General features: G+C 41.1%; 3 protein-coding genes and 1 non-coding gene across 18 annotated transcripts; 1 reads left to right on the top strand and 3 right to left on the bottom strand.

Moving 5' to 3' along the window:
• Positions 1 to 16,182: 16,182 nt before the first annotated feature.
• C28H8orf89 (chromosome 28 C8orf89 homolog) lies at positions 16,183 to 61,590 on the bottom strand. 15 transcript variants are annotated; one of them, XR_013367166.1, is made up of 9 exons: positions 50,825 to 52,079; positions 46,878 to 47,041; positions 44,681 to 44,834; positions 42,615 to 42,670; positions 40,484 to 40,519; positions 38,342 to 38,532; positions 37,085 to 37,285; positions 18,656 to 18,778; positions 16,183 to 17,547 (listed from the first exon to the last, which is right to left on the bottom strand). XR_013367166.1 is itself a non-coding variant. In XM_077876565.1 (7 exons), the coding sequence occupies exons 3-7, from the start codon at positions 47,002 to 47,004 to the stop codon at positions 38,384 to 38,386; spliced, it is 522 nt and encodes a 173-aa protein (XP_077732691.1). In that variant the 5' UTR covers positions 47,005 to 47,041; positions 59,000 to 59,158; positions 59,469 to 59,724; the 3' UTR covers positions 38,229 to 38,383. The 15 variants fall into 15 exon arrangements, 13 of the variants coding, with proteins under 13 accessions (XP_077732691.1, XP_077732692.1, XP_077732696.1 ...); XM_077876565.1 differs by lacking the exons at positions 16,183 to 17,547; positions 18,656 to 18,778; positions 37,085 to 37,285; positions 50,825 to 52,079 and adding exons at positions 59,000 to 59,158; positions 59,469 to 59,724 and having other exon boundaries at positions 38,229 to 38,532; XM_077876566.1 differs by lacking the exons at positions 16,183 to 17,547; positions 18,656 to 18,778; positions 37,085 to 37,285; positions 50,825 to 52,079 and adding exons at positions 59,000 to 59,121; positions 59,469 to 59,724 and having other exon boundaries at positions 38,229 to 38,532.
• LOC144300693 (U6 spliceosomal RNA) lies at positions 37,295 to 37,401 on the bottom strand. Its single transcript, XR_013367496.1, has one exon. It is a non-coding gene; the product is annotated as a U6 spliceosomal RNA (small nuclear RNA).
• A 2,520-nt stretch (positions 61,591 to 64,110) lies between the features above and the next one.
• RPL7 (ribosomal protein L7) lies at positions 64,111 to 67,919 on the bottom strand. Its single transcript, XM_077876559.1, has 7 exons — positions 67,765 to 67,919; positions 66,912 to 67,020; positions 66,404 to 66,570; positions 65,544 to 65,681; positions 65,320 to 65,429; positions 64,809 to 65,018; positions 64,111 to 64,498 (listed from the first exon to the last, which is right to left on the bottom strand). Exons 1-6 carry the CDS (start codon positions 67,809 to 67,811, stop codon positions 64,810 to 64,812), a joined length of 780 nt encoding a protein of 259 aa, XP_077732685.1. The 5' UTR covers positions 67,812 to 67,919; the 3' UTR covers positions 64,111 to 64,498; position 64,809.
• Positions 67,920 to 69,404: 1,485 nt separating this feature from the next.
• RDH10 (retinol dehydrogenase 10) lies at positions 69,405 to 95,909 on the top strand. Its single transcript, XM_077876558.1, has 6 exons — positions 69,405 to 69,746; positions 71,400 to 71,635; positions 91,290 to 91,388; positions 92,553 to 92,698; positions 94,291 to 94,422; positions 94,512 to 95,909. Exons 1-6 carry the CDS (start codon positions 69,458 to 69,460, stop codon positions 94,633 to 94,635), a joined length of 1,026 nt encoding a protein of 341 aa, XP_077732684.1. The 5' UTR covers positions 69,405 to 69,457; the 3' UTR covers positions 94,636 to 95,909.
• Positions 95,910 to 119,921: the final 24,012 nt, after the last annotated feature.

Here is a 119,921-nt window from a genome sequence, read left to right as displayed (position 1 = left end):
GCCTCAGAGGGAGAAGAAGGAGAAGCAAATGTTTATAAAAAGGAGCTTGAAGCCTCTGACATGTGCACATATCTGTGAAGCTTAATAAAGTTTCAACAAGGAGCCCTTCCATGTAACTACAGGAAACCATGTACTGAGCTCCAAATGAAGGGCTCATTCTGATCCTCTGGGATTTGGAGGGGGGTCACCCCCAAGAACCAACTAGAATTAGTCTACAGTTGGTCTTGGAAAGAGAGAAGCTCTGGCCCTCCCCTCAGTGATGGCAGACTTCTGATTGGCATCATGAAAAATCGTGGGTGCGAGAGTCCAGAAGCAGTTGGTGGTCATTTACCTAATAATCAAGAGTTAATACAGCTTTGTTATCTCAAGTTTCTGTGGAATGAAGTACAGTGGTTTTGTGACTTATGGATTCTTACCAAATCTAGATAAAAATCTTCCTTCAAGGGATCATTAAAGGCTTTCCTCTGTGTTCCTGGCCACTGCTTCTTTCTCTTCTTTATGCTCCCTCCTCTTCCTCCATCTTCTGTCAAATGAGTGACTTCTATCAACATCCTTTCCCTAGGTAATCCCATCTAGTTCTGAGACTTTATTTTTTTAATATTTTATTTATTTATTCATGAGAGACACAGAGAGAGAGGCAGAGGGAGAAGCAGGCTCTCTGCAGGGAGCCTGATGTGGGACTCCATCCTGGGACTCCAGGATCACGCCCTGAGCCCAAGGCAGACGCTCAACCACTGAGCCACCCAGGCATCCCTAGTTCTGAGACCTTAAATATCATTCCTGCACTGTTAACTCTCGCAGGTAAGTTGTCAGACCAGAACTGTCCTCTGACTCTGGATGTGAGTGTCCAACTTCTGACTCAATACCTCCACTTGATTTAAAACTTCGCATGCCGAACATAGAACTCTTGACTTGCCCTCCAGATCTGTTTTCCTATCCTATCAGGAAGTGGCATCAGCATTCATTCCATTGCTCAAGCTAAGCCTAGGAGGCATCCTAAAGTCCTCCATTTCCCTCCCTTTATTCATCTAGTCCATCGTCAGATCCTCCTGGTTCACTTCTAAAATGTATCCCAAATTCCTCCTTTTTCTCTGATGCTACCTGAGTCCAGACCAGCATTCTTTCATGACTAAATTGCCTTGCTAGCTTCCTTAAAAGTCTCCCCACTTCCATTCTCACCCCCTAAAATGCATTCTCCACAGAGGGAGTTCTTAAACATGTAATTCAGGGGCACCTTGATGGCTCAGTTGGTTAAGTGTCTGCCTTCAGCTCGGGTCATGATCTCAGGGCCCTGGGATTGAGCCCCATGTCAGGCTCTCTGCTCAGTGGGGAGTCCGTTTTTCCATCTCCCTCTGTGCTCTCTCTCTCTTTCTCAAATAAATAAAATCTTAATAAAAAAATATTTTAAATATGCAAATCAGATAATAACACTCTGTGGCTTATAACCCTCCAGGAAGCTCTACTCCTCCTTAGGATTTAGAAAGCCACAAGAGAACAGAGCTCCCCCAACAATGTGAACATGGCACATAATCTACAAAATCATAATATTCTTGAACCCATCAAGGAGCTGAGGTCACAAGCTGATCAAATAAACTAAATCCTAAAGAGTAATAAGACCTATGAGGAAATACAGGACACAAATATTGTTTCACCTCTGACAGAGCAAGGATAGAGGAGGTGGCTGCCATATAAGGGGGTGAAAAAAATTATCTAAAATTGTGATATATTCTTAAAAGCCAGTGTGGGCTGGCATGTCAGTTTGGAATAAGTAGGATCATCAGACACAAGGAAAGTTGGCGCTCACTCACAGGTTCTTTACCGCTGGCCTCCAGCAGTTCTTCTGAGGAAAACTGGGGAAAGAGCAAGGGACCAGAAACAGATCCTCTTGGTAGTATGAGGATAGCTGAAGGCCCAACCAAAAGGATAAGATTGTCAGATTGGATTAAAAACGAGACACGACTATATGTTGTCTGTAAGAAACCCACTTTAAAAATGGGGAAATACAAACTGATTAAAAGTGAAAGGTTGGGAAAAAAAAAGATATACTGTAGAATTACTACTCAAAACAAAGAGAAATGGTTACATTGATACTTGAATATCAGTATTTCAGAAATAAAAGAAACTTTACCTGGAATAAGGAAACACATTGCATAATAACAAAGTGGTCAATTCATGAAGAAGATACAGCATGTGCATGCACCTAACAGAGCTTCAAAATATTTAAATTGATTGAAGAAAAAGAAAAAAGAGATAAATATACAATTATAATTGGAGATTTTGACACTCTGTCTTAATAATCGATAGAAAAGTAGATAGAAAATCAGTAAGATTATAATGACCAATGCTATTAAACAAATTGGTCTAATTTTATTTAGCAAACACCCTAACAACATCTGAATACATATTCACTTGATGTGCTTAGAAAATATTCACCAAGACAGACCACATTCTGAGTCATAAAAAAAGCCTTGATAATTTTTTAAAATTAAAATCATATAGGTATCCCTGGGTGGCGCAGCGGTTTGGAGCCTGCCTTTGGCCCAGGGCGCGATCCTGGAGACCTGGGATCGAACCCCACATCAGGCTCCTGGTGCATGGAGCCTGCTTCTCCCTCTGCCTGTGTCTCTGCCTCTCTCTCTCTCTCTCTGTGACTATCATAAATAAATAAAAAATTAAAAAAAAACAAAAACAAAAACAAATGAAAAAAATAAATAAATAAAATCATATAAATGTCTGTTCTCTGTCCACAGTGAATTAAAAGTAGAAATCAATAACAGAAACATGTCTACAAAAATCACAAAACACACCATATTAAACAATATCTATCTAAATAATCCTTGGTTAAGAGAGGAATTCACAAGAAATGTTTAATAAGATTAAAAAGAAAACATATCAGAATTTAGGAATGCAGTTATAGTAGCTCTTAAAGGGAAATTTTTCACATTAAATGCTTACAATAGAAAATAAAAAAGAGGGGCACCTGGCTCTGTCCATCAAGCATCTGACTCTTGATTTAGGCTCAGGTGATGATCTCAGGGTTGTCAGATCAAGCCCCATCTCAGCTCTGCACTGAGTGTGGGCCCTGCTCAGGTTTCTCTCTCTCCCTATCTCTCTCTCTGCCCCTCCCACCTCTTACCACCCTCCCAACTCATGCACACACATGTGCCCTCTCTATCTCTAAAAAAGAAAAAAACAAGTTTAAAAAATGAGAATAAAAAAGATTTCAAATTAATAATGCAAGTTTTGACCTTGAGAAACTAAAAGAAAGCAAATCAAGCTCAAGCAAGCAGAAGAAAGGTAACAATAAGAATCAGAGTATATATCAAGCAAAATGAAAATCAATAGAGATCATCAATGAAACCAACAACTGGCTTTTTGAGAAGACCAATAAAATTTATAAACTCTCAGCCAGTTCAGTAAAGAGAAAAGAGAGAAATTTCAAGAGAAGACACAAACTATTAATATCAGGAAGGGAAGAGAGATCATCATAGATCTTACATATACTAAAAAGATATAAAATATTGTGAACTATATATCAAAACGTCTATAAATAAAGTCCTTGAAATCACAAACTACAAAATCACTCAAGAAGAAATAGATAGCCAGAGTAGTCCTGTATCTTTGAAAAGCAGGAATTTGTTGTTAAAAACCTGCTCACAAAGGAAACTCTAGGCCCAGATGCATTATTGGTAAATTCCACCAAACATTTAAGAAAGAAATAATACAAACTGTACACAACTCTTGCAGGAAATGTAAGTGGAAAGCATATTTCTCAACCCATTTTATAAAGCCAGAATTACCCTGATATTAACCCAGACAAAGATATTACAAGAGAAGAAAGCTACAGGCAGTATCCCTCATGAAGGATTAATTAAATTAATTAATTTAATTAATTAAATACAAAAATATATAAAAAGGATAATGTATCATGATCAATTAAGGTTTATCCGTAGCTAAAGGGATGGTCCAACAATAGAAACAATAAATCAACTTAATCAATGCAATATTAAAAAGAAAATGAAACTAAAACAAACCTATGATTATCTTAATAGATACACCTAAAAAAGGGGAAGAGCACTTTACAAAATCCAATACTCATTCCTGAGAAAAGATCTCAACAATCCAGGAATAGTAGGGAACTTCCACATTCTGAGAAGGGATATTCCACATTCTGATAAAAGATATCAATGAAAGACCTTTGCTAACACTAAAATTGATGATGAAAGACTGAATGCTCTCTTCATAAGGTCAGGAACAGAGCAAGAGTGTCTTCTCTCACTATCGCACTGCAGCCAGCTCAATAAAACAAGAAAAAATATAAAAGATTGGAAAAGAAGGAGTAAAAGTCCTTTTGCAAATATGTTATTAGAATCAGTGAGTTTTAGCAATGTTATATATATATATATATATATATATATATATATATATATTCAATATATCTATATTCAACTGATTTTTGCAAATATGTTATTAGAATCAGTGAGTTTTAGCAATGTTATATATATATATATATTCTCTCTCTTTCTCTCTCTATATATATATATTCAGCTGATTTTTGACAAAGGTACAAAGGCAATTCAGTTGAGAAAAGATAGTCTTTTCAACAAATGGGTAGCCATATGCAAAAATGAACTTAGATACACACCTCATATCATATACAAAAATTAACTCAAAATGGATTATGCGTCAAAATATAAAACATAAGATTATAATACTGCTTGAAGAAAACATAGGGGAAAAATCTTCATAACCCTGAACTAGGTAAGAGTTCTTAGATACAATACCAAAATCTCAATCTATCAAAGAAAAAAATGGTATCTTGAATGTTATCAAAATTAAGAACTGGGATGCCTGGGTGGCTCAGCGGTTTAGCGCCTGCCTTCAGCCCAGGGCATGATCCTGGAGTCCCGGAATCGAGTCCCACGTCGGGCTCCCTGCATGGAGCCTGCTTCTCCCTCTGCCTGTGTCTCTGCCTCTCTCTCTCTGTGTCTCTCATAAATAAATAAATAAATAAATAAATAAATAAATAAATAAATAAATAAATCTTTAAAAAAAATTAAGAACTGCTTTTCAAAAGACACTGGTAATAAAAATTAAAAGAGAAACCATGGGCTGGGAAAAATATACAGCTGATAAAGCAATTGCATGCAGAATATATAAAGAATTCTCACCACCCTATAGAAAGGAAACAACCTAGTTTAAAAAAAAAGAAATGGGCGAGAGAGTTGAAGACCCAGTTTGCCAAAGAACAAATATGGACAACATAGAAGCACATGAAAATATGCTCAGTAACATTACTCATTAGAGAAATGCGTATTAAAACACAATTGGAGGGGCAACTGGATAGCTCAGTGTTTGAGCATCTGCCTTTGGCTCAGGTCGTGATCCCGGGGTCCTGCTTCTCCTTTTGCCTATGTCTCTGCCTCTCTCTGTGTGTCCCTCATGAATAAATAAATAAAATCTTTGAAAATAATAAATATAAAAATTAAAAATTAAAATTAATGACAACTGAGAAATAGTTTGGTAACAACATTAGGAATTAGACAATTTGGGTTTTAGATTTGGTTCTATAATTAGCAAGCTGTATGCCCTTGAGAAAATCACTCACTGATACACAGAACAAAAGGATCAGGCAAGATGCTGGTTCAAATTCCTTCCAATTTTACAGATTTATATTTTTGAGGATTTGTATCAAATTTCAGGCCCATCTCAGTACATATATATATATAACAAGCACTTCATAAATGGTATTTACCCAAACTGAGGTGAACCTTAGGAAACCAAACAGAAAACATATTTATCCTTGAAAGAAGCCGTGGATCACACCAGGGCACACTTGTGATGCTGGAGACCGTCTCAGAGAGAGATTGTCACCAGACTCCTCAGTCTCTCTTCCCTCTCCCTTTCTTCCTCTCTGTCTCTCTCTGTCTCTCTCTCTAGTCTCTCTCTCTCTGGTCTCTCTCTCTCTCAGGTCTCTCTTTAAAAGCCTTCTAACTGATGAGGTCAGACCCACCAGATACTCTCTAACTTAAAGGCAACTGATGAGGTACTTTAATTATATCTTTAAGACCTATTCATAGTAGCATATTAATTAGTTTTGGTTGAGTAACTGGGAAAAAGGACATGTGTATGCATACGCACATGTGTGTGTGTATGTGTGTGTGTGTTATAGAAGTCTACTGCTTCCCTTCTATTCTCCAGCTCTTGTGAGAGAGTTCTCTCTTGTAACCTGCTCTATTAGAAACAAACTGAAGAAGGAATTCTGGATATAACTGTAGCTTAGCCCAGCCAATCTCACACACCACAGAGCCATCCCAATGACTCAGAAAACATATTGGAGGAAATTAATATTTATAGCCACACACAGCAACCACCAAAAGGCAACATAGTGTAGTTGTTAAAATACCAGCACTTGAAACCAGGTTGCCTGGGTTTGAAGCTCAGCTTGTGGATAATATGATTCTCAGCAAGTTTCTTAATCTCTTTTTGTCTCAGTTTCTTCTTTAATAAAATGAAAGAGGTAAAATAGCACCTAACTCCTATAGATGCTAGAGGATGAAATAGAAATATTGCATGGGCCAGGAAGATTAGATTGCACGCCTGGTACAGGATAAGCACGCACTTTTACTATTGTGTGCTACATACTTTGCATACTTTGCCTTATTTAATAGCTCCCTTCACCATTAATAAATATTACACATCCTACTGTGCAGCCACTGAGAACAGAACAAGGGACCACAACCGTGGTCCCTGCCCTCAGTGAGTTGGCAGTGAACATGTAAGTGGAAAACACATAAGAAGTCATTCTAACACAATGTGATAAGCACGATTACATTCACTATAACCCAATGGGGTAGGAAATATTGTCATTCTTTTACAGATAAATGTGCCAGAATTTATTTAAAGTAAGGAATTAGCTGAGCATTTTATGGCAGATTAATTTGCCAGGGCTGCTGTAACAAAGTATCACAAACTAGGTGGCATAAGAATAGAAATTCACTGTCCCACAATTTCGAAGGCTAGAAGTCCAAAGTCAAGGTGTTGGCAGGATTGGTTACTTCTTTTTTTTTTAATTTAAAAATTCTTATTTTTTGGAGTTCAACTGGCCAACATATAGCATAACACCCAGTGCTCATCCCATCAAGTGCCCCCCTCAGTGCCCATCATCCAGTCACCCCAACCCCCACCCACCTCCCTTTCCACCACACCTTGTTCGTTTCCCAGAGTTAGGAGTCTTTCATGCTCTGTCTCCCTTTCTGATATTTCCCACTCATTTTTTCTCCTTTCCCCTTTATTCCCTTTCACTATTTTTTATATTCCCCAAATGAATGAGACCATATAATGTTTGTCCTTCTCTGATTGACTTACTTCACTCAGCATAATACCCTCCAGTTCCATCCACGTCGAAGCAAATGGTGGGTATTTGTCGTTTCTAATGGCTGAGGAATATTCCATTGTATACATAGACCACATCTTCTTTATCCATTCATCTTTCGATGGACACCGAGGCTCCTTCCACAGTTCGGCTATTGTGGACATTGCTGCTAGAAACATCGGGGTGCAGGTGGTCCGGGGTTTCACTGAATCTGTATCTTTGGGGTAAATCCTCAGCAGTGCAATTGCTGGGTCATAGGGCAGGTCTATTTTTGACTCTTTGAAGAACCTCCACACAGTTTTCCAGAGTGGCTGCACCAGTTCACATTCCCGCCAACAGTGCAAGAGGGTTCCCCTTTCTCCACATCCTCTCCAACATATGCGGTTTCCTGCCTTGTTAATTTTCCCCATTCTCACTGGTGTGAGGTGGTATCTCCTTGTGGTTTTGATTTGTATTTCCCTGATGGCAAGTGATGCGGAGCATTTTCTCATATGCATGTTGGCCATGTCTATGTCTTCCTCTGTGAGATTTCTCTTCATGTCTTTTGCCCATTTCATGATTGGGTTGTTTGTCTCTTTGCTGTTGAGTTTAATAAGTTCTTTATAGATCTTGGATACTAGCCCTTTATCTAATATGTCATTTGCAAATATCGTCTCCCATTCTGTAGGTTGTCTTTTAGTTTTGTTGACTGTTTCTTTTGCTGTGCAGAAGCTTTTGATCTTGATTAAGTCCCAACAATTCATTTTTGCTTTTGTTTCCCTTGCCTTCATAGATGTATCTTACAAGAAGTTGCTGTGGCCAAGTTCAAAAAGGGTGTTGCTTGTGTTCTCCTTTAGGATTTTGATGGATTCTTGTCTCACATTTAGATCTTTCATTCATTTTTAGTTTATCTTTGTGTATGGTGTGAGTTTCATTCTTCTGCATGTGGCTGTCCAATTTTCCCAGCACCATTTATTGAAGAGACTGTCTTTTTTCCAGTGGATCGTCTTTCCTGCTTTATCAAATATTAGTTGACCATAGAGTTGAGGGCCCATTTCTGGATTCTCTCTTCTGTTCCATTGATCTATGTGTCTGTTTTTGTGCCAATACTACACTGCCTTGATGAGCACAGCTTTGTAGTACAACCTGAAATCTGGCATTGTGATGCCCGCAGCTCTGGTTTTCTTTTTCAATATTCCCCTGGCTATTCGGGGTCTTTTCTGATTCCACCCAAATCTTAAGATGATTTGTTCCAACTCTCTGAAGAAAGCCCATGGTATTTTGATAGGGATTGCATTAAATGTATAAATTGTCCTGGGTAGCATTAATATTTTCACAATATTAATTCTTCCAATCCATGAGCATGGAATATTTTTCCATCTCTTTGTGTCTTCCTCAATTTCTTTCAGAAGTGTTCTATAGCTTTTAGGGTATAGATCCTTTACCTCTTTGGTTAGGTTTATTCCTAGGTATCTAATGCTTTTGGGTGCAATTGTAAACGGGATTGACTCCTTAATTTCTCTTTCTTCAGTCCATTGTTAGTGTATAGAAATGCTACTGATTTCTGGGCATTGATTTTGTATCCTGCCACACTGCCGAATTGCTGTATGAGTTCTAGCAATCTTGGGGGGCGGGGTTGGTTACTTCTAAAAGTTGTAAGAGAGAATCTGTTCCACGTCTCTCTCTGAGCTTCTGGTTTGCTAGTAAACCATGCAGCCCTTAGCTTGTAGAAGCAGCACCACAGGGGATCCTTGGGTGGCTCAGTGGTTCGTTTAGCCCCTGCCTTTGGTCCAGGGTATGAACCTGGAGTCTCAGGATTGAGCCCCACGTCAGGTTCCCTGCATGGAGCTTGCTTCTCCCTCTGCCTGTGTCTCTGGCTCTCTCTCTCTCTCTGTGTCTCATGAATAAATAAATAAAATCTTAAAAAGAAAGAAAGAAGAAAGAAAGAAGAAAGAAAGAAAGAAAGAAAGAAAGAAAGAAAGAAAGAAAGAAAGAAAAGAAAGAAACATCACCGCGGTCTCTGCCTTCGCTCTCATTGACGTGGTGTTCTCTGTGTGTGTGTGTCTACGTCTAAATTCCCCTCTTTTGTATATAAGCACACCAGCCATAAGGGATTATGGGTCCACCCTAACTGCAGACCTCATCTTAAATAATTATATATGCATGATTCTATTTCCAAATAAGGGCACATTCTGAGGAATGGGGGTCAGGACTTCAACATACAAATTTGGAGCGGTGGGAGGGGGGAGGACACAATCCAGCCCATCACAAATACATACGAGGTGGCAAAATTAGGAGCTAAACCCAAGTCCGTCTGATCTGTCTGATTCAGAGCCCATGAACCACGCCTCTTCACTCTGGGTAACAGATGTATGATGGACTATTGAAAGAGAACTAGGGACCTCGGGGTCTGTCCTTGACCTGTGAGAAAGCCCTGTGCACAGCAGCCTACTTAATCTCCCAATCAACATTTTGCGTGTGCATCAGGGTGAATGGTCCACTGGTATTTTTAACTGATAGTCTCATTTGTAAAGCAAAATGTCACTCCTCATTTGGTGAAATCCAAAGCTCAAGTCCACCAGAAACTGAAGACCCAGAAAAGCAACAAGGTAACCAATTTTGAAAATAAAGCATCAGGCTAGTTTATTTGGCAACTGTTTGCCTGGTTAAAATTAGCCTGTTCCTTTGCAAGAAAGATTAAATTGGTGAGTTATGATGTGGGAAAAATCTAGTTTCTAGTTTAGACAAATCCAAAGGTGTAGGCTGAGAATACTTTGATTAAATTTCAAGCATACTGCTGGTGTTTGAACCATGCTGCTGCTTCTCTCTTGAAATTGCTTCATGATTTTATTGTTACACTCTTATTGCTTGTACTAAATACTGGTGAGATAGTGCTTAGGCTAGTGTTTTTATATGATTCATAATATTCATAACCATCATTTTAAAACTTCCGTTCCGTACTTGTTGCACATATATTTGCCTGACTCTCTATCTATTAGTCCCTAAAGAAAAGTGTTTCCAACATTCCAGCTCAGAGAGTGGCATATGGAGGCTATCGATAAATATGTGGTGAGAATTGAACCATATTTCCAACATCTTTAAATATGGAATGTATCCAAAGAGTAATGAACAAATTATAATAATAAAAATTCATTTATTTGTTTCTATCATTTGAAACCTTTTTAGGGAAGACTCAGGGTCTTTCATTTTGAAAGAACTAAAAGTATACATTTAAAAAAATGAAAAAGATGAAAAATAAAAAAAAAATGAAAAAGATGTATGCATTTCTATTTTAACATCAGGGATCATTTAGTAAAATTTTTTTTGCTTTCTACAAAAGTATGAATAATGACAGTGAATATATTCATGTTTCAAAAACAGCAAGCAGGATCTGGAGTTTTGTTTTATATAAGAATATCAAAATTTGTGATTTTGTTTTCAAGTCTTTCCTGTCATGGATATTACCTATTGCTTTGTCTTTAACCCTGGCTCTTTATTCATTCTAATGCGTCCACTAGGGCAGGGCAAGTGCTCGCTAAATGACTACATGAAGGCCAGGCCTCACCATAGGGTTGCCCAGTAAAAATCTCACCCAAAAAAAAAAAATTCTCACCCAATTCAGACACATGAGGGATGAATTTAACCAGGCCATGAATACAGTACATCATAGTGGCTAAACATTTTGGGCTTGGAATCAGAAGAACTTGAACTTGAATCCCATTTCTGCCACTCACTTGCTGTGTGAGCTGAGGCAAGTTTCTTAACCTCTCTGAATCTTATCTGCAATGTAAATATCATATTTTTACTTGCCCCAGAGGGCTGAGAAAAAATTAAATAAGGTAATGGATATAAAGTATTTAGCATATAATAAAATAAGGTTTAACAAATGATAAGGTTTAAATACTTCATAAAGGGAAAAGTTTGAATTAGAAATTTTTAGTTAAGATTTATTACTTTAATATATATCTAGTAACTAAATTACACACAATGTCTAATTATCATAATTTTTGACATAATTATCAACTGGCATTTTATTTATTTATTTATTTATTTATTTATTTATTTAAAGATTGTGTTTATTTATTCATGAGAGACACAGAGAGAGAGAGAGAGAGAGAGAGAAAGGCAGAGACACAGGCAGAGGGAGAAGCAGGCTCCATGCAGGGAGCCTGATGTGGGACTGGATCGTGGGACTCCAGGATCACGACCTGGGCTGAAGGCAGTGCTAAACCACCAAGCCACCCGGGCTGCCCGCATTTCTTTTTTTTAAAGATTTATTTATTTGAGAGAGAGAGCAGGGGGAGGGGAAGAGGGAGAAGAGAGAATTCCCCCGCTGAGCAGGAAGCCTGACATGGGGCTGGATCCCATGACCTCAAAATCATGGCCTGAGCCAAAACCAAAAGTTGGACACTCAACCACACACCCCTCAAAAGACATTTCTGAAAACCTATTTGATTCAGGGCATTCAGTGCCATGGGTTAGAGAAAAGAAAGGGTAAATGATTATTCAGTTAAGAAATAGGTCTTAATATAACCTAGTAAAGATCTTGACAGGATGTCCTTAAATGACTATGTAAAAATGACTTGAATTAGCATTTCAATCATTTGCATGTCAGCTAGAGCTTATGAGCACCTGGGAAAAATATTTTCCTGAGTAAAATAATCTTTTACTTATATGTTAGTATATGTTACGAAAGGTCTATGCAAACGCACCTTATTACAGATAGTACAAAATTAAATTCTAACTAGTATCTGTGTGAGTGGCACCACATTTAAAATTAGCAGTCTGAATTGATGTGGGATTTTTCTCCTTATGTGTGTTTGTAGGTATGCAACACATTTATATATAGCACGCACAGAGACATGAACAAGAGTACTCACAGGAGATCCAAGCATTTGGAGTCAAGTCACTTTTAATCAAATTAATGTAAACTTAGCACAAAGAAGCCTTCTCCGCTAGGTAAGGGCATGTGTTAAAGGCTGGTGTGCCTGTGGGCCGCTCAGATTAGAAACATTCTTCATCCATGTTACAGCTGGCAGCTTCTAAATTCTTTGTTACTTAGCATTTTAGAACTGTAGAACTAAGGTTTTGTTCGCCTCCTGACAATTCCGGACATATCTCTGGCACAGAGCGTTTCTCTGGTTGACAGGTTGGAGCAGAGCCCTCAAGATACATCTCTTATTTAGGGCTCAGGAAATGGATCTTTTTCAGAATTCTGGATTATCATTAGCCGTGGACTGCTCCTGGATGAATAATATGGTGCTGGGCACGATGCTGTTCATTTTGTCAGGCCCCTGGCATGATCTCCTCCTTTGGATGGAGTCAGTTATTAGGAATCTGAGTCAGTGTAGATAGAATTCAGTATTCATGAAGATTCGAGAGGGCAGGGCCATAGAAGGGATTCTAACACATTCTCATGACTGAGACACTTTGAGGGAGCCTGGCCGACTAATAGAGAACAGCCCTGACCTTCAACCCTACAAATTCAAATGCAATTTGTCATCCAATATAAAATGAATCTGGCCATGTGTAATCCTGCATGATGGAGCGATCTTGTCCCAGAAAAACTCACCAACGTGAAAGAGGGGCATTGAAAAATAAAACCCACAAAATGCTTGAGAAGACTCATCAATATGCTAATCATAAATTCCTTTTCTAAAATAATGGGCAGCCCTGTGATTCCGAGGGCAGGATGGATTCCATTATCACACAAGGGATGGAAGTGGGAAATTGCTGGTGGTTTTCTTCCCTCCACAGAATTTAAGTTATGTTTTAATATTTATTTTTCACTCTCTCCTTTAACAATTTAAAATTTATAATTTAAAATTCTGTTTTGATCATTACTTTCCACCTCTCTTTGGATAACTGAAGAAGAAAGGTTGAATTGCAATAGTCTTTTCTGTTGTTCCAGAAACTTCTTTCTCAGAGGACTTTTCTGAGTGGGTCAGGAGCCAGGACTGGAGAGAAGCTCAGAGAACCAAACCTGAAATATTTTTCTTTAAGATTTTATTTATTCATGAAAGACACACAGAGAGGAGAGGCAGAGACACAGGCAGAGAGAGAAGCAGGCTCCCCACTGGGAGCCCCTTGCAGGACTCCAGGAGCAGGCCCTGAGTTGAAGGCAGATGCGCAACCACTGAGCCACCCAGACGTCCCCAAACCTGAAATTAAAGCACCAAATCACTCAAACTCTGTGAGGAGGTGTCCTGAGCATTTTAGGATTTCCACCTAGGAAGTTTTTGACTGCCTCAGCATTATCCTGAAGAGCATTCTCAAAGTACATCCCCTTTTCACTTCAGTTCCTAACTGGCCTAAGTGTCACCATTAATTGTGTAGCAGATATAAAAACTGGAATGACCTGGAAGCCCCATGAGTCATGACATGCATCACGTTCTTTTATCTGATATTTGGAGTTCATTATCAATGTGCGTTTGAAAGCTTACAAATATGAAATAGAGCAATCTTGTAAAGTTACAAATAATTCTCCAGTGGATTCTTTGCACAGCTTATACTTACACTTGGATAATAAGAGTAAAGAAAAAAATTCCTGTGACTTTTCTGTCTTATCCTGAAGTGTTTTTTAAAAGAATTTCTTTCCTTGCAAGATCAAGAAAATATTAAAAACTCCCACCCCAATCTGCCAGAGACATGTATGCCTCTTAAGGCCTACTGGGTTATCCTCAGTCTCATCCTCTATTATTTACTCTCTAGAATTCAACTTCAATGGGAAACTCGGTGATTAAAGATTGACCATGACCCAAAGGAATTATTATGCTATTGAATATGTGGAAAAGTGGATCTTCTTCTAAAAAGAGCAGTCATGAAAATTATATCGCAAAGCTTTCTTTCCCACTTTTACTGATAAAAGCTGGGCTTAAAATACAACAGGAAGAGATTTGCTGCATATCTTTGTCATAAACCCTGTTTATGGGGGTCCCATCTTCCTAACCTCATGCCTTCTTCACGAATTCCTCATTATCCCATAGTTACAACGTACACATTCACAGCTCCAAGCCATTGAATAGGCTGATTCCTTGACTTGACCTTCTTTTCTCTTCTCTGCCTACTAAATCCTTCTCTAAATGTTGAGAATCTCCTGCAGGCTCACAAGCAGACTTAGCCCCTCTGACTTCTGTGCTCACGCAGAACCGAATACACACTTCCGTTTCTGCGCTTGAATCTCTGTTAGCATTGATTGTTGTGGACCTGCATTTCCCTCCACGAAGAACCAAAGGGACAAATTAGCTCTGTGTTCCTAATTTCTATCACAGTGCCTATCCGTTTCCCTTCCACAACATAGCCAGTAAACCATCCTCCAGTGGAGAATCATTCCCTGACAGAAGTAAGTCAGCAGTAAATAGGGGAACACATTCTTCTGTCACACCATGGGCCCAAACTTTGCCACTTTTGGAGAAGACTGCGCTTTTCCTTCAACAAAAATACTGGGATTTGTCTGCAGCACTTCATAATCATTGCCAGATCATCCCCTCGTCCTCAGCCCACTCCAGTCCCCAGGCCTCATCCTCACCTAGTGGTACGGCACTGAATTTGCCATCTATGCCTACAGAGTAAATACTCACATCAATTTTGGGGAAAGTAAGTCTAAACCACACACTAGGATGCCAACCTATCAGTGTGATTTTTTTCCCTCACATGGCAAAATCAGATGTTCCCTTTGTTTTTTTTTTTTTGATAAACAGTGAAGATATGTTCAGATACCATATCAAGATATGATTATACATATTCTAGCTCATTCTAGGCTATATGCTGCTTGGAAAGAGCAGCCTGTTTTCTATAATCTTACAGAGTTTCCCAGGTTCTGGAGTGCAGCAGAGTGGTTAAAAGCATGGGCTTTGGCATAGGACTGACATGGGCTCCAATCTCAGTTCTGTCCTTAACTAGCTATGGGATCTCAAGAAACTTACCTAACCTCTTGAGCCTCACCAAAACATAGATAGAATAATAATAATACCTGGGTCATTGGGCCTTTGTGAAGAATCACTGAAATAATGATTGCTAAATACTTGGTATAGTACCTGACATAGACTGGGCAGGTGACAATGATCGTAACTAATCTGAGCATCCTCTAAATATTCCCTGCTTTGGTCTATCTTCATCTCGTGAGTCTCCATGGAAATGTCATACTCTCTGTTAGCAACCTAACCACTCTTAAAGTTTAGTGTTGTGACTTTGGGTAGTACTTCCTTGACAACCAGGGGGCAGATGTAGGGAGGGGACAGTAAAAGTTGCTGTTTTTAAGAAAGAAGCATGATATAGTAAGCCACCCACTTACTTGCTTGATTATTTTATTTTATTTTTTTGCTTGATGATTTTAAATGCAAGATTCATATATGATGTCTTTGCTTATGCCAATGTTGAATATTGGACATTAGGACTGTGAATAAAGACAAAACCACCTGGAGGTAGGGGAAAACCATTATGGGGCTGGCAAGGGGAGTGTGTGGAGGGAATCCTAGATTGTGTCCTGTTTTCCTGAATCAAATATTCGAAATTGGTGTCCTTTACTTGGAAAGGGGGGAAAAGAAGGGGCCAGTGTAAAAGTTTATTTCAGAGAATAGGCATCAACGTTTAAACTCTGATATGAGCATTTACTTATTATCTTTCAAAAACGTACTAATTTTCCCCTAAGGCAGAATTATAAACTGTCACCATGTGATATAAGGAATCAGAGCTTGCACCCTGGTGGGTCAGAGCCCAGGAGTGCTCGGAAAAGTGTTGCTGAACACACTCCCACCCCCACCCCCACCTTAACATGAGCCATTCTAGAAAGAAGACTCCATCTGGGTTCCCCTCCCATCCCACACCCCCAAAAGGGAAAGCCAGGTCTCAGGGGAGGGCATCAGAGTCATCCTTTCACTGCAGATTCTTTAATCTGATCCTTAAGAAGATGCAGAGAAAGTGCAGGCACACAGCGGTAGCTTGTGATTTTCTTTGTTGTCAGGAGCCTGCAAGCCTTCTTTCATCTTATTAAAATTATACCCTTCCTGCTAAGACAGAAAAGAAAGCCAGGAATTGGTAATTGTATCCCACTCACCCCCTTTCAGTACAAGGGTATAGAAGGGGGAAGTGGCTGATGTGTCCTCCTCGTGTTACGGTACTATTCACACAGTGCTTCTATTTCCCACACCACTTCGTCACTCCATGGGTTTTGCTCAACCCCTGAGAGGTGGGAACCATCCTGAAGGATTAAAGTAACAGAATCAAACACCATGTGGTAGCCACCGTGTTAAAAACTTTACATACGTTATTTCACTTAACTCCCAATACCCCCCAAAGAAGTAGGTGTTGTTTTTACAACTCCAGTTTCCAGATGATACTTGGGGAGACAGAGAAACCGGACCACAGCTAAACAGCTAGCGAGCTTCAGGGTGGGGATTTGACCCCAGGCAGCTGGGCATCAGAGCCCACACGGTTAACTTGGATTCTACCGTGAATTTCAAACTCCATCCTGATGGGTAACGGTATTCACCATGCTGCTGGCAGGTCCATGATGCTCCACATCCACAACTGCTAGGAAAGCAATCGATGTGGCACTTAGCAGGCCATGTGGGGTTCCTGTCTGGACTGCAAGGCCACCTCCCTGACCCTTGGGTTGGATCTTCAAGCTATAGCCGCACCCTCTTGGTCTTCCCAGGTCATGGGCAAGCTGGACTGTGATAAACTTGCAAAGAAACAGGAAGGTGCATATAAGTACAGCCGAAGGGTTGGTACATGGCAGGCAACTTCGAACACTGCAGCTTTAACCATGCCATCTGAGAGAACCTTAGCTACAAGGGTCAGCCACAGCAGAGCCCTCCCTGAGACAGCTGGGGGGACGTGGCCAGACTCTTGGTGGATCACCCTTCCCTCCTCTTCCTTCCTCCGCCCTTCAGGGCCCTGGCCTTGCTTGCTCTTGTTTCCCCTGCCCACGAAATCACTGCAGACCCTGACTTGCTTCTCCCTCAGTGACTTCAGTTATCAGACTGTTCCAGTGTCCCAGCAAACCTGAAAGTTCCACCCAAGAAAGAGGTGTGAAGATGCAGGGGACCCAATGCCTCTTCTTGTCCTGTACTGCCAGTGGCTGTCACTTTCCTGTTTCTGTAGGTCAGATCCTCAAAGCCAGGAACTGTGCTCATTCTCCTTTGGATTTCCAGTGACTAATCAGTGTCTAGTGTACATGAGCTCGATGTATACTGAAATAAATTGATTGATTAGTAGTTTTCCTTATAGATTTCTTCATGACTTCATTTTACTTACAGCTTCATATACCCTCCATACCAGAAATGAAGTCTTAAATTCGGTGCCGTGCATTTACATTAGTTTACAATATGTGTGCCATGTCATTATACACACTCACGCATCCACACCAGTGTGAAAATCCTTGAAGGCAAGAACTGTATCCAGCTTACTTTTAAATGTCTGCTGCAATGCCTTGCTCCGTGGTTGTTGAGTTGATTTAAATGATCTCTCTATAAGCGGAAACTGTACACTTAGATGAAGACGCTCACCCAAGGCCATCTACAACTTCTACTAAATTCTCTGTAATTTTGCCAAATTATAAGAAAGACTCCTTGAGCTATTATGGCTTTCATAGGAATTCACAGGGTTCAAACTACATTATAACAGGAATATCTTGTTCCCCACTTAGGGGGCCCCATGTCCAAAGCATAGGCTTGACACATCTTACCACTGGGTGTTGAATTTTAATCTTAGTATGACTGGAATTCTCTTTGTCCTTAACCTTATCTCGTCTGTACAAGCAATACCAGAGTCCCTACATTTCCCTGAGAGCTTGCAACTCCTTCCCTAAGACCAGTTGCTGTTGTTGTTGAAGTCATGATAATTCCATTCTTTCCACAAGCTGTGGAATTGAGATAATTGGATCTTCTAGTAACCACTCTTTTTAGGCACCAGTACAAGCATCCACCAGCCCAAATGGCTTGGGACCTATGCCGACTCTCAGGTGTCACGTTGGGACATTTGACCCTCACACATCTGACCCTCAGGACACAGAGAACTTTTTGTTCTTCCTTCTCACCTGTTTGGGTCAGAGTCCTCCACAAGGCAAAAGAGCTCATTCCTCCTCTGCCACTGTAGAACCTGATAGGCATCAGCTAGAGTTTAGCAACAGAAGGATTCTGATGCATAAAAACATCTGACTGACCTCCCCAGGATTAGGGTAAGACCTGACGTTAGAAATAGAAATTCCTTCCCCTCTGTCCTGGGAGGTTAGTATCTTCCCTCCTCCCACTACTGCCCGGCCCATCACTGTACCCCAGCCCAGAAGAGGGAGCCTCTTACCATGGCAATGGAAAATAATCCCCAGTTCACGCCATGACTTGTGTTTTTGCTGTGCTCTCCTGCTGTGGGTGCCATGTGGATCATTCTTTGTCCCCTTTTGTACAAATCTTCAGAATTTTTTGCCTTTGTGTTGGGACGGTAGGAGTCAAGCCAAGAAGAGAAAGGTAAAGTAGGAGGGAAGAAAGGAAATTAGTCTTGAACAAAACAACAGAATTTAAGACTGTCAATGAGAATGTACTTAGTGTCATCGAATTGTGCACATAAAAATGATTAAGGTGGGGCACGTGGGTGGCTCAGACAGTTAGAGTCTGCCGTCAGTTCAGGTTATGGTCTCGGGTCCAGGGAACGAGCCCCGCATCGTGCTCCCTGCTCAGTGGGAAGCCTGCTTCTCCTTGTGACCCTCTCTCCTCTCGTGCTCTCTCTCTCTCAAATAAATAAATAAATAAAAATTTTAAAAAAGTGATTAAAGTGGTAAATGTTCTGTTATGTGTATTTCACCAAACACACAAAAAGATCATACAAACAAGATCTGTAGTGGTGGGAAGAGATAGTTGTCAGAAACTGTTTCAAGCATGTGTGCCAAACTTTCTAATGTGTAAATCAACTTGTGAATATACTTAATCTGCTAAAATATATTTACATTAAGTGAAATTGACTTGTCATAAGCCAGAGGTGTCTTGTCTTTTCTTCTTTTGTGGCTGGTGCCAAAACAACACCCCATAAGCATGGACTATAAGCCTTGTCACCTACCTCAGAAATGATCAGTTTTAGAATGAGGTCCCCTGAGGCATTATTTCACCAGATCCAGTTTTTGCAAGATAGGTTTTTGGTCTCTGTTCATGTGCTCATTGTCTCAGATTACACCCAGGCTTATAGAGTTGTAGAAAAATTACACACTGCTATCTCTTTAGTTTCAGATAAAAACACAGCACAAAGCAAAACACTTTTAATGTGTCTCCTTACTGCTGTTTTGTGTAGATATCAACTTGCATTCCCAGGAAAGGAATCATGCCCACAACTGGGCACTCATATACTTTCTGTGTTTAGCTGAATACCTTGGTTAAATCACCAGGTACCAGTGGCAATTTCCATACTTCTTTAAACATAGACATCAGTCAGGGTACAGACCATAAGCATTTTGAAAAAGCCATACATTAAGAGGAAAGAACTGCTTGAAGAATCACAAATATTTATTCTAAAGCAGTCTTAGTTTAGCTTTCCTCTGACTTGGGCTGTCTACTGACATCAGCCATTTATTCAACATCCCAAACCCATTCAAAGAGGAACAAACTCTTTATAATTCCAGTTGGCAATTGCTTCTGACATTAAAAAAAAAATGTTTAATTTAGTTTTACTTTTTATTTAAATTACAGTTAGTTAACATAAAATATAATATTAGTTTCAGGTGTACAATTTAGTGATTCAATTTCTCCGTACATCACTTAATGCTCATTACAAGGGCTTTCCTTAATCCCATCACCTATTTCATCCATCCCCCAACCCGCCTCCCCTCTGGTAAACATCAGTTCTTTCTCTGTAGTTAAGAGTCTGGTTTTTACAAAATTTCTTGTTTAAATTCAATTTAATTAACTAGTTAACTAGTTTTAGAGGTAGAATTTAGTGATTCTCAGTTGCATGTAACACCCAGTGCTCATTACATCAAGTGTGCTCCTTAGTGACCATGACTCAGTTACCTCATCCCTCTGCCCACCTCCCCTCCAGGAACACTCAGTTTGTTCCTCTAGTTAAGAGTCTCTTACGAGTTGCCTCCCTCTCTGTTTTTGTTCATCTGCTTGTTTCTTAAATTCCACATACGAGTGAAATCTTTTGGTATTTGTCGTTCTCTGACTGACTTATTTCGCTTAGCATAATATTCTCTAGCTCTATCCACATCACTGCAAATGGCAAGATTTCATTCTTTTTTTATGGCTGATTAATATTCCATTGTGTGTGTATCTATCTAAAGAAGATGTGCATATACCACATCTTTATTCATTCATCAGTTGAGAGACATTTGGGCTGTTTCCATAATTTGACTATTGCTGCTGCTGCTGCTATAAACATTGGGGTGTACGTACCCCTTCAAATCTGTACTTTTGTATCCTTTGGGCAAATAACCTACTAGTACAATTGCCGGATCGTCGGATAGTTCTATTTTTAACCTTTCTGAGGAACCTCCATACTGTTTTCCAGAGTGGCTACACCCGGTTGGGATTCCCACCAACTTTGTAACAGAGCTCCCCTTTCTCCACATCCTCGCCAACACCTGTTGTTTTCTGTGTTGTTAATTTTAGCCATTCTGACCGGTGTGAGGTGATAGCTCATTGTGGTTTTGATTTGTATTTCTGTGATGATGAGTGATGTTGAGTATTTTTTCGTGTGTCTATTGGCCAACTATTTGTCTTCTTTGGAAAAATGTCTATTCATATCTTTTGCCCATTTTTTAAACTGGATTATTTGGCTTTTGGGTGTTTTATAAGTCTTTTTTTAAATTTTTTTTATTTTTTATTTATTTATGATAGTCACAGAGAGAGAGAGAGAGAGAGGCAGAGACATAGGCAGAGGGAGAAGCAGGCTCCATGCACCGGGAGCCTGATGTGGGATTCGATCCTGGGTCTCCAGGATCGCGCCCTGGGCTAAAGGCAGGCGCCAAACCGCTGCGCCACCCAGGGATCCCTATAAGTCTTTAAATATTTTGGATACTAACCCTTTATTAGATATGTCATTTACAAATATTTTCTCCCATTCCATAGGCTGCCTTTTAGTTTTGTTGATTATTTTCTTCTCTGTGAAAAAGCTCTTTATTTTTTATAAAGTCTCAATAGTTCATTTTTGGTTTTGTTTCCCTTGTCTCAGAAGACATATCTAGTAAGAGGTTGCTATAGCTGATGTCAAAGAAGTTACTGCCTATTAGGATTTTAATGGTTTCCTGTCTCACATTTAGGTTTTCATCCATTTTGAATTTATTTTTGCATATGGTGTAAGAAAGTGGTACAGTTTCATTCTTTTGCATGTTGCTTTCCAGTATTGCCAACACCATTTATTGAAGAGACTGTCCTTTTTCCATTGAATATTCTTTACTGTTTTGTTGAAAGTTAGTTGACCATATAGTTGTTGTGTTCATTTCTGGGTTTCCTATTCTGTTCCATTGATCTATGTGTCTATTTTTGTGCCAGTACCATACTGCCTTGATCACAACAGCTTTGTAATATAATTTGAAGTCCAGAATTGTGAGGACTCCAGCTTTGTGTTTCTTTTTCGAGATTGTTTTGGCTATGCAGGGTCTTTTGTGGTTCCATACAAATTTTAGGATTTTTGTTCTAGCTCTGTGAAAAATGCTGCTGGTATTTTGATAGGGATTGCATTAAATGTGTAGATTGCTTTGGGTAATATTGACATTTTAACAGTATTTGTTCTTCTAACCCATGTGCATGGAATGTTTTCCCATTTATTTGTGTCATCTTCAATTTCTTTCATCAGTGTTCTATAATATTCAGAATATAGATCTTTTATCTCTTCAGTGGGGCTTATTCCTAGGCTCTTATGTTTTTTGGCACAATTATAAATGGGATAGATTCCTTGGTTTCTCTTTCTGCTGCTTTATTATTAGTGTATAGAAATGCAACAGATTTCTGTATATTGATTTTGTATCCTGTGACTTTACTGAATTCATGTATAAGTTCTAGCAGTATTTTGGTGGAGACTTCCAGGTATCATGTCATCTGCAAATAGTGAAATTATTATTTCTCCCTTGCTGATTTGGATGCCTTGTATTTCTTTTTATTGTCTGACTGCTACAACTAGGGCTTCTAGCACTAAGTTAAATAACAATGGTGAGAGTGGAATCCTTGTCTTATTTCTTACCATAGAGGAAAATCTCTCATTTTTTCCCCATTGAGGATGATATTAGCTGTAGGTTTTTCCTATATGGCCTTCATGATATTGAGGTATGTTTCCTCTGACCCTACTTTGTTGAAGATTTTTATCATGAATGGATATTGTACTTTGTCAAATGCTTTTTCTGCATCTATTGAGAGGATCATATGGTTCTTTTCTTTATTAATGTGATGTATCATGTTGATTGATTTGCAAATATTGAACAACTCTTGCAGCCCAGGAATAAATCCCACATGTATTGCGGTGAATGATTCTTTCAATGTAATTGGATTCAGTTTGCTAATATTTTATTGAGAATTTTTGCATTTGTGTTCATCATAGATATTGACCCATCATTCTCTTTTTCAGTGGAGTCAGTTTTTGGTATCAGGGTAATGTTGGCCTCATAGAATGAATTTGAAGTTTTCCTTCCATTTCTATTTTTTGGAATAGTGTGAGAAGAATAGGTATTAACTATTTAAATGTTTGGTAGAATTCACCTGTGAACCCATCTGGCCCTAGATATTTGTTTATTGGGATATTTTTTTATTACTGATATAATTTCTTTGCTGGTTATCGGTCTGTTCAAGTTTTCTATTTTTTGTAGTTTATCTATTTATAGTTTTTTGTAGTTTATCTATTTATATTTATCCATTTCTTCCAGATTGTCAATTTGTTGGCATATAGTTTTTCATAACATTCTCTTGTAATTGTTTGTATTTCTGTGATGTTGGTTGTTACTTTACCTCTCATTTGTGATTTCATTTCTTTGGGTCCTTTCTCATGATTTTTTTTAAAAGACTTTATTTATTTATTTACAGAGATGCAGAGAGAGAGAGAGGCAGAGACACAGGCAGAGGGAGAAGCAGGCTCCATGCAGACAGCCTGATGTGGGACTCAATCCAGAGTCTCCAGGATCACGCCCTGGGCTGCAGGCGGCGCTAAACCACTGTGCCACCGGGGCTGCCCCTCATGATTTTTTGATAAGTCTAGGTAGGGGTTTATCAATTATACTAATTGTTTCAAAGAACCAGCTCCTGGTTTCATTGATCTGTTCTATTCGGGTTTTTTTAGTTTCTGTATCATTTATTTCTGCTCTAAACTTTATTATTTCCCTTCTTCTGCAGGTTTATGCTTCATTTTTTTTATTGTTCTAGCTCCTCAGGTGTAAAATTAGGTAGTTTGAGATTTTTCTTGCTTCTTGAGGTAGGCTTGTCTTGCCATATACTTCCTTCTTAAAATCACTTTTGCTGTACCCAAAGGTTTCAGACCATTGTGTTTTCATTTTCATTTATTTCCATGTATTTTTTAAAATTTCTTCTTTGATGTCCTAACTGACCCATTCATTGTTTAGTAGGATGTTGTTTAACCTCCATGTATTTGTGATCTTTCCAAATTTTTTTCTTGTGGTTGACTTCAAGTTTCACAGCATTGTGGTCAGAAAATATGCATGGTATGATCTCAATCCTTTTGTACTTGTTGAGGCCTGATTTGTGACCTAGGATGTGATCTATTCTGGAGAATGTCCCATGTGCACTTGAAAAGAATGTGTATTCTGCTTTAGGAGAATGTTCTTTTTTTTTTTTTTTTTTTTTTTTTTTTAGATTTTATTTATTTATTTGAGAGAGAGAGAGCACAAACAGGGGGAGTAGCAGAGGGAAAGGGAGAAGCAGGGCAGGGAGCACAATGCAGCACTCCATCCAGGACTCTAGGACTATGACCTAAGCAGAAGGCAGACACTTAACTGACTGAGCCACCCAGGTGCCCCAGGAAAATGTTCTGAATATATCTGTGAAGTCCATCTGGTTCAGTGTATCATTCAAAGTCATTGTTTCCTTGGTGATTTTCTGCTTAGATGGTCTGTCCATTGATGTGTGATATTAAAGTCCCCTACTCTTATTGTATATTAATCAATTAATTCCTTTATGTTTGCTATTAATTGTTTTATATATTTGGGTGCTTCTGTGTTGGGAGCATAAATATTTACAATTGTTAGATCTTCTTGTCGGATTGCCCTCTTTATGATATAGCGCCCTTCTTCATCTCTTGTTACAGTCTTTGGCTTAAAGTCTAGTTTTCCAATATAAGTATTGCTATTTCAGCTTTCTTTTGACATCCATCTGCATGATAAATGTTTCTCCATCCCCTCATTTTCAATCTGCAGGTGTCCTTAGGTCTAAAATGACAGGCAGTATATATAGATGGGTCTTGGGTTTTTTTTTTAATCCATTCTGACACCATCTGTTTTTTGATTGAAGCATTTAATCCATTAACCTTCAGAGTAATTATTGATAGATAAGTATTTAGTGCCATTTTATTATTTGTTTGGTCATTGTTTTTGGATATTTTCTCTGTCCCTTTCTAGTCTTTGCCACTTTTGGTCTTTTCTTTCCACTCAATGAGTCCCCTTTAATATTTCTTGCAGGGCTGGTTTAGTGGTCATGAAATCCTTGTTTTTGTTTGTCTGGGAAACTCTTTATCTCTCCTTCTACTTCTCTCTACTTCTATCCTGAATGATAGCCTTGCTGGATAGAGTATTCTTGGCTACAGATTTTTCCTATTCAGCACATTGAATATATCATGTCACTCCCTTCTGGCTTGCCAAGTTTCTGTGGAGAGATCTGCTGCTAAACTTATGGATCTTTCCTTGTCAGTTAGGGAGTTCTTTTGTCTTACTGCTTTTAAGATTTTTTTATTGGTATATTTTGCAAATTAAATTACAATATGTCTTGGTGTTGGCCTGCTTTTGTTCATTTTGATAGGAGTTCTCTGTGTCTCCTGGATCTGGATGTCTGTTTCCTTCCCCGGATTAGAGAAGTTTTCAGTTATTATTTCCTCAAATAAATTTTCTGCTCCCTTTTCTCTCTCTTCTTCTGGAGCTCCTATTATACAAATGTGAATATGTTTTATAGAGTCACTGAGTTCCCTAAGTCTATTCTCATGTTGCATAACATGAGAATAGACTCATGTTCAGCTTCATTATTTTATCTTCTATATCACTTGTTTGTTCCTCGGCTTCTTCCATCCTTGTGTTCATCACAGCAAGCCTCTTTTAAATCTCAGTTATTGTATTCTTCATTTCTGGACTGCTTTTTTAACTCTTTTATTTCTGCAGTAAGGGCTTCCCTGAAGTGCTCTATTCTTTTCTAAAGCCCAGGGAGTATCCTTATGATTGTTGCTTTAAATTCTCCATCAGGCACATTACTTATATTTGTTTCACTTAGATCTCTGGCTGTGACCTTATTTTGTTCTTTCCTTTGGAATTAATTCCTCCATCTTAGCATTATGTCTAAGTCTCTGTCTTCTTCTCTGTGTTAGAAAAGTCTATTATGTTTCCTCTCCTGAAAGTAATGGCTTTATGAAAGAGGTCGTGTCCAGGGCCTGGCCCTTTCCGGGAGTGTCTCTGGTGTGTGCTGTGTGCACTCTGCTTCTGTGTTTTGACTGCTTTATCCTTCAGGCCAGTCATCTGCAGAGGCTCCCCTTGCCTGCAGTGGGCAGTGTTTGGTCCTTGGCCAGAATGTAGCAAGTTTTAATTAGGTATTCTCTGGCCTGCTTGTTAAATGAGACCTGATACTACTTCCACTAGAACTGAGGCCCCGCAGAACTTTCTGGTTGGGAGACATGGTGTGGGAGGGGTTTCTGCTGGTCTACTGGGGGAGGGGCCTGATGTGCTGGGACTGAGGCAAACTTGACCAAAAAGGGTGACACACCAGAGCACAGGGGTGTAGGACTTGAATTAAGGGGCTTAGGTAGCCAGTATCAGCACTGCGCTGCTTCCCACAGGTGGCTCTATGTTTATGCTGAGGGACAAGTGAGGGAAATGGCACCCTCCAGCTCCTTTGTCCCTGGAAAGGTGTCTCTGTGAATACCCTCTGTGGAGGGACATGCTCCAAGAAGAGTGAATAATCTCCCTGCTGGGGGCCCCAAGCATTCTTCAGATTACTGTCTCTACACCATCTATCCCAAGGATGCTTGCCTGCCTACCTTCTTTCCAGAGGTAGGGCAGTGGTTCCAGGTCTCTATCCCAGCTAAGCCCACTGACCTTTAAACCTTCAGTCTGTAAGCCCTGCTGATTGCAGGAACTCATGAAAATCAGTCGCTTTCATTTTCCCAGCCAGTGGCTTTGGGGAAGTGTTCTCCTTGTGTATATCTCTGTGTACTCCACTCTCTCTCTCCTCTCTCCATGATCAGGGCTCCCTCCCCTCCTCAGCATGCATGATACATTTCTTCCCCAAACCACATCTCTACACTTCCTACCTTCTTCCATGTGGCCTCTTCTCTCCCTTTAGTTGTGGAATTTGTTCCATCAGTTTTCAGCTTGATCTCTGGCATATTTACAATGATTTGATAGTTATCTAGTTGTGTTTGTGTGACAAGATGAGCCTAGGGTCCTCTTACTACACTATGCTGCCAACTTATTTCCCCTCTTACCGCAGTATAGTAAGATTTTATTTTTAAGTAACCTCTACATCCAACATGGGGCTTAACCTTACAACCCTGAGATGCAGAGTCACATGCTCTACTGACTGAATCAGCCAGGCACTACTTCCTTTCTTATATTTAAAAGAGAAAAACCCAGTAGAAAAACTAAATATATACTAAGTACTTGAGATTAGATAGCTCATTATATGAATCTCTGATGGACATAAAGGAGGTTTATAAACTGTTCCTGATGACAGGGTGCTGTGGCAAGCTACCTCTCAGTACCCATGTGGCAGTCAGGGAGCCATTCGCTTCGGAAACCCTCTTTTGTCATCATCCATGAAATCATCCATATGTAGTGTTCCTGTGTAATCTCATCTTTCAAAGCTCTCATGGAATTGTGTGAATGAAAGGGCTTTGTAATCCATAAATCACTGTACAGAAGTCAGTTATTATTAAAATTTTAAATTATTACTTAGGATTCTACAATATGTCTATTTATTTTCCAAGAAGGGGAAGCTAGATTTCCCCTCCCTTGAAGTTTCAGGCCCTAAATGGGATGAGGAAGGAGGAATTAGTGATAATCAAATTTCTATCCACAGCTCTAATCCAGTGGTCAAAACAAATGGCCCATCAATTACATTTTGTTCATGAGTGAGTCTGAGTGGAAGAAGCAAGGACCTGGCCACAAGCCAGGAATACAGTAGAGATCTTTTTGAGCTGGAAGGATTTTAGTGATGATATTCAAAGAAGACATACTGTGATGGAGAGATCAGGGACTTGGGAGCCAGGTGAGCCTAGGTTCAAACCCTAGCTCTGCAATTTATAAGCAATGGGAACTTGGGGAAGTTACTAACTCACAATTTCTTTGTCTATAAAATGAGAAAACAATACTTTCACCTTGCCGGTCATGGTGGGGATTAGAAATAAAGCATGCAGAGCATTTGTTAGATTCCTAGGGCCACTGAAACAAATTACCACAAACTGGATAGCTTAAAACTGCAAGAGTTTATCCTTTCATAGTTCAGAAAATTAAAATCAAGATGTCCGAGGGCCACCCTCCCTCCAAAGGCTCTAGGGGAGAATCCCTCCTTGCTTCTTACAGCTTCTTGGAGTTGTAGGCCCACAAAGCAAGAACAGCCATTGTTTGTTATCTTTGCTCCTATCTTCACATAGTCTTTGCTCCTATCTTCACATAGTCTCATCCTCTTCTCCTGTGTCTCAGTGTCTTTTATAAGGACACTTGTCATTAGATTTAGGGTCCATTTGGATAATCCAGGATAATTTGGCTTCAAGACTCTTAACTTAATGGCATCTGCAAAGACCCTTTTCCCAAATAAGGTCATATTCACAGCTTCCAGTGATTCCATGGATTACCTTTAGGAGGAAGGGGGCAGACACCATTTAATCCACCACAGCCTCTAATATGTACCCAGCATAAAGCAGCCACTTGATATGTAAGCCACTGCTCAATAATTAGCTGCTAGTATAATAGTTATTATTATTATTCTCAGCGTGGAAGAACAGGGCTTTCGTCACCTTCACCTGGTCCTTCCTTCCTGGCCTTACTCCTGGTGGGAAGAGAGCCTAACCTGAATAACACATCAAAGCAGTGTTATGGGAGTGGCCATATTTACCAGGAGGGATGTGTGTTTGTCTTGAAGGTGTTCCACTGTGACAAATCTAAAAGTCTACCTTTAAAGAGGACTGTTTATTAACTGCTACCTTCTCATCTTCTTAGGAAATGTCATCTCCAGAGCCTTGACCTCTTATTACCAAGAGGGAGACAAGATGGATGAGGAAAAGTAGGGTAGAGGGGCTTAAAATAAAGATGGAGGAGACCAAGGAGGGGTGAATCCCCAGATGCCTGATTCAAGCTGACTCCGTAGAAAGAGGAAAAAATATTTGCTGCCATCATTTGGCCTTCATATGTGTTCATTATGAGATGCTGCTAAGTGTTTTTATAATAATGGAGCACAGCTGCACACCCCAACACCCTCCCTATCCAGTCCAATTCCCTCACTTTAAAGCATTCCTGTCTCTTCTTCCCCTCTCTACATCAGATTTTTCAGGCTGCATGGTATATTCAAGCTTCTCTCCCAAATTTACTTCTTCAAATGCATCTGGAAGGAAGATATGGTCCTCTATCTGATCCTTCTGTTAGAGACCTTAGTTGGAGACCAAACGAAAACACCAGAGCTTGGTGGGAGTGGAGGCAAGGTCAAATGGCCTCTGAATTCCGTGGGGTTTGTTGATTTCCTGGGCTTTACATTACTCTCCACACCTTTTCCTCAGTCTCTCTATCCTTTCACTATCCTTTATTCAACCTTATCCCCATGCTTTAGACCCAAGCCTCATATCAGAGAACCCAGCCAAAACTCAGCCTCACTCCCAGACTCCAGGCCAGACTCAGTCTTGGTCAATAGAAAAGTCTGGAAGGCAGGGTGGAGCAGCATCTCAACCTTTGTCCCTGGTTGTAATCCCTGCACTGTTTTTAACTTCTGGTCTTTGCTGGTTGTTCCCCATTTGCTTATCTCAAATCCCCTCTCTTTTTACCCTGCTCTATACCAAGAAGCTGACTCCTTCTTGGTATGCCTCATACTAAAGAATGCCTCATCTCGGCTCCACTGCCAAATGACTTTCAACTGGGTTTAACTGAGGGAGGCACTAGCAGGAGGTGGCGAGTGGTAGTAAAAACAGGTCGGGGACTTCCCTGCTGCCATGGTGCACCTTCCTGCATCCCTCATGGCTATGGTTCCTGCCAGACAGTTGTTCTTTTACAGCTCAGTTCCCTGAGCCCTTCAGTCATAAGAGTGGTAATAGCCTTCCACTGCTGGTTATGTCTGGGTACTTCATGATCTTGTTTGCTTCTTTGAGGTTGACCATGAAGTCTCTTCATTTGAACAGTCTCCTAGCAGGAGCCTTACCTGTGCATGGTCCAGTCATCTTCTCCCTTCTCAGTTGCCCATCTTCATCCCCTATCTGATACTTTGGTTATCTCTTTGGAAAGGGGTAGTGGGTACTCTACTGTGCCACCCAGATCTCTCAGCTCCATGCTGCCAGCCTTTGAAGACAGTGCCTGAAAGACTAGACCAAATTTCCTTCTGTCAAGTCCTAACCACAGTTTGCTATTCACCTGTCTGAATCTCCCACTTGTTCCCCAATCCTCAGAAAGTCCATTGGTTGGTCCTCTCTCCCTCTGTGACAAGTGTCTCTGGTTTGAGCCAGCTCATCACCAACTGACCTCTAGTGCTGATGTTCTTTCTCATGATAAAGATGGTTCTCAGTTCCCACTATGTGCTGGGCACAGTGTCAGGTACTAGGGACACAGAAATTGACAAGAGGTAGTTTCTGCCTTTGAAGGTTCAAATCTTAGATATGCGACTTTATTAGATGTATGACTTTGTTAAGGAGATTAGAAGAAGTGGCTAGAAAGGTAGGAGGAAGATTAAAAGAGAATGGTACTCTGGCAACTTCCTCAGGGAAGAGGGAGAGACCAACTGTGTCAAATGCTGCTTGATGGGTCACATAACATAGAGACGGAAAATTTTCACTGGCTAAGGTTGTGGCTATATGGAGGTTACCAGAAAGCTTGACAAGAGCTGTTTTAGTGGAATGGTGGGGGTAACGGCCTAACTGTAGAGTAGATTCAAGAGGGAAATGGGGTCAATGATGTGGAGATGGAGTGAATGATGTGGAGACACAGTTTTGCTATAAAGGGAAACAAAGCAATGTAGTGGCAGATCATAAGAGATTATTTTTGTACATTTAAGACAGGAGATTTTGCAGCAAGATTTTATACAATGGTGCAATGATCAAGAGGAGAAATTCCAATGATTCAAGATTCAGTCGCTGGAGCTAGAGGAAACAGAGATGTATTTGGTGCACAAGTGAGCATGGTGCTCTTAGGAGCATGGAGATCATATGTAGGAGAACAGAGGCAAGCAGGTTCATAGATAAGAGACTGCCCTTCCGACTGCTTCCTTTTTCTCAATGAAATAAGGAGAAAGGTCATAAGCTAAGGGTGAGAGAAGTTAGGGAAAGACACCTGTGATTTCAAGAGAAAAGAAGTACATAAATAGTCACTCAGGGGAATGGAGGGAGAATGAATTGATAGGGCTTGTAATTTGGGCTGTTGGGATGATTTGATTAGATAATAAAAGAAAAGCATTTAGCACAATGCCCTGTATATAGTGAACATATTTTAAAAATAGTTATTATTAAGCCAATCTGGTGATGTCCATGATATGCCTCAAAGTACTTTGAGAACGTGGAGGAAGTATCCCTCTCAGGAAAGCTGGGGAACTAACTCCAGAGGCAGTGAATTGAGAGCTGTTCTTAAGGATGAAAAAAGGAATGATGTAACAATTAAATAACACTTTGTGCCACACATAGTACTGAGTATGAACCAACTGGTGACCTATTTGTGTAAATAAAGTTTTATTGGAATGTAGTGATATATATTTTTTATGAATATATATATCCATATTTATCCATTTTATATATATATATATATACATATATTTTATGGATTATCTATAACTGCTTTCATGCTACAATGTCAGAATTAAGTAATTGCAATAGAAACTGCATGGCCTGAAAGTCTAAAATATTTGCTATCCAGTTTTTTACCAAAAAAAGTTTGTTCATCTCTGAACATAGAATTAGATAATGAGTGGTTGTGAACCTAAGAAAACAAATTAGAGACACAAATAATATCCTTATAGAATGAATCCATTAGAAACAGCAAGGAAGAAAAGCAATACCATTAGAAACAGAATTACTGACGTGGAGGAAACTGCTAAAATCATCAATAGCCAATGCAGTTAGGGGAGAAAAAAAAAAACTCATGGATTAAAGCAATCAGAAGGAAAACAGATAAATATCGACAATCTTATTCTCAAATTCTCCAGATATTTAGAACAGCTGAAGATGATCTCAAGGATATTTGGTGTTCCTGAAGTAGAAAATTCAAAAATATGGAACAGAAAGAGTAAGAATTCAGATATAATCTAAAAAATTTTCCAAAAATGCAGAAAGAATTGAATATGGAGCCTTGAAAGAACATACCATGTTCCCAGAAATCTTAATCTAGGACAACCCACAGTGAATCATATTCTGATTCAGTTTCAAGAATCAAGAACATCAAAAGAAAAAAAAAATCAAGAACATCTTCAGACATCCAGATAGAAATTGCAAATAATGCACAAGGGATAAAAAATTGTGATCTCAGAACACAGTGGAATAATATTCATAAAGCTCTGAAGGGAAGAAAATATTCTTAATATTTTTCATAATCTGTCAACCTTACAACAGTAGTTCTCAGACCTAGCTGCACATCGGGATCTCTGGAGAGTTTTTTAAATGTCCTATGTTCAGAGGGCACCCTAAACCAGCCAGATTAAAATCTCTGGGAGTAGAGTCTGGACAACGATATTTCTCAAAAATTCACCAGGTGACTCTAAGTGCAAGTGATTCTATGGTAGGATACTCAAAGTGTGAACCCCAGTTCAGTGGCAACAATCATGGAGCTTGGTAGAAATGACGTCTCAACCCCCCACCCTAGACCTACAGAAATAGACTTATCTGAGACTTTAACAAGCTCTCCAGGCAATTTGGATGCTTGCTTTGGAAAAGCTTTGAAAAAGAATCTCTTTTTCTCATAACGTTTTGCTCACTTTAGATTGTTATAAAGCCTCACTGGTTCTGTGAAAGGGTTCATTATCTTTTGATGTAGTGACTTACTGTCTTAGAAGATGGGGGGGGGAGGGGCAGCCCCGGTGGCGCAGCGGTTTAGCGCCGCCTGCAGCCCAGGGCCTGATCCTGGAGACGCGGGATCCAGTCCCACGTCGGGCTCTCTGCGTGGAGCCTGCTTGTGTCTCTGCTCCTCTCTCTCTCTCTCTCTCTGAATAAATAAATCTTAAAAAAAAAAAAAAAAAGAAGAAGAAGAAGAAGAAGATGGGGGTTGGGGGGGAGAACTTCTGTGTGAATGACTGAGTGAAGCAGAGGCCAGCACTAGTGATACACGCCATCCAAGTCCTGAGCTCTCTCTCTATGACTTATGCTCAAGTTTTCCCTGCAACAAAGACTGTATCTGGAAACTTTCTTTGTTCACTCATGTAGATTTTTCTAAGCTGACAAATGTTGTAGATCAGAACCAGAAGTTTCTTGCAGAGGAATCTATTAGGAAAGAATATCCCTTTTAGGGAAAAAAAAGGTCTAGATATAGATTCAGAGATAAATCTATAGATGGATCTCAACATAGATTTAAAAATATTTAACAATTTATAACATTTGGATTTTAGCAATGTCTTCAGTTGCATTTAAATTTATTTTTCAAAAAAAATAAATTTATTTTTCTTATATCTCTGTAAAATTAAGTTAACTAACTTTGATACAACATGCATAGAATGATCCCACTACAATAAAAGTAGTTCTGTATCCATCTGCAAATATACAGAGAAAGATGTTCACTTGATATTATTTATGAGTGATGAGAATGAGTGATGAGACTTGAGGTGCTTTTTGAATTTTCTTCTTCCACACTGTTGAAATCCTGAAAATGTAAACTATTCTTCCAAAAATACTGAAGTGAATTTTCTAGTAAAGAAAAAAACAAAAAACATCCAAATCCTGAATTTATTAATTTGACCAGGATGATCAGGATCTGTGTACCAGCTCATAACAACCAAATTCACAGAGATTGTGAGTCAGATCTGCAATACATTAATTAACATAACCATTCCTAGATCTAAGATTCCTCATCCAGAGAAGGCACTTACTTTTTAGGTGACTAGATTTACTCAGGACTCTAAACTACATATTAGAGAGTTGCTTAATGAGCATAGAATTAGAGAAAAAGCAGTAGGTTTTGTCTTTTTAGGAAATTTCTTTGAAACTATCATCAGCTAATGATTTGTCCTTCACTGAAGCAATTATTCTTTGTAAAGACCCGTTTTCTTGCCCTAAAACCAAGACTCTGTCTTCTCATCCTAAATATTTACCATAAGGTACGGTTTCCGAAGAAAATGTTGGAGCAATTTCCAAATCACAATTTCTGGAAGACCAGACATAAATTTAACACCCATGGTAGCTACAGTATCAGAGGTTGGCATCTCACACTTATCTCTACAATCTTGGGTTTATCTCACTTGGAGGTTGTCTGAGTCTTCTGTGTACTAAATACATCCATTTTGTGAGGAACAAAAAGAGTACATACAAAGGAAGTAGAGCCTGTGGGGCTTTTTTTTTTCTTTTTAAAATTTTACTGAAAAACAGGGCATCTGGGTGGCTCAGTTGGTTGAGTGGCTGCTTTCAGCTCAGGTCGTGATCTCAGGGTTCTGGGAATAGAGCCCCGAATAGGGCTTCCTACTCACCGGGGAGCCTGCTTCTCCCTCTCCTTCTTCTCCTCCCCTAGCTCATGCTTTCTCTCTCGCTCTCTCTCAAATAAATAAATAAAATCTTAAAAAAGATTTCATGAGAGACACACACAGAGAGAGAAAGAGAGAGAGAGAGAGAGACAGGCAGAGGGAGAAGCAGGCTCCACGCAGGGAGCCTGATGTGGGACTTGATCCTAGAACTCCGGGATCACACCCTGAGCCAAAGGCAGACAGACGCTCAACCCCTGTACCACCCAGGCGTTCAAAATAAATAAAATCTTTAAAAAATAAAATAAAATAAAAATTTAATGAAAAGCATAAGTTAAATTCAATCTAAGGCTTAAAAGGTGATTAATTGGGCAGCCTGGGTGGCTCAGCGGTTTAGCGCCGCCGTCAGCCCAGGGCGTGATCCTGGAGGCCCGAGATGGAGTCCGATGTCAGGCTCCCTGCATGAAGCCCGCTTCTCCCTCTGCCTCTCTCTCTCTCTCTCTCTCTCTCTCTCTCTCATTCTCTCTCTCTGTGTCTCTCATGAATAAATAAAATCTTAAAAAAATAAAAGGTGATTAATTATTTTCAGTGTATTTCATATCTTTCTTTATTAAAAAGAAATAAACACTTCACTCCGTTCTTGCATTGACTTGGGTTGAACCCTTTCATGGGTGAGAAGGGAGCAAGACTTTCTACGCTACTAATATAAATGATCCAGGATGTGTCAGTATCATAATTTAGAAACTTAACTCAAGATCAGGATATTTTTCACAGCGCAAAGACTGTCTCCTTCTAAATTTTAAGTAACTAAACTATGATGTATCAACTAAATTTAAGTTTTCAAACAATTATTATTCCACTAAGTTTATGTATATGAGCTTTGAATCCTAGTAGGTTAGAATTCTATTCTCCTGTTTTCTAGCTGGAAATCCAGTGTAAAACAAACACAAAATCAAAACCCTTTATTTACTTCATTTCTAAAACAGGAAAAACATCACTTACCTACTTTTTAGGGGTTTTATAACATTTGCAAAGTAATATTAAATGTTTAGAGTACATACTAGGAGCTGAATAAATGAAATTCATTTGATAATCAAAGATATTTAAAAGGGCTTGTCCAAATAAGAGTTTGTAAATTTTTTGTTTGAGAGTATAGCTTTTCTCATGTCCCATTTTTCATATCACTGACCACACTTGAAATAGGTGGTCAGAAGATAGAGAAAGTACCAGTAATACCTAAATCATTCTCAACTGAAATTCAGATGTAAGCACGAGCATACCCACTTAAATTTACTTGGTTATCTTCCAGGAATGGATTCATTGTGATAATGCATACAAACACATACATATTCATAATATATTTTACACATTAACATAAAGCATTGAAAGACATGGAATATGTTAATTTTCCCACATTTGTGGTGGTTTCTTTTTTTCTTCTTCCGCTTTTGCTTTCTTCCTATTTCCTCCCATCCCTTATGAATTTGGGCTCTCTACTCTCTATTTTTTATCAGGGGAAACACAGTCATTGCTATCCAAATGTTTCTCTAAGTTCTAATTCTAGTCAGTATCTTTTTCCGGAACTGCACACCTGCTTCCAACTACCCATTTGGCATCTCTGTCCTGATGACACTCTAGACTGAATGTACACAAAATTGCATTCACCATCTTATTCCCCCCTAAACAACACCTTCTTCAGAGAATCCTATGTCTAAAATTGGAAATAAGCTGGTTTTTTACTCTTCCTCTCCTGATACCCTATGCTAATCAGTTAATCTGAAGTCTTTTGCCATAATGTCTAGTTATCTAGTCTCTCCTTCCTATTCCCTTTTCTACCTTTCTACTGAGTGATTTTTACCTCAATTTTTATAACAACCTCCTACATCCTTTCCCTAGCTCCAGCCCCTTCCTATACAATCTGGCCTAAACATTATACCCGAATGAACCTTCCTAATTCACAAAGGCAATAATTTACTTTCACTATCAAAATCTGCCATTGTGAAACAGAGTAAATATAAACTCATGCTTGGCACCTGACAGTCCCTACCAGGTGTCATCAGGTTATATTTTGAGCCTAACACCCTCGATTCTTTTGACCCCAAGAGTGCATAAATGAATAGCCCCACAAAGGAAGATCTAGTTTGTAATTTTCTTTGACCCACACATGGTTTATAAATTTGGAATCAGCTGTTTATTTCATTTAGTTGCTAACATTTACATAGGCTTTGCAACTTTGGGCTTACATTGCCACATGACACAAAGCTAGGCAGTGAGTGCCCTTTAAAATTGAGAAACATGCCCTGGTTCACCATAGCCTTCATCTGATTGGTGCTATACTTCATCTGGTCCTGGCTAGGTGCCAATAAGCATGTGAATTTATGACACTTGCCCTATATTACCTACTGCTCCAGCCAAATGCATCATTTCCAAATGCACAGCATGCCTTTGCTTATGTTGTTCCATCTTTTTTTTTTGTATACTTTTTATTGTAGTTTGATTTGCCAACATGTGGTATAATACCCAGTGCTCATCCCATCAGGTGCCCCCCTCAGTGCCCATCACTTCATTACCCCAACCCCCCGTCCACCTCCCCTTCCACTACCCCTTGTTCGTTTCCCAGAGTTAGGTGTATCTTATGTTCTGTCTCCCTCTCTGATATTTCCCACTCATTTTCTCTCCTTTCCCCTTTATTCCCTTTCACTATTTTTTATATTCCCCAAATGAATGAGACCATATAATGTTTGTTCTTCTCCGATTGACTTACTTCACTCAGCATAATACTCTCCAGTTCCAAACATGTCGAAGCAAATGGTGGGTATTTGTCGTTTCTAATGGCTGAGGAATATTCCATTGTATACATAGACCACATCTTCTTTATCCATTCATCTTTCGATGGACACCGAGGCTCCTTCCACAGTTTGGCTATTGTGGACATTGCTGCTATAAACATTGGGGTGCAGGTGTCCTGCCATTTGAAAATATGGAACGCTTCACGAATTTGTGTGTCATCCTTGCACAGGGGCCATGCTAATCTTCTCTGTATCGTTCCAATTTTAGTATATGTGCTGCCAAAGTGAGCACTGTTGTTCCATCTTTAATAGAAATGCCCTCTCCCTCGATTTTTCCTGTCTTTAAGGTCCATTTCAAATACTGAATCTCCCGTGATGCTTTCTCACCACCAGCTGGATGTTACTGCCTTGTTTTTGAGCCTGTGTAACACTTGGTGGTTCTCTTATGGCCTATATCCCACTCTTCACTGGATAAGTCATTGGTATCCTTGATTTCTACCCTTTCTCAGGGAGATGTACTAATGGACACTTGCCCCCTACTCCTCAAGGCTTTCTGAAGGAAAACTTTTCCTTTTGACATAGACCTTCCCTTCTCCTCCTCACAGAGATGGAGTGAGTCTCCCTCTTTCCCCTCAGGGATCTTCCTGTATACACAATGGGAATGCTTTGCTCTACTTGTCAGGAAAAGCCCTGATATGGCAAGTGAGGTTGTCAGCAATGCCTGAGTGTGTACATTTGTCCAATTCTGAAGTTCAGGATTAGGAGGCCCACTATTGCCACAAGAGACAGGATTTTACTTCTAGATTTTTCCAGCAAACAAAGCTAATATTTTCATCTGCTTGAATACTTATCTCATAACTGTATTTAAACTCAATCAGGGAAAAGGAGGCATTCTTACTGAGTATCTTCTAATCCCAATAATGATTCACTCTGTCTTAAAGTTTCTGCAGCTCCTAGCAAAGTCAGTCACTCTACAGATAGGCACTCAAAACACGTCAAGTTGAATCAAAGGATATAATCAATGTACATAAAATTCATGGAATGTAATTTTTCCCTTGCCATGTCCCCATAAACTATAATTTAAATGTCTTTTTATAGATGTCAATGAAATACAAATGATTCTATGTATTACATAAAATATTTATTTCCTATTTACATTTCCACTTTTATGTAAATCATTGTACATCATATGACATATGAAAAAAGAAAAAGAAAGGAAAAAATATATAAACCTTGGATATCAGTGTAGAAAGCACTTAACCATGTAGTATTTATCAGCAGTCTCGTAGGTCTCGTTTCTTGCCCTTTTTGGATTTTCTAGTAGTTTCTTGACGAATGGTATCATACTCCAATATGGCCATTTTGGAAAGTCTCTGTAAGTATTGAGATGGTGCTCCAGCAAGAGGATCACTGAAGCCAGTACCTGTGAAGAAAAAGAAATCAGCTATTAAAATTAAGTACACTAAAATGATATTCTCTAAAGTACAGGGCAAATAAAAATCTCTCTTCCTCAAATGACCATTAAACACTGCTAGTTCTTGATATATCACATTTGTGAATTAGAGATAGAAAGCACTTACTTTCTAAAATGAGTGTAATATCAAGTCATTTCAAAAAATATTTAACTAGGGGTGCCTGAGTGGCTCAGTCGGTTGGGCATCCAACTCTTGATTTTGGCTTGGGTCATGATCTTAGGGTCATGGAATCAAGCTCTGTGTAGGGTTCAACTCAGCAGGAGGTAGCATCTACTTAAGATTCTCTCTCTCCCTTTGTCCTTCCCCCAATTCGTGCTCTCTCTCTAAGAATAAATAAATCTTTAAAAAAGTTAACTTAAAAAACTTATGATATTTCTATTTAACTATATAAAACTAAATCTGACTCTATAATGCTCATGTTTTTAAAACATGAGATGGCTGTGGAATTTATTCCAAAGCAAAAGACACACAATCTCCATAAATAATTAACTTGTTTCATACCTTACATGCTCATCAAGTTATTTTCTCCAAAAATTCCATTTCTCATAAATGCTAAGTTTAGTAAAATAGTAAAATTGTAAAGAAAGAAAATGAGTAATTCACTAACTGAACAGCATTACTCAAGCTTCTATTATAGAATGTAGTAATAGTAATAGATAACATATATTGAGTGATCTCTCTGTGCCAGGTACTTACATTTATTTCAATCACACAACACTATGAAGTAGGTAACTAGTACTATCTTTGGCCATAAATATAAAAACAAGATTTAGTAGGGCTAAAAAACTTGCCCAAGGGCAAAGAATTTAAACTCAGATTCATCAAATTCAAACTTCCCATGTAATCACTACATATTGCCCTAAATATGTAAATATGTATAAATACTTCTATTTGAAAACATATAAAACTTTGAAAATAATATGCTGATTCAAACTGTCTTAAAATATGATTATTTAATTCAAATGGTTGAGTGTCAAAAAAGGCTACCTACAGTTCTTTAGTGTGGTTATTTTTGGTTCGTTTTGTTATTTGAATGTATAGCATGGGTAGAAAGTTCAGAGAAAGAGAGAGAGAGTTGGGGTGGGGGGGAAGAATATGATTGGGATAAATGTCCTTAGGAGTACAGTGAACCTGACATTTAGAAAAACTCTTTGGCTATAAATTAACTAGATTGTAGAGATTAAGCAAATTTTTAAAAACTTCAAAACTTCATACAAACCAATGCAATTAAGTTGGAAGTTGTTAACAATAAGATAAATTTAAAATTCTCAAATACAGAAATGTACACACACATTCTATCTAGAACATTCATCAGTCAAAAAAGAAATCATAATAAACATTAAAATATTTGTAACTAATGAGAAAGAAAATATTGCAAAACTTGTGTGATACAGCAAAACTTATGCTTAAAGAGGTTTATACCCCAAATTCCTATGTTAGAAAAGAAGGCTTGAGAATTAATGTTAGACATAGAAAAATAATAAACCCAGAGACCATGGAAGAAAAAAGATAATGCAGGAAAGAGAAGAAATCAATGAAGTAGAAAACAAATTTACAATAAGAAAGATTTTTTAGAAGATGAGTTCTTCATCGAAGAGAATAATGAAAAAGAAAAAGTCTCTGGTGAGATTAATCAAGAAAAAAAGGCAGAAGGCACAAATAAATAACATTAAAAGAAGAAGGACAGGGTTCTTCTGTCCTTTTGATCAGCATGTGACTTTTGATCTCAGGGTTGTAGATTTAAGCCCACCCTGGGTGTAGAGATTACTTAAAAATAAAATTTAAAAAAAGAGGAAGAAGGACAGAAGTACAGATACTACAAAAACAACTTTATGCCAATATATCTGAAAACTTAGACAAAATGCAAAAAAAAAAAAAAACTTAGAAAATATAACTTACCAAAACTAATTGAAGAATTAGAATGCTTTAAAAATCCTAAAATTAAAATGATTTAATCAATATTAAAATAATAATTCTTGCCCAGCTATCTATTTTGTTTGATGTTAGTGTAGCTACACAATCTTTCTTTTTATTAATTTTTGCATGATTTATATTTTTCCAACCTTGCACTTTTGATCTTTCTGGCCTTAAATTTAAGGTATGCCTCTTGTAAGCAACACATAGTTATTTTTTTTAGTCTGTTACTTTGCTTTTTCATTGAAATATTTAGTCTTCTTATATCTAATGCAACTGTTATGTTTAATTTTAAATCTTTAATATTGCTAATTGTTTTCTATTTATCTCATATATTTTATGTTTCCTTTTTCCTCTTTTCTTGTCCTCTTTTGAAATGATCAAGTATTTTCTCAATATTATACTTCCCCTCTCTTTTACCTTGTTACTTGTATTATTTTATTATCCTTTTAGTGGTTACCATACTGATGATCACATGTCTCTTTGACATATCACAAACTACTTTAAATTAGTTATTTTACCATTTTTCAGATAATGCAAGTATCTTACATTTTCAAACCACATATGCCCCATCCTACCTCTGTGCTACTATTATCAAGTATTTTATTTCTACATATACTTTAAATTTCATAATAGTACTGCTACTGCTTCTTATTCTTTCCCAAGTTGTTGTACTTTCATTTTGTATCATTACTTTTTTAATATTTTTAGTGAAGCTCTGCAGACAATAAATTCTCTTAACTTCTATTTGAATGAAAATGTATTTGTTTCACTTTTACTTTTAAGGATATTTTCACTGGGTATCCAATTCAAGTTTGGTAGTTATTCTCATTTAGCCCTTGAAAATGCCATTCCATTGTCTTCTTGCTTCCATTGTCCACATTTAAAAAGTCAGTTGTATGTCTTACATTCCTCCTTCAAAGGTAACCTATCCTTTCTCTGTTTTGTTTTATGTGTGTGTGTGTGTGTGTGTGTGTGTGTGTTTAACTTAGTCTGTTTATTATGATTTGCCCACAGTGGTTTTCTTACCTGCTGAGGGCTTATAGAGCTTTTTGTATCTGTGGCTTTGTATTTTTCATCAAAATTGGGAACATATCAACTAGTATGTAAATACTGTTTCTATCCTGCCCTCTCTCCTCTTATTCTGGAATTAGAATTACACATGTGTAAAGCAGGTTTTATTTTGTCACATAATGACTTGCACACTCCCTTCTATATTATCTTTTTTTCTCCCTTCACTTTAATTGAGTATTTTCTAATGATCTTTCATTTTATAAATCCTGTCATCCGTTGCTTTCCATTGTTTCCTCAACTTTATTGCAGTATATTTTACAAATAAAAATTGCATATGTTTAAGGTATACTACATGACAACCTGATATACATATACATTGTGAAATGATTACCATAATTAAGTTAATTGCCACACCCATCACCTCATACAGATAGATACCTTTTCTGGGAAGGAGATGAGAACACTTGAGACCTACTCTCTTAGTAGAGAGTATACAGTATACAGTACAGTATTATTAACTATAGTCACCATGCTGTACATTGGATCCCCAGAAATTATTCATCTTAGAACTGTAATTTTGGGGATCCCTGGGTGGTGCAGCAGTTTAGCGCCTGCCTTTGGCCCAGGGCGCGATACTGGAGACCCAGGATTGAATCCCACGTCGGGTTCCCGGTGCATGGAGCCTGCTTCTCCCTCTGCCTATGTCTCTGCCTCTCTCTCTCTCTCTCTGTGTGACTATCATAAATAAAAAAAAAAAAAAAAAAAAAAAATTTAAAAAAAAATTTAAAAAAAGAACTGTAATTTTGTACCAACATCTCCCCATTTGCCCCACCCAAAAAACCCAGGTAACCATCAAAGCAAGATTAGTATGCAGGCTATGCAACAGCCCACATGAGATGACAAGGGCTAATCCCAAGGTCCTGAGATAATAAAGGTATGTGTAGAGGGAACACAACATCCACTACATTTATAAAATAAACAGAGCTTAAAAGAAGCATTAAGAGAACAAAACAATCAGTGGAAAGAAAGAGAGTTAAAAAAAAAAAAGTATGAGACAACCTAATATGACATGTGGTGGAAGAAAAAAAATGAGCCAACTTACTCTTTGGTTTTTCCTGAAGTGGTACCACAGTGCATGCCTCCTTAGTCTTCCTTATCCTAAAATTATATATTATCATAAAATCACTTTTATATAAATCCAGGGTACATTAATTTTTTTAAAAAAATAATAGATAAGAAGCTGCTTTCATCAAAACTCACTCAGTGAAGGACAACACTTGGAAAGTAAGCATTAAAGAAAGTGAACTCATTCCATCATAATTAATCCAATCAGAAGTAGATATGAACAATTCAACATCTCAGTTTTGCTAATAAATTTTACCTGTAGATAAGTGTTATGTCTAACCTCTCCCATATTTATCTTCAACTTTCTCTAAGTATGATTTAAAAAATACTAAGAGAAAGAGAAAATAAATATTAGATTAAGAGGGTATCTAGATATGCCAGATATCAACTATCACTTATTTCTGCAAATTTTACCTATTAACCACCATAAACTGAATTTTATCTTAACTTTTGTTCCTACTGTAACAGACCTACATAACGAATGGGTTATCAGAGGAGGTAGGTCATGATTGAATCTGCTGTGGGTGAGATAATCCATAAGAATTGAAAATGTCCTGTAACTATATTAAACTTTAGAAGTCAGCTGGAACTTCCAAATGCCCCTTCACCTCTAGGATTACTACTATCAGTTATATTACTAGACTGCACCTTGAGAGTCACTGAAAATGTATGATTATAATGAAAGAAATTTGAAAAAAAACAAACTTTTATTAGCATTTTATTTTTTTTTTTAAATTTTTTTTTATTTATTTATGATAGTCACAGAGAGAGAGAGAGGCAGAGACACAGGCAGAGGGAGAAGCAGGCTCCATGCACTGGGAGCCCGACGTGGGATTCAATCCCGGGTCTCCAGGATCATGCCCTGGGCCAAAGGCAGGCGCCAAACCGCTGCGCCACCCAGGGATCCCTTATTAGCATTTTAAAAACAAATATTTACATATGGAGTAGAAAAAGGTGGTAAGGGGTTGTACACAAAGACAAACAAAAATGTGTTACTTCCCTGCTTTGCCATGGCTGTTCGTTCAAGGGGTGCTGTGCAATACAGAGGAGAATAAAATACTTGTAGGCAACTCAACATGTTCTCACTAGAATGGCTGATATAAAGACACTTGTTTCAAAGACAGGGAAAAGAACTAACATTTACATTTGCCAAGCACTTCATAAACATTATGGCACGTAGCCACCACTTTTCTGCTTTGTATATGAAGAACACTGTCATAACATGAATTTAATATATTGAAATTATCCTTTATTGGCTAGGCAAATTTTCACTCAAGCCCAATGTAAAATGATGAGGAGTCATTTCACAAACAGCTAAGTTGCAAATGAAAAAAAAAATGAAATAGGGTGAAAACAGTAGGAAGCAAAATGAAGACTTAAGATTAAGAGGTAGTTAGGCCAATTCAGGGGTTGCTTTTTGGGCTTCCAGTTTCTTAAAGATGATCATTGAAAGCAGGGTAACAAGACTGGTCTATACTGAGACAGGTTCATTGCCAGAGGCAGCCCTACATCCTTCTCAAAGGGCCCTGTGACTCCTGATGAAATTGACAAGAGTGAGGTGAGTGTTCGGGACACAGTGTCTTAGTAATGATGGAAAGTCACTGAAACCTTAAGTAGGTTTTATTTTTTTTTTTTTTAAGATTTTATTTATTCATGAGAGACACAGAGAAAGGCAGAGACACAGACAGCGGGAGAAGCAGGCTTCCTCTGGGGAGCCGATGTGGGACTTGATCCCAGGACCCTGCGATCATGACCTGAGCCAAAGGCAGATGCTCAACCATTGAGCCACCCAGGTATCCCTAACAAATATTTTTTAACGGAAGGCCTTAAGTCCTTTCTGGCAACATCACTTGAAAACTGAGAAAAGTGCTTATTTGTCAAATTGAATAAAATTGCTACCTACATTAAAACATGAGATCCTTTATGAAAAAAATATCAGTGGGCAAGAAAGACTTCAAGTCACTAGCCAGGAAAACCTCTTCCTTTAGCAGTAATACTACAGATACATGTGGAATGCAAGAGAACTGAACAGCAATGGTCTACCTGACTGGAGGCATCTCGGTCTCAGCATGCAGCCGTCTTGACTGAACACCCAGTGGAGTTGAACTTACACTTTTTGGGCAACTCTGCAGTCCTGGTAAATATGGCATTTTGACACATTCTTTGAGCTCTTCTAGACCAAATATTGTGGTGTATTCTAATCAAAAATAGTATCATAATCAATGGTATTATTTCTGGATGAAATGCATATAACTTCTTTTACTACATACTAAAATGCATAATACAACATACCCAATTAGTCATTAAGCAAAGCAAATAAAGCTACTGTAATTTATCTATTATCTTTCCCAAGAGAATACCTTTTAATTCCTAATATATAGGATGTAGGGAAGTAAGGAAGAGTTGATTCAGGGGCTGATTAAGAAGTAGAATAAGGAAAAAAGACAGCTGGACAGAATCGACACAGTCGTCACTATCCTCTGCCCTCACTATTTCACATAATTAGAATTTCCAGTATATTAGAGACATTCACAGTAGAGTTTAAAAGCACTTTTAAGAGTTTTGTATTTCTGCTATTTTAAACCTTCTTATCTTCCTGCTTTTATGTAAATAAGAGGTATAAATGTACAATTATTGAGCTAGCAATGAGACATAAAAGAATTCTATTTAGGGATCCCTGGGTGGCGCAGCGGTTTGGCGCCTGCCTTTGGCCCAGGGCACGATCCTGGAGACCTGGGATCGAATCCCACATCGGGCTCCCGGTGCATGGAGCCTGCTTCTCCCTCTGCCTGAGTCTCTGCCTCTCTCTCTCTCTCTCTCTCTCTCTCTCTCTCTCTGTGACTATCATGAATAAATAAATAAAATCTTTAAAAAAAAAAAAAAAAGGGGGGGATCCCTGGGTGGCGCAGTGGTTTGGCGCCTGCCTTTGGCCCAGGGCGCGATCCTGGAGACCTGGGATCGAATCCCACATCGGGCTCCCGGTGCATGGAGCCTGCTTCTCCCTCTGCCTGTGTCTCTGCCTCTCTCTCTCTCTCTGTGACTATCATAAATAAATAAAAATTAAAAAAGAAAAAAAGAAAAAAAAAGAATTCTATTTAAGGCATTGATTTTAACTTTCTTTCTGCAAAATTTAACACCAAATCCATAAACACTAACATTGAAGCATCAAGATTGCTTCTCCTACTAACCTCACATAAAACTGTACAGAGATTGTCAAATTATTTAAAAACAAAATAAAACTTCAAAATGAAGGCAATAAATGGGCAAAAACAGATTAAGAAATTAAAGGTTCCGGTGATCTTTAATTGTGGTGAATTGTATTTTAAGCTTTCTCTACTAAGCAAGTCTAGCATAGCAATAAGAATAGTATTTAATGGGACTAGAGTTATATTAAACACTCCAAATGCTATTTTGCAACTTTTGACTTTTCTTCTGGAAGAAAAAAATAGTTTCTCCTGATAAAAAACATACAAATTTTCTTTCCAGCAATTAGATTTGGGGTGAAAGGACAGATAAACATGTCTTCTGAATATCTTTAATGGGAATGTAGTGAAAAAATTGAAAAAAAAAAAAAAAGTAACACACACAAAACCAGGAGTGATGAAATAGGTTGTGGAGTTTAAATTTTACTGTTTTCAGGAATTACATCTCTATTTATAAAGCTGAAGGGGAAAAAAAAAAAAGAAAAAAAAATAAAGCTGAAGGGAGAATTCAGGATAAACAAAAAATACAATTATAATTTGAAATTTGAAATATAAATTGAAATTAAGCTATTAATACATTCATTCGCGCACATGTCAAAAGTCCTCAAATTAGTCCTTATTGAGCAATGGTAGAATAAAAGATACTTTCCACATGCAAAAAACAAAGTTTGGGTTAGAACTAGGAATACAAAAGGGTGCTGTTAGAGATTTGGGTTTCTTAAAACATAAAAATCAACTTGAGGTGTTTAAAAACAAACAGAATTTGTGAAAAGTAGTATAACCCAATGGAGATAGTCCTGCACTGATACCAAGAAAAGTTCTTTAAGATTTGTTTCCATCATGAGTTACAGAATTACGTTAAGTAAATTAATTTTAATTTGGTTCCATTTTTATTTTCCATAAACTTAGGATATTATCCTTCCATAAATATTACAGAAATTACAAGATGTCTCTTGACTGCTTAAAAAATACATGTGTAAGTTTAAGGCACTATTTCTATATTTTATTCAGTAAAATAATTATAAAAATGAAGTTACCCTTCTTCATCCTTTGTGTTTCTAAAACTGCTTTCCTCCAACTATTCTCAAAAAGAAAACAACTGTCAAGGGAATTTCTGGTGACATTAGATGTATCAAATTTGATTTCAGGAGACAGGACTGGCATTTTTTCTTCTTTCAACAATGCTGATGAAAGTGAGATGCTGCTTCAGATTCAGGACACAAAGTACAAAAAAGAAAAAAGTATTTCAGAGATAAATATTTTTTCTAATTTGTTTTTCATTATATAGATTAAATACTAACAGACTTACATGGAAAGTTCACTTATAACATGTAAATATATATTCTTGGGATTTTAAAGTAAGAGGCCTTTAATAATATAGCCACAATTGGTAGTAAGAGTTTTTTCTTTTAAATATTTTAGTAAGTTCTTCCAAATCCCAGGTCACATATATTTAGCAATATAAAAAAATTTGAAGTCCAACAGCAAGTTATTGTGCACAAGACAATAAAATGGTTAGGATTCTCTCAGATATATTACCATTATACACAATGACCACGTGGGACTTATCTCTGGGATACAAGGATGGTTCAACACACAAAAACTAATGTGATATACCAATTTAAGAGAATTAAGGATTAAAAAAATCATGTGATCATCTCAATAGATGCAGAAAAATATTTGATAAAATTCAACACTCTTTCATGATTAAAAACTCTCAACAAACTAGGAATAGAGAGAAATTATCTCAACATAATAAAGGCATACAAAGCCCACAGTTAATATCACAATCAATGGTGAAAAATCAAGTTTTTCCTCTAAGATAAGGAATAGGCAAAGATGACCACTCTTACCACTTCTATTCAACCAAAAGTCCTAGCCAGAGCAATTAGGAAACTAAAGGAATCCAGACTGGAAAAGAAGCAGTAAAACTATCCCTGTCTACAGATGTCATGATCTTAAATATGTAGAAAATCCTACAGATACCACCAAAACAAAACACTTGTAGTTGTACTTTTATACACTAACAACAAATTATCTGAAAAGGAAATTAGGAAAACTATCTAATTTACAACAGCATGAAAAAGAATGGAACACTTAGAAATAAATTTAACTAAGGAGTGAACAACTTATACACTGAAAAACACTGATAAAAAATTAAAGAAGACACAAATGGAAAGACATCCCATGTTCACAAATTAGAAAACTTAATTTTGCCAAAATAACCATACTTCCAAAAATGATCTACAGATTCAATGCAATTGAAATCCCAATGATGTTTTTTTACAGAAATAGTAAAAGAATTAAAAAATTCATATGGACTCACAAAGGACCCCAGATAGTCAAAACAATCTTGAGAAACAAGATTGAACCTGGAGGCATCAACTTGCTAGTTTCAAAATATATCACAAAGCTAAGGTAATCAAAACAATATGATACTGGTATAAAAACAGACATATAAGCCACTGGAAAAATAGAAACCAGAAATAAATCAACATATATACAGTCAACTGATCTTTGACAAGGATACCAAAGGATTACACAATAGGGAAGGGATAGTCTCAACAGACAGCATTGGAAAAACTAGATATTCACATGTGAGAGAATGAAACAGAACCCTATCTTACACCATACCAAAATCAACTCAAAATGGATTAAAGACTTAGACCTAAGATCTAAAACTGTAAAAACTCCTATAAGAAAATATAGGCGGAAAGCTTCATGACATTAATCTTGCCATCATTTTGTGGATGATACTAAAAGCACAGGAAACAAAAGCAAAAATAGACAAGTGAGACCTGTATGAAACTAAAAAGCTTCTGCACAGCAAACAATCAACAAAGTGAAAAGGAAACCTATAGGCAGGGAAGAACATTTGCAAATCATTTAACTGATAAGGGGTTAATATCCAAAATATATAACTCCAAAGCAAAAACCAAAGCAACCACAAAACAAAACAAAAAACCTAATAACTGGTTTAAAAATAGGCTTAAGGACTTGAGTAGACACCTGTGGTGATGGATAAAATTTAAAAAGTGGTGATGAGGATGGAGAAATTGGAACTCTTGTACACTATTGGTGGAAATGCAAATTGGTGCAGCACTATGGCAAAAAGTATGGAGGCTCCTCAAAAAAGTAAGAATAGAACTACTATATGATCTAGCAATCCTGCTTCTGGGTATTTATCCAAAAGAACTGAAATCAGAATCTTGAAAAGAAATAAAAAAAGAATCTTGAAGACACTGTGCTGAGTGAAATAAGCCAACATGGGGGGACAAATATTGAAGATTCTAGTTATATGAAGCATTTAAAATAGTCAAACTCATAGAAAGCATAAAATGGTGGTTTTCAGGGGCTGGAGGGAGGAGGAAATGAGGAGTTTCTAATTAGTGAGCATAAAGTTTCAAGACGATTAAGTTCCAGAGATCTGGTGTTTGACATTGTACCTATAGACAACAACACTATATTGTACACCTAAAAATACGTTAAGAGGGTAAATCTCATATTCAGTGTTCTTGCCACAAAAAAATAAAAATTTTAAAAATTATTACCATAATATGCATTTGCCCCTGAAAAAAAGATAGTTTCTATTCCCCATGGAAAATAAACATGTCCTCATAATAGCCATTACTTTTATTCTAAACATGGATACAGAAGAATAATTCATTATGCACTTAGTTTAATTTGCCACTGGTCATATTAGGTTTGGACCCACTCTAATAACCCCATACTAACTTGGTTATCTCCAAATAAGGCCACATTCTGAGCTTGGGGTTTGGACTTCAACATATCAATGGGAGTGGAGGGAGGCAAAATGCAATACATAACGCTACATCATAGCCTATATAAAATATTTGTTGGAGGTAATTTTTTTAAACTCTATTTAAATAAGTGGACATAAAAGTTCATTCACTCTCTTAAACCCATTTTTTTAAATAAAAAAGGATAATATACAACAATTGAGATCTTCAAAATTCTACAGTCCATTAATAACTGTTGATGTTCTTGGTATATTTGAGGGACAAAAATATTCTGAAGTCTTCCATATCAAAGGTAACACTAAATTCAGTAAGATTTTGGTACTAAATGCATTTATCATATACTAATCCTTTAAAAAATGGAAATCCATGGTAGTTCCCTTATTATTTGGGTTTCAAAGGATAGTAAATCCAAAATATGTGCTTAAACAAGATCTGCCCTTGAATAAAAGCCTGGCCAGGCACCTCAGGTCTGATGCTAAGATATCAGGGACCCTGCCTACTTTTCTACCTTACAGCTCAACTGCCTTGAACACATCTTATCCACATAGTTCAAGATAGCTAAGTGAACATTTATACTGGTGCTGATGGGAACCAGGGTTTTCAGTGTGAGAGAAAAGACTGAGATTTAACATCAATAAAGAATAAGCAAAGACCTTGAAGTCCTAACTATGAATTGGAAACATAAGACTTTTCATCTAAAAAAGACAAAAAAAAAAAAAAAAAGTGTTTCCTAGCTCTGTTCACTAAACCTAATAACTGAAATGTGACTTTAAAAAAAAAAACCAAAAAGGGATCCCTGGGTGGCGCAGTGGTTTAGCGCCTGCCTTTGGCCCAGGGCGCGATCCTGGAGACCCGGGATCGAATCCCACGTCAGGCTCCCGGTGCATGGAGCCTGGTTCTCCCTCTGCCTGTGTCTCTGCTTCTCTCTCTCTCTCTCTGTGACTATCATAAATAAATTAAAAAAAAAAAAGCCCAAAACCATAAAAACCAACCAGAAATAGCTGATTCCAGGTCTGTGGAAGGAAATGTACAAGATGGGCCCAGAACATATTGTCATTCAGGAGACCTAGTTATCTATCAATGAAGACTAAAGTTACGGTAGTCGTCAACTTAAAAAGGCTCCGAAATGACCAAAAATGAGAGTTGTAAACATTAATAAAAACAGTGACTGTAATAAATTGAAATATATTAAATATGTATAAAACATACATGTACAGGCATACCTTGTTTTACTGTGTTTCGGTTTATGTCGCTTCACAGGTAATTGCTTTGTTGTTGTTTTTTTGTTTTTGTGTGTGTGTGTGTGGTTTTTTTTTTTTTTGCTTTTGTTTTGTTTTTTACAAATTGAAAGTTTGTGGCAACCCTTCATAGAGCCACGTCCATTGGTGCCATTTTTCTGACAGCAATTTGCTCATTTCTCATCTGTCATATTTTGCTAATTCTTGAAATATTTCAAACTTCTTCATTATCATTATATTTTTTATGGTGATCTGTGATCAGTAATCTGTGATCTTACTATTGTAACTGCTTTGAGGTGCAATGAAGCGTGCCCATAAAAGAGAGCGAACTTAATTAGTAAGTGTTGTGTGTGTTCTGACTGTTCCACTGACCAGCTGTTCCTCCATTTCTCTCCCTCTCCTGGGGCCTCTCTATTCCCTGAGACACAACAATACTGAAATTAGGCCAATTAATAACCCCACAATGGCCTCTAATTGTTCAAGTGAAAAGAAGAGTCACATGTCTCTGACCAGAAATGATTACACTTAGTAAGGAAGTCAAAAGCTGAGACAAGTTGAAGGCTAGTCGCTGTGTGCCAAAAAGTTAGCCAAGTTTAAATGCAAGGAAAAGTTCTTGTAGGAAATTAAAAGTGCTACTCCAGTGAACACACGAATGGTAAGAAAGTGAAATAGTCTCATTGCTGAGATGGAGAAAGTCTGAGTGGTCTGGACAGAACATTAAACCCGCCACAACAGTCCCTTAAACCAAATCCAAAGCAAGGCCCTGACTATCTTCAATTCTGTGAAGGCTGAGGGACGTGAAGGAGCTGCAGAAGAAAAGTTTACAGCTGGCAGAGGCTGGTTCATGAGCTCCAAGGAAAGAAGCCATCAGCATAACATCGAGTGCAAGGTGAAGCAGCAAGTGCTGACGTAGGAGCTGCAGCCAGTTCTCCAGAAGACCCAGCTAAGGTAACTAATGACGGTGGCTACACTAAACAATACACTTCCACCGGAGATGGGACAGCCTTCTGCTGGAAGATGCCACCATCCAGGACTGTCATAGCTGCAGAGGAGAAATCAGTGCCTGGCTTCAAAGCTTCAAAGACAGTCTGACTCTCTTGTCAGAGGCTAATGCAGCTGCTGAATTTCACTGGAAGCCAATGCTCGTTGGCCGTTCCGAAAATCCTAGGGCCCTTCAGATTTATGCTAAATCTTCTCTGCACATGCTCTGTAAATGGAACAAGAAAGCCTGGATGATACCACATCTGTTTATAACATGGTTTACTGAATAATTTAAACCCACTGTTGAGACCTACTGCTCAGATTTAAAAAAAAAAAAGATTTCCTTTCAAAATACGACTGCTCATTGACAATGTACCTGGTCACCCAAGAGCTCTGATGGAGATGTACAAGGACATTAATGTTGTTTTCATGCCTGAATACAACAGAAATTGCTGGTTCATTGATCTGTAAGAGAACTGATCTCTGAATTTTTTTTAAGATTTATTTATTTATTTATTTATTTATTTACTTACTTACTTACTTACTTACTTATTTATTTGAGAGAGCTCAAGGAAGCACCCAAGCAGGGGGAGTGGCAGAGGGAGAGGGAGAAGCAGACTTCCCACTGAGCAGGGAGCCCGACATGGCACGCAATCCCAGGACACAGAGATCATGACTGAGCCGAAGGCAGCCACTTACCTTATTGAGCAACCCTGGTGTCCCTGATCCCTGAAATTTTGTTAATTAAACAATTGAGGCCTTGACCTTTTTTTTTTTTTTTTAAGATTTTATTTATTTATTCATGAGAGACACAGAGAGAGCAAGGCAGAGACACAGGCAGATGGAGAAGCAGGCTCCATGCAGGGAGCCTGATGTGGGACTTGATCCCGGGTCTCTAAGATCACACCCGGCACCAAAGGCAGGCACTAAACTGCTGAGCCACCCAGGGATCCCCCCTTGAAGAGTTATTAAATGGTTTGCCTCTAATGTTATACAAGGAATAACAACAAGACTATTTTTCAAATTCTCTTCTTTTAGTGGAAAGGAAAAATGGACAAAGGAAAGCGACTAAAGAGATATTAAAATTGAGCTCTAGGGCAGCCTGGGTGGCTCAGCGGTGTAGTGCTGCCTTCAGCCCAGGGCGTGATCCTGGAGACCTGGGATCGAGTCCCACTTTGGGCTCCCTGCATGGAGTCTGCTTCTCCCTCTGCCTGTGTCTCTGCCTCTCTCCTCTCTGTGTTTCTCATGAATAAATAAAATCTTTAAAAAAAAAATTGGGCTCTAACAAAATTAAAATTAAACATGTAAAATATCAGGAAAAACAATGTTCAAAACTGTAGGCAAAGTTCCCATCTGGACATAGGGACTTCCCATTTCCTAAAATTCATAAGCAGTGAATTTGCCAGTTTGCGTTTAAATATTAGTTTGCTGGAAGAATTACATGGAAGCAGTCCCTAAGAGCTCCCCAGCCTGTGAATTGAGAAATGAAGAAATATAGAAGCAATGGCACTTACGATACATATCATCCCCCTATATATCCCAGAGCCCTTTGTTATGTTCCCATTCCTGGATGGGACAAAAATATTTATTTTCTTGTTAATCTTTCTGTGCCTCAGTCTCCCTACCCAGGGAACTAATAAGCTCTGCCTTACAGAGTTATTGTGAATTCTGAAGATGATTTAAGCCATCTAGCTAAATGCCTAGTATGCTACTTTAATTCTCAAACAAGAATCTTCAGTTCAGATTGCAGTAAAGGTAGCTTAAGAGACAAATGATGGCTGGCTGCTATTCTCATCATAATCCTCGTGATTATTACCCTAGGCCACAAATCAGCTAATGGCTGGGTATGAGAGATACAGCTTGACTCGATGCCTTTTCCTCTCTTCCTTTCACGGAAAAAGTGCACCCCTAGACTTTTCCTGTTTTTCTTCATACTGTCCTGTTCTCGTCTTATGCATTCCATGTTCTTCATCTCCTTGAATATTACAAATATATATATTTTTTTCCATGATGTTCTATTCAGTTTTGTGGTACCCACCTCCCACTTGCTGCATCTGCCAAGTTCTCTTTTCTTGTGGTTCATTTCCTTATATAATTGATAAACTTTGACTGTGAGCTCATCTTTATAGAGAGATTGCTATGTACAGGAGTCTAGTACTCCCTGAGCTATGGAGACTTTGCTATGCAGACTTTTCCATTAGTTTCTGCCTGGCCATGGGTTTCAGAGATGCCAGACCAGTTAACAGGTCAGTTCCTTGGATGGTGGTCCCTGAAGCATATAGTAAAGTGAGTTCAGATCCCAGACTTGAGCTGTATGGGGTATGAAGCTGTGCAGAGTCTATGGACAGGGTTTAACAGCTAACTCTTTTGCTGCCATAGTTAAAGTGAATGGCAAGCTTCTTTGCAGCATCCTTAGGCCCACAGGGAAATATTTTTCTAGCTATCATCTCACTGTCTATAGTGGGTTGTATTTTTCAAAGAAGGATGCACTAATACATACCCATGCCAACATGTTCTTCCTTTGGTGTGATGCTGAGTCTTGCTTCAAGAGGTGAGGTCGGTGTTCTGCCTCCCTGAAAACTAACTTCCTGGTAAATTAAGTGCCCTGGAAGTGACACTGTGTGATTTCCAAGGCTAGGGCATAAAAGGTGACACAACTTCCACTGGCTCTCCCTTGAGATAATCACCTTTGAAATCCAGCCACCATTTTGTGAGGAAGCCAGGTAACAGGAAGAAGTCACTATATAAGGGTTCCAGCTGACACCTACAGCTAAAGTCTCAGTCCACAGCTGGCATCAACCACCAGACATGGGAATGAATGAGCCTGCAGGTGATTCCAGTCCCAAGCTTTCGATTCTTTCATCTGAGGCCCAGACATCATGAAGCAGAGCCAAGCTGTCCCTGCTGTGCACTGTCCAAATTCCTGACTCACAGAATCCCTAAGCACAATAAATGGTTGTTTTCCATGACTAAGTTTTGGAGAAATTTGTGATGCAGTCATAGTAACTGGAACAGTACTTCTTTGTGACTTCCAGCTTTCGGCAGATGCTCAACAGTGGCTTCCTATGTGAGTGTTCCTTCATTTCTGGCACCTGGGGATTTCCTTCTCTTGGTCCCTAGCTCAGCCACATTTCCATAAATTATCTTATTATATTTTATCCGGCATTTGAAACATACCAAAGTAGAATGGAGTCCCATCCATGTCACCTCCTTCTGCCACACAGCCCAGAAGTTCCCATAACTTTCAAATGAGAACATAAATAATTGATATATTTAATTCCTCTTATATATAAAGATAGCTTTTATATATAGATAGATACTTGAAAATAAAAAAGAGAGTAAGTCCTATAGAAAATATATTTATTAAAGGACAGATAATTCATTCCAGGAAAAAAAAAATACAAAGGATCAAAGTTAATCCTCACTAGTTCTCAAATAAAAGCAAAATAATATAATGAGTTACTAACTTTTCCCAGTTACAATGGCAAGGATTTTTCTTTAATACTAGACAATGTAAGATGAGGTAAAGGAAAATAGAAGCTCTCATAAGAGTTCAGTATATGTATGAATATAGTATGTCCAGAAAGCAATCTAGCAATATATATGTCCTTATAATTTTATATACTTTTGATCTAGCAATTCCACTTCCAGGTATGTATCCTAAAGGAATGATTGTTGATACATACAAATATTTATCTTCAAGGATGCCAAATTCTGTACTTTTTATAATAGAAAAGAAAAAAGGCTGAAAATAACCCAAACATCAATGAGCAGATGGTAAGATTATTTTTAGTTTAAAAAAAAAAGATATTATTTATTCATGAGAGACACAGAGAGAGACAGAGGCAGAGACACAGGCAGAGGGAGAAGCAGGCTCCATGCAGGGAGCACGATGTGGGACTTGAGGATCACGCCCTGGGCCAAAGGCAGTCGCCAAACTGCTGAGCCACCCAGGGATCCCCTTTAGCTTTGTTTAAAGCAAAATAGTTATTAAGTGAACATAAAAACAAGTTGTGGATTCATTGAGAAAGCTATTTATTTATCCACAATGCCAGTCATTGCGCTAGCTGAAATACAAAAATGATGATGATGCAAAAGCGTACAGTATGTTGAGGGCAACAAAGTAAACAAACGATTATAGTTCACTATAATAAATATTAACGAAAAAGGTTATGTTTCAATTCTGTGGTACAACAGAGCATTTGTTAACCCAGCCAGATTGGGGAAGTAGGAGTTTTGCTTTTGTTTTTGAGCAAGGGACGTTCAAATTAAGTCCTACTGGTTCTCATAAGTAGCAGTTGACTGTGATGGTCAGTAGGCTGCATGTCTACTAATATTCTTGCTCCTCCAGAGAATAGAGTTGTTCCTAAGAAGTGCCTACTTCCCCATGATTGGAGCTTGAATGAGTGTAATTGTACGCTTTCTGCAAGAAGTCTTTAAGAAGCAGGTCTGCTTTCTCCATACCTTCCTTCTCCTCTTCCTTCTGCTGGCTACAGTGAGATAATAAGCAAGTGGTAATGAATGGTAGAGCCTGGTCCTACAACCAACTGGAAGAAAACTGCCTGCAGAACAGGACTATCTGCCTCACAACTCTTGTATGAGCAAGAAATAAACTTTTACATGTCACATCACTAAGATGTTGAGATCCGTGTGTCATTACAGTTAGCAACAGGCTAATACATGTAACTTTTTATTCCCAAATGTGAGGACATTAGCTCACTTACTCAAATACCGTCACTAAGCATGTACTATGTGCAAATCAATATACCATGTGCATGACTGATATGAAGAACTAAACAGAGATTTTTGCCTTCACAGAATTTCCAGAGCAAAAGGAAAACAGTCACTCACATGACTGTAATATAATGCAAAGTGTGACATTACAGCCTGATAGAGGATAGATATTTCACATCAGGAGAGTTAAAAGAAGGCAGATATTACTTTCACTTGGAAGTTCAAAAAAGACTTGGAAAAAGCTAGAAAATGATATTTAAATAGAATTTAGACAGGCAGAAATGGCAGTAGAGGCATTCCAGGAAAAGATATAGATGTGAAAGATGCCATGGAAGATGGAGCAGGGTTCAGATAAGAGTACTGTGAGAGATAAGGAAATGACAGACTGGGGCGAGATCACAGACAAATCTGAATGCTAGCCGAAGTGGTTTGCACTTCCTTCTTTGAGCAATGGGAAGGCACTGATAGGTTTTGAACAGAGGTGTGGCACATTCAGAGCCACGCATTAAGATTAATCTGGCAGAGGGATCCCTGGGTGGCGCAGCGGTTTGGTGCCTGCCTTTGGCCCAGGGCGCGATCCCGGAGACCCGGGATCGAATCCCACATCGGGCTCCCGGTGCATGGAGCCTGCTTCTCCCTCTGCCTGTGTCTCTGCCTCCCTCCCTCTCTCTCTGTGACTATCATAAATAAATAAAAATTAAAAAAAAAAGATTAATCTGGCAGAGACTAGAGCCAAGTTAAGACCTACAATCATCATCATCATCATCATCATCCAGAGTGCTTAAATTAGAGTGGCAGCAGTGAGACTACAACAGCTGATTGAATTTAGGAGGCTCAGAAAAGAAAGAAAGAGTCAAAGATAACTGAGACTGTGAACGAAGGTGACTTAAGAGAATGACGAATTACATTCAAAGAGAAATTGCTAGTCTGGCATGGAGAGCAACAAAGGGCTCAGTTTTAGATAAAATGCGTGGAGGATGTCCAGGCAGAGCTATTGAACCTAGGTCTAAGCTGTAGGAACTGAGGACTATAGCTTTGGTTGGGAGAAGAAATTCTAAGAGTTATGTATTCACGGGTGAGAAGTAAGGCCAGAGACTGGATTAAAGTTGCCAAAGAAGACTTGGAAGGGAGAAGAAAGCCAGATTTCCTTAAAATGTGTGCAAAGTAGGAAGATAAAGAAGATAAAGAAGCTGAGAGGTGATTGGAGAGACAGACAATACAGAAGAACCATAATTATAGGAAGCACTGGACCGTGTCCAATTCTATAGAAGTTAGTGGCAGAAGGTACCAGTAATAACATAGCAACACCTAAAGTACAATCTCATTTAAGCCTCAAAGAACCCAATGAAACACAATTCCCAGTCAATTACTGACCAGGAATTCACATCCAACAAGGAACACATATTCATTGGAGTAAAATGAGCCTGGATTCTAATCTTGATTCTGCCCTTCAATAGCTGCCTAACCATAGGGTCATGAAGAAAATAATAGTGCCTCCGAATCTCATAGGGTTAGTGAGGATGAGATTTCAAAATGCATGTAAAGTGTTCAGCACAGTGCTGGACACATAATAAACACTCAATGAGAGAGGGGTGGAAGCTATTGTTTTGTTTTTAAATAGTAAACACAGATCTTTCTCAATACAGTCTGTTGATGGAAATGTAAATCATTAAAGACTTCTTTGGAAGACAAGATTCTATCATACACACATCGGACCCAGCAATTCTTCTTCAAGGAATTCAATTTACTGAACTGTCCCCAGGTATAAGAACGTTCATTGTTGCATTGTTTGCAATAAGGAAAAATTGGAAATCTTAATGAGGAATGGTCACATAAATCACATCTATACCATATGATCATACATCTGTATGATACATCTACCATATCAATGCAAATCTAAGTAAACTGATAAGAAGTTATTTCTCACATCTTTTTCAGTACGAAAGATAATTTCTCAAAAGAATCCAGATATGATTCCAATGATTAAAAAAACATGAAGAAAGAATAGAAGGATAAACACCAAATTAACTCTAAGATGTGTAAGAAAGAAAAGAGAAAAAGGTAAAGAGGGCTTTCATGTCTATCTCTATATTCTTCTGTTTGAATGAGAGCTACTGATGCATTATAATGTAATTTTTTAAATGTAAGAATTCAAAAAAAGAAACATCAGAAGTATTTTTGAAGAAATGGCACTGTGACAGGGGACTTTTTAAAAAGATTTTATTTCTTTTATTATTTATTCCTGAGAGACATAGAGGGGGAGAGAGAGAGAGGGGGGCAGAGACACAGGTAGAGGGAGAAGCAGGCTCCATGCAGGGAGCCCAATGCGGGACTCGATCCCAGGACTCCATCCCAGGACTCCAGGATCACACCCTGGGCGGAAGGCAGGCGCTAAACCGCTGAGCCACCCAGGGATCCCCCATGTGACAGGGTATTTAAACTCACCATTAGCAAGGTAGATAAAAAGCCAATGAAGATGGAAGAGCAGAGATTCTTGTGCTTCAGGGAGTACAGTACCCTGAAAACGGTTTCAAGCTGCATTTCTTTAGAGGCTCCACTGTTCATGTCTATGACCCCAAAAAGGTTGTAGGGGTAGAATGACTCCTACAATAGAACAGACTACCTGCATGACACAAATCTTTTCTAGTAATTGTAACCCCTCATGAAAAAAGTAATAAACACACACACTATATAGGTAAATCAGAAATGGCACAAAGCAAAGTCAGCAGAGCTAATTAACACGGTCAGGGTCCCAAGTCCTGCTCCACATGGCCCTGTGCAAGAGTGACGTACAGCGGCAGTCAGGGGCAGAGGGTAAACACATCCCCCACAGCACCCTCCAGGTTAAACCCTGGCAGGTTGGAGGGAGACCCTGTAAGGCGTGTCCACCCGATGTATGGAGACGCATGCTCGCCTGTGCAGGCTCCAGGCTGGCAGGGAGGTCCTCTTGCCCCGGGTTCGTTCCCGTGTCTCTCTGCGCGGCAGCCGTGGTCTGGTCCCCAAGCCCACTCGCCCGCCAGCTCCCCTCAAAGTGCATCAAGGAACTCTTGGAGGGACCCTTGTGCCTCACTGGGCTACTTTCCCCTGCCCGGGAGGGGGCCTAGGCAGCTCTGCTCTGGGCCCTCCTCCCCACCTCCCTTCAGCCCTGCCCCTGCAAGGACCCCAACCCCTCCCTGCCCCGCGTCCCACGCCACCCCCCAGGCCGGGGTCCTCCGGAGACCACCGCACTCACTGTGCCCGCAGCTGCCCCGCGGAGGGGAGGGGCCTCTGGGCGTGCGGGGGCCGCGGCGGTGGTGCCCAGGCCTGAGGCTCCCGCGGCGGGGTCACCGGGGGCAGCGGACTCCGCGGGAGCCGGCGGCGGCCCGCAGGAGAGCCGAGCCCCCGGCGCAGCCTGGCCGGGGCGTGGGGCGGGCGGCGGCGGGGCGGGGAGCGCACATGCTCGGCGGCCGGCGGCCCGGGGACGGGGACGGGGACGCTCGCCAGCGCGGCGAGCCCGGCCCGGCCCCGCGAGCCGCTCCGGAGGCCGCAGTCCCGCCCGCCCGACGCGCGCCAGTTGCCAGGCGCCCGGAGCCTCCGCGCCGCCCTCCTGGCGAGGTCACCTGCGGCGGACCTCGCAGAGCGGGGATGGTCGGTTGGGGTGCCGCGCCGGGAGGGTGTTTGGGCGGCTAGGAGGCTGCTAGGACTCCCTCGACAACTAGCATAGGTGCCACCACCACTGGCGTCACTGTTGGGGGCGGGGTGAGAGGATGCTGAAACAGGACTGGGTGCACAGGAGTCAGCCGTGGCACGAAAGTTGCGCCATGCACCTGCAGCCTGGGTAGGTGAGCAGCTGGACAAGGTCGGTGATGTTCAGTTCTCTGGGTCGCACTTTTAAGATTAAACTAACCAGGCTCTCCAGAGTACTGATGAGTGTACTGGAACTTTCAAACAGCTCAGCAAAACCTGCTAGCCCAGTCTTAGGTTAAGTGACGTAGTCATCCGAGTTCCCTCGCCACGTCCGCCCGAATTCCATATTCTAAGTCTCCTTTGTCTAGGTTCTTTGGTGAGGAATTAGATGTGTCCCCTCCCCAGTAAAGCCTAGCACCCAGACTTGTGCGGTAGGGCCTTAGCATCTACACTTTTACCAAATTATGTTCTAAACTCTTTACCTCCATTTCATGACCCCAAACAGGGCTCCAAGTTTAGCCCTAGGAACAGATGGCTTCAGATCTTACAAAACTGAAGTTGCACACCACTTTCTGTTTTCATCAAGCTCCATACTTCCTAGCTCCTCTTGTTAAGAAAACTCAAGTTAGACCTGGAACCTAATACTTGCCCCATCACTTGGTGATCCTGGGGAAGGCAAAGTTAACCCCTCATCCAAAAAATGGGGATAGCCCTATACGTAGCTAATAGGCAGCACAGTAAAAATGACACCAGGATCTTAAAGACAAAGTGCTGGGACCTATTCCAATTAATCGGTTCTGGGATTGCACCCAAAGTGGAGAACAAAAGACCAAGGATTACGTGGATTAAGCGTACACTAGCAGTGAATACGTGATCAAATGTTTATTATTAAATGGTCTACTTTTGAGTCGCTTTCACATCCTCTTGGCTATCCTATCCCATCTGCCACTGACACGGTCTCCCAACTCTTGACTCCTGCTGTTTTATCACCAGTTGTCCAAATTCTACCTCCTTTGTGAATTTTCCCAATCTGCACAGCATGAACAGTCTCCTACATTCCCTTAACATGCTGTTGTATTTTCACATAAAACCTACACAATAAAACTCATTTTTGAGTCCTTTACAGTAATATGTGTATCACTCACACACACACCTTAACCTCCATGAACACACAGTGCAGCCCCTACTCCTCTCACTATTCACCATGGACAATGTGCCAGTAACCAGAAAATCAAAAATTTAAATTGCTATTGCTCTTAAGAGGCTTGATTCAATCAAAAAATCCCAAAAGGACTGCAATGCACCAGGCATTATTCTAAGTGCCAAAACAGAGAAGGCAAACATTCAAACGTTATAGTGGTTTCAGTACATATTTTCAAAACCTTGAGTGGCTGTGAAAAGCAACAAGAATAAATGGAAAAAACATTTCAGGTAATTGAGATGCTATGACAAATATAGGGTTATATTAAGAGATGTGTCAGAGAAGGTCTCTTTCCAGAATTAAAAAGTCAAACACAGACCTGAGGGCCCAGTGTTCTAGACACAAGATTTTAAGGGTCAAGACCCTACATTAGAAGCTTGTCATTTTTGAGAAAGAAGATATAGCTGGGAACTAGAAAGACCAAGGAATAGTCCTCCCAAACATTTCTCTGCTGTAATTCCTGGAATATGCTGCCAAGGTAGGGACTTTTCTGATATATTTAAAGTAAGGAATTAGAGATGGGAAGATTATCCTGGATTATCTGGGTAGCTCAACTTGATCACAAGGGTCCTTACACTTTGAAGATGGAAGAGGCTATAAGCCAAGAAATACAAGTTATTCCTAGAGCCTTCAGAAGGCAGGCAAGCCTGATGACACCAATTTAGCCCAGGGAAACCAATTTTGGACTTTTTACCTCTGAAATTGTAAAAGACAATAAACCTGTCTTAAATCACTTAGTTTTAATTTGTTACAACAGCAATAGGAAACAGAAACTTAGTGCCTACTCTATGTCAGGTACTAGGTTGGAAGGACTAAAAAGCTGGCCTTAAAAAAAGTTTATTGGGATCCCTGGGTGGCGCAGCGGTTTAGCGCCTGCCTTTGGCCCAGGGTGCGATCCTGGAGACCTGGGATCGAATCCCACATCAGGCTCCCGGTGCGTGGAGCCTGCTTCTCCCTCTGCCTGTGTCTCTGCCTCTCTCTCTCTCTGACTATCGTAAATAAATAAAAATAAAAATAAAAAAATTAAAAAAAAAAAGTTTATTATCCAAGGAAGAGAGACTTCTGTATGAAAGCAAGGTTTTGGCTGGTTTGATACCAAATCTGTAAAGGAAAGCAGTGGGGGCAGAATGTTATCCATCTTCCCCTATGGGGTGGGTCCCAGCACCCCCAAAAGCAGATACATCCTAGACATCCCAGTAGCACTTATCTCACATTGTGCTAGGTCTAGCGTACTAATTAGGACTGAAACATGTAAGTATAAGCCATTTTCCTTTGTATGACCCTGCCAGGCAGTACTCAAGCTACTATATATAATAAATATTTCCTTAGTATTTTGAGCCAGAACTGCTCTAAACATTTTATATTATCTGACATCTTCATCAAAATCCTTATTAGGCACAGCTATCTTCCCCATTTTGCTGATGAACAGATTAATTATTGGCCCAAGCCATTAAGTGAAGGCTGGGTATGAACCCACTTTGGCTCCAGAGCCAGCACTCTTAATCCAGCCTACCACAAAGGAACTTTCAAAGATAAGCAATACCAGTTAACACCTGTTAAAGATCAGTGAATGTAGTAACTAAGCTTTGTGACTGGAAAACCAGGGTAGTGGGTTCTTACAATGGTGGATCGTTAAAGGGTACAAATGTACATTTACATATGTGAGGTGAATTTCTGTAGTAGAACCTGCTGGGTAGGGCCCAGACTTTCAAAGGTTAGTTAGCCCCTTCTGGCATACAGATACCATCTTTTAGGTGGGTTTTCTAAACAAGGTGTCAACCTGCATTTCAATAGGTTCTAACAGTTCATATCCCTTTTTGGGCCTCAGAACCCGGTGAAGACAGACCAATTACCCCCTACTTTATGCACTAGGACCTGACTGCAGGAATTATCACCTTGACAACATGCCTTCCTCCACTCCCACTCTTTGAAACTGCCTAAAATTCCTTTATTCTGAAGCAACTGCTTTAGCCTTCTCTATGGCAACTAGATGTCTGCACCTCTTCCCAATTCCCAAACTCTTATTTCCCCAACCTCTGGACCTCCGGCTCCACTCAGATTAAGAATTTATATGGAAAATTGAATTTCCCAGACTGAAAACAGAAACAGATCCAGACGACATGTACTGCCAATACATCGTGTTTCCTTATCCTACATATTCCTACAAAGCTCTCTTCTTACCAGCTTCCAAAGCTTTGGAAAGCAGCACAAAGTGCTACTTTGGGTAATGTATCTATTCATGGGCTGTAACAAACCTACCACCTACCTCTAGCTCCTTTCAAACACTAAGTAGGGATGATACTGATGCAGGTGTCAAAAGAATCAACAAGGCACCTGTTTCATAATGCATCATGACCCTGGCACAGTGAGGGCTACAGAAACTTTTGTATGTACTTTGTATCATATTCTATAGTGAAAACTGTCAGTTCACTAATCTAAGTGAGATACATACAATACATATGAATGTTATTCATAAAATTCAATTTTTGCTCACTAGTGCTATTGGTGCTCCAAAATAACTTGTATCTATGGGCACAAATTTCATTTCTTCCTTTGTAATATACACAATTTATAACGGAATTACTTAAAATCTTACCTAAATATGCAAAACAAGAAAAAACAAAAATTGGAATGCAAAATGAAAACATGGTCACACAGTACTTTATAGAAAAGTCAAAGCCTCAGAAGATAGAATTTCAGCAACAGTATTTTTATTCGTAAACTGAATTTTTATTACCTTACCCATAAATCACGCACAAAGGCCTATGAAATAGGCTTCCTTCGAACAGACCATTTTGGCTAACTCAATGGCACAATTCAAAAGTGAAAAATTAAGATTTATGCTCTGTAAAGAGTCTTTAATAAACCCAAGGAATATTTTCCCACCAAGATACAAACTAGATCCTAAGTTTGAACGCAAATGCTGATGACTTGGCTTAATTTTATCACACCAAGGTTTGCCTGTCAAGGGACAGCAGAGTCAGGCTGGAAAAAAGTCACCAAGACAACAACACATTTCCATTTGAAAGTAGTCATTTATTAACTGACCAGATTACAAAAATAATCATGGTAGATACCTGAAAAGGAAAACAAAACTAATTAAGGAAACCACCTTAATAGATTATAATTAACATAAATCAAGAAATTAAGAAAGTGCTCCAGTTTCCATCCTTAAGATAAAAACCCCACGCTTTTTTCTCTTCTCCATAATGTCCCCAAAAGGAAGGAGTAATCAAATCAACTCTAATCAAATTAAGATGGTTGGCTATTTCCCTCCCTTAAAAATACTGATTAGAACCCAACCAAACCTCCATCACTATTTACCCAAAAAGGTATGAAACTATCATTTTTATTAAGTAAACTTCTATTAAGATGTAGCTTGCTCACCTTAGTTCATCCTTCTAATAAGCCTATTGATCTGGTCTTCCCTGTTGCCAGCATCTCCACCTTCTACAAAATGGGTGGTCTTTTTCTTCATTCCGCCACGTGGAGAAGATAATTTGAAGGGCCATAAAAAGTTGTTGGCTTCTTTGAAACGTTTTCCAACGGTATAGATCTCGTGAATCAGATCCTCCATGCAGATGATGCCATATTTACCTGAATATTTTAAGATCATTAAAATCGTTAGCTGTTTTCACAGATTATGTTAGGATATTCAGCAACAACAACTACTGTCTGAGAGACTTTAAATCAAGAGTAAAGAAACAAAAGGGAAATACATGGCTACATTTACCAAGATAAAGCTTGACCCACTGAAATCATAACTTACATTTTCCATAGACTTGTGCATTGTAGGGCATATGGCTAAGATTCATAACAGAACGTAAGGCCACAAAGTGCCAGAAAATGCCAACTTTGTCTCAAAGATCAAATTTCACCTCAAACAGGCAGAACTTACCAAGAGACTGAGCAATCAATGTGTTATCTGTCAGGGCAATTCGCTTCTTGTTGATCTTGCCATAACCACGCTTGTAGATCAATTCATTCACTGACTTCAGGTTTGGGTACCTGAAACGGGAAAAACCAGACATAAATGGCCAAAGGTTATCACCATTAGAATACTTAAAACCCATCTTGCTAACACAGCCAGTTCAGAAAGAACTCACGGGAAAAGAGACTTACCCCCATGCTATATACGGTTCCACAATCCTTAGCATGTTAACTGAAGCCTTGTTGAGCTTAACAAAGGTGCCATTGAAGATCTGGCGAAGGCGAAGAAGCTGCAACACCTTTCGAACCTTTGGGCTCACACCATTGATACTGCAGCGAAAAAAAAGAATTCACTGAGCTTTATCAGAATTTATATTAATAAACGAGGAATTAACCATTATAAATTTCGGACAACTCAAGTCCCATCTAAACAAGACTCTTTTCACATTACGAAGACCATTGGCGTTTTTCCTTTAGTTAGCTGAACTATTCTATCCCCTGACCCAACCTGCCTCTTCCACAACAAGCAGGCTTTCTGTTAACACGTACCTTTTGACATTTAAAACTTGTCTCATTTCCTTGTTTTGGATACAAGAGTACCTATGAACCTACACTTTAGCCTCTATTTTAAAAGATTTTATTTATTTATTCATGAGACACACACACACACAGAGAGAGAGAGAGAGAGAGAGAGAGAGAGAGAGGGGCAGAGACACAGGCAGAGGGAGAAGCAGGCTCCATGCAGGGAGCCTGATGTGGGACTCAATCCTGGGACTCCAGGATCACACCCTGGGCTGAAGGCAGCACTAAACCTTTGAGCCACCTACTTTAGCCTCTTTTGAATTAAAATTCAAATACCCAGTTAGAGAACAGATAAGGGCTTTGGGCCCAGGGCTTGCACAACAAAACCATCAAAACACCACCTCATGTCCTAGCGACACCAAAATCTTTATTCTAGTGTTTCAGAAACAACGGCCCCAGAAGTTACGAAGTTCTGCTGAGACCCTGTAGACTTCCCTTCGAAACCAGGATGCAGTTAAAACCCAACTTACCCTCTGATCCTGATGACAAATGCCAACTTGGGTTCTGCAGGCACGTAGAAGTTGCCGGCTTTTCTCGCCATCCTCGCCATGCGAATCTCAGTTCTGTACATCTGCCTGTATTCCTTGTGGTAATGCTTAGCCTTTTCATAGATAAGCTTCCTCCTTGCCTTTCGAAGCTGGAAACCAAGACCAGTTATTCCCCCGATTTTTAACTCAACACCATTAGCCCTTAACACCTAAGGACCAGTTCCTTAGCGGTCCTCTTTATTGCCAACACCAGTTCTACAGAGGGAAAAAAACGTTCCCCTGAAACCTTTTCCTTGCTGTAGGGTGCATGAATTATTTCCAAGCACAGACACCACCACCTTCATTTACTATCGCTCTGAAGAGCTAATACTAACGCCCAAGCTCACTGGTACCCGGGGGTAAAGAAGCCTCGCTGAGAAGGAAGCCCGATTTTCAATCCCAACCCCAAGGCCTCTCTTTACACGGAGAGGTGCCCCACAAGTTGACTTACCATCTTTTGGGCAAACTTTTTTCTCAGACGCTTGATCTTCAACTCCGCGAAGTTCCTTCGCTTTTTCTTAAGGGTTTCCGGCACAGCAGGAACCTTCTTCTTCTTCTCTCTGGCATCAGTGAACACAAACTGACCAAGAGCTCCAACAGCACACGCACGACCCCGCACCGCTGCGCGTCCGTCCCGAGCTTGGTCATCGAGCCATACCGCCGTCCCTGGCTCTACAACCTCGCCCCTTTAGCTTCTCCAACGTGCTCTGCTGCAGGATGCAGACTTCGGCGGGGTTCTAGGCCAGGGATCCTCGGCCTTTCAACACGAGGCCCTCCGAGACTACAGCACACTCCCAGCGAATGCACGGTCAGTCCCGGGCTCCCAGTTAGAGCCAGCACGGCAGAGACCGAGGAACCTGCTGCAGGACTCGATCTACCCCTAGACTCTTCCCGAGTCTGCGCGTGAAGAGCTTAGGAGTCTCAGGAAAAGACGTTGTGAAAACCTCCCAAGCACCGCCCTCATTCAGGTCTGAAGTCCCACATGCTGAAAGCAAAGGCCTGACGACAGGGGCGACCGGGCCAAATACCAGGCAACGATGAGCCCAACTGAGGCGTTCTGAGCCTCCCACCGGTCGCGCACCTATTCGGCTCTCATCCCTCGTTCCCCGTATCCCAAACCTCCGCCCCAAGGCCGCCTGCATCCCATCTTGGCCTGGCGCCCCCCACTAGTGTCACAGAACGTCACAAACACACAGACAAGTGGGTAAAGGTACAGGCTACAGCCGGATCGAGGGAAAACGAGACGAAAAATCCCCAGTTTCGTGGATGGAGAAGGATTATCAAGCGGACGAAGAGCAACTTACTCTGCACCCTCCATGGTTCCAGCCGGAAAAAGAGGAAGTTGGCGCATGCGCGCTGCCCACTTAAAGACGACAAGCGCGAAGCCCCACAACTCATAGGTGTCCCGGGATAAGCCAGAAAAGAACTCGCAACTGAGAACTCTCGCAGACACAAAATTAAGTGCTCCCTGTGTCTGCCTCTTGCGATCAAGTTTCGGGTAAAATTCGTAGGAGATAGTGCGTGCACCGATTAGACTCTTTAATCAGCATCACAAGAGCAAAGAATGCTGACACCTTGACTACTCGGGGTCCTAGTCCCCAGGCTGCGCGGACTCGAAGTGCACCCGGCGATGGACGCAAATAACACGCCGCACCGGCGTGAACTACAAGTCCCAGCATGCAGCACTCTCACCGCCCGCCCGGCCGGAGGGCGACGCTCGACCGGGGGCTGTAGGCAACCACGGCGGTGGTGAGTTCAGCCAGGGAAAATGAGAGCCTTTCGGCCCACATTCCACAGGGCTGGCTGCGAGTCCAAGTCGCGGCCGAGACCTGGCTTTTGACGGCCTTCCCGGCTGTCTGCCATCGCTGGCCACAAGCCGGCACCCCGCGGCCGCGCTGCCGAGGTCCTCGTCTCGGTTCCTGCCAGCCTGCGGGGCTGTCTTCCTCAGCGCCTGATCGCAGGCGGGGCCGTCCAGAGTCCCGCTGCTCAACCACAGCGGCGAGATAGGGACTAGCGCCGACTCGACGGCGGGAGGAGGATGGCCCGGGCACTGCGGCCCGCCAGGCCCGGCAGGCGGAGGCCGGGACACCCTGCGGCAGGGGGCGTGAGCTGCGAAGGGAGGCGCGACGGGGGCTGGAGGCTGCGGCCACGGCCATGTGAGAGGGGCTGCCCCGCCGCGGTTCGGCGGACGGCGGGCGGGGGGCTGGGCCGGGGGCGGGGTGCGCCCGGGGGCGGGGAGGGCCGAGCGGAGGGAGGGCCGATGCCGCTGCCGGCTCTTCCCGGGCGAGGGTTATATAGCGCGGAGCGTGGAGCCCGCTCAGAGGCGGCCGGGAGCGCTCCGACTTGCGGGCGGCGCCGCGCTGCGGAGCCCAGTGCCCGAGTGACAGCCGCGGGGAGTGCGGGGCAGGGGACGCGGGAGCGCGGGGGCGGCTGCAAGCCGTTGGGCAGCGCCCCGCCGCGCCGGGCGAGTCGCCCCTCCGCGGCGCCCCCGCCGCCCCGCACCCCACTCTCCCACCCTTTCGCAACTTGGGTCAAGTTGACAACTCCCGCGGCGGCCGGCGGGCCCGTGCGGTCTGCGCTGCGCGCCCCTCCCCGGGGTGAGAGGGAGCCGCCGCGCCGGCTCCGGGGACGCTCGGGCGGCGGCGGCGGCCGCGGCGGCGGCTTGGCCATGAGGGCGGCGCGCGCCGCCTGAGTCGCGGCTGTCACCGCCGCCGCAGCGGGACCGGCCGGCCGGGCGCTGCGGGACAGACGGGCGGGCGGCTGCCGCGGCGGGCGCAGCCCGGGGCCACCGCGCCGAGCCCGGGCGGGAGCGGCCCCGCGCACTGCAGCCCGGAGGGCGCCCGGAGGGGGGGCGCGGGGCGCAGCCTCCGGGGTCCCGCGGCGCCGGCAGACGCGGCCGGGGGGCCGGGGGGCCGGGCTGCCCTGCGCGCGGCGGGCGCGGGCGCGGGCGCGGACGCGGACGCCGGACTCGGGGCGTGCGGGGTTCCGGGCGTCGCGATGAACATCGTGGTCGAGTTCTTCGTGGTGACTTTCAAAGTGCTCTGGGCGTTCGTGCTGGCGGCGGCGCGCTGGCTGGTGCGGCCCAAGGAGAAGAGCGTGGCGGGCCAGGTGTGCCTCATCACGGGCGCCGGCAGCGGCCTGGGCCGCCTCTTCGCGCTCGAGTTCGCGCGGCGCCGGGCGCTGCTGGTGCTCTGGGACATCAACACCCAGAGCAACGAGGAGACGGCGGGCATGGTGCGCCACATCTACCGCGACCTGGAGGCGGCCGACGCCGCGGCGCTGCAAGGTAACTCGGCGGTGCGCGCAGCCGTCCCCGGGAGGCCCCGACCCCCGCCGCCCCGCAGCCCCGCCGCCCCGCAGCCCCGCGCAGCCCCGCTCCCGAGGACGACAACCAGCCCCTCGTCTTCCGCGAGTGGAATCTGCACCCCCTCCCCCTCCCCCTCCCCCGGGAAAGGAACACGGTCACCTCCGCGTTAGAAGCGGGAAGGTGTGCCGACCCCGGGTCTTTACGGAGGTCCCGGCTCCTTGGGGACGGACGTCGGGTTTCCTCGCCCCTCCGAGGACCCAGGGAGGGCGGAGAGGGCTCTGGTGAGCACGGGCCGGGGGCCCTAACGCAGTGCCCCCCGCGCCTTGGCGACGGGGGACGCAAGTGTCTGGGAAGTTGTCCTCAGACGCGGCGGGGCCACGTCTCCGTGCCCCTGTGCTCCGGGCCGCCGAGCTCGGCCGCGCCGCTGACTCCAGCCGCGAGGAAATGGTTACATTGTTTCACCAGAGACAGGTTAAGTGCTTTAGTTACATCCCTCCGCTTGATTGAATGATATCCTACGTCTTTCAAAGCGCTTGGAAGATTTGAGCCTCATTGGAGATTTATTTCATGTTTTTCGTAACCTCAGCTGCCTCACTGTATATTTATTAACTAACCTGATTGCTGAGGGTTTTTTTTTTTTTTTTTTTAAGTCAGAGCGGAGACCATAACCAACCGTAAATACTGGTCTAGGAAATTGGATTATGGCTCTTACTCTTGGATAAAAATGTTCATTTCTGGAGAAAACATTGAACTGTACCGGCAAGGTTGACTTGGACACCACCACCCCTCCCCCATATCGATCTTTTTTTTTTTTTTTTCCTTCCCCACCAAAATTAATGGCACCTGCTTTTTAGGTCAGAAAATGTTTCATCTTCAATAGTGGTATGGAGGGGTAGCAAATACACATTTTTGTGCCTCCTGCCACAACCTAAAAGAGAAAGGTAAATTCAAAAACCAGGAAGTTTTGGGTTTTAAATTGAGATCTAATGTGGTAAAATTGCATGTTTACCTGGAAGTTTGATTTATCTGAGGTGCTTCTCAGGAGAGCTCAGATATTCGAGGTAGAACAAACCAGTGATCTCCATTCTTTCATGAGAAACTTAAGCTTCATTCCATGGCTTTGGATGACTTCAGATTAACTATGGTTTTGATTTGTGAGCCTTGAGGAGAGTTTCCATTTTGAGGGTGCAGTTACTAAAAGAGTAAAAGCCGGTTCTGGCCACTGTTCCTCCTAAAAGAGGAGTGTGTAGTGTTTGTGCTTGGGAAGAGGGGGTGTACTCTCTGCACTGAGATCAGTTCTTTCCAGGTGTCTTTAGCTCCAGGAAGCTGATCCCATGAGGTCTGACTTGTATTGGGCTTGTCACAATTACATGATTTTCCCCTAAGCAAAGTTATCCAGTAAATTGCTGTAATTCCCAAAGACTTTTGGGGGAGGAAGGCAGCTGTAAGTTCAGTCATTGGCAAGCCTCATGGTGTTAGAAATTTGAAGCTCACTGTAGTATTTTTGTTTTGTGTGATCTTTGTCCTACTGATTGCCATGTGACTCACGTTTTGCACCCCCACCCCCTTCTCTGTTCCATTTTTTTTTTTTTTTTCTCTCTCTCTCTCTTTCTCCTGGACTTCTGAGGACAGCTGGGAATGGTGAGGAAGAAATTCTGCCCCACTGTAACTTGCAGGTTTTTACCTACACCTGTGATGTGGGAAAGAGGGAGAATGTCTACCTGACAGCAGAAAGGGTCCGCAAGGAGGTTGGCGAGGTCTCAGTCCTGGTCAATAATGCCGGCGTGGTCTCTGGGCATCATCTTCTGGAATGTCCTGATGAGCTCATTGAGAGAACCATGATGGTCAATTGCCACGCACACTTCTGGGTAAATATAAACATCCTTGTTTTTATTACTAGGCCCTCCTCAATGAGAAGGCTGGGAAGGAGCCAGACTTCAGTACCAGCCTGAAAGACACCTGTACTGTTTTACCACAAAGCTTCTTTCTAATTTGTTATTTCCCCATGGTGAATTACACTGTACGCCAGTTACTATCAAACAATTATCTTCTTTCCCCCCGCCCCCTATGTAGTCTTTCTGGAGAGGGTAAAGGACTGAACATTTTGAACTAGTTTGAAAGATTGCCATAAAAATAACAAGAGGGAGCATAAAACCCTGGATTTGTTTATTTTACTTTCTGTTGAGTTTGTAAAACATTGGTTGTTCTTATGAATTCCTGAAGTCAGAGTTTAGGCTTCCAAATTACTGCTCAGCCACATTTTAGAAAGTGCCAAAGATTCTGAGATCAGCATTTGTGGTCCACTGGGAGTGGTCGGGCCACCCTAGCAGTCACTTAACATCCGCTGACCATCCACGGCGTCTGTGGCATTATCCTGATAGAGTACATCTCAGAACTGTCTCCGCTTACAAGATGCCTCTCTCGGGAGAACAGAAGTCACCCTGATAATACCATAGAGTCACTCACTATACAAGGGGCAGAAAGATTGTGAAACTTGGGGAACTAGGGACTTAAAACCACGTCAGCTTCTAACCAGCAGAGCTACACAGCATCTAAGGATGAGTGAGAAGGAGGGCCTTCTTGCTCTGGACACCAAACTAATCCCAATTTTTCAGCTAAACTTCAATAATGGTAGGTGTGAAGCTCTCCCCCATAACTGTACACTGCTGACCTTTATTCTCTTCTTCTTCCACAGTAATTCCCCTTTACTTTTGTAGACAGGTAAAAGCCAATAAAGAAAGGGCAAGGAGATAAGATTTTTGTTTTTCTATATTTTCCATAGGCGGATTAGCCTTCTGATGGAACACAACAAAGAACTGTTTCTTCTAAATAGGTCACATTAAACCTCATTAATTTTTTTAGCAACTGCTTAAAAACTTAATCTGGCTTTAGAAGTACTTATTCAAATATTGTTCCTAGAACATCAAACCATTTCTCTGATCCTGAAAGAAGCTTACCTAAATGTTTTATTTTAAAACACGAGCTTTACTTAAGTCATTTCCAGAGCTCTAGAAATGAACACAAGTGGTGTGAGCCAACTCCTATGGATGTTTTAAATGAGTAAGAAGATTACCAAATACAGTTTGGGGGGATTTAAGTGTGCTTTTGCACGTGGGCGTGTGCATAGGTGTTTGTGTGAGACAGAAAAGGTGTGTGTGTGTGTGTGAATTATATGCAGTAGGGATGGGGAACTGAGTAAAAGTCCATAGGAACAAGTAGCAAGTGACAAGGGGATGCATCAGGTGAGTAAAGGTATAACGAATAAACGAATACACTTGGCAATATAGTTTATCAAGAGTCGTACATATTTATGATTCTGAGTAAAACAACCACTATTTGAAATAAAAGATGTATGTGAATTGCAGGTGGACTTGTAGTTTTCATAGTGGAATGAGAAGGATGAAGCTGCTTAGAAACTCCAGGTGACTTCAGTTGACTCATCATCTTTAAACAGATATACAGTCATTGGTAGGCTACTTGTGAACCACCAACACCAGGACTATTTTTTGTCCAATAACCTTTGATTGAGATGGTCTTCCGTTTCTGAACTGTAAACCTTTACCTACATGCTATTCTAAAGTTTAGCCATCTTGCCTACTTTTTCTGCGTGATTATTTTGCTGAATTATAAAATTTCAAATGTAACCACACTTTTAAAGAAACCCATACAATGTGCAGTTAAATACTTTTAAGATGAAAGCAGCCTCCTTTTGCTAGACATTCTATAAAATGAGAAGTAATTGAGAGTGTATTAAGCCCAGAAAATCCATAGCTTTGGCTTTGAAGATGCACACGAATTGATATACTGTACCTTAACATTAGACTCCTCTCTAACCTGAGGAGAAAATTGAATCAAATCTCCGATAGAAAAATTATTGAGGAATTGAACCTACATACTAAGGAGGAACATACCACCTTCCCAGAGTCCTTACTTTGCTTCGAGATGTTGCTTAACTACACAATTTAGGGAGTTCTTGGAAGCCTTGGCAGTAATGACGTCACTTCATATTAAAATATGGGAGGCTCCTGAATTCTCCAGCTGTTTTTCCCCTAAGCATCTAAACTGAAGAATTTATTTTCAATATTGAGTCAGAAAATTCATTTTAGAGTTGGAATTTCTGACTTCCTGCCGAGACTTACAAACCTTTTAAGAAGTTGAGATCTGGCAACTAAAATTTAGAAGACTTATAATTTTTACAGTGATTTGGGGTGTTAAATGATATAAGAGCTACCTGAATTCAGCTTCCCTTCCCGTAGTCCTAGTAGGCGAAAATGTTTGTGACAACAGTCTAAAGAAATATTGGCATGTGCAGTTTTCCTTCCAAAGAAAATAACCAGTGTGTCTTTTTACTGTGTCTGGGTGGAGAGAAAAAGTTGCCCCATACATTTTTAAAAGATCAGCTGAGCAAAGAGTCACTTAGTCATTTGAACAGATAGTCTTGCGCCAGACTTGTAAGTAGCAGTTGCTGTCTGTTTTCATAAAATACTAAATGGTATGTTGATCCCGACCCAGCTTAAAGTCCTATCCAGTGAAACAGAAAACCCTGTGGACTTCCACTGAAAAGCTGTGGGTGCTCCTACTTCAAAACCTTTATACAACTGCCTCTGCCTTCAAGACCCTCTTCTACCACTCCTGTACCTTTTAAGGCTTAACACAAGTTCCTAATACAGTCTTCCCTCCCCACTCCAGCCCTTTTCTGGCAGTTTTGCATATTAGAGCTGCACTTATCCTTAGAGATCCTCTTGCCCCATCTCTTGTTTTCTGATGAAGCTGCAGTTAAATGGCTTGTCTAAAGCTTGCTTCTTGCCATTAATCTCTTGCAGCATCTGTTCATTCTCACCCTTTGTGGCGTAGCATGTGTTCTCCGGTATAGTTTTTTTTTTTTTTTTTTTTTTTTTAAATGTATTGTGCCCTGAAATTCCAAAATAGATGGCAAGCTGTCTGAAGGCAGTTTGTTCTAGCCTTCCTATTTGTTTTTCCCTGCCTGGAAGAGAACTCCACTCTTAAGATTCAGTGAACACTCAATAAATGTTTGATAATATAGACTAGACTTCTGCTTAAAGATTCAGAACATAGCCCACTCAGAGGATGCTCACAGGAGCCTGTCTTCTGAAATTTCAAAAGGTAAGCCTTATGGTGGACTAACGTAGGCTGTGCAAGATTGAGGAGATCACAACATGGGGGCTGGTTCACATTCATAATGGTTTGTATCTCCTTTTGTTTTGCTACACAACTTTTCCATGCCTCCCGCCCCACCTCCGTGCTCACATTTACTGTGGTGTATTAAACTCTGCTCATTGGTGCAAGGCTAGTGACATTGAGAAGGCCAGTGTTTATAAACCAGTTTGAATCAAGCTCAAATTGAATGTATGGTGACCATTCATACCTCCCAATGGCTGGGCCTCAAGGAGAGGATTCCCACTGCAGTTCCTTCCTTGATTCTTAATCTCATATTAGTCATTTCCATGCACATTGAAAGTTTTTATCATGCTTGGCATTGTTCTACATAGCCCTCCAGTTTGCTATGATACTTCCGTCTTCTAATATTCTATCACCAGCAGCTCTCCTAGGAGCTTCCTCTTGGTCACCAGTCAAGAAGTGATAGACTTGGGATAGGTTCTAGTCAGTATAATCTCTTGTGCAACATTCAGGGTTAACACAAGACCAAGGAGAATGTATGCAATGCAATGCACTTTAATGTTGGCATAATCCTAGAAACCATTCACCTAGGTGTTCTCTCTGTAGCTCTGTGCAATACAAAAACTTGAAAATACCTCGTTAGTTTCTTTTGAAACATGGCAAGTTGGCCTCCACACAGAAATTGCAAGCCCGTGTTTTCCCCAAAACATTAATATTGCTTCACTTGTTTTGTTTTGTTTTGTTTTTAAGAGGAGAATTTTAGCTTGTCATTTTTACAAGACAGAGTTTATCTGTAGATCCTTTTTGACCAAAGAGCTGCATTTGGCCTTTATACGTGAGCAGCAAATTGATCCCTGATTAGCCAAAAGGGGGAAGCAAAAGCATTTAACTCCAGGCCTTTTATGTTCTGAAGAAATTTTGCATGGTAAAGGGCTAAATCTGTCAAATAGCTAGTCGGTAATTTACTTCTATTGATATGGTAGTCAGACAAGATAATTGGTAGTTAATTAATAGACCACTTAACTTAAAAGGTTTCACAGTTTTAAAATACTAATTACTGAATTAGGCATTTATCTATATCCAAATGTCTAAAGTCTATTTAGTTAAAATCCATCCAGGAAAAGTAAAAGCCCACCAGCTAGATCTGAGTAATGTAGCACTTAAAGACATTAGTGCTGTGTAGTACCTAATATCTCATGAATGGTCCCTAATCATTAATGTTTAAGTTCCTATGTGATTTACTGGTTTTTAATCTCAAATGCTGTATTGTTCTCTGGTTAGAGAAACCTAGTTTTGTTCGAGGCCTCTTAGATTTAGAATTTTTAAAAAACCATTTCTAAAGTATTCATAAAAAACTACTTGGCCAGTACTTCCTCCTTCAAACCATAATATTAAGAATTGTTATACCATATATTTTTCCTATGTTGGGATAGCTACTGAAAAGTTGGAGTACGTGGCCAGTTTTTAAGTCTGTACTAGAACTAGCTTCTGTTGTTAAATAAATATCATATACCTAAAAATCAAATGTTTGAGCTTTAGAAAGACTTTTTAAGTCTTGAGCTGAACTGTAAATTGACATAGGTAAGCATACTTTATCTTACTAATTCTTGAGGTCCCATTTAAAAACATCTCTTAGGTAGCAACTACTCGGATACTTGGGACCGTACCCCTAGTAGGTCATTTCATAGCCTTGTTCCCTAACATGAAATGAGATCACACGCCCCTTGAACATTAAGTTTCCGCCTTTGGTATGTTACATGGTAGGCCCAAATTGCTTCTATTGCTACTAAAAATCAACTACGGTATGATAAAATGTTACTTTACGTAAGTGGTATGAGCAGGGAACCATCCTAAAGAAACCCTTGCAACATCTTTGATGTGTGTTCGAATCTGTGTCTAGTTACCTCAGCTGTTTAGAAAATATTGCTGGGAATCCCTGGGTGGCGCAGCGGTTTAGCGCCTGCCTTTGGCCCAGGGCGCGATCCTGGAGACCCGGGATCGAATCCCACGTCGGGCTCCCAGTGCATGGAGCCTGCTTCTCCCTCTGCCTATGTCTCTGCCTCTCTCTCTCTCTCTCTCTGTGACTATCATAAATAAATAAATAAATAAAAAGAAAATATTGCTAAGTAACCAGTATCATATGAAGAAAGAGCAGTGCTCCCCTAATTGCCAAATCCAGTGTGCAGCTTGCTCTTTCTACAGAATGTGATTCTGTTAACCATTCCTGAAGCTCCAGTTTTCAGTTTCCATGATAAGCCCACCTTCTACTTCTCTTCTGTCTTCCCAATTCTCTTGGCCTCCCTGCATCAGGGATGTAATGACTAGTGCTATATCCTCACACCTCTTCTCACTGTGTACCTCTAGCTGGGTATAATCTGTTTATTTCAGTGGCTTCGTCTGATTTCTGCGACCGTTCTCAAGTTCACACAACTGTCTTGACTGTTCACTTATTCCCTAAAATCAGCAAGTCTCAAAACTGAACTAACTCCTTTTTGCCCCTTCTTGAATTCCCTGGTATGGCCAATACCAGGCTTGGGAACATCCGCAGTTATCTTTAATTCTCCATCCTGCCCACATCCGTGCCTCCTGTCCTGACTGTTCTGTTGGTACCACGTAACTGGATCCCCTCCTTCCCAGTGCTGCGCCCTCTCCTGTGCTTCCATCACCTCTTGCCCATACTTTGGAAAGAGTCTCTGAACTTCTTTCCCTCTTCCTAGCCTTTGCTCTTCAACCTAGGGTGACTTAAACAGACTCGAATTTGTTATGTGTCTGCTTATGGATTATTCTGACAAGAATCTACCCCCAAACCCCCAAACCTTTAGGTGACCATATTGTTCACAGCATGAAATCCAGGCTCATTAGCATGGCAGCTTAGATCATCTAAAGCTGATTTCCAACTGCCTTCCAAACTCATCACCTATTATATCTGCTGGTCAACCTTAAATTCCCGCTGGGCTAGACACCTCACTGTGCCCTGATGGAGCCCTGTGCACCCAGCTGTTCTGCCGTTTGAGACCCGTCTTCCTGGGAGACAAAAGAAGTGGAATAGTTTAGACAAAATGTATCACTACTTCTGGGAGAGAAAAAATAGGATATTTTCATGTTGACTTAATAGTATCTTTATAGATTAAGTGGGCAGTCCTTGTAGAATAGTTTAAAATTCCCAGTTCAGGGAATGGCCTACTCTTATCTGATTATGTGCTATTTATCTCGATTCCTGGAAGCAAAGTTGGTGTTTGTTCTTTTCTCCCTTGTTATTTCTACATGTAGGGCTTCATCCATTATCTGCCCAAGTAGAAATTAATCTATAGGACATGTCAAAGCGAAAGCATTCTTTAACCTGTGCTAATGCTAACACTGATTGAATAGCTTTTTCAAAAGGGCTGAATGGAGCGTGCCCGAGTGGGGTCCTCAGCCATTCATTGCAGGATTGGGTCACTGGGCCTTAAGGCAGAGCTACAAGCCCTATGGCCAAATATTTAACTGCTCACATTCTCCCAGTTTATTCTCTGCCTTTATATTTGTTTTTACCTTAATCATTTTTCAGATTTTTAAGATCCTTGGCAAATTTAGTTAGTTTGAATAAAATTCAGGAAGTTTAATCTCATTTGGGACTTGGAATAATTTTTTGAAGTAGGAAACTCAGATGTTCCCTACCTAAACTTTAAATTAAAAAAATAAAAATAGGGACTCCTGGGTGGCTCAGCAGTTGAGCACCTGCCTTCGGCCCAGGCCATGATCCTGGAGTCCTGGGATCGAGTCCCCCTGCATGGAGCCTGCTTCTCCCTCTGCCTGTGTCTCTGCCTCTCTCTCTCTCTGTCTCATGAATAAATAAATAAAATCTTTTAAAAATAAATAAATAAAAATAGGAACACCCCTTCTCCCCTTTTTAAGTTCCTTCAGTTAAGGAATATTAATAGTGGACTCCTCTAAACTTTCTATTTCTTCCAGAAACTAAAATTAAGCTTCATTCAATTGTGATAAGTAGCTAATTTGTCTCCGTTTAATCCACATACCTGCCTGTATGGATAGATGTGTAGATGGCATGTTTGTTTGCTTGTTTTGGAATGCTCCATGAATAATGAGACTCGTGACTGTGGTGCAGTTACAGCCAACAGACTGAAAAGAAAGCCCGTTTGAGCCTCTGTGTAAGTCCTAAATACCCAGGATATTCTTGGAACCCCAAACTGTACTATGCTGAATTTCCACTAGGGGGTGTCCTGGCAGGGTGGATTTGTATCTTATTTCCTTCTGCACACACACGCAGTAATTTTCCCAAGATAAAGGGCCTTTTGTAGCTAACCTTTGAAGTATGACAAACTCTGGTAGTCCTTAAGAAATAGGGAGCTATTCCTTGTATCAACTGAATGAGTTAAATCCAATGTTTTGAGCCTGTAACTCTAGGGATCTGATTTAAATGTATTCATCAGTCTTGGTTTAATTAGTGAATTTTTTTTTTTAAACCTCACAAGTTACTATAGGAGTTAGCTCTTCACAGAACTAAACCTTTCTTACAGTTTCTATTAAATGACCTAAAAAAAAAACTGCATGTAGGCTGCGACCTCTTGAAAGCATAATGGGAAAATAACTTAGAGGATAGAATCTTGTAATTCTTTCTTTGAAAATAGATAGTGGACAAGTAGAGCCCACAGCCAGTCCTTGTATTATTAGGTAGGGCAGCCTTAGAGAACCTGCCCGTATTGTGACCTAACACTGTTAAGATACCATTGTGCAGGGTAAAAGTTGTCAGAGCATGGCCTTAGGATTTAATCACGATTACCCTGACACATTTGGCCGGCCAGCCAGTCCCCATCCGCCAGGGTATGCAGGCCTATGCCATCCTAGCACTGGAGGGTATGCCTTTCTTTTTTTTGTTTTTTTTTTTTTTTTTTTTTTTTTTTTTTTTAGGGTATGCCTTTCAACACAAGGAATGCTAACATCTTTTACTTGATCTTACCCAGCATGGCCCATTCTTGAATTCCTTTTTCTTTTTACTTTATTTGTCAATTCTCTTAAAACTCAAGTTCACACCTGTCAGGGACCATTTTCCTAAATGCTCTGAAACTAAAATTAAGTGAACCACGGGGAAAAAAAATTGAATATCCTCTCATAATGATCATAAAACTTTAAACACTGCAGCAAATGCTGCTAGAATATTTAACAAGTGAGGGCAATTACTGCTGCAACCTTGAGTGCTGTCAAATTAGCCCAACTGACAAGCCACTTACAATGAATTCACATTTGGAAACAAAACATTGCTTGGTCTGTGAAACTTTGAAAGATCACACAGAGTTATGTGTGAAAGATGGCAGCCGTGTTAACATTGTGAAGGTTGTTTTTTGTGTTGTCATTGTGTGGGGTTTTATTTTTGTTGATTCTTTGGTTTTGTGTTGTTTTTGGTTTGGGGAAACCATGGTGTTTCTCATTTGCTGCTTGCATAAAATGTGAATTTCTTGCCTTTCTTTCAAATAGCTTAGTACTGAAATTTTTAAATATTAACAAGGTTCGGCTTCTTAGTGTTATTCTAAACAATGGGTCTCAAAATAACACTTCCCAAATCAGTGTAACTGGGAAAATATTTGTGGTGCAACTTATGTAAGCACATGGGTATTTTGAGGACAAGAGAAACTTAAAATTCAGAGCCTGAATTTTCCCACCTGCAAATTGCGCTTAACATACTGCCCCCTACTGATTTCTCAAGGATTTGAGAAGTGGGATAGTTCTACAGTCTCTTCGAAAAAAGAAACATGGAGTATAATTACCTTAAAATAGTTCTGTACTAACTTTTAGTTTTTATGTCTGCTGGGCTCTTCTCTGTTGAGCATTATAATTTATATTTTAAAACTGTTGTTTTTCTGCTCCTAGTAAAAGAGGAGTAAAGGAAAGATTAGAGAAGTGTTACTGGAAAGCATTGTTTCCCAGCATCTTCAGGGATTCTGGATGAAAGGGGTAGGGCAGTCAAAGCAGCTGCTCAGCAGTATGGTTTTGAGGCTTCTTCTGGTGGTCAGGAACTGGGTTTCTGCCGGAAGCGTGGTCTGGAGATGCCTGGAGGGCAGGGAGGCCTGGGAGCCATACAAAGGAAGAACCAGGAATTGCAGGAACTTGAAGAAACAACATAACCAAAAATAGATAGCACTTATAACCAAAAGAGCCTATAAATACATGCTTAATGAGCCTGGAGTGCATTTACCGTACTTTTATATAGCACTTAAATTTTACAGACCCTTTCATAAACACTCTTCTCTCATTTGAGCCTCAAAGCAACTCTGAATTAAGTAGAGCCATTATCCCCATTTTTATGGATGAGGAAACAAACCAGAGAGGTTATAGGAATTGCCTAAGGTCACCCCTGGGGAAAGAAGAAGCTAGGACCCAGACCCTCATCCTAGGACTTTACTTTAGAACCTTCACAAATACTCACCTGGGCTACATGTTCAAAGCTCCTACTAGATTTTCCTATGAGTCACTTATGCTTTTGCCTTTTGGTATAATGAAAGAATCCACCATCAAATGTTGATTTTTTTTTTTTTTTTTTTTTACTAGCATAGATCATTTAGCAATGACTAACCAACCCTAGCCTAATATCCCCAGAAAGTTTGCGCCATAAGCTAGACAAGAATGTAAAATTCTAAAGACCCAATACCACATTAAAATTTTATTACTAACGGCCAATTCTTGTGTTTTTCCATGGTTTTTTTGTAACTTTCCATGGTTCACATCTGAGATGGTTACTTCATGGACAAGACTGTACAATATCCTTGGTCACATAGCCTCCTTGTTTTCCTTGTTCATATGTCAACGTTGACAAGCTGGACACAAAAAAGGTAGCGAATAACCTGGGCACTTCAGCAAGCCTTGGCTGCACAGAGTTCTAGAAATACTTGGTACCAAAATGGTACCAAAACAGGGTGGTTTTAGTTTTTTGTTTTTCTGTTGTTGTTTTGAAAGCTTATCTCCTGGAAACTGTAAAACCTTTATTCTGTTACATAATGATCTTATGGGATTAGAATTCCAGATAAATCCATAAGCTTTGCCTTTGGAAATGCTAATCATGGATTTTTCAAAATAATGGAGTTTTGCCCCATCGATAGTGTCCAAACTTATGGCCCAAGCATCTGATTTGTAAAGGGCTAATTTTTTCCTGGGTATGGTTTTCTCACGGGCTTACCAAAACATGAAAGCTTCAAAACGGTGAAAAACGGAGCAGGTAAAGACTGAGGCTGAAAGGGCCTAAAGTCCTTGTCCTGAAAGCTGAGCCTTCGAAGCCTCTGTGGATGTGGGGAGAGGACTTTGAAGCCTCTTAACACTATCACAGGGAGCGTTAGATTTCATCGTGAATTTGGGGGACACAAACATTCAAACCACAGCATATAGGGGCTTGCTAGTGCTAAAAATGAATCCAAGGCAAATATACAGAGAATCAGTAAACTCTCGTAGTTGTCGATAGAAGACTCCAGGGGAGCTGGAACATTGGCTCAAACCAGCCCTTATAAACGTTGTTGGAGGAAGGGTGTGGAGAGTGGGGCTTCCCAACCCCTAACATCCTGGTTCGGAGAACACGGGTAGGACAGAAGGTAACGAAATTAATCTTCCAGTTTTGCTGAGTTTCTAGGAGAAATGAATCTGAAGCCACTTGAGGCTCACCCCAGAACCTTGTGCTCAGCCTGTGGTCCAGGGCCAAGGCAGCAACAGCATCACCTTGGCAAGCTACACGTTAGAAAAAGCAGACTCTTAGACCCTCTCCCAGACCCACTAGATCACGATCTGTATTTGATTCAGATCCCAGGTGATTCTTTGGCACATCAAAGTTTGAAGAGGAATTGGTCTTGAATATGCATTTTCCTTTCCACTCTCTCAATATTCTCCTCTGCTGCCTTTCTGTTTTTCTTTCCTGAGCTAATCAGCCCTTTTGGAATCTCATAGACAAGAAAAATGCCAGACCACACACTCTGTTCCAATCCTAGTCTAGGTTTATTATTATAATTTTTTTAATTTGGATTCCGGTCCGGTATCTAAAAGGAAGAGTGCAGGTGCTATCTTGCTCACTATTCCCCTTTGGTCTCTGTGCCCAGGGTGGAGTTTCCAAGGCCATAAGCATCATGAAACAAAGTGAGGACCCTACCATGAAGAACTACATTCTTCCTGTTACAAACTTGTCTGTTGTGTGTACCCCACTTCCTCCAAGTTGGCTTCCAGTATTGGATAAGGGAGGGCATTAGATGATGGAGGGCATGGTGTCTCATACACTTGTGATACCTAAGGAGAAGTCTTCCCTTTTAGTTTTCATAACTTAGTAATGTTTTAGGTGGTTTAGTCAGAATTGTGATTAAGATTAGGGCTGTCTTCTATTCTACTTCAGTACTGTTCTTCCATGAGGAAGCTAGAATATACCAAACTAGTTGCTGGATCAGCAATTATTATCCTTGAAGATATTTCTCAATTTAATAGTGGAGTGGTAGTTCAAAGTTATTGACATATAAACTAAAACAAATGGACTATTGAACCTAAATTTAAGTTGTGATTTTTTTTTTTTTAAAGCCCAGGATTGCCTTCTGAACCTAGAAAAATGTCTTACACTACAAGAACTAAAGCTTAGAAAAAAATTCATCACTGGACTGTATGGAACTTTATTTGCTACTGTGCATGTTCTTTCAGAGGTTTGCAAAGTTTTCTCTTTAACACTGCCTGACACAGTATAGGTACCTCATGGACTCTTCTATATAATGAGTAAATTCTGTGGTGTTACAGTGCAAATTTAAGAATAAAATAAGATTTCAGGAGTAACTGTGATTATATTTATCTTTCATTTAGGTAAAGATAATAATTGTTTTTAAAGATTCCACAGTAAGCAAACTAGGAAGTAAGAATTTCAACTATTTACACATACAAAATAACAAGGATGGTGGCAGGTGATCTTGAGGAGATTCTTGGGCCATGTCATTGGAATGGGGGCAGAGGGACAAAGGAATCCTGTCCCTTCAAGATGACCTGAGCGGTGCCTGAGCTTGTGGGCAGTGTCCATGCCTCATGGAAGTGGTCACCAGTCACTAGAATAGAGCTGCAGCCTCTGCCCTTTGGAAGATGTGTCTTTATTACAATTTCTGAGATGTGATTTGAGTTTGGGGCAAAGCAAAGGATTAATGACAAGGTGTTGTTTAGCAGACTATTTGGCTGCAATTTTGTGGGTTATTTTCATTATTTTATAAGGCGTTATTAAATGGGGAAAGGGGCACTCCTTTGATCATCTAGGACTCAGCCAGCAGGGAGGGTCCAGGAGAACAGCACTTCAGAAACTGTTCAGCATTTAGTTTCCTTTAACATCCTGAACCTCCATGAACTCAACAAAAACACAGAAAAATGATATTTTGCAGATAATGTGTAATTTCATTAATATGTAAGAGGCAGGAATTCAAGTTACATTATTTTAAAAGGCACAGTCATGACATCATATAAATGTTTAATGAACAGATTTTTACTGCTCACCAGATGCTGGTCTCTGCACTAATGGAGCTGATACCTTGCTGAGTCATTTATGAGAGTCTTACGCAAGGTACACCTCAGTGTTACAACTTGTATTTCCAATGCGTAGTAGGAATCGAAGAAATAATTATTGGACACAAGTTGTCACAACATTTTTAAACAAAGAAACTTTGGAGAAACTCCTCTTCTTGTCTCACAGATGAGTTAAGATCAAGATTCAATGAGGTCAGAAGTAACTAGCATGGTTAGTCAGTAGGCGCCTGGGACCATGGGGTTTTTGGACTCCAAAGACGAGTGTATTTGCCTGACAGATTGAGTTTTAAGTTACCTCCTTTCCAGTATTTCTGCATAGCAAACCCCAAAATTCAAGAGAATGTCGATTGTCTGAGTTGCTGTGTTGGGCTAGATTCATCCCATGCTTTAGCAGTGGGAAGGCAAGTTAATGAAGCATTTATTTTTGCTGAATAACTAATGGTGTCATCATCTAGGTGTTCATTTGCAAAGCCTGGTTCTTTTATTAGCTTCTTGGTTGCAGGGCAACTGTAGGAGTGTACTAGTGCATGTGTGTTAAGCATTAACTGCTGATGTCTTCAAATGTTAAACTAATCCCTGTAGCCTCAAAATAATAAAAGGATAGTAGATGGAACGTTGATACGAATTCAATAGTTATGACATACTCTAGTCTCTCCTCTGTGGCTAAAGACAGAACATTTTGTGTCAATCTGATAAGAGATTTTATTAAGTCTGAGAGAATAGTTGCAAGCTTCACTATCTTGGAGTTCTGTTGCACAATTTGTCAGGAGACTTTTCTGTCTCTACAAACATCAACTAGGAAAGAAAGAAAAAATGCCTTCATTCAGTTACATGAATTTCAGAATTTGTGCTGTCAAATGCGACTAAAATATTTAAAGTCAACGTATTACTAGCAAGTATAAATTTAGTTTTTACTTCCCAATTAAAGTTAATTTTGTAATGAAAATTTTCAACTATCTTGTTCTATGGTCAAAGTGAAATTCCTTAGTTTGGTGGTCAGTATATTTACTAAGCAGATAAGCTTTAAATCTACAGATTTAAGAGTATTTATTCAGCCATATGTGCCTTTCCGAGATTAGCCTAGGGGTATGTCACCATTTTTCCATCTTAGACATGCTAATGATTTATGCTATTCACCTTTTTAACACCGTTCACTCTATATTCACAGCGCCTCCAATAGTTTGTATTACTGAATCACAGTTTTCCAGGAGCAGTGACAGTATTCAGAGGAGAGTGCCACCAGATGTCATTTTAGCCTTGTAAATAAGCAGTATGTTCCTTTGTGATTCTGATAAAGATAAGTTACTCCAGTAGCAACAGAGCCAGAAGCAGCAAAACACCAAGCAGAATTGTTGAACCACTTTGGAAGGGTACAATAAGGGTGTCTTTGTTTAGTGGAGTCTTGATTGTCTTTCTTTTTTTTTTTTCTTTTTTTTTTCCAAATTGTTTATATACTGTTGTTTGGAGATTTTGAAAATCCTTACATATACATCAGAAAACTATTATATACATGTGCTGATAGTGTTAATCCTTTTCCCATCATAATGTGACTTATGCTCCTCTAGAAACAAAAGTCTCCTGTTTCTTGGGTGTTCAAGAGATAAACACCTTAAAATGATTCTTTTTAAAAGATGCCTTTTCTGGGATTGACGATAATAGATAGTTAAGGCAGACACACAAAAATACAGTATGAGGCCTTTTCCTACTATGAGAAGTTAATTTTGCTTTTTCCATGGTGTTCATTAACCTGGAATCGTTTATAAATACAGAGAACACATTCTGGGTGTTTTACCTCCACCTTTAAAATGTCATCAGTCTCAAAAATTCCAAAAGCCAGACTTTGCCGGATACCACATTTCTTCACATTCTCTTTTGTTTAACTTTAGGCTAATTTGTCGTGACAGTGCAGCTGCAGGCCGTGCGTCGCAGTGTGTCATTAAGAGCACAGGGAATGATCTGGAGGGTTAGAACTGTTGGAAGTTAATTTGGCGTAAACCTAACTTCCAAAGATTTCTCGAGATAGAACATGTCATGTCTATGTCCAGTCACCCTTCTGTTCAAGAAATTCTTGTTTATATTATAAATATGACCTTTACAGTTATCTTTCAAAGTGCCCAGTGCTTTGAAGAGGAACCCCGAGGAGCTATAGCGACATTAGACTTAAGTATGTTTCATAAGAATGTCAGGGTCCATTTCACTGTCCTTCCCCTCCCCTCCTTCCTTTTTTCTTTCTTTCTTTCTTTCTTTCCTTCTTTCTTTCTTTCTTTTCTTTCTTTTCTTTCTTTTCTTTCTTTTCTTTCTTTTCTTTCTTTTCTTTCTTTCTTTCTTTTTTTGGTCACATAACAGCCCTGTCAGCTGGGGGCAGATGATCATATCTGAGCCTCGTGATAAAATTACTCATGGGTATACAAAAGTCTATCTCCACGCTTTTTAGCCAGAGTTCATTTTTAAGAGTTCTCTCTCTTTTTGCAGATAAAGTTTCCTAGGTCCGTTCCTAGTTATAAATTCTCCCACTGACCATACCAGTGAGTGCATATTGGTTGCTGACTGTGAGACCCCCTAGATCAAGAGCCCACCATTTTTCCTGATGAAGGACTACAAGGCCTCCTCTGTTCATAGACATTTGAACAAAAGAACATAGCGATGGAGTGCAGTTCTCTGGCTCAGGTTAAGCATCTCGCTAACCTTGGCCAGCCACCACTGGCACCACTACCTCTGTGTGTTCGAGATCCTTGTACGAGGCCGTAACTCGTGATCCGAGTAATCCATCCCGAGAGTGGAGACAGCGCAGCAGTCCAGGTGTTCAGTGCGTTATCTGAGTTACCCCTCTCAGATTCACCGATGGCAGCACACGCGTGAATTTATACTTAAGCCGTTTGGGTGTGCTCTTAGATTTGCCCTTGATGTTCTTTTAATGACTCTTTGAGACAAAGTTAAAGATCACAAACCTCAGCTTGAACTGACTGGTGTCATGGCAACTGGCACTTCACCTTTTGCTGGTCCCCATCTCATACATGCTACAATATTTGTGCACATTAATAATTCATTGCAAAGTGCCAGATTTCTTTGTGCTGTCAAACTGTGTCAAGGACGGAATATGCTGTACTATCTCAGATGTCATCTACCAGACTGTTGAGGGCAAGAGTAATTAGAAAAGAAAACTAGTCAGGTTACTTGGGAAATTTTCTGAAAATGTGATGCTTTCTAGCTGCCCATTTATAGCATTTTTCTTGTAAAGTAAGGGATAGAATTAGTGTTGATCAAAGTTTATTTGGTAATGTGCCCCAGACATAAGGCAGGACTCAGGCTGTGGAAATAAGGCACGAGCAGTAATTGGTCGCCTCCATTCAGGCAGCAAAGGAAATGATTAACAGCCTTCGTGCTCAGTCACGTGGATCAGGCTCCAGTGTGAACCCTGAAAACCCAAGTTTACAAAGAAACCTGAATGGTCTTGATGGGAATGCTCCTCTCCCAGGCTCGCCTTTGCCCGGCACACAGTAGGAGCTGAGTGTTTGACCCCCGCTTTGGAAGACAGCGAGTCTGGGTTCCCAGGATGACCCTGGCTGTGGATAGTTTCTTTTCACCTCCCAGTTTCCTGAACATTTTTTGTTGTGCTCAACATAGATAGTAGCCGTCATAATTATAGTATTAGACCTATGATCGGTGCGCTTCCTAAATAACGAATAGAGGCCTTTGTATCAGGATGTTGAAAATGCAGTGATGCATTGAATCTTGTTTATCCAGAAAGCCGTGTATGTCCCTGATTGGGCAAAGAAATCACGTATTTTAAACTGGACATTGACCTGCCACTACCTTTGTTTTTTTTTAACTCTCCCTCTAAAGAAAATTTATATTAAAACAGATCCGTGTCACCCTTTACTAGTCACTCAAAATGAAGCATATTTCTCTGAAAAATGTTTACAACCCACAATTGGAAAAGATTTTAGTCACTTAGCCATATTTGGGTTCTTTTGTTTCTCTATCTCTTTTTTCTTTTTTCCTTTAAATACAAAACCAATAGCTTAAATGTCCCTTCATACTCCTTGGCGGGAGGGCAGGGGGTGAGGAAAGCAGGTCCCAGTCACATTTTTTTAGAATACACAGCCATGAGTACCCTGTGGATAAACTAGAACTGTTATACTTGATATACTGAGTTAGCACAATTAAGTGCAGGTAAGTATAAATTCTGCTCAGAGACAGGCACAGAACCAGCTCCCATTTTAGCCATCATTGCTTGGCCAGATCATAAAACAGTACCTGCATATGATAGATGTTCAAGAAATAATCACTGAAAGAATAATACCACCAGACTAATTTCAGGAAGAGGGGAGGGGCCCTTAATCAGTTTCAGAACCATGCAACAGATTAAACTTAAAAAACAGTTAGGAACTTGTTAATCTTCTATCGCCTACCTTTATGTGCTGCTGGGGATCTGGATTAGTCATTTAACACCTGCAGGCAACAACATCACACACAAGTCCGGGGAAGTCATTAGAGCTAACCTGCTTGGTGTCCGCGCTTCTAGCTAGTCAGGGCCAGCCGCCAGCTAGAGTGAGTGGTCACTGGCAGTGTGAACAGTGTCAGGGATTCAGATTCGCCAGGTAATTAAGCTGCAAATTCTTAATGGTTTTCTATACTGTGTGTAATTTCTTGGAGTTTAATATGGAGACTCCCTACTTAAGAACTTAACAGTAGGATCCTTTGTACTAAATCTATCCGTGTCTTCTAGGACGAGGCAAACTTTCAATACTTAAAAATGATCTCTGAATAGCATCAAGAATACATTTTATACTTTTTCAGCTAATCTGGGAACAATTAATCATAAGCAGTTACTTTAAAAATCTTATTTAGATTGGAATATATATGCCTCTTTATGATGTTACTTTATTGCAATTCTGATAAAATAGCCATATATAAGCTGTTTTTGCCTAACATTCAATGTATAATGACCTGACGTACCAGGTCTTGCCTTTTTTGGCTATCAAGTACACCAAAATAATGATTACAATCCAACGACCCTAACCATTCTGACCTACTACTGCAAAGAAGTGCAGTTTAGCTGAAGCATGTGTCTCTCTTCCATCCAGCAGTAAGCCAGGTCTCTGAAGTTCACAAGGAACGTTGTTCATATTCTCTCCTCCACAGTTCCTATGACAGGGTAGTAGTTCTCCCAGAATCTTTGAAAGGATAATCAGTATTTCCCAGCTTAGTGTAAGGCAGCCAGACAAATAAATATAAAACAGTCAAAGCCAAAATATCACAAAACCTGTAATTCTATGTGACAGTGAATGGGACTGACCATCTACATGTCTTAAAGAAATATGAACAAAGTCAAAGTGGTGTAGAATTATATATAAATGCTCAAGACCTTCAGCAGAGAATTTGGAAGCTCCTGTGACATAAGCATGTTGAAAAGCATGAGAAGCTTTGTAAACATGTGATTATTTTACTTTGAATTATGTAGGAGGGCATGGGGAATAGATAGTCAGAGAAGAGAAAAGTTCACGGGTGAAAATAAGTGTGCCCCGGGTAACAATAATGAGGGGGCCAGACAAATGGGGAATGAGTCGGGGGCGGGGGGTGGTTAGGGTTGCAAGATGATCAGGAACCAGACTGGGGAAGACTTTGGGACACTTCACAGGCACTCATCTGGCAACTGTGTGTATCAGAGATTGGAACATATGGAGAAACATCAAAATAAATGGGATGACTGGTTTTGATCTTGTACATGCAAAAGTTATTGTAACACATTAGATACTTATGCAGAAATTCAGTGATCCCTTAGCCAGGAAATCCTCAGAGAAGGGCATGCACCTCTTCTTTGAGTCCACTGTGTACTGTTTGGTTTTTTTTTTTTTTTTTAACTTCATAAATCATGGGGAAGTTGTGTTGGCAATGGGATATAACTCAACAGTAGACAGATTGCTCTTTGCTGCTTTCTTTTAAGAAGCAGGTTATAAAACTGTTGGGAGCCTGGTAGAGTAGTTAATAGATCATCTTAAGCAATTTGAAGTAATTTCTTTTTTTTTTTTTTAATACAGCCTTGTGTCTTGAAGGCAAAAGAGCCAGAGGAGGGAAAAAAAGAGTTTAGTGAATAAGAAATCAGTGCCTGGGTCTATTGCCCAGGAACTTATGCTGCATGCCCAGCTACAGTGAGTGGCCAGTCACCTGCCTCTCTGGGAAAGTCAGTGCCCTGTGAGCCCCACAGGGGAGTTTGGTCATTCCAAATGCTGTGAGCTATTGTCGTTTAGCATATGACACATTTCTCATTAAAATGATCCTGTACTTTCATCCTGCATTTTTACATCCTGAAATAGTTTACTTCCTATTAGTACACTTTGGTAAAGCTTTGGATGCTAGAAGACGATTCTCGAATATCTCCTTATTCATTCATAGGCCTATTACAGCTTAGACATAGCCATAAGGTAAACATTAATCCAGGGCACTTATTCATGGGTAAACTGGAGGGTCCCTCACAGACCGTGAGATAGCTGTGTTAAAGTGTCATGAACATAAAAAGATCTCTGACCTGGGAGTAGTTTAGATTAGCAGATAACTACCACTTGAAAGGTGATAAAGAGCCTTCGACTAATGGCTTTCTTTTCATCTCTGGAGATTGTCCCCAAAAGCTCTTGTGTTACAGTCTCGTTGGTCACGGCTTCTAATAGGCCTGCCATACCAATGATACGGTGTTATGTTAACCAGACACTTAAAGGATCTTCTCTTTTAGTAAACGTATAAGATCTTTAGACAAATTGGAAAATATAACGTTATATGGGTAAAACTCATTGGGTGGGTAAAACATTACGTAGGATTGCTTTTAAATGAAACTCACAATGTCAGTTCTAAAGCTTGACTCTTTTCTTTCAGACCACTAAGGCTTTCCTTCCCACCATGCTGGAGATTAATCATGGTCATATTGTGACAGTTGCAAGTTCCTTGGGATTGTTCAGTACTGCTGGAGTTGAGGTTTGTCAGATATAAAGCATTTCCTTCATTCAGTCGGTTTATCTCGTGACGAGTATACCAAAAATCCTACAAAGAATACCTGCTGTCCATACATTCATGAAAGCACTCTACTCTGCCTGTGTACTGTTTGTGGAATTTCCTACAGTAACCCAGGGCCAGATGTTGAATTGCAACTCTAATATCTGCTGTCATAAAATCACTTACACTAGTTTGACAAAGCCACAGCAGCAGGAAAAGTAGGTGGGCACAGGGTCAAGAATGAAACTGTGGAGGGCAGTGGCATTACCACAGGAAACAGATACAGGAGGCCAAAGGTTGCCGTTCTGTTTTGGTCAACTTGCCAAAAGTGACCTATCTTCTATCAGCTCATCAGAGGAGATGGTTACGGCGAATGTGAGGTGTTTTGCGTAGTTAAGGTTGTAGAACTGGGCTTAATCAATTCTTCACCATATTCAGATAATAAAGCGTGTGTATGCATATTATTCTGTGCTGTTTGTCCCATGGGTACGTATAGCATAAAACTGGAAACCTCACCCCATGCAAATATGTAAAGGGACACAGAATAGATGGCTTCCACGTTCTACATTTCCATGCCTACATTTAAAGTGAGGTAAAGGATAAGAACTTTCTGTACCATGTGTTCTTCAGTTAAGGTCTGGCTTAAGTTAACAAGGTATACTTATATCCATTTTCACTTTACCCTAAAGAGAAAATCAGATCATAACAATTTATAACCTAAGCTAGATTTGCCTTTGCTCTCCTAGTGTTAATTAAACAACCTGGATTTTCATTCTCCTTTTACTGAACAAGAGACCGTTTGTGAATTTTCCAGACACTTCAAAGTGAACCTCTCTCCATTTTTAGCTCCAGCTTGTTAGCTAGCTTTTATAGAATCCTTTGTGGTAACTTCCCCAAAGTAATACGATACTTGGTCAATGTGGCAAAAAGTGTTCGTCTGTTTCTGGTGTTGCTTTGAAAATATTATTTCTGCACTGAACCACATCAGATACCTGTCTTTGAAAATGCTTGCCTTTTCCTTGCTTAGTCACCTGTAACCCCCTATATCAAACGTGTAACCAAAGTAATAGGATCAGGGAAGCCTGGGTTTGGTGAGGGAACCTGTGCACATACTTAGTGTTTCTGTTCTCTCTCCCTCTAATTCAGGATTATTGTGCCAGTAAGTTTGGAGTGGTGGGTTTTCATGAATCCCTGAGCCATGAGCTAAAGGCTGCTGAAAAGGATGGAATTAAAACAACGTTGGTTTGCCCTTACCTTGTAGACACGGGCATGTTCCGAGGCTGCCGAATCAGGTCAGTAAGAACCTGTCTTGTTACTGATAAAAAGCTGTTTTAGAAATCATCTTTCTGCATTGGGAGAATGTGTAGAATTGAGTCTTGCATTTTATCATTTGACACTTAAGCCTGTCCTCTCACTGGTCAAGGTTTGTAGAATTCAAGTGAGTAAAGATTAATGACGAAGGGTCAGCTACCACACTGATACTAATGTGAGGAAGTCAGTCTGGAAGCATCAGATAGGAATTGGCCTCTCTGCACCTTCAAGGGGGAAACATAAATATCCAGGATTTTCCTGAGAAGCAACTTCCTTAGGAATTATTTTGTTTCTTTAGTATTAGTGCTGGTAAATGAATGCGACTTTGATTTGGAATAAGAAACAATGTCACTGTCACAAAAGAGTAAGCCTTTCTTCAAAAAGACCTTAGAAATTTACCCTCCAGATTTGGGAGCTTTCTTTTCGCAGAGAGTATATGTAGGTAGATTCACTGTGACAGAATGAGAAGAACTATTTAGATTTGCTAAAAATGAAATAAAACACTCCCATACCTTGAAAGGAGGCATATGGGAATATAAATGTCAGGTCACGTCTGACTTGAACTAAGCAGAGTAAACAAAACCACGAATCATTAAAAGGAAACTTGTGAAGACATGCTTATTTTGAGATCTTTGCTTGGATGAATTTGAAAGGCAAAGGAAGATAACCGAACCAGTTCCCCCGTTGGTCAGGCTGTTCTTAACACATCCTGAACCTGGCCAAGCTGTGAAGTAGGTGGAGCTCCATTGGACTCCTTTGCATCTCCGGCTGACTTCAAGTCTGGACTGGGAACAGACTGGAGTTCTCCCTTTTTCCCAGCATCCCGGTGCGCTGTGTGTGTGTCTGTGTGCCTGTGTGTGTTGGTTTGTTTCTTCATCTCATATACTTAGGAACCAATTGCCTAGGGTCTAAGCAGCCCTGTTTCCTATTTAGCTGTTTCCTATTTAGCATCATGGCAAATGTCCAAAGCTGTGGTGGGACAATGAAAAGTGAAAGGAATAAATTATACTATTAGATTATTTCAACGTGTCATGTAATGAATTCAGCTGAAGGTTGAATGTCTGTATGCACTTCATTTCAGAGACCCTCGAGAGAAAATACCTTGGTTTTCCCTCTTTGGGCATTCAGGAAAGCATATAGCTCACTTATTTCACTCAGAAAAGTTATGCCAGTGTTACACACCATCATTTTAACAACACTTAGCACTCAAAGTTTGGCACCGTGTTTGGGCATAATGTTTGTTATGCCAAATACCCTCTTCTTGTTCTATTGAAAAAAACTAGAAAAAAATATGAAATACATTTTAGAGCATTTTTAAAAACATTGTCTCACTTTACAGAAAAGTGGACCGATTTTGCCTTTTTTTTTTTTAACACATTTTCTACACTATGCATATAAAATGTATTCATGGTAGGAAAATTTGGAAAATACAAAAAAACACAGTGCAGAAAACAAAGTAGACCTAAGGTCCTGTCACTTAGATAACCTCCCTGTTCATGTTTGGATGTATATTTCTAATCTTCCCTACTTTGTGCTAATTCTTAATTTAATTTTTTGAATATATAACCTTCAGGAAAGAAATTGAGCCTTTTCTGCCTCCTCTGAAGCCTGATTACTGTGTGAAGCAGGCCATGAAGGCCATCCTCACCGATCAGCCCATGATCTGCACCCCCCGCCTCATGTACATCGTGACTTTCATGAAGAGGTAACTGCAGGTTCCCTCCTGGGTTGGGTCTCCCCGTGGCTGCCCCGTAACCTAGCACACCTGCTCACAGCCACCTTTCTTTTTTCCAGCATCCTCCCTTTTGAAGCAGTTGTGTGCATGTATCGGTTCCTAGGAGCAGACAAGTGTATGTACCCGTTTATTGCTCAAAGAAAACAAGCCACAAACAATAATGAAGCGAAAAATGGCATCTAAAAATCTTCTTTATATGGAATATCATTTCTACCAGAAGACGATCAAGGCATTATAGTCCAATCCACATCAGCATTACTGACATTCTCTGGATTCTGAACCCTTGTTGACTTTTTTTTTTAAATCAACTTTTTAAAAAATAATAATAATAATAAAGTGCAAATTAACCGATTAGAATACTTGGAAAATGTGATCAGCAAATGTGAGTCATGTTGTTGCCAACAGGGTCCTTTTAGGCAGAACCCCAAAACCAGTCAAATCTGTTAGACAAGCACTGTGTGACATCTCCAGGCTACCATTATTTTTCTTAATGAGCAGAAAGTCTAGAGATGATAACGACAGTGTGTTTCACCTGTGTGGTTTTGTTTTGCTTTTTTTTTTAATCTCCATAGAGTTTATGAATTCTTGTAATTAAACTCTAGCCAACTGACACCCTTGCAACTTCAAGGACTGATAGTGCTATATTTTCTCATGTTTTCTAAGTTTCAGTTTTGCAAAGCCTGTGTGGCTTTTCGTGGTGTTTGTGTACAGCTCTTTTAAAAAGGAATTTTGAAATCTCCCATCAGTTTGAAGTAAATGATGTTTGATTGTTATAGTAAAGGTGATCAGGTCTCTTTCTTAAAGTCCTAATGACTAAAATGTTAGGCAAATTTTTATCTCTGAAATCTTTCCTTAAGGATCTATTCCTCTAGAGACCTAGTTATCCACAAAGGTCACACATTTTCTACCTGTGAATTTTGCTGCATACAGAAAGTGCCCTTTCCTCAGGAAGTTGCTGTGTTTCATTTCTTTGAATGGACTTTTACCTAGAATACATAGCAGCTCTGCGAAGAAACAGTTTCTAAAAATGGGAACTTCTGCATTAAAAAAGTCCCCGTTTTTGTGCCAACTATGATTAGTGAGGGGGAAAAATCATATTCTGTGGAGTACGTATGGAAGGGTGTAAAGATTCTTTTGAAAGTTTTATTCACATTGTAGAACAGCAATTGACATTTTTACAGTATTTTTTTGTAAAGCAAACTATTTTGTGCCTTGAATTTGGTAAATGTGTATTAGTGAAATGTTGTTAAAGTGGACTTCTACCTCTGTATCTAAATGTATACCATCCACTTGTAAATTACTATAAACTATTATGTGATTGCTTTTTTGTTTTTTTTTTTTTTTAGAATGTCTTGTTTAAATAGCGACCAATGTTTAAGGCTATTCAAATAAGCCATCTTTTACTAATTAATTGGGAAGTTTTATAAAGGACTGATTAAATTTAAAGAATTAACTTACATGCAACTGTGTGATTATTAGTTATTAGTAGTACTATAAAGAGAAAAATCATTGTGTTCCCCTTTTTTCATGCCATATCCTGCCTTAAAAAAATGTTTGAATGGGATAATGTTCAGGAACAGCCATTAACAAGTTAGGGTCCATACACTCAGATTTCCACTGTTACCATCTACTTCGATGAGACACTTTATCAGGAGCTCGTTTATCCTGAAAGTGAGAAAATAGCATTCCCTCACCTCTGTTTGTACCACAGATGGAATAGGCACCATAACCACATATGGAAAAGTCCTCACTGTGAGGGTCCCCAACGCTGGTCCTAAGGAATTGCTTTGTTTATGTTTGAATTTCTCTAAAAGGAGAAATGAAAACCAAGTCTGAGCCCATTATAACAATGGAGGCGCTGGCTGCCTCTTAGTTTTCAATTTCAGACTGAAAGAAGTACTTTGAAGTAGTGCTTCATCACACTGGAGGGGAGACAGGTGCCATTTGCGAGTTTATCCAGGTCTGTCTCCCAAGTGGTCCAGAGCACACTCAGACTGTCCTAGAGAAATCTGTGCTACTTTCACGACTCATTTATTGATCTTAAGACCAAAGAAGGTCTTCTTTACCTTTAATTTTATTCTCACATATTATAATTTAAACCTATTTTTATTTTCATTTGGTACTAAAACCTGATTTCTTTGAACTTCTTTGTAGAAATCTTCCATTCCCTAGGCCTGGCCTGGTTTAGTTAGCTCTTTCCCATCTTTTTTTTTTTTTTTTAAAGATTTATTTATTTATTTATTTTTGATAGACAGAGAGAGAGAGAGAGAGAGAGAGAGGCAGAGACACAGGCAGAGGGAGAAGCAGGCTCCATGCCGGGAGCCCGATGCGGGACTCGATCCCGGGACTGCAGGATCGCGCCCTGGGCCAAAGGCAGGCGCTAAACCGCTGAGCCACCCAGGGATCCCTCTTTCCCATCTTTAGCTGTGGAGTTTGGAAGAGGATAGAGTTAATGCAAGTCTAAGACTGCAAAATTCCTACATGTTGTATTTCTTCATCCTGGTATCACAATCTTAATATAAGGCTGCTTTCACGATGATTGCTATCTTCTCTCAACATGAACTCCTAGTCAAACCTACATATGAGTGTTGATCACATGAGGAATTACCAGAGTCACTTTTCTTGCTGATTATGGATCTACACCCCCTCCCCGCCCCACCTTGATGTTCATGCTGACTTCATGTTCTCTTTTTTTGTCACCTGGCCCATTCAGGCCAATGTTCAGGGCCACCGGGCTCAAGGCTGACACCCAGGGAGCACCACTCTGTCCCTCAGCTCTAACTGATTTGTACCCTCCTCTCTACCCCCACCCCCAACCTTTCAACCAGTTTAATGATAATCATATTGAGTGGAACCTCGGAATCAAAAGTTTTGAAGCCAGCAAAGATAAATTCCAACTATTGTTTTCCCCCTTGATCTACTAGGTCTGCTGCTCTGTCACAAAAGATTAGATTAGCTTGACAGGATTGAACTACATAAAGCCAGGCTGGGGAGCGTGTGTGTGTGTGTGTGTGTGCGCGCGCGCGCGCGCGCTTAAGTATCCTGTTTCCTTGAAAGGCTATAGCTTTCAAATTTTTCCCAAGTTTAAAAAAAAAAGTCAAACGTCGTTTTCAAAGTTTTCTTTTCCAACTGGCAGAAATGATTCTAAATTGGTGTTGATCTGAATCTTGGAAATTTGCTTTTGCCTCCAACAAAATTTAAAATGGGGGGGGATAGTTCTTTCCATGCCAAATTTATTGCCTGTGTCTGATTAAAAAGAGGAGGAGGGAAAGCAAGGCTGTGATAGGCCAAAAAGGCTGGGACATGGGGCCAGGGGGCCAGGAGCAGAGTCGTCATGAACCCGCAGTTGAACACATGCTTGAGGTATCTAAGCCAGAGGGCCTATCCTGGGGACTCAAGTATCTTACAGTTGACTCACAAGTTCAAATAAATACCAGTAACTCTGTGTGAGTATGCCACAAACGAGGCCTCAGAGTGTGACGAGGTCTCAGCAAGGTGGCAATTGAGGAAACCTTGAAGATTGGAGATGCAGCAGATGGAGATGAGAATGGGAGCTTGGGTGGTCCAGGGAAATGAAGGTCAGGAAAGGCTCAGAGATTGAAAGACTATACTCATTGTGCCTGAAATAGGACACACGAGGAGAATGCCATGCGTTCCCTAAGCAGGTCCCATCTTGAGAATAACTTTCATTCCAGGCTGAGGATGGAGAAGAGAGAAGCCCTGGGACATTATTTTAAAGCAGGAAAGGAGTTGTCAGGCTAATAGAATCAGTTCAGTTGCTATAAAGACTTTCAGAATACAGCAAGCTGGGAGACGAGCTAGGAGGGAGGCTGGTGCAAAAGTCAGGCTAAGAAGTGGTGAGCATGAAAAGGAAGAGGTGGCTGCCAGAGTCTGTGGAGAGAGAATGCTAAGGTTTAACAGCTGACTGCACAGGAGATTCCACTTTAAGCTTATTGATTGAAGGACGGCTCGTCATGAGCCAGGTTGTATTTAAGTGGGAGCAGCAGAATAGACAGTGAATTTGATCTTAGAAGACTTGCCTTGGAGGCACCAGGTGGCTCAGTGGTTGAGCGTCTGCCTTTGGCTCAGCTCGTGATCCCGGGGTCATGGGATCAAGTCAGCAGGGAGCCTGCTTCTCCCTTTGCCTGTGTCTCTGCCTCTCTCTCTCTGTGTCTCTCATTAATAAATAAAATCTTAGAAAAAAAAAATAAAAAAAGGAAGCATTTGCCTTGGAGATGCTGGGTGACGGCCCCTGACAGGCAGACATCGAGATCTGGTCCTCAGGGAGGAGGCTGGTGCTAGGATTCTGGAGTCATCTGCAAAAGAACTGTACCATGCACTCGAGCTAGGAAAGGAAAGCACAGAGTGAGCAGGCCTGGGCACCAAATCTTGGGGAACAGGAGGGAGCAGCCGAAGGAAAAGTCATAAAAGGTGACGTCGGAGCAAAGTTAGAAGAAACCAGACTAGAAACAATTATCTCCTCTGCCTGGACCTAATCTCCAGCCTGAGTCACACTTAAGAAACCTCAGTCTGGCCCAAGAAAAAGCATCTGTGTGGCCAGCCCTGGGGCAGAGGCCCAAAAGGTGAAGGCCAGTGCTAACAGATAGCACATGGAGGCTTTAAACGTGCACTCGGGTTTCTAGAAACCAAATCCATTGTTTAAACGACCAAAGGAAAACTTCTTCCTCAGTGAATTCTGGAAGCCGTTGTTTGGCAGTTTTGTTTGCTTGGCCTCAGAGGCATGACTTGCTTAAATGTGCAGGCAGTGTGTCATGAGAACCCGAGAGGAAAAACAAAGTACATTTCAAGTATCATCAAATGGATACATGTTAGCTCAAATGAACTCTTTTTACTTGCCAAAAAGATGGGTCAGGACCGGCTTCTATCTATCTGACTGCTCAACCGGACTATCTTCTATCTGGTTCCCTCAAGTACTGAACTCAGCTAGCCAAGCACTGCTCCGGGCATATCCCGAGGTCAAGAGGGACACCTTCTGCTCTCCCCGGCTATCCTTGGAAATGTCAACGTGTGTCAATGTGTGTGTGTGTGTGTGTGTGTGTGTGTGTGACATTTATTTATTATGACTCTTCTGGGGTTATTTATTATGACTCTTCTGGAGCTTGCAGTTCTTAGGTCACACTAGGTATTTCAGACCACTCAACTACTTTATGACTCTTTTCAAGAAAGTGTTGGGAATGCGCCGTTGCATCGTCCAGAATCCTACTCACTGGATAACTATGTCTCATCTAACTTGCTCCATTTCCTTTTTTTTTTTTTAGAGTTTTAAAATGTGTTTATTCATGAGATACACAGAGAGAGAGGCAGAGACACAGGCAGAGGGAGAAGCAGGGTCCCCATGGGGAACCTGATGTGGGATCAGGGCCTGAGTCAAAGACAGAAGCGCCCCATACCTTGCTCCATTTCTGTAGAGCATTTCCATGGTGTCTTCCAGGAAGTTCTAACAGGCCTCCTAGCTGTAATTGTTGAAACCTTTCTAACCACTAGCCAAAGCAAGAGCATTGATTAGCAAGAAAAATAAAGCATCTTCAGCCCAGATTTGAAGTTTCAGGTTTTCCTGTCAAGGTGATTTAAACCATGTTGCAGGGAGATGTGTGTTCACAGCAGCTATGAAAAATGCCCCCTTACCTTGCCCACAAGGTGGTCCACCTGGATGCCGCCCAGCAGGCCTCCCCGCCCCCATAGCAGAGATGCCTGGCTCCTCCCTCCTGGCCCTGGCTCTGTGCATGGCCTGCATGGTCCGAGAGGCCAACGGGTAGGTGAGGGTCTTGGCCCTGACCTCGGCACAGAGCATCCTGCAGCCGTACAGTTCCCATCTGAGAGCTCTGTGCTGTGGATCCAATCACGTCCTCCTCAAAGAGGCAACATGGACATCCTAACACCCAGTTCCAGTAAATGTGACCATATTTGGGAATAGGGTCTTTGCAGTGTCATCATGATGAGATTAGGATGGGCCCTAAGTCTAGCACTGGCATTCTTCTAAGAGAGATGGGGACACACAGGGAGAACACCATGTAAAGAGAGAGGCAGAGACTGGAGTGATGGCCTGGGGTGCCAACAGGGAAGAAGCAAGGTGCAGACTCTCTCTCTCAGGGCCTCCAAAGAGGAATCAGCCCTGTGGAAGCCTGGATTCCAGATTCCTAGCCTCTGGAACTGTGAGAGGGTAAATTTCTGTAGTTTTAACCACCAAGTTTATGATACTTTGTAAAGGCAGCCCTAGGGGTCTGCAGCCACGCCTCCAGAAGTCTTCCGTGTACAAACGGGCAAGGGTAGCAGGACCCACCTTGAGGGTATTGTGAGGGATATATGAGAGGATGCACAATAAGCACCAAGCGATCGCGTTGGGTATAATCACACGAAGCTGCTGTTATTCAACTATCTTTGACCTACACAAGGGCTATTCCTCACTGAGTGGTTCAGCCTGACAGTAATGATGGCCTTGGTGGTGGTGATGGGCAGTACTGATATCAGAGTCCTTGTTGATGATCCTGCCTGGTTTTTCCAACAAGTCTTGATTCCCTGACACCAGCGGGATGTCCTACAATTGAATTCAATTCTGATATTCCTCAGAGTCAGCACAGACTCTGCAGGTTAAGGGCTCAGTCCTAGAAGACTGCTCCCACTTTGGATGCTAATTGCAAATGGGGGCCCCAGGCTATCCATACATCTGCCCAGCTGACCATCAACTGGGGGGGGGGGGTTTCCACAACCCCCACCTCAGGTTTGATAATTTGCTAGAGCAACTCAGAACTCAGGTGAACACTGTACTTATGATGGCAGTTTGTTATAAAGGACACACACATGACTGGCCAGATGAGGTATGTGGGTCAAGCGGGAAACGGGAGTTGGCACACTTCTATGCCCTCTCCAGACATACCACTGTCCAACACCTTAATATCTTCACCTGCCTGCAGGCTCTCCAAATCTCTTAGGTCAAGAGTTTTTAGGGTGGTTTTATTACTTAGGCTTGCTTCATTAAACCATTGGGCACTGGTGAGTGAACTCAATCTCTCTATCCTCCCTTCCACCCTGGAGGTTGGGAGGAGGGGCAGTTGAAAATTTCAGCCCCCTAAGTGTGGCCAGACCCTCCCTTGAAACTAACTATATGCCCACCCTGTGCCATCTCCTTAGCAGGAACTCAGGTATGATGGGAAAAGGCTTTTATGAATAACAAAAGACACTCCCATTACTCAGGAAATTCCAAGGGTTTTGGGAGCTCTGTGCCAAGAACTGGGGCAAAGACCAAATATAGATTTTTTTTTTCATTATACCACAAACGCCTACTGCGTTGCAATGACTTATTTGTACATCTGAGGACAAGTGTCCTATTTCATTCATCCTACGTGGTTCCAGTTCTACCCCTCATATATTGCTAAGCACACCATAGATGCTTTAAAATGTTGACCTGCATGACCTCTGTGCTCATCACATAATACCTGTTGGTCTCATCTGTGAATAGAAAGGGATTTTCCCAAGTCTTTTGTGTACAGAAGGATTCCCCCCTGTTCTATTGCTTCTGAAGGAACCACTAGGGCAAAGAAAATGCCTATTTATGTGCCTGCCCTTGGAGTTTTTTCTCTCAACAACCTCACCTATATGCAGAGGTCATGGAAGACCGGAAAAGTTTGTAAGGCACTCCCACAGATGCGGATCCTCCAGCCCTTCAGAATGTCTGACCAGTCTTAGAGAAAAAGAAAGAGAGAGAGAGAGACAACAGAAGTTAAAAAGTTAGCTGCATCCCGAAAAGGATGAGCACCGAGGCAAACACAGAGAATTTCTTTTTTCTTAAGATTTTATTTATTTACTCATGAGAGATCCAGAGAGAGAGGCAGAAGCAAGTTGCATGTGGGAAGTCTGATGCGGGACTTGATCCCTGGACCCCAGGATCACAACCCGAGCGGAAGGCAGATGCTCAATCACTGTGCCACCCAGGTGCCCCCAGACACAGGGGAGCTTTAAACTGACCCCGAAATACCATTTTCTTCTGGCTCAATGGACCATGAGTAGCTTATCCTTTGGAGAAAAGGAAATGAATGAATGAATGAATGAATGAATGAATAGACGTCTCTATTGTCCAGAAGCTGCCTTTTAATTTCTACCCTTTGGCTCTGACTTTTGCAACGACATCGTCAGATCTGGGGGGGGATTTACTGCAGGATGGACGCAAAAGGGTCTTGGCGATGTCCCTGGAAGCGGCCCTAAGGCGCGTTTGTCCTGACGCTCTGCCCTCGGGCATTCCTGAAGCCGAGGGAGGCCCTCGAGGCTGGCCGGGGAGTGAAGAAATGAATACGGCTGTCACGGAAGGAACTAGACGGAGCCAGAGCTGCGGCCCCGGGGGAGATTCCCTAACCACAGCTCCTCCAGCTGCTCCGACTTCCTGCTCCACGGCCGCCTGCAGCGTGTCCCCGAAGACCTTGCTGCAGCCAGCTGACAGCCCGGGAGCGCTCCTCCTCCTTACCTGCTGCAGATGCAGGCCAGCCCCTGGGGAGCCCGCCGGCCCCCACGTTTCACGCCTGCCCCTTGCTTTGCGCTCAGCGGGGCCACGCAGCAAGCAGTCTGGGCAGCTTGGGCGCTGTGGGTCTGCTCTCAGCCAAGGACTGTGCATTCGAAACGACTTCTCTTAGAAGGGAAGAGGTCGTATTTTATGTATGAGAGGGGGAAAAAAATCAAGTAATTTTAAAAATCAGTTCAACGTCAGCTAAAGAGGAAAGGAGCAGGTGATGGACGAGGACGCGGGGGAAAGCGCACAGTGGCAGGACTGGCCGGGCGCTCCCCAGCGCAGGGGAGGCCGTTAAGCTAACTTGGATTTCTTTTCTTTTCTTTTCCTTTCTTTTCTTTTTTTTAAGATTTTATTTATTTATTCATGATAGACACAGAGAGAGAGAGAGAGAGAAGCAGAGACACAGGAGGAGGGAGAAGCAGGCTCCATGCCGGGAGACCGACGTGGGACTCGATCCCGGAACCCCAGGATCGCACCCTGGGCCAAAGGCAGGCACTAAACCGACGAGCCACCCAGGGATCCCCTAACCTGGATTTCTTTATTAGCCCTAGGGCTTCTACTATCTTCTTCTTGTGTCCGACCTCTGGAATCAGATTCGTTTGAAATCAAACCAGTTACACACTGGAAAATTTGGGAGGCAGGGGGATAAAAAGGAAAAGAAAAAAGGTTTTGTATTTCCAACTCCAAGTAAGATCTGTTTAGGGAACATACCCCGGTCTTAAAAGAACGGCTCTTTAAAAGACTAGAACCCTTGTGTACTGTTGGGAATATAAAATGGTGCAGCCACTATGGAAAACAGAACGGCAGTCCCTCAAAAAAATTAAACGTCGAATTGCCATGTGATCCAACAATTCCACTTCTGGGTATATATATCCAAGAGAACTGAAAGCAGGGTCTTGAGATATTTGTACACCCTTGTTTATAGCAGCGCTATTAACAATGGTCAAAAGTGGAAGCAACCCAAATGTCCATTGACAGATGAATGGATAAACAAAGGGTGGTATTTACATACAATGGAATATTATTCAGCCTTAAAAAGGAAGGAAATTCTGACACATACCACAACATGAATGAATCTTGAGGACATTATCCCAAGTGAAATAAACCAGTCACAAAAGGACAAGTACTGTATGATTCCATTCTTAGGAGGTACCAGGAGCAGTCAAATTCATAGCAACAGAAAGTAGACTGGTGTTTGCTAGGGGCTGGTGGGGGGCAGCGTGGGAGGGGGGAAGGAATGGGGAAGTATTGCTTAATGGGTACAGAGTTTCAGTTTTGTAAGACATAAATGTTCTAGAGATCGGTTGTACAACATGAAATCAATACTTCAGTATGCTATCGAACGGGATGCTGAAAAATGGTCAAGATGGTAAATTTTATGTTATGTGTATTTTACCGCAATAATTAAAAAAAAAAAAAAAACAATCTAGTAACAGTCTGGCCTTTAGGTCCACTCTTGAGAAGGTGGTGTTCCATCCTTAAGTAGCCATAGCCGATGGTCTCCTTATCTGATGTCTTCCTTGACTGTGATGCGAGAGGAAGAAATCACTGGACAAATACCATAAGCTGATGCCCCGTGCTGGGCGTTGAGTATACGGAGGTGACCAGGATGTACACATCCTTTCTCAGGGGTTTGACGGCCAGCCACTCAGATGCAATGATTTCTCTATGAACGCTACACAGGCTCTTGCCACGTGGACCTTCTTGGTGACTGACTGGTGGTGCCTGCGCTGGCTCACTACAGCTTCTCCAGCTACCATACAGCACCCCATATAGAACATTGAGCATGGACATAAGGAAACATGGCACCATTTCCCCAGGTATGTCCCCTAGAACACCAGTCTCATGAGATGTTACTAGAAAAGTGCTCCATGGCCACAGACTCTTCCCAGTTCACTATTAACACTCCTCAGTCCTGAGAGATACTTGGTTCTGATCAACCCTGGGAAGGCAGCTGCTGTTTACACCTCATGCTGTGTTTGAAACCAGCTGGCCCAGGGACTCTCCTTGATCAGGCTTGTGTTTTGTTTTGTTTTTCCCCTCACCGTGGAGTGCTTGGCACCCAGTAGGTGTTCAGGGCATATGAGCTGATGCCCTCAACACTTGTCTTCCTGCCAGAGCTAAGGAAGGAGTTTATTCAGTGAGGAACCAGCTCTCTAAGTGGACTGGGTGGGAAGTAATGGAGGCCAGAGTGACTCTTCCCAAGAGTCTTCTGATCTCACCTCAGTTGTAAATGACCTGAGGTATGACAAGAAATCTCAAGGTTGAGGCTGTGAGAGTGGGGGTCAGGGGAACTGACAGCCCACGGGGCAGTCCATATGGCTGGCTGTGGGCCCAGATAAACTGAATGGAGACCCCAAGAGTAGCGGGTAAGTTACTGGTAGTCTCAGACTCTGGTGTCAACATAGGGAAACAGGACTCCTCTGGGCTCCCAGGTCTTCAGGCTGCCTTTTCTCAGCCACTCACACACCTGAGTAATAGCAGCCTAACAACAAATCAGTACAACCACCCTGTTGTTGCATCTCGGGACCATTCTAGCCAGATTGCTACTTCGGTTCCACACACTTAGAAACTCTGGGTGAAACTGCCCTTTCTTCTTCCTTCTCCTCCTTGTCCTCTTGCTTGACCTTGTCAATTTTTGATTGTGCATCATCTCATTCATTCATTTTCTTCACTCACTTGCCTTCCCCATCTCTATTCCCAACACTGTCCCAGATTTACTATCTCCCTGAAGGTCTTTGACCTCTGGCCAGGCCATTCCTACTGTTTTCCCACCTCTAATATCAGCTCCTGAGCCCATTCCCCTTTTTCCTGAGCCTGCCTCGGGTCTTAGTCCTCCCAGGGGCCCCAAAATTCCCCTCCAGAAGTACAGTCTCCTTCCCTCTACTGAACTCTCAAAGGCATGAATTCTTGCTAGGAGCATTACTGTTCACATCCCTCCTGAAAGCAGCTGGAGCCTGGGGATCTTATCTTATCCATCTTTGTATTTCTCTTCCTAAGTGCCATTACCTCACACTTTGTGCACAATTTGTGCTCAGAAAATGTTTATTGAAAGAATGCCTGCAACTGAATAATAAAAGCCAAATAGTCCATTTTAAAAATGAGCAATATTCCATTGAATATATATACCACATCTTCTTTATCCATTCATCAGTTGATGGACATTGGAACTCTTTCCATAATTTGGCTATTATTGTTGTTGCTGCTCTCAATATTGGGACAGTATTTTTGTATCCTTTGGGTAAATACCTAGAAGTGCAATTGCTGGATCATAGGGTAAAGAAGGTATGAGATGGATACACACACATGGTGTACACACACACAGTGGAATATTACTCACTCATAAAAGAATGAAATCTCACCATTTGCAACGACGTGAATGAAACTAGAGAGTATTATGCTAAGCGAAATAACTCAATCAGAGAAAGACAACTATCACATGATCTCACTCATATGTGGAATTTAAGAAACAAAACAATCATAGGGGAAAAGGAAGGGAGAGGAAGACCAAGAAATAGGCTCTTAACTACAGAGAACAAATGATGGTTACCAGAGGGGAGGTGGTGGTGGGATGGGTGAAATAGGTGATGGGGATTAAGAAATGCACTTGTGATGAGCATCAGATGTTGTACGTTAGTGTTGAATCACTACATTGTACACCTGAAACTGATATTACACTGTATGTTAACTAACTGGTATTTCAATAAAGCTAAAAACATAAAAATAAATAAAAAGTTTAAAATGAGCAAAGAACCTGAACAGACATTTTCCCAAAGAAGACATTGGACAACAAGCCATTTGAGCACGCAAAAAGACGCTCAACATCATCAGCTATTAGGGAAATGCAGGCAAAAACCATGGCAAGATACCACTTCACATCAACTAGGATGGCCAGACTTTTTAACAGAAAGTAAATGTCAGTGAGGGTGTGGAGAAATTGGCACACTTGTACATTGCCAGTGGGGCTATAAAATGGTGCAGCTTCTGGGGAAAACAGTGTGGAAGTTCCTTAAATACCGTGTGACAACAATTGCACTTCTACGTATTTATCCAGTGGAATTAGAAATAGGTATTCAAACAAAAACTTATACATGAATGCGCACAGCACTGCTATTCACAATAGACAAAGGTGGAAACAACACAGACCTTGCTCAACAGATGAATATGCCATACCAGCCACGGCCTGAGTGGGCCTTGAAAACACCGTGCTGTGTGAAAGAAGCCAGTCACAAAGGACAACATGTTAGATGATTCCATTTCTATGAGATGTCCAAAATGGCCAAATCTGTAAAGACAGAAAGTTGATCGGTAGTTGCTTAAGACTGGGGGTGGGGGTGGGGTAGCTAAAGGGTATGGGGTTTTTTGAGGGGATGATGAAAATGTTCTTAAGTTGACCATGATGATGGTTGCCCAACTCTGTGAATATACTAAAAACCATTGGATTACACATTTTAAGTGGATGAATTGTATGGTATGTAAATTATACTTTTTATTTTTATTTTTATTTTTTTTATTTATTTTTTATTTATTTATTTATGATAGTCACAGAGAGAGAGAGAGAGAGAGAGAGAGGCAGAGACATAGGCAGAGGGAGAAGCAGGCTCCATGCACCAGGAGCCCAATGTGGGATTCGATCCTGGGTCTGCAGAATCACGCCCTGGGCCAAAGGCAGGCGCCAAACCGCTGCGCCACCCAGGGATCCCTAAATTATACTTTTTAATAAAAGAATAAATGAATGTGTTTAATAAATTTTTAACATCTAAGTTTTCCATCCATGTTTGCAAAATTCATGCCCCATCCCAAAGATCCATGGCATATCATCATTTAAAATTTACTGGGGCCCAATTTCAATGCCACGAGCCAAGAAGCTGCCTGGCACACCTGAGGGAGTCCTTGGGCCTCTTGGGAGACCAGAGGCTGGCCAGATTCCTTCACTCCTGTGGCATTAGTATTCTTTATATGTTAAGATAAAAGAGAAATAGAAATTCTAATACCATTCTGTTTCTTTGTGAACAAAGTGGTTCTGCTCAGGGGAGTAGGGACACGCATAAAGTCAATAGGTATAAAAATGTGATGGTGTTTACTAATCAGAGTTACTGGAAGTCTGAGTTTCATCGGGAGGTATTGAAAGTCTGGAGAGTTCAGAAACCCGGCTTTTAGAGAGGAAAAGAAGTCACTACAAATCAAGAGGCAGAGTGTCCAGATTTGCAGTGCTCGTTCCACAAAGGTGGTTGCCGCCTGGTATTGGTACCCAAACAAAACACACTGGCTGGATGTAAAAGGACTTCCCATATAAGTATGAAGCCTTCAGGACCAATGATTGCCTAGGGGAGTAGGCCTCATCTAAGATTCCCAGATTGGTTATGGAGGATCAGGAGAATGAAGCTTTGCTATTGGGGCCAGTGCAGGGCTGATAAGTTGGGGATAGATTACCAGAGGCAACATGATGGCAGTGGCAATTGGATCTTCCTGAGCCACAGGGGAAGGAGGCCACAGACAAAAATACCTTGCAGTCAAGGTTTCTGTAAGCAAATGCTCAGTCTCACTGGTAATTGGGAAAGTGATTTAACTATATTCATCAGATTGGCCAAAAAGGAAATAAATCTGACACTACAAATGGTGGTCCAGGGTGTGGAGCCACAAGAACTCTCATACCTGCTGGGAGTGTACAGCCTCCGATATATCCGGCAAAATTGAGGCCATACACACTGCATTACCCCACAACACACACCCTAGACAGAAAGCCTAGAGGAATCCTCGCACATGCTCTCAAGAGGATCAACACAAGAACGCCTATTGTAGCTTGTTCGTATGACCAAATCAGAAGGAACAAAATTGTCCCTCAAGAGGATATTGTGTGTCCTCAGCATGTGGACACACTGTGATATGTTCATTCAATGGATTATCACAAAGCAGTGGAAAAAAAAAAAGAATGAACTACTGCTGTCTGCATCCACAAGGATAAATCTCAATATGTACTGTTGAATACAAAACAGAAATTGCACAAAGATACATTATATGATGTTATTTATTTGCAGTTCAAAAATATACAAAACCATTTTATGTTCATTTATGGATGCACATATTAATAGACATAAAAACGTACACGAAACGTTAAGCACAAATGTCAGTTAGTGCTCATCTCAGGGAAGGAAAAAGAATAGGACCTGACGAGTGCTTAGTATACAAGGGCTTCCACTGTATCATGTTTTCAAAGTCTCTATCTGAATGAAGTATGGAAAAGTGATAAGCTTTAACGGACCGGCGGTAGACAACTGGATGTTCTCTTTATTGCCTTTAATTCTTTTTCACAGGCTTGAGAGACTTTAGTTTTCTAAAAGTCTCTAAAAGAGAAGAAAGAAATGCATGGATCTCTTTCTGTGCTTGCCTTCTAAAATCCTACATACTTAAAATATTCCTTAGAAAAACAGAGAGGCACGAAGTCTTTGGGATCAGGGAGTTTAAGAGGGTAAAGTGATCCCACCTACCCTTACACCAGGAAAATACTCCCAGGGCTGCGGGGGGTGGGGGGGGTTACCCACAGGGGAAAGATGGACGAGAAGCCATGTGGGAGAACATAGATTCTGTGGTCCCTGGATAAAGTCCCTCCTCCTCCTCCATGCAGAATCCTAGGGGAAGTGGCAATAGTTCAGACAGTGTTTTAGGATTTGAGTGTAGAAGAGGCCTGTGTCCCTCTCCCAGGGACATCATCTGGCTACCTGCCACCTTACCTTCGGCCATCAGTGGGGACAGGACCCCCACCGGTCTGCACAGTGACCATTGTAGGCCACATTTGAAACCAGACAACGCATTTGAAGAAGCACAGAATCCAACTCGGTGTCATTAAATAGCTCTAAGGGTGTGATCCTCCTGGGCCAGAAGAATATATGGGTTGGGGGGTCTTGAACAGAATCAGGCAAAAATAATTAAGGTGGAACAACCTGAGCAGAGGGGATTGCAGACTCAGGCCAGGTGGGAGACGGAGGCGATGGTTTACCTTGAACCCCAGAGATTCCAATCCCTCTAAAAGCACGGAGATCCTGCTGACAGTAGTTCAGCTTGTAGGTAAAAAGGAAAACCGGATCCTGTGTCCACAGAAAAATCCCTTTCTGCTCTATCATCTCAGTCTGTTGAAATGCAAACTACAACTTGCTTAGTTTCAACTTTACTGCTTCTTTTGACCTTGTCTTTTGACCTTGGGAAGGGCTCACATTAAGTATTAATACTTTACTATTAGGTTTTGCAACAACTTGTGTACACTGGGCATTTTGAGTGTTTGTAATGCTGAAGAGGAGCTGGCATTAAAGAATCTAATCTATCAGCCTCATGATTTCAACTTAAAATGTGTAATTGGGTAATTGTTTAGATTTGTGACTTTACTAGGTTTGTAAACAATATTGGAATGTTTATGAGAACTTCAGATGCACTATATTTTTAAGTTTGATTTATTATACTTATTAGAATTGTTTTAGCATTTGGGAATGTTCTGATTGTTAGGTATTTGAAGTGCTTGTAAATAAAACCAAATATATTAAATTTATAAATCCAATTTTAAGTATGTAAGGGGATTTAATTAACAAAATGAAAAAGCCCCTTTAAGAGTGGTTGTTAAAGTTTACTAGATTTATAAATAAAATGATGAAAGTTGTCAGTTGAACTCAAAAGCTTAAGGAAAATTAGGGGTTTTTTCAATTTATTGCTTAAATAAATTACGTATAATTTTTTAAATGTATCTACAGATGGTGTCTCTTCTACACACAAAGCTCCCTTCAAGGACATTACAAAGATCACACTGGCCATGGCACTTTACAGAAGTGGCCCAGGGGCTGCCCAAGGCCATGCGGTGAGAGGGCAAAATGTGCCTCTCCCTAACCCCTGCCACTGCATTAGCACAGAAGCTCTGTAGAATCTTTTTTCTATCTTTTTATTATGAAAACTTTTAAATGTACAAAGAGTAGAAAAACATACAACACAATGAACAATGGTACACCTAGTTTCAACCACTGTTAACCTTTTTTTCATGCTGGTTATTTTATTTTATTTTATTTTATTTTATTTTATTTTATTTTATTTATTTTATTTTATTTTATTTTTCATGCTGGTTTTATTTACATCTGTCTGTCTGTCTATCCAGCTGTCTTATAGAACCATTTCAACCATATCATGAGACTTTATCTCAAGATGCCATTAGACCCAAAGTTCTGACCTTTCAACCTCCAAGTCTATGGCTGCCTCCTTTGCCTTTCTGTGAGATAGTGTTCTCCTCCCTCCTTTACCTTTGATCATCATGTGGGAGAATCACACTGTGATTGAACCTCAGGGGACCCTATGTTTGGTAAGGACACACAAATACATCTACAGGTATTTAAGTGGAGACCCATACACAGACTTTAAAGAAGCGAAAGACTATGCTTATATATTCACATATCTGTCCATTAAATAGCCATGCTGGGGTACCTCTGTTTCACAGGCTCGGGATTGGGGGCTTGAGGGGGTACTCTTCAATATTCCTCAAATATGCCTACCATGTGTCTGCCTCAGGGCCTTTGCACTGCTGTTTCCTTTGCTTAGAACATTCGTCCCCCCAGATTTCTACATGGCCTACTCTCTCACCTCCTGCAAATCTTTGATGAAAAGTCACTTTCTCATTCAGCTCAGGTCATGATCTCATGGGTTGTAGGATTGAGCCCTGTGTTGGGCTCTATATTCAGTGTGGAGTTTGCTCGAGATTCTCTCCCTCTGCCCCTCCTTTTACTCAAGGATTCTCTCTCATTCTCTCTCTCACTCTCTCTCTCTCTCTCTCTCGTAAAAAATAAAATATAATAAATCCAAAAAGTCACCTTCTGAATTGGACCCACCTCATCTCCCTGATGCTGCTTTATTTTCCTCCAATTCATGTAACACCTTCTATAATTTTACTTATTGCTTGTGTTTATTGTCCCTCTCACTACACTGAGGACTTGTTTTGTCACTGAAGTATCCTCAGTGTCTGGGACAGTGTCTGAACATCTCATAGTAAGCTTTCATTGATTATTTGCTGAATGAACTAATAAGTGAATGAATGACTTCTAAAGTACTTTAAAAGCTGGAAATTTGGATAGTGAAGGGGAAGAAGACTGGATTTGGAATCAGAGGGCCTGGGTGAGTCCCAGTTTTGTCACTCATAAGCTAGGTTGTCTGAGAATGTTAGCTGAAAATGTGGGAGCCTTAGTTTCCTCATCTGTAAAATGAGGTTAATAATACACAATATTTGTTTTGTATTTGCTGTGTTCCAGGCAGTGACCAAGCACAGTGCCACTGTAACCAAGTTATACTGGAACCACCTAATATTACACTTTTCCTAATGTGATAAACATACCCAGTTTACAGCATCACCTATGAAGCATTCTTGTCCAAAATATTCAACCTGAACTTAAATAAGCCCTTGGCCTAACTTCTTTCTTACAAGAAAACCAGAGATAAAGAAACAGATTAAAACAGTATCATGAAGAAAACAGACAAATTCAGAATTTGGGACATTTCTTCCAGACAACTGGCCTAGCCACTGGAAGCATATTTGTTTATGAAAGTCATGGCAAAGGCGAAGGGCTATTCTAGATTAAAATAGTATAAAGAGACATGCAACACGTGATTCTTGCTTAGAATGTGGTTCAAGAAAGCATCAGTTGGATGGGCAAAAGCCAGAAACAACAATAATACATACAACTAGTTGAACAGATAAATAAACATATTTCTAAAATATATATAATGGAATATTATACAGCAGTACAGTATTCTGTATTGAAGCCCCTGGGTGATCGTGTCCACCTGTCCCACCTCCGCCTGCAGTCTCTCACTGGTAATTTTTGGAGAAGACATGAGAAGAGCAGTGACTAGCAGGCCAAATAATCCACTTATCTGAACCAGTAAGAAGTTGGAGGTGAGGCCTAGTAGAAGAACTTGAATTCGCAGCTGTGGAAAACTTGGGTTTCCAGTCTTTACAAGCCCCACCCTTGATTTACCAAACTGGAATGCACGGACACTGCTGCACATCCCAGGAAGAAGTTCTGGAGCTTCTTAGAGAGTGGAGTAGGGGGTACCATGCAAGTCTTGGGCCTGCCCTGGAAATGCCAGGTATCTTCCGGCCTTGAGCTTGGGTTCTCCGGGCTGGATTTCCATACATAGCCATCAAATGAGGGACTTGGGATGGATTTTTTTTTGGTTAGTTGTTGGCGCAGGCTGCCTCAAGATCTCATGAAGCCAAGTCGAAGCCTGTGTGGCTCCATGCTGATCACAGAATGCATTCATTCTCCAATGTGCAGATGAGGGCTCAGCCACAGGTATGCAGCCAGGATTTGGACCTGAGCCCTCACTCTCAGGACCTGCCTAGGGCTCCTGCAGCTGGATGAAGGAGTTATCCCTAAGTAGTGAAGCTGTCCCCCCATGAGTATGAACGGCCCCTACAGAGGGCCCAGGTGTGCCCTGTAGACCACAACGGGTGACACTGCCATGGGTGGCTTCTTCTGCCCTCCTCCCTGATGCTGCTCCCTGAGGCCCCACTCCCGTTCCCAGAGAGAATGTTTTCCACCATCTGAAACAGCTTTTGCTCAGCGGGGCTGAAAGAAAGGCTTTAAAATGAAGGGTAGAAGTTCAAGGTGACTTTCTTCTCACGCCCCAAAGTAAGATTTCCTGCCAAGATTTCGCACTCTTTCAGACTTGAAGTGAGAGCATGAGGAAATCTAGGGAGACCAAGGGAAGGCAGATAAGACAGAGGAAGCCATTCTGAGGACAGGTTCCAGGAGGATTTCCCAGGAAGGACTTTCTGGAGTGCTGAGGTTAGGTTGGCAGAGCCGCCTGCCCAAAGGACTGAGGTCCCCTCGTGGGACAGGGTGGGACTCAGAGGTGGGGGTGTCCCATGGTGGAAGGAGACACAGGTCCTCCTTTCTGCCCGCAGTGCCCAGGCAGCTGTGGTCCTGGGGACTAACCTGGCTTTTCAATTTCTACTTCTTCCATTCCTGGCTGAGTCTGGTGATCAGAGATACACAGATTTTAAAGAGTTTCATCAATGTGTTGCTCAGATGCTTAACTGAGACCAGGCTCCCTTTCCTTTGAAGGCAGAAGCAGACAAATAACAGATGAGAGAGTTCTTGTGTGGTTCAAATGGAAGACACGGTCCACAGAGAACCCGAAGGAGGCTGGTGCGCAGAGCAGAACAACCCGCACTGCAGAGCCCAGTCCGGCTGAAGCCCAATACAGAATGCTGAGGGGGACGGTAGCAGACGCTTACTGTGTGCTGCCTCTCATTTATTAACTCACCTAATCTTCACAGCTACCCTGTGAGGCAGTTTCTATTAATAAACTCAGCCACAGACGAGAAAGAAGGCAAAGAGACATTGACTCATTTAGCCCAAGGTCATATACACTGCGGGGCAGAGCCAGACTGAAACACCTGGAAGACAGTTTCAGAGTCCACACTGCGAGTCACTCCCCTTTCTCACTCGCTCTCACTCTGAGTCACAGACGGATGTCCCCAGTTCCTCTGCCACACAGGGGTGTAAAACAGGATGCAGGAAGCCAGTGCCACACCCGGGGAGGAAGGGAGTCCCAAGGGGAGGAGCCACATTCTCTGGATGCATCTTCCTGTGAAGAACAACCCCAGAGAGGCGATCAGATCAAGTCCTGCCTCTGCTTCAGAAACCTACAGTGAAGGGAAAGATGCTCCGTGTTTAGTCATTGGGGGAAATGCAAATCAAAACCACAAGGAGATACCACTTCATACCCTCTAAGGATGGCCAGAATCAGAAAGACAGAAAGTAAGTATTGGTGAGGATGTGGAGAAATGGGAATCCTCGGGGTCCCTGCGTGGTTCACCTGGTTGAGCATCTGCCTTTGGCTCAGGTCATGATCTCAGGGTCCAGGATCGAGACCCACGTCAGGCCGGTACTTAGCGAGGAGTCTGCTTCTCCCTCTGTCTCCACTCATGCTCTCTCTTTCAAATAAATAAAATCTAAAAAAGAAAAGAAAAGAAAAGAAATGGGAATCCTCATACACTAAGGTGGGAATATAAAATGATGCGGCTGCATTGAGAAATAGTCTGGCAATCCTCAAAAAGTTGGATATAAAGTTACCATATGACCCAGCAACTCCACTTTCAGGCATACCTTCAAAAGAGTTAGATCCCAGTTCTGCCCTTTTATGGGGAATCAAAGGGATACGTGTACATAAATGTTCACAGAAGCTCTATTTAGGATAGCCAAAAGGTAGAGACAACATGAATGTCCATCAACAGATGAATAAACAAAATCCATATATTCTTACCATGGAATATTATACAGCTATAAAAATAAATAAACCATTGATGCGTGCTACAATGTGGGTGAACCCTGAAAATACTAAATGATTTAAGAAGCTAAAATGCAAAAGTTCATATATTCTGATTCCATTTATATGACCTTTCCAGAATAGATAAAACTATAGAAACAGGAAAGAGATGTGTGGTTTCTAGGGAAAGGGGACCGAGGAGTGATCATTTAATGAAATACAGGGTTTCTTTTGGGGGTGATGAAAATATTTTGAAATTATGTAGAGGTGATGCTTGCACAACAGTGTGAATGTGCTAAGTCGCAATGAATTGTTCACTTTTATAATGGTTGATTCTACATTACCTGAATTTTACCTCAGTCTTTTTTAAAAAGCAAAAGCAAGGCATAAAGTGTAGAAGTGGGAAGAAATTTGGCATCTGTTCTTCTGAAAACCTGAGTGCTTTTATGGAATATATAGCTAAGTGTGAGCCACGGTCACCATCATAATGATGACCAACACATGGCGGGCTCCCTCTACTCAGACACCACCCCAGCACTTCCCACGGATTGACCCATTTGCTCCTCACCACCATGAAGGGGAAGCTGTCTGGGGGTGAACTGTACACTATAAAAGGGCAGAGCTGGGACTCCAACCCAGGCACTCTACTCTGGAATTCCTGCCCTAACCCAAGTAACTTTGTTTTTCCATAGTAATTATGACAATGTTGAGAATCACAAAAGCCAACATTTAATGGGTCCTGAGTGTGTCATGTATGTGCTAAGAAATTTGTTTACTCTCTCATTCCATGAATATTTGTTGAGTACCCAGTCTGTGCTGGTTGCTTTTGTAAACAATGAGTCACATCAGCGAACAAGACAGACGAGGTCCCTGTGCTCATGAAGCTTACATTCCAGAAGGAAGAGAGAGCACATGGATAAATGTGAAGATTACATCAGGTAAGGGTTGATCAAGAAAAGAAAGTAAGGAATAGGGCTGGAGGGGAGCTAGTGTAGTGGGGAGATCTAGGGAGACTGCTCTGGGAGGTGACACTGAGTAGACCTGAATGAAAGGAAGGAGAAAGATTGGCAAAGACCCAGAGAGAATGGCTCTGACCAAGGGGCCAGCAATGCACAGGCCCCGAGATGAGAGCACTCCCAGGGAGCAGCAGGAGTGCTCTGTGGCTGAAATGGGGTGCGGAGGGATGGGGGAGTGGTGGTCACCAGATTCGTGCAAAGAAGTCAGAGCACGTGGGGACTTGTGGGCTGAGATGAGATATTAGGAAGTTACTGTGTCTAAAGAGAAGCCACATACTATCTCATTGAACTCTCACATGCAACTCCACGAGTCACACACACTATTATTATCATCCCTATTTTAAAGGAGGAGAATTTGAAGCACAGAGGAGTTAGGCAACAAATGCAAGATTCCACATCTAGGAAGTTTGGAGCTGGTAAGTCTGACCCAGGTCCCGTGATCCCAGAGCCCCAAACCTTAAACAAACCAAAAAAACCCTCTGCTCCAGATCACTTATTGACGCCAGCTCAGCCTCGGGCTGCGAGGAGAATGCACATTTTGCATTTGAGGCAGAGTCTGGAGAAGCCAGGAGATGCCCAGGGAAAGAGGGGGACAGTGACGTTAGCCCTGGCACACCAAATCTCAGCTTAATCCTCAGCCTTCGAGCTCCGTCGGACTCATAGCCCCATTTTAGCAGCGAGGAAGACTGAGCCACCATTCCATGGGTTCTGAGGGGTTCAGGTGGTGGGGCAGGAATTTGGACCCAGGTAGGCTCTGGCCCTGCCAGCGTTATATTCTGAGAATTTAAAATGTCCTCTCTTGGGGTACCTGGGTGGCTCAGTGGTTGAGTGTCTGCCTTTGGCTCAGGGCGTGGTCCCAGGGTCCTGGGATTGAGTCCCACATCGGGCTCCCTGCAGGGAGCCTCGTTCTCCCTCTGGCTCTCTCATGAATAAATACATAAAATCTAAATAAAATAAAATAAAATAAAATAATAAAATAAAATAAAATAAAATAAAATAAAATAAAATAAAATAAAATAAATGCCCTCTCCTCTCCCCACTCCCTGCCCCCTGTTCCTGTGTGAAGGGAGGGACCACTGCTTCTCTCACACCCGGCACCTCTTCTCAATCAGGCTAAACCATCAGAGTTTTCTCTCCTCCCTGCCCTTAGCCCATCGCCTGCTGCCAAATCCTGCCAGGTGGCCTTGAAACTATTCATGCCCTCTCCTCCACACCCATGCCCTATTGACTCTCATTCTCTCACAAACTGGGAATGCTAAGACAATCGGCCATGCCCCCACCTTCAAGGAGCAGAAACCAATGAGCAGGCAATTCATATACAACGAATAAGCCCATGGGAAAGAAGGGCACAGGGTCATGCCTACAAGTGGGAGTTGGTGAGGCTGGACATCAAAGTGACTAGAGGAAGTCAGGGAAGGCTTCCTGGAGGAGGCGACGCCTGACTTGAGACCTGAAGAATGGTAGGAACAGTAGCTGCTAGCCAGTTCCTTCACAGCCTTCTACTGTTTGGCCCTGTATACCAGTCATGCCTCCCCAGCCCCAAGCCCCCGAGAATCCTGTGCTCTGCATACTCTGTACCCTATAACTCGTGCTTAAATGGCAATTGGAAGGCAAGAAGCAACGGTCCACAGACCTGGGTTCAACCCAGTAGCCTTGTTCTGGTTGTTCAACCTCGCTAAGTCTTTCTTTCCTCAGCTGCAAAGTAGTGTCAGAAAATTAGCAATAACAGCCAGATGTCAACCTGGCACATGTTACTTAATAAGTGGTTGCTCTTTTTTTTTTTTAATTTAAATTCAAGGTAGTTAACATAAAGTGTATTATTAGTTTCAGGAGTAGTATTTAGTGAGTCATCAGTTGCATATAACACCTAGTGCTCATCACATCACGTGCCCTCCTGAACGCCCATCACCCAGCTACCCCATCCCCACCTCTTCCCCTCCAGTGTGTTCCCTAGAGTTAGGAGTCTCTTATGGTTTGCCTCCGTCTCTGTCTTGATCTTATTTTATTTTTCCTTCCCTTCCCTATGTTTATCAGTTTTGTTTCTGAAATTCCAGATATGAGTGAGATCATATGCTATTTGTCTTTCTCTGACTGATACTGGTCGTTCTGCCTAAAATACCTTTCCCTCTCCAACTTCAATTTCTTGAAGAATCATCTGGGATCCAAGAGTTGGAATTATTATCTCCTCCTCCAGATCCATGTCACTTCCATTAGTCTATGTCTCAGAGTCTGCCTTCTGTGAGTGACTGATGGTATGTCCGAGTCCACTACTAGGTAGATGCTCAGCTCTGGAGAACAGTAAATTTTGTTTTATTTATTTTTAACCTCTAAGTGGTCAGCCCAGTCCCTGGCTCATCAAGTGTGTTTATAAGATGGAAATATGGACCAAATCCTGTCCTAAGGAATGTCTGGGACAAATGGGGGTGGGATTGTGATGTTGGCCACAGGCCACAGCAGGGACAGGCCAGGGGACCAGAATCCAATGGTTGAATGTGTAAAGGTGAGAGTAGAGTAGGGGGACAATAGGTCAGATCCAGAAAAGGTGGAAAAGACAGAAAAGGTAGAAAGTAATACAATGAACATGCTCCAAGTTGTTTGAACTTGTGAATCAATTATTTTGCTTCATGTTAAAAAAACATCTCCCACAAATTGGTAATCCTGAAAGAAGAAATTTAAAGAGATATAAATATATTTTTTTAATGGCCAAAATGGGGGAGTCTGGGTGGTGCAGTCAGTTGGGTGTCTGCCTCTTGGTTTCAGCTCGGGTCATGATCTTGGGGTTGTGACATGAAGCCCCTTGTTGGGCTCTGTGCTCAATGCAGAGTTTGCTTATAATTCTCTCTCCCTCTCCCTTTACCCCTCCCCCCTGCACTTGCACACACTCTCTCTGTCTCAAATAAATAAATAAAACTTTTAAAAATGCTCAAAATGGCTAGAAATCAAAAATTAAAATAAGACACAAGATGTCACAGTGGTAGAGACAAAAAACAATGGGTGAACCCCACTGGTAGGATGTAAATTGATCCAACATTAAGATGTATATGCCCTTTGATCCTATAATCTTACTTCTAGGAACTTCTCTTAAGGAAATTATTAAATAAGTGTGTGATAGTATGTACAAAAAGGTTTTATTACAGCAGGGCCTATAATAACAGCAAAAAGTGGCAAACGACAAATGCTCAATGATAAGATGCTATTAAAAAAATTATGGCACAACATTATGTAGCCATAAAGGTAAATGTGGCTACTTTGTATTTCTTAACATTGAAAGGTGTTCATGATATGGGAAAAGTGAGAAAAGCAGATTATAGAATGATAATATGATCCTGTTTTTGTATTTCTACATATATCTATAAATAGAGAATTTTAAGTTTGAAAGAATATATCCTATATCCAGTGCATACTTTCTTTCTTTCTTTTTTTAAGATTTATTTATTTATTTGAGAGAGAAAGAGAGGGAGCTAATGGGGGGAGGGGCAGAAAGAGAGAGAATCTCAACCAGACTCCCCTCTGAGTGCAGAGCCCAATGCCAGGCTCCATCTCAACAACCCATGAGATCATGACCTGAGCTGAAACCAAGAGTCGGATGCCTGACCAACTGAGCCACCGGTTGCCCTGTCCAGTGCATACTTTCT

The sequence above is a fragment of the Canis aureus genome, chromosome 28 (assembly GCF_053574225.1).
Source record: "Canis aureus isolate CA01 chromosome 28, VMU_Caureus_v.1.0, whole genome shotgun sequence".
Lineage (NCBI taxonomy): Eukaryota > Metazoa > Chordata > Mammalia > Carnivora > Canidae > Canis > Canis aureus.
The sequence above is the reverse complement of the archived record's forward strand: the minus strand, read 5'-3'. Positions and strand labels throughout refer to the sequence as shown.

Bases quoted from the DNA above. Each gene is read 5' to 3' on its own strand.
- C28H8orf89 (XM_077876560.1), bottom strand. From the start codon at position 50,970: ATGAAGGGTTGCCACAAACTTTCAATTTGTAAAAAACAAAACAAAAGC. The intron at 42,671-44,680 runs GTAGACCATTGC...ATATAATTTTAG, and splicing joins ACCGAGATGCCTCCAGTCAG to GATAAGGAAGACTAAGGAGG. The intron at 40,520-42,614 runs GTAAGTTGGCTC...TTTTAATTTTAG, and splicing joins ACTTCAGGAAAAACCAAAGA to GATTTTTAAAGCATTCTAAT.
- RPL7 (XM_077876559.1), bottom strand. From the start codon at position 67,811: ATGCGCCAACTTCCTCTTTTTCCGGCTGGAACCATGGAGGGTGCAGA. The intron at 66,571-66,911 runs GTAAGTCAACTT...CTTGGTTTCCAG, and splicing joins AAAAGTTTGCCCAAAAGATG to CTTCGAAAGGCAAGGAGGAA. The intron at 65,019-65,319 runs GTAAGTTCTGCC...TAAAATATTCAG, and splicing joins ATTGATTGCTCAGTCTCTTG to GTAAATATGGCATCATCTGC.
- RDH10 (XM_077876558.1), top strand. From the start codon at position 69,458: ATGAACATCGTGGTCGAGTTCTTCGTGGTGACTTTCAAAGTGCTCTGG. The intron at 69,747-71,399 runs GTAACTCGGCGG...TTCTGAGGACAG, and splicing joins CGACGCCGCGGCGCTGCAAG to CTGGGAATGGTGAGGAAGAA. The intron at 92,699-94,290 runs GTCAGTAAGAAC...TATAACCTTCAG, and splicing joins TTCCGAGGCTGCCGAATCAG to GAAAGAAATTGAGCCTTTTC.